The sequence below is a fragment of the Oncorhynchus tshawytscha genome, linkage group LG11, assembly GCF_018296145.1.
Source record: "Oncorhynchus tshawytscha isolate Ot180627B linkage group LG11, Otsh_v2.0, whole genome shotgun sequence".
Lineage (NCBI taxonomy): Eukaryota > Metazoa > Chordata > Actinopteri > Salmoniformes > Salmonidae > Oncorhynchus > Oncorhynchus tshawytscha.
In genome coordinates, this window is record NC_056439.1 from 3,256,551 (window position 1) to 3,400,729 (window position 144,179).

At 43.7% G+C, this 144,179-nt stretch overlaps 2 protein-coding genes across 3 annotated transcripts in view; both read right to left on the minus strand.

The window, feature by feature from the left end:
- Positions 1-3,532, minus strand: part of LOC112261313 (15-hydroxyprostaglandin dehydrogenase [NAD(+)]) — a 25,795-nt gene extending 22,263 nt beyond the window's left edge. The window contains exons 1-4 of one of the 2 annotated variants that reach the window (XM_042329694.1): positions 3,233-3,532; positions 2,911-3,034; positions 1,357-1,397; positions 1,167-1,232 (exon numbers count right to left, since the gene is read on the minus strand). In XM_042329694.1, coding sequence (XP_042185628.1) covers positions 1,167-1,232; positions 1,357-1,397; positions 2,911-3,034; positions 3,233-3,325 — 324 coding nt within the window. In that variant the 5' untranslated portion in view covers positions 3,326-3,532. Of the gene's footprint in view, positions 1-1,166; positions 1,233-1,290; positions 1,398-2,910; positions 3,035-3,232 lie in introns of both variants that reach the window. The other variant, XM_024436583.2, reaches the window with a different exon arrangement.
- Positions 3,533-4,770: 1,238 nt separating this feature from the next.
- LOC112261314 (glycine receptor subunit alpha-3-like) lies at positions 4,771-121,418 on the minus strand. The gene is made up of 9 exons (XM_042329695.1): positions 121,006-121,418; positions 61,521-61,651; positions 59,121-59,188; positions 44,133-44,356; positions 40,902-40,984; positions 36,404-36,541; positions 12,886-13,100; positions 11,917-12,063; positions 4,771-7,883 (listed from the first exon to the last, which is right to left on the minus strand). Exons 1-9 carry the CDS (start codon positions 121,074-121,076, stop codon positions 7,563-7,565), a joined length of 1,398 nt encoding a protein of 465 aa, XP_042185629.1. The 5' UTR covers positions 121,077-121,418; the 3' UTR covers positions 4,771-7,562.
- Positions 121,419-144,179: the final 22,761 nt, after the last annotated feature.

A 144,179-nucleotide genomic window follows, 5' to 3' on the forward strand; every position in this document is an offset into this window, starting at 1 on the left:
CTAAACTACAGCATTGTCTACTATAATGTAAACTAGTCTAAACTACAGCATCATGTAATATAATGTGAACTAGGCTAAACTACAGCATCATGTAATATAATGTGAACTAGGCTAAACTACAGCATCATGTAATATAATGTAAATTAGGCTAAACTACAGCATCATGTAATATAATGTAAACTAGGCTAAACTACAGCATCATGTAATATAATCTAGGCTAAACTACAGCATCATGTAATATAATGTAAACTAGGCTAAACTACAGCATCATGTAATATAATGTAAACTAGGCTAAACTACAGCATCATGTAATATAATCTAGGCTAAACTACAGCATCATGTAATATAATCTAGGCTAAACTACAGCATAATGTAAGATTGATTTTGCAGTTAGTCAAGTAACAGATAGTTTGTGAAAATCTATTTTTCCAAAACAATCTCAATGACAAGACATTCAATGACAAAAATACATTCAATCTAACATTTACTGGTGTTAGTCACACACACACACAGACACCCACCCCTCTTACCAGATTTACATCAATGGTCTTCTCCCAGTCCTTCTCATTGTTGATGCCAGCATTGTTGACAACAATGTCCAATCTAACATTTACTGGTGTTAGTCACACACACACACAGACACCCACCCCTCTTACCAGATTTACTTCAATGGTCTTCTCCCAGTCCTTCTCATTGTTGATGCCAGCATTGTTGACAACAATGTCCAATCTAACATTTACTGGTGTTAGTCACACACACACCCTGACACCCACACCCACCCCTCTTACCAGATTTACTTCAATGGTCTTCTCCCAGTCCTTCTCATTGTTGATGCCAGCATTGTTGACAACAATGTCCAATCTAACATTTACTGGTGTTAGTCACACACACACACAGACACCCACCCCTCTTACCAGATTTACTTCAATGGTCTTCTCCCAGTCCTTCTCATTGTTGATGCCAGCATTGTTGACAACAATGTCCAATCTAACATTTACTGGTGTTAGTCACACACACACAGACACCCACCCCTCTTACCAGATTTACATCGATGGTCTTCTCCCAGTCCTTCTCATTGTTCATGCCAGCATTGTTGACAACAATGTCCAATCTAACATTTACTGGTGTTAGTCACACACACACACACTGACACCCACCCCTCTTACCAGATTTACATCGATGGTCTTCTCCCAGTCCTTCTCATTGTTGATGCCAGCATTGTTGACAACAATGTCCAATCTAACATTTACTGGTGTTAGTCACACACACACAGACACCCACCCCTCTTACCAGATTTACGTCAATGGTCTTCTCCCAGTCCTTCTCATTGTTGATGCCAGCATTGTTGACAACAATGTCCAATCTTCCAAACCGGTCGACTGTACTTTGAAAAGCATCTGCAATATGAAAGAAGAGTCCAACGTTTAGGTTGAATAACTATAGATGAACCCCTACAAGAAGAACACTACCAGTCCTTACGAGATGGACATTTGTCAAGAACATTGCATCTTTATTTACATCCAAACTATCATTTCGATTCTATATCAAAGAAGAACATCTAGTTCTTAGATTGATTATACAGGCTATATTCACTACAAGAACACTGCATCTTTGTCTAAGTAATAAACAAGTACATCTAAACAATTATCTAAGCCATAAAAACTGCAGTATAACAGGTATTCACCAGCACCTGCCTTTCAGCTGAAAACATTCCACAAGAAAACATTCAATTTAAAAAAAATGATACAATAATAATCACCTTAACCAAGGTAGGAGCAACAAGTCAAGTACGGTGCTTTTTAAAAAATTGTTCTTTATTTAACCTTTATTTATACAGGTTTTTTCTCATTGAGATAATATATTTTTTCCAAGAGAGACCTGGCTTTACTTTAACAACAAATGTCTAACAAATGTCCAGTCCTACAAGACTAAATAGACTGTGTCGACGTTTAAGATTCAGTCGTGCACTGACAGTGTTCAGTGTTGGTTGAATGGACTCTTATAAAGCACAGATATTTAGGTAAGGCTACATCCAAGAACATTCCAATGTCTTTTGCCTCGGGCGTTTTGGAAATCATGTCAAAAGTAACTCATTTATTTTCACACAATGAAAGTCTGTTTCAGGGGTGAATGATGTCTTAAAATAGGTAGGCCTAAGGCCTAAAGGTGATCGAACATGAGAATATTCAGCATTATAAACCACTGCGCATCATGAAATAAAATGGACTATTATGCATTTAGGCAAAATGCTAAAGTTAGACTAGGTATATAGTTATACTTAAAAAAACTAGGTTAGGCTAATAACTATAATAACCTCTAAAGAAAAAATAGCAGTACCATAGTAAAGTTGCAAATACCTTTGCCTAGTCAGATTGTTACCATGGTTACCCCATGGACACAACAGTATCTTCTTTACAAGCCAGAATGTTGAATAACATTACATGTACTTTTACTTTACCGGTTGTCCGGTAAACCGTTGGTTCTTTTTACGGTAAGGGAAGCGGCGATAAAATGTCCACAGGAATATATAATCAAACCAACTTTTCAAACCGCTGGTAGTGTGTTCAGATGTTTATCACCTGAAACATGCTCACACGACGTATGCATTCTTTCCGAGCTCGTACACGTGTTTATATTGTTTTGTGCATGCGCCAGGTGATAGAAAGCACTACCAGCGCTTGAAACTGTATGTGTAATAATACTTTCCTGTGGATATTTTTTGTCAAATTCCTACCCACAAAACGACAAAACCGCACAGACAACTGGCAGAGTAGCCTAAACTGAAATACAATTGCGTTAAACATTCTGGCTTGTAGAGCTTGTGAGAGGAAATGTCCCAAATAAATGAACTGCATTCACCTCAGACTATGAACCAGAAGTATCACCGTTTTATTGTCAAGCAACCATTACCTTTAAGTTTCAATCTGTCCGTCACGTCACACTGAATGAAAATGCAGTTCCCATCTCCAAACTCTCCATCTAAAATCTTCTTGCATTCCTCTCCGACACTTTGATTCAAGTCAACAAGTGCAACCTGCGGGTATAAAATCAGAACATATACAAAACTATGTACAAATATTTAAAGAGGTTCTTGTGCAACACAGTTGGTTTTGGCTCCATTACAACCACGATAGGTTGGTACAAGCGCCGCGCGTAAAATGCGTAAAGTAACCAGAAGCACCGTCCATTTACGGGCGACAACAGGCTAATAACTTTATATATAAACACCAACCTTTGCTTCATTCTTCAGAAGGCTTTCTGCGACGGCTCTACCTATACCTTGGGCCCCGCCCGTAACTAGAGCCACTTTACCTCGCAGAGTCATCTTTTACGCTTCATATGGCTGCGACACCGCGCGCTGCTTTATGTAGGCTCCTATATCATCTGCTACATTAGTTGTCAGAAAAGGGGCGTGTGGTGTATGTAGCGCTAAATAAACACACTGCGGATAATTACGCCGTCTCTTCTTTCACCTTTTTCATATTCCAAACCGACCTCCTAATGAGATAGTCCTGCAGTAGAAGCTCACTACTGGCATCATATAATTACATATTGCTCAATTTAATATGTTCTCTGTGACTAGCAACAAACAGCATGAGGGAATATCTACTGCTATGCTCTTCATATTGGGCAACCATGCAGTGACGTCATAAAGCTCGCTATTGGCAGGCCTACAGTCTGTTTTGAAAGGCAATAGTTTAACGTTAGATTGGGAATGTATTTTATGACGTTGAGATATAGACCTACAGTCATCAAAGCCGTCAGACTGTTAAATAGCCATCACTAGCTGGCTACAGTATCACCCAGGTTACTCAACCCTGCACCTTCGAGCTGCTGCCCTATGTACATAGTCATGTATATGTATATGTACCCCGCTATCATCCAGAAGGCGAGGTCAGTACAGGTGCATCAAAGCTGGGACCGAGAGACTGAAAAACAGCTTATATCTCAAGGCCATCAGACTGTTAAACAGCCACCACTAACATTGAGTGGCTGCTGCCAACACACTGACACTGACACAACTCCAGCCACTTTAATAATAGGAATTGATGTAAATATATCACTAGCCACTTTAAACAATGCTACCTTATATAATGTTTACATACCCTACATTATTCATCTCATATGCATACGTATATACTGTACTCTATATCATCGACTGCATCCTTATGTAATACATGTATCACTAGCCACTTTAACTATGCCACTTTGTTTACATACTCATCTCATATGTATATACTGTACTCGATATCAGCTACTGTATCTTGCCTATGCTGCTCTGTACCATCACTCATTCATATATCCTTATGTACATATTCTTTATCCCCTTACACTGTGTATAAGACAGTAGTTTTGGAATTGTTAGTTAGATTACTTGTTGGTTATTACTGCATTGTCGGAACTAGAAGCACAAGCATTTCGCTACACTCGCATTAACATCTGCTAACCATGTGTATGTGACAAATCAAATTTGATTTGGAATCACTTGTTACTTTAATAATGGAACACTAGTCACTTTAATAATGTTAACATACTCTTTCACTCATTTTATGTGTATACATTATACTTTATTTTGGTCAATGCCCCCCCCCCTCCAAAATTGCTTGTCCTAAGATGTATATATTTATTAATTATATTATTTTACTTTTTAGATGTGTGTGTATTGTTGTGAATTGTTAGATACTACTGCACTGTTGGAGCTAGGAACCCACTCTGTGTGATCCTCTGAACTGATACCGTAACAAAGACACAAATGACAAAATCTTCATTTAGAAATGTAACCGTTTTTTTTTTTCAATCTTTTTTTTTCTCTCCAAAGGACCTTTATTAGATTTATGAAAAGTATTTACAGATGTACATTATAATGGGGAAAAAAAGCACATGTGTTCTTCTCATCATCACAGCAGCAACTAAAACACAGGTCGAACACAAGTTCAAAAATAAATATATTGACATTGAATTCAGTTCATGCATCTAACATTTAATAATACTGTCATTTTTTTGTACAAAAAAATATTTAAATACACTTGCAATAGAAATGTACATGAAACGTATATTAATTCATCCTTCACATTGTGTATAACTGTGTCAAATACTAATATGTAGAAGTGGTATTAAAATCTGTAGAACTATATGAAAGCTTTGTCACTTTATGAAGGAATGTGGGAGTATAGATATGTTTTTACTACCAAAAGTATATGGCACAGTATCTCTTCAGAGATTTAATCAGTAGTTGTTTTTAAATAGTGTAAAATTCTGTAAATGCCTTACCAAATATTTTTTTCAAATATCTTTCAAAAAACATCACAACAGTCTTGGAGTACAAGAACCCATCAGCCATCTAGAAAAAGGAGAGGAGATTGATATATTGCATGTATGTATCCATAAATGTATTTATTATTTTGTCTACTCCATTATGAGTCAGCTTAAAATTGGGTCAGGTCTTTACACTGCAGTTTTATACTGTCTCTGTGTGTCATCAGGTTTGATCAAACACAAGAATATGATACGACTGAATCATTGTCCATTTGTCCGATATTCTGATAATTTGTCTGTTCATTGTCTATTGTTGATAATAATTTCAGTATATCAACATACCGTACAAAGTAAACAACCCCTCATTTCTATAATTATTTTTTAAATATAGTTAAATAAAATGTTACTTCAACATAACAATTACACTCTATTCTAAATTCTTTCTTCAACTTTATACGTGCTCTTTTACCCCCCAACTTATGGAGAGTGTGAAATCCTTTCATTTAAAAGTCATATATCCCATACATGTAACTATTCAAATATTGGTACTCTGGATACTGAACTTAGATCAGTTATAACTTAATTGTGATGGTGCTCCCCAGGGTTGTGTACTGCGACCAACACAAGTTTCTGAGTGATATGCTCAGTGACACCAGAGCAATGGTAATTCATGATCAAATAAAGATTATATTGAAAGGCAAGTTGTAAACCAAGAAGTGAAAGGCCTGATTCAGGCTGTGTATAGTATTATGGCTATATACTGTTAAAGTAACTGCCCAGTGAAAATCTCCCTTTTTCAAAGTTCATATTCTGTTAACTCATTTCCATATAATGTTGCTGGCTCATCCTACACTTGTACGTGACCAAAGCATACATTGGAGAAGAAGAAAAACACTTCAAAAACCCCACCTCAAACTTGTATCTCAAACAGACCGTTTAAAAAAATCCTTGCCATTTCCTCATAGAACATGTCATCTCCCTGATCAGCGGTCTACTTAAGTTAATATTGTTATACGCCCACACCATTCTGTTGTTGGGGTACGTCCACACACTTCAAACACAGAAAACCAGCTTTTTTTTTAAACATACTTCATTAAAAACATTAAACAAAGAAAACAATTTCACTCCTATCGTAAGAAATTATAGGTCATGTTTAATAGAAATCTGAAAAAACTTGGCAGTTACTTTAATGACATCCTCAGCCTTCCAAATTCACAGTGGGGATTCATGGCGACTGCATCGGTATCAAATCTCTCTTTTTATATTCTATTTTCATGTTGTTGATTCAGTTTTTCTCAGTAGGTTACCTCTTTGGTCGATCCTTCGTTAGCTCGTGTTGAGATTCTAGGTAATTTAAGGTGGATGCTTTCACATATTTGGCCCCCTGTTTGACTTGAGTGTTTCGGCAGTGGTTTGTTTGACCGAGTAGTGAATCATCATTTTGTGGAAATAAGGAAATGAATGAAATGAAGGTGAGAAAAAAAACATTTAACACCGTAGTTGAGTTTGTGCTGAGCGTGGACCTGGGGAGTTGAATCACTCAACAAAGTCACAAAGAGGTTAATTACGTTTCTGGACGTGATGAGTAGCACTAGGGACGGGACATTTAACCCACAATAGAGAGTTGGAAATGTGTCAAAGTGGCAGCTTTTTATGTCTGAGAATTATAACAAACATCTGATGGTTTATAATAAAGATACACTATAATCTGGTGGAAAATCTACAAAGGACTTGAGTGTACTGGAAGTTTTCACTTGTTTACCAGTGTTGTATGGAAACTGTACTGTACATAGAACATTGGCAGTAAAGCTGTAAGACACAAGTGTGTGTGTGTGTGTGTGTGTGTGTGTGTGTGTGTGTTTGTGACAGAGGGTTTGCAGAGGTGAATAAAAGCATTGCTCCTGTTTTGACTGCACATTGTGTGGGATGGTGAAGTGGGACTCGTCCGATACTCCAAACTGGTCTCCAGTTGCATAGTGAGCACCATGTCTGTCCTCTCTTGTTGTTGTTGGGTGATACGGACATAACTCTGCTCTGTAAATACTCAGTTCATCTCCCGAGTATAAGTCATCTCCTTAATCCTCTTTTTAAAACCTTGGCAGGGCTTTGTTTTGGAACCCCAGGTAGTTGGTGAACTGCCAAATGTTAATGTGAAACAGTTCCCACATTGTAAGGAGGGACCGGGGTCTACTTTCCCCATGTGTCATTGTACTGTACTGTACTGTAATGTACCCTACTGTACTGTACTGTAATGTACCCTACTGTACTGTACTGTACTGAACCCTACTGTACTGTAGTGTTCTGTACTAGTCCTTGTGCACATCCTCAGCCCGGAGAATCTTGTACAGGACCCAGTAGAAAATGTTAAAAAACAGGAAGGCCAGGGGGAAACCTGCCCGCGATACCGTGTCGATCTTCTTGGCGCGGTCGATGAACAGCTTTCTCATCTCTTCGTGGCTCTTGGCGGCCGGGTCCTTCTTGGGCTGCTGGGCGGGCTGGGGCCCCGTGGCGCCCGGGGTGGTGGCGGCGTTATTGGTGGCCTTGGGGATGGTGCCGTCCTTGACCGCCGCGCCGCCACCGCTGGTCGTGGCGGTGAAGCTGAGGCGGCTCTCCCTCACGTCGTCGTCCTACGAACAGGAAAGGCAGGAGTTAGTTAGATAGGGGTCAGAGTTCAAGGATGAATGAACTCCCCGAATGGGAACGGACACTCCCCCGATGGACGGCCTTGATGTGCTCCAGAGAGGGACACTGAAATGGCATCCCTCTCTCTCCATTGATCTTACTCTCCCTCCTTCTCTCTTAACCATGGGGGATCGCTTGCCATAGCAACAGCAGAAGCAGCAATATGACAGGCTGACTAAGTCTCCCAGCCAAGTACACTTCAGTCTCTCTCCTGCTAACACTCCAAATAAACTTGACTTCAACTAAACTTCCGCCTTTGACTTCATGTTGAGTCAATGCCTATTCTCCCTAACGCAATAAATCTATCAAAGTGCAACATGAACAGGGAGTGATTTGTGCGTCATGAGACCTTGCTTAAAACCTCTAGTCTATTATTGTTTTTATAACCCATAATGCCTCTGGTGTTATCCTAGCACACAGCCCTCTCTCTTTCAAACCTACTCGTTGCTGTACCCTTTACAGTTGTCACCACTCAAGCGTCTCCCTGGCCTTTTCCCTCAAATGTCAAAACTAGGGTTGAAAAAAGGGGTCAGAACTGGAAATTCTCTTTAAAAAGCAATTGACATCATATGAATGAAGGGGTATTACCGTTGGCCTACACACAAACAAAGCCCTGCATGTGATAGTTTTGTTTGATATGCCCAATATGGAAATGATTTAAATGGAATGAAAACAGCATCAATATGAGTTGAGCAATAGTTTTTCCACGAGTGAAATTCACAATGAACAACAAATGACATGTTGACATGGGGGAAGAATAGGAAAGCAGGAAATGTCATCTTTGGCTGAAATGCAATTTCTTTCGAAATGCATTTGAATAGGGAAATAAAAACAAACAGCAACACCAACTGAAAGGAACAAGGAACTGGGAGTGAAAACAGGGAGTGTGTGTGTGTGTGTGTGTGACAAGTTGACAACAGGCCATTATGACATTAAACAAATTATGAAGAATAATGGAATGCCATTTGTGTAATGAAGAATGTCACAGAGTCAATGAGTCACTACACCAGCACTGTGTGTCACATTATGCTTAAAGGGATACTTTGGGAATTTGGCAATGAAGTCCTTTATCTACTTCCCAAGAGTCAGATGAACTCGATACAATTTTTATGCCTCTGCGTGCAGTTTGAAGGAAGTTGCTACTGTAACTGGCGTTAGCACAATAACTAGCCTTCTATGGCAACGTTTAGCATGCTAGCTTTAACCATAGGCGTCCAGTCAGTAGTTAGCATTGGCTCGCAAAACCACCTCCAACTTCCTTCATACTGGATGCAGAGATATAAAAATGGGATCGACAAGGTCATCTGATTCCATGGAAGATTTAATTGCCACACATTTTTACAACAGGTTCTCTCTTTGATGAAATACTGTAAAAAAAAAAAAGTATGTTTCTATGCTGTCTTTGTATAGCTCTCATACTTAGGTGTGTATAGTTCTCATACTTAGGTGTGTATAGTTCTCATACTTAGGTGTGTATAGTTCTCATACTTAGGTGTGAAAATGAATATGAATATGGAGAGAACACCAACAATGACAAACAGCAGAGGAACAGCACACAACTGGAAAGAAAGAAACACAAACATACAAACTTATGACCAGATGGAGTGTGGGGTTCTAATAGCTGGGTTCTAATGTTCTTTACCCTGTCAGAGGAATTGTAGATGTGGCCCATAGATCCATATATGGGCGTATCGTTGTTTCTCAAACCATTAATACGTCTCAATGACTCAGCCAGCTCATTAGGATCAATGGAGTGATCCTCATCACCATTCTTTCATCACAGGAGAAGCATGCAAACGGAAAAGATAAACAAACAAACAAAGCACTAAAATGATTATGAGAATCATGCAATATAGAGGAATTCACTGTGGATATGCCTGAACCACTGTGGACATGCCTGAAACACTGTGGACATGCCTGAAACGCCGTGGACATGCCTGAAACACTGTGGACATGCCTGAAACGCCGTGGACATGCCTGAAACGCTGTGGACATGACTGAAACCCTGTGGATATGCCAGAAACACATGAAAATAGACAAGAACATCAAACAAGAAGGTGAATCAACACGATTGTTGTGCCATGCTTTAAGAAACTGGACGAGGTGAAATTGAACATAACATAATTGTTTTGTGTGTGTGTGTTGGTATTTGACTTCTAGATAAGTTGGTTACCACAAGTTAATTAGAGAAAGGCTGAGCCCTGCATGTTTGAATTGACAATGACCCCTATCCACTTACTACACTTCAGAGTGACTTTTTCCTCCTCTTGGTTACCAGCAGTGTTCATTCATCTTTATCTCGTCGTGTTCTAGCTCAATTTCCCTCCATCTCTTTGATTTGATTGGCCTGAGTATTCCCTTGGTAAAATCCACACAGTATAAACAAAATGGACTCTTCCCCTGGTACAGAGAGAGGCAGTCTTTTTTTGTATGTCTCCATTTTATATTGATGGATGAGGGATAGGAAGAAACACAGACATCAGCCAAATGTTCAGACACTGACCCTGTTCTGTCCTTCAGGAAGCTTTGTAGTAAACATGTCGAAGTAAACATTGGAAGTTTTATCCTTGGTGCACGTCAGGTTGGTGTCGTAACAGTATATGGCCACACGGGTGCAGTGTTGACTGGATGGATGGTAGAACGTTGCACCTGTTGGGGAAGTTGCTTTGCTGGTGTGCCTCAACTTTTTCTTTGTGTCAAACAAGGCCATGTTGTTTTGCCTAGTCCGAATACAAATATTATGCTAACTTTTTATGGTCTACTTTCATGAGTAAGAATTTGACCGCAACTGAATTGCCTGGATAAATAGCTTCAATAACCTAAATAAGCAAGCCTTTTGACCACAGATACATGGTTTATCTGACCCAGGCCCAGAGTCCAAGCTAGGGCCCGATTTAGTGACAGACAGCGTATAATTGGACTTTTCCGTCTTAATCTTTTAAAACGTCCAAAAGGCCAGAAACCTAATTAACCACAGAGTCAAGGCCACTAAGCCACCCCGACATCCGTCAAGTCACATTTTTGGCCGACTAATTCCCAGAGCTCCTCTGTCAACCTCATCTTTTGACATTTCTCAACATCCTCAGACAGTCTTCAGACAACATTTCATGTCACACTGCTTGTTTCATGGACTTTGACACAACTAGTTATGGTTTGCTACAGTGCTACAAGCTCTTTACATTAGCAATCCAATATAATACAATCTGTGGTATAAACTCTCACCATATACACTAAGTGGACAGAAAATTAAGAACACCTGCTCTTTCCATGACAGACTGACCAGGTGAATCCAGGTGAAAGCTATGATCCCTTATTGATGTCTCTTGTTAAATCCACTTCAATCAGCGTAGATGAAGGGGAGGAGACAGGAATGATTTTTAAGCCTTGAGACAACTGAGACATGGATTGTATGTGTGTGCCAAGGCAAAAGATGGGCAAGGCAAAATATTTAAGTGACCTTGAACAGGGTGTGGTAGTTGGTGCCAGGTGCAATGGTTTGTGTCAAGAAATGCAACGCTGCTGGGTTTTTCACAATCAACCGTTTCCCATGTGTATCAAGAATGGTCCACCACCCAAAGGACATCCAGCCAACTTGACACAGTGGTGGGAAGCATTGGAGTCAACATGGGCCAGCATCCCTGTGGAACGCTTTTGCCACCTTGTAGAGTCACAACGAATTGAGGCTGTTCTGAGGGAAAAAGGGGAAGGTGTTCCTAATTTTTGGTATACTCAGTGTACATGTACTGTATGTCTGAGAAGGATATATCTGTGAAGGATAGAATTGCTTGTTTCATTGCTTGTTAGGTGCTAAAGCATTGAGATATGAGTTATTCATTAGTGCTATGTGACCACTTACTTCAGCCTCAGAGCTCCTTAAGGAACCACACCATAACGGCAATATGCAGTCATTGTTGCACGGAGTTGTTTGTTCACGCTCTGATTCGACGAACGTGTTCTAGATTGGTCTGTAAACGTTACCTTCTTCTTCGTTCTCCGCGGGCGGAGTCTTAAGAGTTCCTTGTGTTGCCTGGAGACAAAGTTGACGGCGGCGTACTCGAGCAGAGCGGAGAATACGAAGAGCAGACACACCGCCATCCAGATGTCGATGGCCTTCACATAGGACACCTACAACACCAGAGAGACAAAGTCACAGACACACAGTCAGAGAGCAGTGACAGACCGACAGACAGACGGAGACAAAGTCACAGTCACACAGTCAGAGCCGAGACAGACCGACAGACAAAGACAAAAGTCACAGTCACACAGTCAGAGAGCAGAGACAGACAGAGACAAAGTCACAGTCACACAGTCAGAGAGCAGAGACAGACCGACAGACGGAGACAAAGTCACAGTCACACAGTCAGAGAGCAGAGACAGACCGACAGACAAAGACAAAGTCACAGTCACAGTCAGAGCAGAGACAGACCGACAGACAAAGACAAAGTCACAGTCAGAGAGCAGAGACAGACCGACAGACAAAGACAAAGTAACAGTCACACAGACGGAGAGCAGAGACAGACAGAGACAAAGTCACAGTCACACAGTCAGAGAAAAGAGACAGACAGAGACAAAGTCACAGTCACACAGTCAGAGAGCAGAGACAGATGGAGACAGTCACAGTCACAGTCAGAGAGCAGAGACAGACAGAGACAAAGTCACAGTCACACAGTCAGAAAGCAGAGACAGACGGAGACAAAGTCACAGTCACACAGTCAGAGAAAAGAGACAGACCGACAGACGGACACAAAGTCTCCAGACAAAGGCTCCGTTAAGCAAACCGAAAAAGTCACCCTGTACCTAGACCATAAATCAACAACGGACAGTCAGTCCTGAAGAAGGGACACCTTTTTGGGCGAGCCCAGTGGTGATGCACACAACATACTCTCCTGCCAACCCACACAACCGCACCCCCACTCACACTCTCACACACTCTGCACCCCGACCCACCTTAGGTAGAGACGTTCTAGAACCGGAGCTCTGGGTGGTCATGGTGAGCACGGTGGTGATGCCCAGCGCCACTCTGGCGGGCGCGGCGTCCATGTTGATCCAGAAGGAGACCCAGGAGAGGATGACGATGAGGAGGCTGGGGATGTACATCTGGATCAGGTAATAGCCCATCTGTCTCTCCAGGTGGAATCGCACCTCGATACACGTGAACTTCCCTGTGTGGAGGAGAGGACAGAGACAGCGAAGAGGAGAGCGACTGAGACAAGCGCCTATGTTTCCTTTGTTTCCTATTAAAGTCTGCCTGAATAACATACTTGGAAACGTACCGTGAAAATGTATAGGAAAGATGATCTCCTTTGGAGACTAATAGGTTTCTCTGTCGACCATATCTTACAGACGTCAGCCTTCCTCCTCTCATACACACCGTGTACTGTACATGTAAACAAGCCCACACACAAACTACACACGTTGGCTTCTCACTAAATTCTAGCAAGCCATGTAATATGCAAAAGGCCCGTGCTGTGGAGGAGTTGAAATCCATCTCCATGTCGTCGGTCCATGCAGCTGTGGTTATCTCGATCATCAAAGCTCAGTGCATGGGCCTCAGATGAAAATGCCAGTCATGCTCTCTGCCTTTGATGCGTCAACGTTTTGTCAGATCTCCCCACCATCACACACACACACACACACACACACACACACACACACACACACACACACACACACACACACACACACACACACACACACACACACACACACACACACACACACACACACACACACACACACACACACACACACACACACACACACACACACACACACACACACACACACACAACCCTCAGTTCATAGGTTACCAGTGCCACACTCAATACGGAAGTGGGCTGATGAGGCAGACGCCAGACTGTTTTTCTAGCACACAGACTGGGATATGTTCCGCTATCCAATAGCATTGACGAGGTTACCACATCAGTCACGGTTTTAATCAATAAGTGCATAGACGACGTCCCCACAGTTTTATTGTTTTATTTCACCTTTATTTAACCAGGTAGGCCAGTTGAGAACAAGTTCTCATTTACAACTGCGACCTGGCCAAGATAAAGCAAAGCAGTGCGACACAAACAACAACACAGAGTTACACATGGAATAAACAAACATACAGTCAATAACACAATAGAAAAAGTCTATATACAGTGTGTGCAAATGAGATATGATAAGGGAGGTAAGGCAATAAATAGGCTATAGTGGCGAAATAATTACAATTTAGCAATTAAACACTGGAGTGATAGATGTGCAGAAGATAAATGTGCAAGTAGAGATACTGGGGTAGGAGCAATAAATAAATAAATAACAGTATGGGGATGAGGTAGTTGGATGGGCTTTCTACAGATGGGCTATGTACAGGTGCAGTGATCTGTGAGCTGATCTGACAGCTGGTGCTTAAAGTTAGTGAGGGAGATATGAGTCTCCAGCTTCAGTGATTTTTGCAATTCGTTCCAGTCAATGGCAGCAGAGAACTGGAAGGAAAGGCGGCCAAAGGAGGAATTGGCTTTGGTGGTGACCAGTGAAATATACCTAATGGAGCGTGTGCTACGGGTGGGCGCTGCTATGGTGACCAGTGACTATAAGAAGGTATCCAAACCCCCCAAAAAACATGGATTATAGGCAATATCCACGCTGGGCTAAAGGCAAGAGCTACCGCTTACAAAGAATGGGACACAGACATGGCCCAGACAAGAAAGCCCGCTACGAGCTCTGACGAGACATCAAACATGAAAGAGGACAATATGGGAGGAAGGTGGAATCCTATTTACATCGGTTCTGACGCTAGTCGTATGTGGCAGGGCTTGCAGATGATAACAGATTAGAAAGGGCAACTATGAAAGCAACTATAAAAGTTAAAAGTTTTAAACAGGTAAACACTCGCAAGGCCGCCGGGCCAGATGGAACACCAGGGTGCGCTCTCAAAGCGTACGAAGACCAGCTGCCAATGGTCTTCATTGACATTCTCAATCTCTCCTTGTCCCAGTCTGTAATTATGCTTGAAAGGCTGGTCATAACATACATCAACACCTTCATCCCAGATACCTTACCCACTCCACTTCCTGACAGTCCGTCCCCAGGTGGTGAGGGTAGGCAACAACACCACTCCACGCTGACCCCCAATACCATTATCAGGTTGGTTGACGACACAACGGTGGTAGGCCTGATCACTGACGACAATGAGGCAGCCTACAGGGAGGAGGTCAGAGAGCGGGTCAAGAGCTTCAATACAGCCCAATTCATCACTGGGATCGAGCTCCCTGCCATCCAAGACCTTTGTATCAAGCGGCGTCAGAGGAAGGACTGAAATATTGCCAAAGACTCCAGCCACCTAAGCCATAGACTGTTCACTCTGCTACCTCTGACAAACGATACCAGAGCATTGGCTCTCGGACCAACAGGCTCCGAGACAGGTTCTACCCTCAAGCCATAAGACTGCTAAATAGCCATAAGACTGCTAAATATCCATAAGACTGCTAAATAGCCATAAGACTGCTAAATAGCCATAAGACTGCTAAATATCCATAAGACTGCTAAATAGCCATAAGACTGCTAAATATCCATAAGACTGCTAAATATCCATAAGACTGCTAAATATCCATAAGACTGCTAAATAGCCATAAGACTGCTAAATAGCCATAAGACTGCTAAATAGCCATAAGACTGCTAAATATCCATAAGACTGCTAAATAGCCATAAGACTGCTAAATATCCATAAGACTGCTAAATAGCCATAAGACTGCTAAATATCCATAAGACTGCTAAATATCCATAAGACTGCTAAATATCCATAAGACTGCTAAATATCCATAAGACTGCTAAATATCCATAAGACTGCTAAATATCCATAAGACTGCTAAATAGCCATAAGACTGCTAAATAGCCATAAGACTGCTAAATAGCCATAAGACTGCTAAATAGCCATAAAACTGCTAAATAGCCATAAGACTGCTAAATATCCATAAGACTGCTAAATAGCCATAAGACTGCTAAATAGCCATAAGACTGCTAAATAGCCATAAGACTGCTAAATAGCCATAGGAATACTAAATGGTTAATTAAATGGTTACCCGGACTATCTTGCACTGACTCTATGCACACCCGACTATACATACACACTACTGTAAATAAACATTCACTCACACACACTACACTGACAAACACACACACACACTCACACACACACACACACACACACACACTACACTGACACACATCATATGCTGCTGCTACTCTGTTCTTTATTTACTCTTGTTATTATCTATCCTGATGCCTAGTCACTTTACCCTGCCTTCATGTACATATCTACCTCAAATACCTTATTATTATCTATCTTGATACCTAGTCACTTTACCCTGCCTTCATGTACATATCTACCTCTAATACCTTATTATTATTATCTATCCTGATGCCTAGTCACTTTACCCTGCCTCCAATACCTCGTACCTCTGCAGAGTGATCTGGTACTGGTCCTCCCTGTATATAGCTTCATTATTGTGTATTCTGTTCCTTTTGCATTATAATTTATGTATTCGGCACGTGACAAATCACTTGACAGGATACATGGACACTCTTACTGACAGTTGTGGCTGCTTGGCGTGATGTATTGTTGTCTCTACCTTCTTGCCCTTTGTGCTGTTGTCTGTGCCCAATAATGTTTGTACCATGTCTTGTGCTGCTACCATGCTGGGCTGCTGTCATGTTGTGTTGCTACCACGTTGTTGTCATGTTGTGTTGTTACCATGTTGTGTTGCTACCATGCTATGTTGTTGTCTTATACGTCTCTCTTTATATAGTGTTGTGGTGTCTCTCTTGTCGTGATGTGTTTTGTCCTATATTTGATTTCGTATTTTTAATCCCAGCCCCCGTCCCCACAGGAGGCCTTTTGGTAGGCCGTCATTGTAAATAAGAATTTGTTCTTAACCGACTTGCCTAGTTAAATAAAGGTTCAAAAATAAATAAATAAAATAGGAGGTGAGTGGTCACTTTTCCCAAAGCACGCCCCTGGGCCTGTACTCCTACATATGTGATCAGCACGTGCACCCAATGCAGTCTAGTAAACAACACACAAATACTCACAATTCACTAAAATGTATGTATATCCAATGGACTCAAATAAATATATGAACCCAATGCACTGGAATGAATGGATAGAGTCAATGCACTGGAATGAATGGATAGAGTCAATGCACTGAAACGAATGGATAGAGTCAATGCACTGGAATGAATGGATAGAGTCAATGCACTGAAACGAATGGATAGAGTCAATGCACTGAAATGAATGGATAGAGTCAATGCACTGAAACGAATGGATAGAGTCAATGCACTGGAATGAATGGATAGAGTCAATGCACTGAAACAAATGGATAGAGTCAATGCACTGGAATGAATGGATAGAGTCAATGCACTGGAATGAATGGATAGAGTCAATGCACTGAAACGAATGGATAGAGTCAATGCACTGGAATGAATGGACAGAGTCAATGCACTGAAACGAATGGATAGAGTCAGTGCACTGGAATGAATGGATAGAGTCAATGCACTGAAACGAATGGATAGAGTCAATGCACTGGAATGAATGGACAGAGTCAATGCACTGAAACGAATGGATAGAGTCAGTGCACTGGAATGAATGGATAGAGTCAATGCACTGGAATGAATGGATAGAGTCAATGCACTGGAATGAATGGATAGAGTCAATGCACTGGAATGAATGGATAGAGTCAATGCACTGAAACGAATGGATAGAGTCAATGCACTGAAACGAATGGATAGAGTCAATGCACTGGAATGAATGGACAGAGTCAATGCACTGAAACGAATGGATAGAGTCAGTGCACTGGAATGAATGGATAGAGTCAATGCACTGGAATGAATGGATAGAGTTAATGCACTGAAACAATTGGATAGAGTCAATGCACTGGAATGAAGCCATTATTTCCGTAAAGTAAACCTCTGACATTTGAGATAATGTACTGCAAAGGATTCCGCCAGCCTCAATATTTCCCTTGAGAATAAATCCCTCTATAATAGTTGCTTTGAAAGGATGAAGTCAGTGGGGTTATTGAGCAATACAATGCAACGACCCACACAACCTTCCCTACTGTAGTGTTAGTTTACTGTAGCCTAACAGACAAGGGTGTCATGTACCCCAAACATCTGAGGGGGCACAAAGTACATTGGATGGCTGGTGGGTGATCTGGAGGGGTCAAGGCCCCCCAGTCTGTGAGTTGGTGAATTTTGCACAAAAAAAACATCCTGAAAACATAATTTTCCTGCAATTTAAAGCCACACTCATTATACCTAAAGGAATACTTTGGGATTTTGGCAATGAGTCAGCTTAAGAGGTGTGCTTAGATATCTTTATCTACGTTGTCAGAGTTAGATGAAGTCATGGATGCCATTTTTATGTCTCGGCATCCAGTAGGAAGGAAGTTAGAGGTAGTTTTAAGAGCCAATGCTAACTAGCATTAGCACAATGACTGGAAGTCTATGGTATCTACTAGCATGCTAGCAGTTACCATAGACTTCGTTATTGCGTTAACGCTGCACTCAACGACATACAAATGGTATCTACGAGTTCATCTGACTCTGGAGAAGTAGATAAAGATATCTAAGCATACCTCTTGAGCTGTCTGTATCCTCCTGACTACTTAAAACAAAAATATTAACTAAATATGCTTCTCTACATCTCTGCTAAAAATCTGGGTAAAATATTGAAAAGAATGTAAGTCTTAGTCAGTACATTTAGTAACTGCTTGCTTTCTAAAGTCTAACAACCTTGCCAGCAGGCCAGCTAAGATAGTTAGACAAGCTAGCTACTCTAATTGGATTGATAGCCTGAAATGGCTTCTTGATAGCTAGTCATGAGGTTGGGAGATTGGGAACCCATCTGGGCTAGATGAAACAAACGTGAAAAAATTGCTAGTTGGCTAGTAGTATTACAGAGAAACAACAACAACAACAAAATTCTACAAAACATTGTGTATATTTTGTATTTATTTAAACAGGACAAATCTGAGGGGGCACATGCCCCTGTGCCCCCTATGGGCGTGACACCTCTGCTAACAGTCAAACAGCAATGTACTTGAAGCTCTTTGAACAAAGTCACTCTGCTCTCTTTGAAAAGAGTGAGTCTCAAAATACAGAGATTTGAACGAGAGACGAGGAGAGGAGGTGTGTGAGGCCTCTGCTGCAGCTGTCTGTTTCTTTGCCCTCTGCCGCGGAGGGTTCAAAACATATTTGAACAGTGGCTGTCTCTCCTGAAAGACAGAGAGGGAGCGCTCTCAGAGTCTCTGTCTGTTTGTGCACCGTCCCCGTGAGAGCAGCGCAGAGTTAGAATCCTCAATCAGCAAACACACAGAGGCAGGCAGGCATATACACACACACACACACACACACACACACACACACTGCACATATACTGTATAACTACACATACACACCAGAGGAGGCTGGTGGGAGGAGCTATTGGAGGATGGCCTCGTTGTAATTGCTGGAATTGGATAAATGGAGTCAAATATGTGGTTTCCATAGGTTTAATACCGTTCCATATATTCCATTCCAGCTATTACAATGAGCCCGTCCTCCTATAGCTCCTCCCACCAGCCTCCTCTAACACACACGCTGGAGGCTCCGGACTGCAGACCGCCGCTGGAGGCTCCGGACTGCAGACCGCCGCTGGAGGCTCCGGACTGCAGACCGCCGCTGCAGGCTCTGGGCCATGGATCATCACTGGAGGCTTCGGGCCATGGATTATCACTGGAGGCTTCGGGCCATGGATTATCACTGGAGGCTTCGTGCCATGGATCATCACTACAGGCTCCGGGCCATGGATCATCACTGGAGGCTTCGTGCCATGGATCATCACTACAGGCTCCGGGCCATGGATCATCACTGGAGGCTTCGTGCCATGGATTATCACTGAAGGCTCTGGGCCATGGATTATCACTGGAGGCTTCGTGCCATGGATCATCACTAGAGGCTCCGGGCCATGGATCATCACTGGAGGCTTCGTGCCATGGATTATCACTGGAGGCTCCGGGCCATGGATTATCACTGGAGGCTTCGTGCCATGGATCATCACTAGAGGCTTTGCACGTGGAACCGGAACAGGTCTCACCGGACTGGGGAGATGCACTGGAAGCCTGGTGCGTGAAGCAGGCACCGGATACACTGGGCCGTGGAGGCGCACTGGAGGTCTCGAGCATAGAGCTGGCACAACCCGTCCTGGCTGGATGCCCACTTCCGCCTGGCAAATGCGGAGTGCTGGCACAGAGCGCACCGGCCTGTGAATGCTCACTGGAGACACAGTGCGCATCACCACATAACACGGTGCCTGACCGGTCACATGCTCTCCACGGTAAGGACAGGGAGTTGGCTCAGGTCTAAACCCTGACTCCGCCAATCTCCCTGTGTGCCCCCCAAAAAACATTTTTGGAGTTGCCTCTCGGGCTTCCGTGACCGGGTCTTGTCCCCTGCCATAATCTCCTCCCCGGTCCAGCTCGTCCTCCAAGTTGGAGCAGGCTGCTTGGTCTTTTTGTGGTGGGTAATTCTGTCACGTTCACTGTCTTCAAACTCCCTGTCATAAATTCCACATCTTTAATAAAGTGAAACCTTCACAAAAAAAACAGGTAAACAGAAACCGAACGTGACGCAACCGTGGCGGCACACAAACACTCACAATTACCCACAACATTAGGTGGGGAAAAGGCTGCCTAAGTATGATTCCCAATCAGAGACAACGATAGACAGCTGCCTCTGATTGGGAACCACACTCGGCCAAAAACAAAGAAATAGAAAACATAGAATGCCCACCCAAATCACACCCTGACCTAACCAAATACAGAAATAAAATGGCTCTCTAAGGTGAGGGTGTGACACACACACATAAACAGTTCACACAGGAAGAAACCAAATAATATACAGGAAGTACTACTGATTCTGCATCCTGAATGGCTTGGCTTGACCGGTTTTGATGCCTACTCTCGAATTGCGTGGGTCAATGCCCCTGTGACACCAGGGTGGAGACCCTGTGCCCAGTCAGTTTGATTGACAAGGCTGACTGGTATGCTATGCTAGCCTATGGAGAGTGGTCTATAAGCACGGAGCATTGAACCCATCAGTAGAGTACATTTTCTCCGCTCTGTCTCCCTTTTCATAAACACATGTCACACTGGCATTCACCAGAGCCAGACAGAGCACAGCTGTTGCCTCAGTCAGCATCCTTCAAGACTGGAAAGAATGGAGGAAGTTGGCCTTGGAGTTTAAATTGAAGATGTGGGGAAACAACGTCTCTCTGGTTGGCTTGGGAGAGTGGTTCAGGCAAACAGAAGAACTTTGACGCAGAGGTGTAGAAGAAGAATATAAAGATGGGCTGTATACTCTACAGCAAGTCTGCATTCTGGTGCTCTGAGAACGCATGTTTGCCATAGGTTAACGGAGTGAATTTTTGTTTATTTAACCTTTATTTAACTAGGCAAGTCAGTTTAACTAGGCGAGGGTAGCTAATATGGAAGTTAACTTCAGAGAGAGTGAAATGACCTATAGCCAATGTTATTCATCTCCATCGTCTCTCATTAAGGATAATGCATGACTGTGTCTAATCTTTCCATCAATCAGATCCACAGCACTTCAGAAGCTCTTTCAGTAACTGTACAATTACAGGAAATGAGGCCATGAGAATGGCAGACAAGGCCATCACAGATCAATGGGCCAAATCAAATCAGTGTGTGTGTGTGTGTGAGCGCTCGAACGCTGACTGCAGTGCGCTCGACCCTATCATGTGTGTATGTGCCTGTGTGTGCCTCTGTCCATGCGTGTCTGTGTGTGTGAGTGTGTGACCCCAGCCATGCCATCTCCTCTGAGCTGATTGACAGAGTGTCCATCTCTCCAGAGTGACCCAGTGAATTGTGAATTATTGATCTCCTGTGGGATAAAATGCTGCACACCACCTGGACACTAAATCAATGGCAATAAATCAGAAAGAGCACACACACACACACACACACACACACACACACACACACACACACACACACACACACACACACACACACACACTGTATGGATCTCAATCAAGCAGAAAGACAAGCCTCGACCACATTGAGGGTCACAGAATGACAGACTGAGACTAGGGTATGTCTGGAGAGACACTTTGGATGATTGGACTTTGATATTGAATGACTTTCATGTCTGTGGATGTAAGTTGAGCACCACGGCTTCAGAAACAGCTGTGGAGTTGAATTATGTACAGTAAACTTAACTGTACATATTCTGTGTAAATAAACAAATACACTGAGTGTATAAAACATTAGGAACACCTTCCTAATATTGAGGTGAGCACCCACCCTGCACTCCCTTTTGCCCTCAGAACAGCCTCAATTCATGGGGTATGGACTCCACAAGGTGTTGAAAGCGTTCCACAGGGATGCAGGCCCGTGGTAACTCCAATGCGCCCCACAGTTGTGTCAAGTTGCCTGGATGTCCATTGGGTGGTGGACCATTCTTGATACACACTGGATTTTTTTTGTGTGAAAAACCCAGCAGCGTTGCAGTTCTTGACACACTCAAACCTGCGCGCCCGGCACCTACTACCATACCCCGTTTAAAGGCACTTAAATCTATTGTCTTGCCCATTCGTCCTCTGAATGGCACACATAAAAATCAGAAATTCTGATTATTGTGTAACTGCTCTTTCAGATTGTAATGGGAACCTAGGAAAATTCTGGAAAACGGTCAAATCCCTGAAGAGTTCTACTTCCTCCTCTCTGCCACAACAAATTAATTCACTGGCCTCATTATGAAAAAAAAGCCATAATTGATGCATTTATTCAACCTTTTATTTAAGTGGTCTATCTCTTTGAAATAACTTCTCAGCCTATTCACAATTATATTGTTTTGGATGCTGATAAGGGAAACTTGCTGAATAATCAGATAAATTATAGTCAAAGCTTTTCTTTTAGTCCATTTATAGAAAAATAATACCTGGATATTTTGCTGGCAATAGATAACAAAAAAATCCACAGGCGACCAATTTGATCTTTTTTACCCCCTACAATGTAGAACAGAGTATGAGTAGGTGGGTCTACACTTTTGACTGGTACTGTAAATATCTCACACAGGGCACATTTGGAAAAGAGACCTAGGTGTCAATATGTCTTCCCTGTCCAAATAAAGGTATAATAAAAAAATAAGCATACACAATCCATGTCTCAATTGTCTCAAGGCTTAAAAACCCTTCTTTAACATGTCTCCTCCCCTTCATCTACACTGATTGAAGTGGATTTGACAAGTGACGTCAAATAAGGGATCATAGTTTTCACCTGGATTCACCTGGTCAGTCTGTCATGGAAAGAGCAGGTGTTCCTAACACTTTGAACACTCAGTGTGTACGGCCCACAACTGTTTACAGCCATTCACAGTGCAACCAAACAAACATGGCAGGGCTCCAATGCTTGGCATCAAAACACAACCACCGCACACGGCTTCTGCAGCACTACCTCGGCACCCCCTCCTCTCGCTCGGTAAAAATCAAAATATTTGTCTCTGTTGACTAGACTGACACGTTTCCAATGCCGATTATCAACCATCTGCAGCAGACGGTGTTCAACCGACAATAGTGAGTTGAACTCCATAGAAACAGAAGTATCACTCATCACAGAACGTCAACATGGATGGGAATATCAGTTCTATTAATCATGGGTCTAGAATTAAAACCTCGTAGAACAGTAGGAAATCATCACTGACTGCATTCCAGGGCCTCAGCAGAGATCTAGGATATCACCCCCGCTGCCATCCGCTACGTCTATTTACTTGCCAGATATCCTTTTAAAAAGATCATGAGACAGAGAGAGGGAGATCACTCTACCCTGGATATAATTTACAACATTAACAGACGCCGGGGGAGGAATGGCAGGGTCCAAGCGCTCCAATCCCATAGCAGAGAAGGAAAAAACCCCACAAGCAAAACAAACCTAATATGAATACATTTGTGACATTGGTTGTCACGATTCGTCATCACAGGATGACACACAACCTCCGTTAAACCGTTAAAGAGGAGAACATTCCCTTAGATTGAATGACAGTTGAATCTGTTTTGTATGCTGCCGTTTGCAACCATAGAGGAAAATAATGTAAAAACACCCTCCTATCTAACCTATACATTTATTCAGATCACTTATAAATCAGTACATTCAACTAGATGAACAACCACAGGCCATCACAGTCACTGCAGGCTCTTCAAAATACCTGCTTTTACATATGTCTCTTCAATTTCTTATTCGCCACCTTTCAGTGAGTTTTACCCAGGGTTCATAGGGAGCTCAGGGCCCATGCTACTCCAGATACAGATGTTGGATCTTAATTTGACCAGGATTGTCACAGCAAAATAATCCTGCAGCAACAGGATCGCTGGCTGACTGTTTCAGGCTGTACGATGTGACACAAGCATTATATCGCGTGAAGTCGGATCAGCTTACTGTATACGCATTATATGTGTAAGAGAGAGAGCGAGAGATTTAACTCCACCTATCTTAACCATTATTTAACCAGGAAGATGGTTAATCTCTTGTGGATGAAATCCTCTTTTACTAGGAACTTGACAAGGGAAGGAGACTAACCAGAGGATCCAACACCTGGTAGATGAATCACCACAATGTAGACCAGGTGTGCAAAGAAGACGGAGGAACGGTCAATCAGTTGGAATGGCACTCAGCTCAGCTGGAGCTGGATGGACTGAAGTGTTCAAATCTTATAGAGTTCCACAACAATGCAGACTGGCTAGGGGCCATGGCACCCTGTGGGAGTGTGTCCAACCCTTTTGTGAAGCCTGGCCCCACAGAATTTAATGTTGAAGGATTATATCTCTCGCCGAGGGAGATTGGTCAAATCCTGCCGGGATTTGATCTCACCAGGGGCACTTTAGACATCAATGGGTGAGGGAAAGATAGCCTCTGGAGAATGACGTCTGGGTTGTGTTCACTAGGGCAAAATATTTTTCAATGGTTTGCAACGGACACCTTGCAAAAGTTGAGGTAGGTGGTGTATGTTTTTGCCAAGGTCACTACTGTCACTGTACCAGACATATCTAAGTGCATTTAGTTTGATCTAACACTCAGATAATGGTATTTAACATAGTCCTTCTCCTAAACAACACATTTCCTCCATTCTAAACCCAACCTGAACATCAGTTGTCTGGTATGCGGTATTTTCCTTAAATCAGTTATGCAGGGCTCTGTGCATCGCCATCAACTGGTCCAATCAATAGGTGTTTTGCAAGCCCTGATTCAACTATAGCGAAGAGGGTTGTGGAGGGGCACCCACTGGTATATCTTTGACAGACGGTTGGTTGCCCCATGGGACCTCAGCACGACATACCTGGGGCCTCCTGTCAATGAAATTCAGTCAATAAGGCTGGGACTGTTCTGTCCTGGTATCGCTCTCCCTCTCTCTAGAGTAACAACAGTGAATTCGTATTCAGACCCCTTGACGTTTTTCACATTTTGTTACGTTACAGCCTTATTCTAAAACTGATTAAATAAAACAATTTCTGCAGCAATCTACACACAATACTCCATAATGACAAAGCAAAAATAGTTTATTCAATTTTTTTCCAAATTTATTACAAATGAAAAACAGAAATACCTTACTTACATTAGTATTCAGCCCCTTTGCTATGAGACTTGAAATTGATCTCAGGTGCATCCTGATTCCATTATCATCCGTGAGATGTTTCTACAACGTGATTGGAGTCCACCTGTGGTAAATTCAATTGATTGGACATGATTTGGAAAGGCACACACCTGTCTATATAAAGGTCCCACAATTGACAATACATGTCAGCGCAAAAACGAAGCCATGAGGTCGAAGGAATTGTCCCAAGAGCTCCAAAACAAGACTTTGTCAAGGCACAGATCTGGGGAAGGGTACCAAAAAATGTCTGCAGCATTGAAGGTCCCCAAGAACACAGTGTCATGACGTTGGCCTGTGGGTGAGGTTTATGACCCCCCCCCCCCAATAAATACCTTTCTCCCTTTCCTCTCTCTTGACTCCACAGAAGGACTCTTGAAAAGCCTTTGTTAAACATAGAGAGTCTGGGAACATCAAAAGGTGTGGGGAAAGGAACCACATTTTGATAATCCAACCAGCTGAAAATATGCATTGGTACTTACAGAATATGATGACAGATCAGTTGTCATCTGAGACATTATTACTAATGATAGGATGACATAAACTGTATCTTGGAAAGTCTACAAATTATAGTTATCAGATTCACATGAAATGGTTGTGAAATTTAAATGTTTAAATATGAAACTGTTTGTGAAAATATTAAATGTAATTTTAGCTTTCAAATGAGAGAATTGGGTTTTCATGAGTGAACTATGCTCAACTCAGTGGCCCTGCCAATGTGAACAGACATTGGTTATAAACTATGAAACACGCCCTTCTCTCCCCTCCTATATAAAGCCCTTGACGAAAATGTAACTTTCTGTTCCGAGGACATTAGGGCGACAGTCCTATGTTAAAAGGGTTCAGATAATATGCTGTTCCAAGGACGTGTGGACTTGAGGTCCCATGTTGAAAGGACAAAGACCATCTACAGAACTAAGCCAACCTCAGCAAGAATCTAATGAAATTAGCATTGAATTTCAATGTGAAGGTGACGACCTACACCCCGGAAGGATGAATTTAGACTATAACAGCCAGAAATAGCATGAGCTTAAAAGTACGGCAACTTGGTATGAACTTTGAACTCTTATTCACTCCAGAAGTGATACCTCCTAGCCGTTGAGTTAGCAGCAGTCACTAAACGTGGGCTAGGAGAGGACGGAGAGAGCAGCCATTCTACTGCGCTCCAGTTCACCACTAGACATTCTTCAGAGGACCAGAGATCCAGGACAAACCAGCATTCCATCGACGACCAATCTACCGAAGCGCAGCTCAGAGTAAATATTTATTGCATTCTCCTTTTTCAAATGGGCGGTTATTTAGAATGCATAAGATTCTGTATTTACGATAGCATAGCTTCTCCCAACCCCCTCTCTTTGTGTAACCAGGCATATCTGTTCCATCCACCAGGGACATTTTCTTTATGACATCATTTGTAATCAATGTATGATCCATTCTGTGTGATTATTTAGGTATTTAGTGAATAAATAATTAAACCAAATTTTGTATTGCTGATTCAACTTGCTAGCCAGGGTTCGTGACGATTTACAACTTTCAGATGAGACTAAACAAGGTGACGATTAAATATTGACTGCTATTGATGTAAAAGATTACTAGGTCTTTAAGAGTTTATTCGGAAAATAACAGCTCTATAAACATTATTTTGTGGTGCCCCGACTTTCTAGTTAATTACATTCACCTGATTAGCTTAATCAGGTAATATTAATTACAGATAAATTATTTTATAGAATAGCATGTCTTATCACTTAATCCGGCATAGCCAAAGACAAGACAACAGTGACCACCATCATTCTTAAATGGAAGAAGTTTGGAACCACCAAGACTCTTCCTAGAGCTGGCCGTCCGGCCAAACTGAGCAATCGGGGGAGAAGGGCCTTGGTCAGGGAGGTGACCAAGAACCCAATGGTCACTCTGACAGAGCTCTAGAGTTCCTCTGTGGAGCTGGGAGAACCTTCCAGAAGGACAACCATCTCTGCAGCACTCCACCAATCAGGCCTTTATGGTAGAGTGGCCAGACGGAAGCAACTCCTCAGTAAAAGGCACATGACGGCCCGCTTGGAGTTTGCGAAAAGGCACCTAAAGACTTTCAGACCATGAGAAACAAGATTCTCTGGTCTGATAAAACCAAGACTGAACTCTTTAGCCTGAATGCTAAGCATTGCATCTGGAGAAAACCTGACACCATCCCTAAAGTAGAGCACGGTGGTGTCAGCATCATGCTGTGGGGATGTTTTTCAGCTGCAGGGACAGGAAGACTAGTCAGAATTAAGGCAAAGATGAACGGAGCAAAGTACAGAAAGATCCTTGATCCTTGTTTTTCTAGTTCCGACAGTGCAGCAATATCGAACAAGTAATCTAACAATTACACAACAACTACCTTATACACACAAATGTAAAGGGATGGAATAAGAATATGTACATATAAATATATGGATGAGCAATGGCAGAGCGGCATAGGCAAGATGCAATAGACGCTATAAAATACAGTATATGAGATGAGTAATGTAAGATATGTAAACATTATTAAAGTGGTATTATTTAAAGTGACTAGTGATCCATTTATTAAAGTGGCAAAGGATTTCAAGTCTGTATGCAGGCAGCAGCCTCTCTGTGTTAGTGATGGCTGTTTAACAGTCTAATGGCCTTGAGATAGAAGCTGTTTTTCAGTATCTCGGTCCCAGCTTTGATGCACCTGTACTGACCTCGCCTTCTGGATGATAGCAGGGTGAGCAGGCAGTGGCTCGGGTGGTTGTTGCCCTTGATTATCTTTTTGGCCTTCCTGTGACATCGGGTGCTGTAGGTGTCCTGGAGGGCAGGTAGTTTGCCCCCGGTGATGTGTTATGCAGACTGCACCACCCTCTGGAGAGCCTTACGGTTGATGGCGGTGCAGTTGCCGTACTAGGCGGTGATACAGCCTGACAGGTTGCTCTCAATTGTGCATCTGTAAAGGTTTGTGAAGGTTTTAGGTGATAAGTCAAATTTCTTCAGCCTTCTGAGGTTGAAGAGGCACTGTTGGCGCCTTCTTCACCACACTGTCTGTGTGGGTGGACCATTTAAGTTTGTCCGTGATGTGTACGCCGAGGAACTTGAAAGCTTTCCACCTTCTCCACTACTGTCCTGTCGATGTGGATAGTGGGGTGCTCCCTCTGCTGTCTCCTGAAGTCCACGATCATCTCCTTTGTTTTGTTGACGTTGAGTGAGAGGTTGTTTTCCTGACACCACACTCTGAGTCCTCCATATACAGTAGGCTGTCTCGTAGTTGTTGGTAACAAGCCCACTACTGTTGTGTCGTCTACAAACTTGATGATCGAGTTGGAGGTGTGCATGGCCACACAATCATGGGTGAACAGAGAGTACAGGACGGAGCTGAGCACGCACCCTTGTGGGGCCCCAGTGTTGAGGATCAGCGTAGAGGAGATATTTCCTACCTTCACCACCTGGGGGCGGCCTGTCAGACAGTCCAGGGCCAAATTGCACAGGGGTTGAGACCCAGGGCCTCAAGCTTAATGATGAGCTTGGAGGGTAATATGGTGTTGAATGCTGAGCTGTAGTCAATGAACAGCATTCTTACATAGGTATTCCTCTTGTCCAGATCAGATAGGGCAGTGTGCAGTGTGATGTGTGCAGTGTGATGGCGATTGCATCGTCTGTGGACCTGTTGGGGCGGTATGCAGACTGAAGTGGGTCTAGGGTGACAGGTAGGGTTTAGGGCATGGGTGTCAAACTCTGGCCCGGGGGCCAAATTTGGCCCGCGGGGTAATTATATTTGGCCCGCGAGACAATACCAAATTACTACTAGAGCTGGCCCGCCGGTATTGTACAGCGCATTCACCACTAATACTACGAATCCCATAATGCTCTGCTGTTTTCGCGCGCCAATCAGGACAGGACCCAGAAACGCTCTCTCCTCTGTGACAGTAGTCATAGCAACATAGACGCTACAACTGTCAGCGAGCTAACCCTTCCCAAAAATGGCGAAAGAAAGGCAGAAAACAGGAGCTTTCTGGACAAGTGGGAGGCAGAATATCTGTTTACATATGTAAAAGACAAACCTGTTTGTCTTGTTTGTGGAGTCAACGTGGCTGTAAGTAAGGAGTACAACATTAGACGACACTATGAAACGAAACACCATGACAAATACAAGGACCTGGACATGACTCAAAGGAGCCAGAAAGTAGAGGAGATGAAAAGAAGTTTGGTTTCACAACAGAATATGTTTAAAAAGCCACATCACAAAGCGAGGCTGCTGTAAAGGCTAGTTATATAGTGGCAGCAGAGATCGCAAAATCAGCCCGGCCCTTTAATGAGGGAGAGTTCATGAAAAAGTGCATGATGAAGGTTTGTGACCTCGTATGCCCAGAGAAAAAACAAGCATTTTCAAACGTGAGCCTGAGCAGGAACACAGTAGCTGATCGCACATGTGATCTTGCCACCAATCTGTATGACCAGCTGATGGAAAAGGGAAAAGATTTTGTTGCGTTCTCCTCGCTGTGGATGAGAGCTGCGACGCATCTGATACTGCTCAGCTGTCAGTCTTCATCCGTGGAGTGGACTCAAATCTGTGCGTTACGGAGGAGCTATTAGGATTCAAATCAATGCATGGCACAACCACAGGAAAGGAAATCTTTGAGGAGGTTTCCAAATGTGTAACTGAAATAAAGCTGCCGTGGGATAAACTCGTTGGATTAACGACAGATGGTGCGCCAGCGATGTGCGGTAAAAAGAGTGGACTGGTGGGCATGGTTCGGGAGAAGATGCGGGAAGAGAACTGTGCAGGTGAGCTAACTGTTTACCACTGCATCATACATCAGGAAGCACTGTGTGCCAAAGCCCTAAAGATGGAACATGTTATGACCACAGTAACACAGGTAGTTAACTTTATAAGAGCCAAAGGTCTAAATCACCGCCAGTTTAAATCTTTTCTGGAGGAGTGTGTTTCGGAATACGCAGATGTGCCGTATCACACAGAGGTGAGATGGCTAAGCAGAGGAAAAGTACTGAACAGATGTTTCGAGCTGCGTGAGGAAATATGTCAATTCCTGGAAACCAAAGGGAAGGATACAGCAGAACTCTGGGAGCAAAAGTTCCAGTGTGAGCTGGCCTTTCTCTGTGACATCTCGAGCCATCTCGATGCGCTGAACCTGCAGCTTCAGGGGCGGGGGCGCATCATCACAGACATGTACGCTGCAGTGAGGGCCTTCAAAACTAAACTGTGCCTGTGGGAGAATCAGATGCTGTAAGGAAACCCTTGCCATTTTCCCTGCTGCCAATCCATAAAAGCGCAGATCTCTACCGCCGTGTTCCCATGCGCACAGTTTGCTGAAAAACTCAGTGTTCTCGCCGCTGAGTTTAGCCGGCGATTTGCCGACTTCAATGCCCAGAAATGCAAGTTTGAACTGCTTAGTAATCCCTTCGCAGTTGATGTGGAAAATGCACCAACCAACATCCAAATGGTGATTGAACTCCAGTGCAACGACACGCTGAAGTCAAAGTATGATGCTGTGGGCGCCGCACAGTTTCCACGGTTCATCCCTGACACAATGCCTCAGCTCCGCACCCAAGCTGCTCAGATGCTCTCCATGTTCGGCAGCACTTATCTATGCAAGCAACTTTTCTCCTCGATGAAGATGACCAAAACAACTCACAGGAGACGTCTGACTGATGAACATCTTCGCTCGATACTGAGGATTTCTTCAGCTCAGAGCTTGAGCCCAGACATTGATGAACTAGCATCCAAGAAGAGATGCCAGGTATCTGGCTTGGGCACATCAGATTAGACCAGTGTGCAATAATTAACGTTTTCTTTATGCACTTTTTCTTGCTACAAGGCATGGGCTTGAATGGTTGATTGATTTATTATCATTTTATTTGTAAAATTATTAGCCAGTGGAAAAAGTTTATTTTGGTATTTAAATCAGTAGGCTGCAAATAGAAAAGAGGCATACAATTTTTATTTAAATTTTATTTATTTAAGAAATGAATGCCATTGATGTGTTTTTTCATTTGAAATTCGATTTTGCATGTCTCCACTATTAAATTATATATTGTATGGTAATAAGCGATGCTTGTTCCATATTCAATGTTAAAGCAAAACTTGTTTGGGTCCATATTAAAAGGTTAATTTGTTCAATGTTGGCCCGTGACTTTGTTCAGGTTTTACATTTTGGCCCACTGGGTATTTGAGTTTGACACCCCTGGTTTAGGCGATATGATCCTTGACTAGTCTCTCAAAGCACGTCATGATAACAGAAGTGAGTGCTACGGGGCGATAGTCATTTAGTTCAGTTATCTTTGGCTTCTTTGGTACAGGAAAAATGGTGGCCATCTTGAAGCATGTGAGGACAGCAGACTGGGATAGGGAGCAATTGAATATGTCTGTAAATACACCAGCCACCTGGTCTGGGCATGCTCTGAGGAAGTGGCTAGGGATGCCGTCTGGGCCAGCAGCCTTGCGAGGGTTAACACGTTTAAATGTTTTACTCACGTCGCCCATGGAGAACGAGAGGGGGGGCCCGCAGTCCTTGGTAGCGGGCCGCGTCGGTGGCGCTGTATTATCCTCAAAGCAGGCAAAGAAGGTGTTTAGCTTGTCTGGAAGCAAGACGTCGGTGTCCGTGACTTGGCTGGTTTTCCTTTTGTAGTCGGTAATTGCTTGTAGACCCTTCCACATACGTCTAGTGTCTGAGCCGTTGAATTGCGACTCCACTTTGTTCCTATACCGACATTTTGCTTGTTTGATTGCCTTGCAGAGGGAATAACTACATTGTTTATATTCGGCCATATTACCCAACATCTTTCCATCCATGAATGCGGAGGTTCGTGCTTTCAGTTTTGCGCGAATGCCGCCATCTATCCACAATTTCTGGTTAGGGTAGGTTTTAATAGTCACAGTGGGTACAACATCTCCAATGTACTTCCTTATAAACTCTCTCTATCCGAGTCAGTGTATAAATGGATGTTATTCTCTGAGGCTTCCCGGAACATTTCCCAGTCCGTGTGATCAAAACAATTTTGAAGCGTGGTCAGACCAACATTGTGAATGGTTCTAGTCATGGGAACATCCTGTTTGAGTTTCTGCCTACAGGACGGTAGGAGCAAGATGGAGTCGTGGACGGATTTGCCGAAGGGAGGGCGGAGGAGGGCCTTGTATGGATCGAGGACGTTAGAGTAGCAGTGGCCAAGTGTATTGCCAGCGCAAGTGCTACAGTTAATGTGCTGGTAGAATTTAGGTAGCCTTATACTCAAATTAGCTTTTTATAAAATTCCCAGATACTATAAATTCAGCCTCAGGTTATATGGTTTCCAGTTTACATAGAGTCCAGTGAGTCCTCTCTCTCTCTCTACCTCTCTCTCTACCGCTCTACCCCTCTATCTCTCTACTTCTCTCTCTCTCTACCTCTCTCTCTCTAACTCTCTCTCTATACCTCTCTCTCTGTACCTCTCTCTCTCTGTACCTCTACCTCTCTCTCTAACCTCTACCTCTCTCTCTACCTCTCTACCCCCTCTCTCTACCTCTCTACCCCCCTCTCTACCTCTCTACCCTCTCTTTCTACCTCTCTACTCCTCTCTCTCTCTCTCTCTCTCTACCCCTCTCTCTCTCTACCCGTCTCTCTCTATACCTCTCTACCCCTCTCGCTCTCTCAGTAACTCACTGTGCGCGCCTGGCAAGTGAGTGAATGTTGGTGATCCTTGACTTGCCCTCGACCTATAGGTACACAGAGTGCTCTCCTTCTTTCCTGCTTGACTTCTCTCTCCCTCTCTCTCTCTCTCTCTCTCTCTAGTCTCCTTCTTTCCTGCCTGACTTCCCCCCTCTCTCTCTCTCGTCTCCTTCTTTCCTGCCTGACTTCTCTCCCTCTCCCCTCTCTCTCTCTCTCGTCTCCTTCTTTCCTGCCTGACTTCTCTCCCTCTCTCTCTCTCTCTCGTCTCCTTCTTTCCTGCCTGACTTATCTCCCTCTCTCTCTCTCTCTCGTCTCCTTCTTTCCTGCCTTACTTCTCTCCCCCTCTCTCTCCCGTCTCCTTCTTTCCTGCCTGATTTCTCCCTCTCTCTCTCTCTCTCGTCTCCTTCTTTCCTGCCTGACTTATCTCCCTCTCTCTCTCTCTCTCGTCTCCTTCTTTCCTGCCTTACTTCTCTCCCCCTCTCTCTCCCTCTCTCTCTCTCTCTCTCTCTCGTCTCCTTCTTTCCTGCCTGATTTCTCCCCCTCTCTCTCTCGTCTCCTTATTTCCTGCCTGACTTCTCCCCCTCTCTCGTCTCCTTCTTTCCTGCCTGACTTATCTACACCCCGCTCTCTCTCTCTCTCGTCTCCTTCTTTCCTGCCTGACTTCTCTCCCCCTCTCTCTCTCTCGCTCTCTCTCTCTCTCTCTCTCTCTCTCACCTCCTCCTTATGTGAGACAGGACAGAGAGCTGACAGCTTCTAAAAATAGCAGCCTGGGTAGAGGCATGTTCTGGCCTTCTCCATTCATAGAATAAGCCTACACTTTGGCTTTTTCGTGAATATAACAAAACTAAATGATTAAGCATTTCTAAGAACTTAAAATGAGGTCCTGACATTTCTCAGTAGGGCTTTAGTTTAGTGACTGTTTGCTGGTATACCAGTTCACCAAGACTACACATTAAACCATTACCTTGGAGTGAAAAGCAAGTGGAATAACAATTCCATAGCTACTGTATAACCAAAATGTATTAATTTATGCTTTTACTCTTTTTATAAGTTGAATTGACCATAATAGCCAAAGAAAATGCGATACTGGTTTTAAAACAGAATCTCTTTTCAAGTAGTCAGCAGCCAAAACACCTCTTATTGATAGGGGACTGTTTCAGCCTCACTCTAAACACTGTTGACGTGACAACCATGGAAGCCTAGACATGCACTAAGGAGCTTGTTATATATAATTAACGTAGTGAAAGGAGGAAAAAACAAGCTTTTTTAATTATCAGATGACATTCCTTCTCCTACATCTATCCCCCCCTCTCTCTCTGTACTCCCCTTCTCTCTGCCCCCTCTCTCTCTGTACTCCCCCTTCTCTCTGCCCCCCGCTCTCTGTCCCCCCCTCTCTCTCTGTACTCCCCCTTCTCTCTGCCCCCACCCTCTCTCTGCACACCCCCACTCTCTCTGTACTCCCCCTTCTCTCTGCCCCCCCTCTCTCTCTGTACTCCCCCTTCTCTCTGCCCCCCTTCTCTCTGTCCCCCTCTCTCTCTCTGTACTCCCCCTTCTCTCTGCCCCCACCCTCTCTCTGCACACCCCCTCTCTCTCTGTACTCACCCTTCTCTCTGACCCCTCTCTCTGCACCCCCCCCTCTCTCTGCACCCCCCTCTCTCTGTACTCCCCCTTCTCTCTGCCCCCCTCTCTCTCTGTACTCCCCCTCTCTGCCATCCCTTTTCTCTGTCCCCCCTTCTCTCTCACCCCCTTCTCTCTCACCCCCCCCTCCTCTCTCCCTGCCTCCATCCACCCACCCATCCATCCAAGCCTCTTCCATTCTCTCTGCTGCTCTCAGTCATCTAAAAATACATCTTCATTTCCTTTTCTCCCTCTCGTTAATTGAAGCACAACATACTCCTGATTAGCCAGGAGTGAGGAAGCGGGCGTGCTAAGGCTGACTTAGCGTTGGCAATGAGGACATGACAGGCCCATGAAAGATGCAGGTAGAAGAAACTACATTATTCAGCCTGCAATGCTTCCTACCTCACGGTGCACTTTACGTCACTGGCTGAATAAGGCCACACTGAGGCTGCATCTGAAATAGGGCCTGGTCAAAAGTAGTGCACTATATAGGGAATATGCGCGCCATTTGGGACACACCCTCACTCTAGCTAGTGCTGTGGTAGACTGGAGCCTCACACTTCATTGGGCTACTTCACTGGCTGGCTGACAACAAGTCTATAGTTGCATTAGACAGGCAGCCCAGTTCTGATCTTTTTCCCACTAATTGTTATTTTGACCAATCAGATCAGTTCTAAAAAAGATCTGACGTGAGAACATCTGATTTGATTGGTCAAAAGACCAATTAGTGGAAAAATTATCAGAATTGGGCTGCCTGTCTAAACACAGCCAAAGAAGCTGAATAAGGCCCCATTTAGGCCTAGGATTAATCTAGCACTGCAGTTAGCTGTGAAAGCCTGCAGCGATTGTGTTGCTATGAGAAGGAAGAAAAAGGACCAAACTTATAATATTGGATAGCGCTGCAGTTAGCTGGAGATGTGGAGTTAGAGACCTGCAGTTATTTTTCTGTTATGTGAAAGAAGACCAAGGTTGAATTCCCGAATTGGAACCGTGTTCTCTGACATCGCTGGTTGTAAGAAATGGTAATAGAGCTCTGCTGATATCGAGAATGTTGTGAGCCATATAGCATATGCAGCCTGTGGATATTGAAACCATCTTGAATTGAGTTTAAAAAAAGGCCTTACTGTTTCGGCTCAAAGCCATTTAGGATGAGCAATATGAATTGTTCTAGTTTTCAAATGTAGATGTAGATGTACATTCAGAAATGTAAATTCATGAATTGTTCATTCTTTCAATGATGTAGTCAAGCTATATACCACTAAGATTAACACCATCAACCCATTACCTTGTCATGTTTTCCAAAGCAGAAGCGTGAAGACGCTTTCACAATAAAGGTCCCATCTTTCAACTCTAACTGTGTGGAACAGCCTGAGGATGGCTCTGTGCATATTCACTGAACTTCATCTCATAATAATAGCTTCATTTGGGATGGAAGATTATTTTTTGTGTTTCTGCACAGTCCGACTGCAATGGACTCGACCTCAAACACTCCCATTGTATCTTACCTGTGTTATAGTGCTTGGTGCAGTATCTCAGATCCGTCTCATCCTTCATTATGAACTGTGGGAGGGTCAACCCATCAGCTACCTGGACTGGTCCATTCTCCTGCCACTCAAAGATCAGGTCGTTCATTGTGTAGCCAACTGGAAAAGAAGAGAGGCGGGACTTGCAATCAGACAATATAGCCTCGGCCCGGGTTACTGTACAGTAAAAGCACTGTGTGTGTCAACAGCTGACGTGAAAAAGACTTTATAAATACATAATCAATTGATGATTTCTACATTTCATATCTCCACCTAGACCAGATTTATGGGAAGATCAAAATATCCTAGATACCTTGTGTGTTATATGCTGTATCATACATGAAATATCAATGCTATAGATTACACTGAATCAAGGATAAGTTGTTCATTTCAATAGATCAACCAAGAGTCAATGTTGTTAATGTCACACTGTCTTTAGTGCTAAAGGAATAAGCTGGGGCAGACTTCATGGGCCAACCCACTATTTAGTATACCAATCCACTATTTAGTATACCAATCCACTATTTAGTATACCAAGCCACTATTTAGTATACCAACCCACTATTTAGTATACCAACCCACTATTTAGTATACCAATCCACTATTTCGTATACCAACCCACTATTTAGTATACCAACCCACTATTTAGTATACCAATCCACTATTTAGTATACCAAGCCACTATTTAGTATACCAACCCACTATTTAGTATACCAACCCACTATTTAGTATACCAATCCACTATTTCGTATACCAACCCACTATTTAGTATACCAACCCACTATTTAGTATACCAATCCACTATTTAGTTTACCAACCCACTATTTAGTATGCCAATCCACAACAACCTTGGATTATAATGGTTTATCCATTCAAAAATGGGTAATTCAGGCAAAGATTTCCCAGGATGGAATGTATGACTGAGGCCTTACAGATAATGGAGTGACTGACGTGAAAGGTGGAGGGATGGAATGTATGACTGAGGCCTTACAGATAATGGAGTGACTGACGTGAAAGGAGGAGGCATGGAATGTATGACTGAGGCCTTACAGATAATGGAGTGACTGACGTGAAAGGAGGAGGGATGGAATGTATGACTGAGGCCTTACAGATAATGGAGTGACTGATGTGAAAGGAGGAGGCATGGAAAGTATGACTGAGGCCTTACAGATAATGGAGTGACTGACTTGGAAGGAGGAGGGATGGAAAGTATGACTGAGGCCTTACAGATAATGGAGTGACTGACGTGGAAGGAGGAGGGATGGAATGTGTGACTGAGGTCTTACAGATAATGGAGTGACTGACGTGAAAGGAGGAGGGATGGAAAGTATGACTGAGGTCTTACAGATAATGGAGTGACTGACGTGGAAGGAGGAGGGATGGAAAGTATTCTCATGTGATCAGATGAACAAAACAGGTCTGATTCTAAAGCCATGTTGACTTTACGATAATATCTCAGGAACGGCATGTAAAACTGGGACCTTGAAATGGGGAAAAAAAAGGAATCTATTTGTTTATTCCTCGGAATAAGGTCCCAGTTAACTGAGTACTAGTCATGCTAATGACCTCTTTCCATTTGAAGCATTAACATTTCCTATAGTGTCCATCAGCCAGCTATAGGGAACGGGCATTCTAACAGCTATGCCCTATTGTGCAAGCCGAAAAATCTATCCAGTCTCCTGTAGGAAAATATATATCTTTGAACGTAAGGACACTGAAAGATACCGACAAGAGTTAAATAATCAAGAGAAATTATATGAAATATCTGCACCTGGATATAGAAGCATCTTGAATATATCTCAACCTTGCATGTAGGCTATTTATCTTTAACCCAAAGTATCCCACGATGCAGTTCACCAGCCCAGGGGACTAGGTAGTGCAGACATTTCGGTTAATATTGGGAGATGAAATTAGTCAAAGCAGCCTCCGCAGTATGAGTCAATGTACTGTAGTCACAACATGACTCAGAACTTCCTCTGCTCCTACATTCCTATTGGTTCGCACTAATGGCCGATTTTCGAATGCCAGTTGATGTCTTAGGTGGTGGATGAGGTGAGTTTCCCCCTATGTAAAGCACTTGGAGCATCTGGAAAAGCACCATGCAAATCCAATAAATGATGACATTATTAGGATAAATACCGGCCATGCATACATTCTAAATGATGCCACAGTATCCCAATAGACCGACCATAATAACCATTCATTATAATTGATAAGATTTCATAAATGACATAAAATAACCCATGCCTATCTATTTCCCTCCATTCCAGACACCGGGCATCGACCCATCAACGTCATTCCCTTTTAACATTGAACTCACATTTCAAATGGCTAAAGCCGGCCAGAAGGGCCTCGCCGACTGTGGTACATAAAATAATGAAATAAACCCGGGGCCGTACAAACGAAGACAAATGATCTCCCCAAGCATTAAACAGTACAGCGCCATGGTAACTATCCCCCCGGGCCGCAACTGCACTGGAAAGGACAGGGTGTGTAAAAAAGTAGAAAACAATTAATGATGGAGCACCATGTAATTATAGCGTCTCTGTGTCCATTTTGTACTTCCTTCCACATGTTAGAGAGGTGTAGAGGGGGGAGGAAAGGGTGAGGGGAGGAGGAGAGGGAGGACGGGGAGGAGATGGGAGAGTTAGAGGAGCGCGGGGGGTAATTTAGCATGGCCATTACTATTAATATAAATGAATCCACCCTCTGCTGCCCCTCTGAACATATTTAATTTGTAGGTAATGAAGGGAGACATAGAGGAGGGTTTCCTACTCGCTACCGGACATTGATTCCCTTGCCACTCACTGCAGTGTCTCCCACATCTGGCCATGTATGCTAGCCTCTGCCTATACCCAAGTCAAGTTATACGCTTTCCTCAACACACTACCTTGCTTATTAAAAATAAGAGTCCATTCAGAGTCAATTCAAGTTCAGACCAAGTTATAGCACATCATACAGACTGTTAATACATTATTCATATTATATCGCATGTGCTCCCTCTGTATTCCTTCAATATATTCCTCAAGTCATTGACTCCCAATTCCTGCTGATTTGGAGTGTTTCTACATGATCTTCTGTGGGTTAACGTGCTTGGCCTATCTGATCCAAGCCGTTCAGAGGCTGGCTGAGCGGAGCAGGCTTTAGTTTCGTGGGTACAGTGTGTCCACTTCTGCTAGCTCTGTGGGAGTAAAGTGTTATCTTGTGACTGGCGTTATCACAGTCATGTTTTGACTCGAGAGAGCGAGAGAACAAGGGGAGGGGAGTACTACAAACTCTCTGACACAGAGACAAGAGATGTCCCGGCTAAAAGCCTCTGCGGCTGCGACACAGCAGCAATCGGCATGAATTATTTTGTGACACACTCGGGCCCCTGTGCAAATGCAAGTATTTGCCAATTTGCTACATCTTTTAGTGGACAGCGGACACATCCAGTGCTGTGTCTCCTCAAGTCCACACATCTTTAACAAGGTAACGGAGCACTTCCTTTACTCCAGGTGGATAAAAGCTAATAGGGGAGTGTGCTGTAGGGAGATGGGGAACGCATAGCGATTGATGGTCCACAGGGATTGATTTCTGCTGTGTAGGAACCCCACTCACAAAGCGGCTCATCATGAAGCGGCTCATCTTGATGGATGGAGGGATTGGGACTTGAAATTCACTTAAATGGATTCAGGAAATGGACAAGTGCTACGGGTCAAAAATATGGTTAAGATTATGCAGTAATACTACGCGAAAGAAGTGTATATGAATTTTAATATCTATATACGCAGCTAGATATTGATGTTTTATTCAAGGACAATCTGAAGATTACCCCGTAAAATGTTCCAATAATTATGCTCCTTATATGCACATATTCAGCTGGCACTTGATATGCTCATACATGTCCTCCCTTATTAGAAGTGACTTTTGCATATCTAAATATATGTTAATAACCCTCCACTAACAGCCTTCATAACCAATAACTACTGGTCTACTGGCCTGAATGAGTCCATTCCACAGGGCCATAAAGACAGTCCAGGCAGGAAGAGACCCTAGAGTATTAGGTCAGCGGTGTGTGTGTGTGTGTGTATGTGTGTGTGTGTATGCGTGTGTGTGTGTGTGTGTGTGTGTGTGTGTGTGTGTGTGTGTGTGTAAGCGAGAGCCTACATTCGTGCATCTGTGTGGTCACAAGAGGACATACCACCCACACTGGCATGACAAGGCATTATTATCCTACCCAGGTAAACCCATGCCCACGCTCTCTTCACCACAAATCTGATGAGATTATTTTACCAGTGACCTCAATATTTATTGGAACTATAAAAAGCTCCCTACTGCCCGTCAGATGAAAAATTCAATCTGAACATTTTACGTAACAGGCTTTTGTCATTTTATTCCACATATCCACGACGGATACTGCAGTCACAGGGCTATAACGGGTGGATAATATACTAAATACTGCCGTACTACTACAGTAATGCTATAGTGCTGTACTCACAGCTCTCTAGCTGCATGATACACGTCTGCACGTCCATGGGGAAGTTCTTCAGGTCCATCGGACAGGAGAGGGTTAATGTCAATCTGGAAAACAGATAGACAATAGAAAATAAAAACATGTGAGTATACATCACAACTAGGTATCGTTTGACTTGAAAGGGGCTATACATTAGGCATTCATGCCTACTTTGAACATTCATCACCACTATCACGTGCCTTATGGATGTGTTAAGTATGGGTTCTGAATGTGTTAAGTATGGGTTATGAATGTGTTAAGTATGGGTTATGAATGTGTTAAGTATGGGTTATGAATGTGTTAAGTATGGGTTATGAATGTGTTAAGTATGGGTTATGAATGTGTTAAGTATGGGTTATGAATGTGTTAAGTATGGGTTATGAATGTGTTAAGTATGGGTTCTGAATGTGTTAAGTATGGGTTCTGAATGTGTTAAGTATGGGTTCTGAATGTGTTAAGTATGGGTTATGAATGTGTTAAGTATGGGTTATGAATGTGTTTTGAATTCTTTTATGTAGCTACCCATTACATTAGGTGGTAGCGGATTTTCTGCTGAGGCCAGACAAAATTGATTCACTGTTTAACGGATTTTCCCCCCAGAAAAGTGAGGCGAGCGAGCAATTTAAAAAAAAATCATTAGGAGGATAAGGAATAACAGTACTTTATCACATTGATTATCAGATTATTATTATTAATACGCAAATTAACATGAATGATCATTATTCACATTCGAGTTGCAATATTCTATCATATTCAAAAATTATTGAAAAAAAAGGTTATATATGAATGTATTATCAGTGCATTAATCTGCTTAATTGTATAGCCTAACAAATTCAAGAATGATCAACAGTAAATAACTGTAATCAAATTAAAATGTTGATGCATAATAATGAGTTCATTACCTGAGTGCATCTCTATAGCTGAGGCGTTAACAAAATATCCATACAAATATGATTAGATTAGGCCTCTCATAGACTAGGTCTTGTAGAAAGAGGGTCAATCAAGTTAGGTCTGCCAAATGAATGTAGCAGTGGAAAAAAATACATAAATCCAGCCATACAGTATAAACTTTCATCATCATCAAAATGATAACGTGCACAATTAGAAGCATCAAGCTATACAGATCAAACGTGACTAAATTCGAGCCCAGTAACTTCTCACGGCATCCTCCTTCGACTGTCTCATCTGGCTGCCACCTGCTGATCTGCATGAAGTGTGTGAGTGTCACTGGCGATGCACGTTGCTCGACGTGCTAGCTGTTCTCGACGGCGCATCATCACTTCAAACTCATTCCGTCCTGGTGTTATCGGTTGGCCAACTACTACTGGTAGTACCGGTAAAATGTAAGATATGAATCGCAAATCACCATACAGCTGACACACTTCGATTTCATCAATCATTTTGACTTCAATTTGATTGTCCAAAATACTATCAGCTTGCACTGCGTCTTTGCTGATGAATGCCCTGTTCTCTGATGCAATAACCATGAATTTAACCGACTGTTTGTTTATAATGAGGGACGTCCCACGTTTAACCTGGACACATAAATAGTAGGAATTTGCGCTGGCTTCAGCCATGACAGCATGCGAGAGAAATTAAACATCTGCACGTCGCCTGCAGGTGCCAGCGTGTGTGTTTCACTGTCCAATCCGAGGCTCGAACATGTCCTGAGCGCGTGATCTGAGGTGGTTTGGTCTCTTGGGAAAGCATCTAGGGAGTGCGGACCGCGAGTGCATTATAAACAGAGAGCAGCATATATTGGCCAGAAAATAACACATCTGATTAGTAGTATTTTTTTTAAAATTGGGGTGTGGAGAAAAGTGAGGCGGGGCATTCATTAAACAGTAATTTAACTTTGTCTTACACTCTTAGGAAAAAAAGGTGATATCTAAAAGGGTTCTTTGGCTGTCCCCATAGAAGAACCCCTTTTGGTTCCAGGTAGAACCATTCTGGTTCCAAGTAGAACCCTTTCGAGTTACATGTAGAACCCTTTACACAGAGGGTTCAACATGGAAACCATAATAGTTCTACCTGGAACCAAAAAGGCTTTCTTATGGGGTCAGCAGAAGAACTGCTTTGGAGCCCAAAGAGTGTACATTCACATGTGTGTCATGCCTGGACAAATCCTGTCAAGTGTCAAGTGAACTTGGCTCAGTGTTGAACAAGTGCTGTAAATCGCTGGTGATGAGAGAGAGAAAGAGAGAGAGAGGAAAAAGAAAGTGTGAAAGAAGAGAGAGGAGAGAAAGAGAGAAGCTGAGAGATGAGAAGGATGGAGAGAGAGAGACATCCAGTTGGAGGAGAGGGAATGAAAGAATGAGAAAAAGGATAGAGACAAAACGAAGAAGGCTGACGGGTTTTAATTACGTCCTCCACCCCGGAGGCGCCAGGCTGCGGACCGACTCCATGGCCGATGGGATCCCTCCGCTCCATCGTGTCATATCCTCTCAGCCTTCCATCACAGCTTTTCTACGGCCCCGCCACTACACAACTTCATAACTCAACCCGACTGATGCCGTCGACTCAAGGCTTTCAACAATTCACTGCTCCACCTTGAGATTTACTCAACATTGTGGCACCCCCTGTTCTGCCTTTATGTTTAATGACAGAAGATGAGAAGTGTCCCATCTTGATTGAGGGTGTGGCAGAGCATTTTTGTCAGTACACTCTTTGAAAAAAGGGTTCCAAAAGAGTTCTTCAGCTGTCCTCATAGGAGTACCCTTTTTAATTCCAGGTTCCAGGTAGCATTCTTTTGGGTTCCAAGTAGAACCCTACGGGGAAAGGGTTCTACATAGAACCCAATAGGGTTCTACCTGGAACCAACAGGGTTTTACCTGGAACCCCAAAAAATAGTTCAAAGGGTTCTCCTATGCGACAGCCGACGAACCCTTTTAGATTCTAGATAGCAGTGGATTAGTGGATTGAATGTTTCGAGTTTGGATAAGACTCGGTGTGAGTTATTGGCCATTCAAAGTGCCTATAGTCTGATTATGTGATTGATGTATCATTGTAAGATGGTCATTTGATGATGCTTAGACCCACACCTCTTGAGGGTTTTTCACACTACTGAGCCGAACTGAGCTGAGCCAAACCAAGCTGTACTGAGCTAGCCTGGTAATGAATCCACCGTAGTTGATGGAATTATCTGAGCCCAGTTTGGTTAAGTTAGGTATTATAATGTGAAAAGGGTGTTAGTGGGATCATACTGTACACACTCACCGTATAGAATAGAGGACGTTGCCATTCTTGAATATTCTTAACAGCTTGTTGTCTGTGGTGACTTCGTGGAAATGGGCCCCTTTCTCGTTGGCGAAGAACAAGTCAGGTTTCCAGATAGAGTCCAACATAGAGGGGTCCAGGTCCAGAGAACCGTCAGGGTACTCTGTGTACGCTAACCTGGGGTCGTTCCACTTTTGACGGAGGAAGATGTTCACTCTGTAGTCCTAGTGGATGGAGGGAGGGAGAGTGGAGAGGGAGGGAGGGAGGGAGGAGAGGGAGTGAGGGAGAGGGGAGAGGGAGCGAGAGGAGTAGGGAATTAGTGACAGGTTGTGATTTGCAGTTGACTGCAGGGTCTTAACATGGTACACTGAGCTACAGTACTGTGTCCTGCCCCTCTGCATTCATCACATTCCCCCAGAGGTCTGAGTTTAGGGTCCTCGTGGTCCTAGCTGATGCTCATGGAGCAGACACCACTGAACCAGGCAGAGGGGCACCTACAGGGGCGCGAAGTCCACATATGGTGGTGACACTTTGGGGACGCGAAATCAGTACTGTATCCTCCCCTCTAAGGTCCTGGTGGTCCCTGCTGATGTTCAGAGTGCTGACATCAATGAACCAAGGCAGAGAGGACCATGAAGTCCCCATATGGTGGGGACCAGGGGCGCGGATGCGTCGGATGCCTCTGGTGCTCCCGGGATCAACTCCCCTATTCTTTCAGTTCCTTTCCCTGTTCTCTGTGCTTTATAGGGATTTGCTTATTAATAATGTCCCTTACATCTCTACGTCCGATCCCCATAGTCCATGTCGCAGTGTACGGCCCATGCCCTGTCCAGTTGAATTCATCTATAGTACTGCACAGATCTTTTATGTTCCATAGGGGGAAAAGCCCTGTCAAAATTGACATGCCCTAAAGGCACTTCAGGTATCATTTTTTTAAATGAATGCTCCAACAATAAACATCTGTTTCAGCCTTTGTTAACTTCCAACTAGGTGATATATATATTTTTAAAATCATACTTCATTTTAGGGGATACATCAGTCTAAATTGCCTTTTTCCTTACCAGTGTTGCTGAGCAAATACCAAGCTGTAATTACATATCTTGTCTACCTCAGCCGGGTGAAAACGCAAGACATTTTTTATTTGCTTTTATTAGATTTTTCATGAACATTTAGAGTAGATGTTACATAAAGTGCAGTGGAGAGAAAAGGACTGGCATATCCCATCTGAAGGCATCTGCTGTTCGAAGACAACGTCGGTACAGCAGCTCTCCTGCTATCAAACATATGGTGCACTATTACCATTAGCACTCATCACTTTAACGGGAATGACAATATCTATTCACTTGAGCTCGTTCAGAGCTGAAAAGGCAGACAGACCACTGAGAAGAACAGCTGGGAGAATTGGGATAGGTTTGATTAGGCATGACAGTGTTTGTTTTGTTCATGGTCCAGGGGCCTGTGTAGTTGTTCGTTTTCATAATGGTTAGCGTTAGGACTCGGCTAGGGAGAGCCGATCCAAAATCAGTTGCTAACGGTAGTTCCACAATGTGTATTCGTTCAGCAGCTGATCATGAATAATGACACTGAGCCTGCTCTCTCCCACTCTCTGACCCAGACTGAACAGGGAACCACACCTCACAATTGGGAGTTCACTTTTCATTGAACTTAAACTGGTGCTCCCGAAAAGCTGTGGGATTTTGTTGCTTACTCAAACATCTTTTTTTCTCTAATCTGTGATGGCGGACAGGGCCTCCAACACATCTGGGAAATATCTAGCACGGGTGATCATCCTACATTTTTCTGCAATACTCAGTCCATCACTAGTCCTTCTTATAGAAACACACTAACATACTGTAGTCTATATGGGCCCCTTGAGGTCCTATTGTACACATACTGTAGTCTATATGGGCACCTTGAGGTCCTATGGTACACATACTGTAGTCTATATGGGCAACTTGAGGTCCTATGGGAAACATACTGTAGTCTATACGGGCCCCTTGAGGTCCTATGGGAAACATACTGTAGTCTATACGGGCCCCTTGAGGTCCTATGGTACACATACTGTAGTCTATATGGGCACCTTGAGGTCCTATTGTACACATACTGTAGTCTATATGGGCACCTTGAGGTCCTATTGTACACATACTGTAGTCTATATGGGCACCTTGAGGTCCTATGGTACACATACTGTAGTCTATATGGGCAACTTGAGGTCCTATGGGAAACATACTGTAGTCTATACGGGCCCCTTGAGGTCCTATGGGAAACATACTGTAGTCTATACGGGCCCCTTGAGGTCCTATGATAAACATACTGTAGTCTATATGGGCACCTTGAGGTCCTATGGTACACATACTGTAGTCTAGACAGGCCCCTTGAGGTCCTGTGGTAAACATACTGTAGTCTATATGGGCCCCTTGAGGTCCTATTGTACACATACTGTAGTCTATATGGGCACCTTGAGGTCCTATGGTACACATACTGTAGTCTATATGGGCAACTTGAGGTCCTATGGGAAACATACTGTAGTCTATACGGGCCCCTTGAGGTCCTATGGGAAACATACTGTAGTCTATACGGGCCCCTTGAGGTCCTATGATAAACATACTGTAGTCTATATGGGCACCTTGAGGTCCTATGGTACACATACTGTAGTCTATATGGGCACCTTGAGGTCCTATGGGAAACATACTGTAGTCTATACGGGCATCTTGAGGTCCTATGGGAAACATACTGTAGTCTATATGGGCCCCTTGAGGTCCTATTGTACACATACTGTAGTCTATATGGGCACCTTGAGGTCCTATGGTAAACATACTGTAGTCTATATGGGCCCCTTGAGGTCCTATTGTACACATACTGTAGTCTATATGGGCAACTTGAGGTCCTATGGTACACATACTGTAGTCTATATGGGCACCTTGAGGTCCTATGGTACACATACTGTAGTCTATATGGGCCCCTTGAGGTCCTATTGTACACATACTGTAGTCTATATGGGCACCTTGAGGTCCTATGGTACACATACTGTAGTCTATATGGGCAACTTGAGGTCCTATGGGAAACATACTGTAGTCTATACGGGCCCCTTGAGGTCCTATGGGAAACATACTGTAGTCTATACGGGCCCCTTGAGGTCCTATGATAAACATACTGTAGTCTATATGGGCACCTTGAGGTCCTATGGTACACATACTGTAGTCTATATGGGCACCTTGAGGTCCTATGGGAAACATACTGTAGTCTATACGGGCATCTTGAGGTCCTATGGGAAACATACTGTAGTCTATATGGGCCCCTTGAGGTCCTATTGTACACATACTGTAGTCTATATGGGCACCTTGAGGTCCTATGGTAAACATACTGTAGTCTATATGGGCCCCTTGAGGTCCTATTGTACACATACTGTAGTCTATATGGGCAACTTGAGGTCCTATGGTACACATACTGTAGTCTATATGGGCACCTTGAGGTCCTATGGTACACATACTGTAGTCTATATGGGCACCTTGAGGTCCTATGGTAAACATACTGTAGTCTATATGGGCCCCTTGAGGTCCTATGGTAAACATACTGTAGTCTATATTGGCACCTTGAGGTCCTATGGTAAACATACTGTAGTCTATATGGGCACCTTGAGGTTCTATTGTATACTTGTCTGACATGACATTGACACAGTCTCCACTTTTGTTTAAAATGTTCTTCCAGAAATCCCATGTAACTCGTCTAGTCTACTAGTCTACCACGTGACACTAGTCTACCACGTGACTCTAGTCTACCACGTGACACTAGTCTACCACGTGAATCTAGTCTACCACGTGACTCTACTCTACCACGTGACTCTATTCTACCACGTGACTCTATTCTACCACGTGACTCTGTGACTCTAGTCTACCACGTGACTCTAGTCTACCACGTGACTCTATTCTACCACGTGACTCTATTCTACCACGTGACTCTAGTCTACCACGTGACTCTGTGACTCTAGTCTACCACGTGACTCTGTGACTCTAGTCTACCACGTGACTCTAGTCTACCACGTGACTCTAGTCTGCCACGTGACTCTAGTCGGCCATGTGACTCTGTGACTTTATTCTACCACGTGACTCTAGTCTACCACGTGACTCTATTCTACCACGTGACTCTAGTCTACCACGTGACTCTAGTCTAGCCTGTGACTCTAGTCTACCACGTGACTCTAGTCTACCACGTGACTGTGACTCTAGTGTACCCCGTGACTCTAGTCTACCACGTGACTCTGTGACTCTAGTGTACCCCGTGACTCTAGTCTACCACGTGACTGTGACTCTAGTCTACCCCGTGACTCTAGTCTACCACGTGACTCTGTGACTCTAGTCTACCACGTGACTCTGTGACTCTAGTCTACCACGTGACTGTGACTCTAGTCAACCACTTGAGTCTAGTCTACCACATGACTCTTTGACTCTAGTCTACCACGTGACTGTGACTCTAGTGTACCACGTGACTCTTGTCTACCACGCGACTCTAGTCTACCATATGACTCTGTGACTCTAGTCTACCACGTGACTCTGTGACTATAGTCTACCACGTGACTCTAGTTTACCATGTGACCATGTCACTCTAGTATACCACGTGACTCTAGTTTACCATGTGACCATGTCACTCTAGTCTACCACATGACTCTATGACTCTAGTCTACCACGTGACTCTAGTTTACCATGTGACCATGTCACTCTAGTCCACCACATGACTCTGTGAATCTAGTCTACCACGTGACTCTGTGACTCTAGTCTACCCCGTGACTCTAGTCTACCATGTGACTCTGTGACTCTTGTCTACCACGTGACTGTGACTCTAGTCAACCACTTGAGTCTAGTCTACCACATGACTCTTTGACTCTAGTCTACCACGCGACTCTAGTCTACCATATGACTCTGTGACTCTAGTCTACCACGTGACTCTGTGACTATAGTCTACCACGTGACTCTAGTTTACCATGTGACCATGTCACTCTAGTCTACCACGTGACTCTGTGAATCTAGTCTACCACGTGACTCTGTGAATCAAGTCTACCACGTGACTCTAGTCTACCACGTGACTCTAGTTTACCATGTGACCATGACTCTAGTATACCACGTGACTCGAGTCTAACACGTGACTCTAGTCTACCACGTGACTCTGTGACTCTAGTCTACCACATGACTCTAGTCTACCACATGACTCTTTGACGCTAGACTACCTCGCGACTCTAGTCTACCATATGACTCTGTGACTCTAGTCAACCACGTGACTCTAGTTTACCATGTGACCATGTCACTCTATAGTCTACCACGTGACTCTGTGAATCTAGTCTACAACGTGACTCTGTGAATCTAGTCTACCACATGACTCTATGACTCTAGTCTACCACGTGACTCTAGTTTACCATGGGACCATGACTCTAGTATACCACGTGACTCTAGTCTACCACGTGACTCTGTGACTCTAGTCTACCACGTGACTGTGACTCTAGTCTACCACGTGACTCTAGTCTACCACATGACTCTGTGACTCTAGTCTACCACGTGACTCTGTGACTCTAGTCTACCCCGTGACTCTGTGACTCTAGTCTACCACGTGATTCTGTGACTCTAGTCTACCATATGACTCTGTGACTCTAGTCTACCACGTGACTCTGTGAATCTAGTCTACCACGTGACTCTATGACTCTAGTCTACCACGTGACTCTAGTTTACCATGTGACCATGTCACTCTAGTCCACCACGTGACTCTGTGAATCTAGTCTACCACGTGACTCTATGACTCTAGTCTATCACGTGACTCTGTGAATCTAGTCTACCACGTGACTCTAGTCTACCACGTGACTCTAGTTTACCATGTGACCATGACTCTAGTATACCACGTGACTCGAGTCTAACACGTGACTCTAGTCTACCACGTGACTCTGTGACTCTAGTCTACCACATGACTCTAGTCTACCACATGACTCTTTGACACTAGACTACCTCGCGACTCTAGTCTACCATATGACTCTGTGACTCTAGTCTACCCCGTGATTCTGTGACTCTAGTCTACCATATGACTCTGTGACTCTAGTCTACCATGTGACTCTGTGACTCTAGTCTACCATATGACTCTGTGACTCTAGTCTACCACGTGACTCTGTGACTCTAGTCTACCACGTGACTCTGTGAATCTAGTCTACCACGTGACTCTATGACTCTAGTCTACCACGTGACTCTAGTTTACCATGTGACCATGTCACTCTAGTCCACCACGTGACTCTGTGAATCTAGTCTACCACGTGACTCTATGACTCTAGTCTACCACGTGACTCTATGACTCTAGTCTACCACGTGACTCTAGTTTACCATGTGACCATGTCACTCTAGTATACCACGTGACTCTGTGAATCTAGTCTACCACGTGACTCTAGTTTACCATGTGACCATGTCACTCTAGTCTACCACGTGACTCTGTGACTCTAGTCTACCACGTGACTCTGTGAATCTAGTCTACCACGTGACTCTATGACTCTAGTCTACCACGTGACTCTAGTTTACCATGTGACCATGTCACTCTAGTCCACCACGTGACTCTGTGAATCTAGTCTACCACGTGACTCTATGAGTCTAGTCTACCACGTGACTCTATGACTCTAGTCTACCACGTGACTCTAGTTTACCATGTGACCATGTCACTCTAGTATACCACGTGACTCTGTGAATCTAGTCTACCACGTGACTCTAGTTTACCATGTGACCATGTCACTCTAGTATACCACGTGACTCTGTGAATCTAGTCTACCACGTGACTCTAGTTTACCATGTGACCATGTCACTCTAGTATACCACGTGACTCTAGTTTACCATGTGACCATGTCACTCTAGTCCACCACGTGACTCTGTGAATCTAGTCTACCACGTGACTCTGTGACTCTAGTCTACCCCGTGACTCTAGTCTACCATGTGACTCTGTGACTCTAGTCTACCACGTGACTCTAGTCTACCACGTGACTGTGACTCTAGTCTACCCCGTGACTCTAGTCTACCACGTGACTCTGTGACTCTAGTCTACCACGTGACTCTGTGACTCTAGTCTACCACGTGACTGTGACTCTAGTCAACCACTTGAGTCTAGTCTACCACATGACTCTTTGACTCTAGTCTACCACGTGACTGTGACTCTAGTGTACCACGTGACTCTAGTCTACCACGCGACTCTAGTCTACCATATGACTCTGTGACTCTAGTCTACCACGTGTCTCTGTGACTATAGTCTACCACGTGACTCTAGTTTACCATGTGACCATGTCACTCTAGTCTACCACGTGACTCTGTGAATCTAGTCTACCACGTGACTCTAGTCTACCACGTGACTCTAGTTTACCATGTGACCATGACTCTAGTATACCACGTGACTCGAGTCTAACACGTGACTCTAGTCTACCACGTGACTCTGTGACTCTAGTCTACCACATGACTCTAGTCTACCACATGACTCTTTGACGCTAGACTACCTCGCGACTCTAGTCTACCATATGACTCTGTGACTCTAGTCAACCACGTGACTCTAGTTTACCATGTGACCATGTCACTCTATAGTCTACCACGTGACTCTGTGAATCTAGTCTACCTCGTGACTCTGTGAATCTAGTCTACCACATGACTCTATGACTCTAGTCTACCACGTGACTCTAGTTTACCATGGGACCATGACTCTAGTATACCACGTGACTCTAGTCTACCACGTGACTCTGTGACTCTAGTCTACCACGTGACTCTGTGACTCTAGTCTACCCCGTGACTCTGTGACTCTAGTCTACCACGTGATTCTGTGACTCTAGTCTACCACGTGACTCTGTGACTCTAGTCTACCACGTGACTCTGTGACTATAGTCTACCACGTGACTCTAGTTTACCATGTGACAATGTCACTCTAGTCTACCACGTGACTCTGTGAATCTAGTCTACCACGTGACTCTAGTCTACCACGTGACTCTAGTTTACCATGTGACCATGACTCTAGTATACCACGTGACTCGAGTCTAACACGTGACTCTAGTCTACCACATGACTCTTTGACGCTAGACTACCTCGCGACTCTAGTCTACCATATGACTCTGTGACTCTAGTCAACCACGTGACTCTAGTTTACCATGTGACCATGTCACTCTATAGTCTACCACGTGACTCTGTGAATCTAGTCTACCACGTGACTCTGTGAATCTAGTCTACCACATGACTCTATGACTCTAGTCTACCACGTGACTCTAGTTTACCATGGGGCCATGACTCTAGTATACCACGTGACTCTAGTCTACCACGTGACTCTGTGACTCTAGTCTACCACGTGACTCTGTGACTCTAGTCTACCCCGTGACTCTGTGACTCTAGTCTACCACGTGATTCTGTGACTCTAGTCTACCATATGACTCTGTGACTCTAGTCTACCATGTGACTCTGTGACTCTAGTCTACCATATGACTCTGTGACTCTAGTCTACCACGTGACTCTGTGACTCTAGTCTACCACGTGACTCTGTGAATCTAGTCTACCACGTGACTCTATGACTCTAGTCTACCACGTGACTCTAGTTTACCATGTGACCATGTCACTCTAGTCCACCACGTGACTCTGTGAATCTAGTCTACCACGTGACTCTATGACTCTAGTCTACCACGTGACTCTATGACTCTAGTCTACCACGTGACTCTAGTTTACCATGTGACCATGTCACTCTAGTATACCACGTGACTCTGTGAATCTAGTCTACCACGTGACTCTAGTTTACCATATGACTCTGTGACTCTAGTCTACCACGTGACTCTGTGACTCTAGTCTACCACGTGACTCTGTGAATCTAGTCTACCACGTGACTCTATGACTCTAGTCTACCACGTGACTCTAGTTTACCATGTGACCATGTCACTCTAGTCCACCACGTGACTCTGTGAATCTAGTCTACCACGTGACTCTATGAGTCTAGTCTACCACGTGACTCTATGACTCTAGTCTACCACGTGACTCTAGTTTACCATGTGACCATGTCACTCTAGTATACCACGTGACTCTGTGAATCTAGTCTACCACGTGACTCTAGTTTACCATGTGACCATGTCACTCTAGTCTACCACATGACTCTTTGACGCTAGACTACCTCGCGACTCTAGTCTACCATATGACTCTTTGACTCTAGTCAACCACGTGACTCTAGTTTACCATGTGACCATGTCACTCTATAGTCTACCACGTGACTCTGTGAATCTAGTCTACCACGTGACTCTGTGAATCTAGTCTACCACATGACTCTATGACTCTAGTCTACCACGTGACTCTAGTTTACCATGGGACCATGACTCTAGTATACCACGTGACTCTAGTCTACCACGTGACTGTGACTCTAGTCTACCACGTGACTCTAGTCTACCACATGACTCTGTGACTCTAGTCTACCACGTGACTCTGTGACTCTAGTCTACCCCGTGACTCTGTGACTCTAGTCTACCACGTGTTTCTGTGACTCTAGTCTACCATATGACTCTGTGACTCTAGTCTACCATGTGACTCTGTGACTCTAGTCTACCATATGACTCTGTGACTCTAGTCTACCACGTGACTCTGTGACTCTAGTCTACCACGTGACTCTGTGAATCTAGTCTACCACGTGACTCTATGACTCTAGTCTACCACGTGACTCTAGTTTACCATGTGACCATGTCACTCTAGTCCACCACGTGACTCTGTGAATCTAGTCTACCACGTGACTCTATGACTCTAGTCTACCACGTGACTCTATGACTCTAGTCTACCACGTGACTCTAGTTTACCATGTGACCATGTCACTCTAGTATACCACGTGACTCTGTGAATCTAGTCTACCACGTGACTCTAGTTTACCATGTGACCATGTCACTCTAGTATACCACGTGACTCTAGTTTACCATGTGACCATGTCACTCTAGTCTACCACATGACTCTATGACTCTAGTCTACCACGTGACTCTGTGAATCTAGTCTACCACGTGACTCTATGACTCTTGTCTACCACGTGACTCTAGTCTACCATGTGATCATGTACCATACCACTGTCGCCGCTTTAATAAACAAGGGCAAAACTAGAAGGAAAAAACAGTCAACCACTCTAGATGATTAGTCATCGTCCTGTCAAGAATGTTGCTCACATAATCCACAGCCCTAAATGTTACTCACAGGACAGGCGGATCTCAGAGGACACACACACTTAGATCTCAACATGGTACCCAATACCCCCTTAACCACAACTCCATACATACCACTGCTATCGTTCTGAGCGCCTTCCTATGTATGTGTCCCAGTGAGGACCACGGCTCATGGCTGTGGGCACAGCAGCACATACGGGTTTAGTGGAGCACGGGTAATCTGTGGTATAAAGAGGAAGAACCACCGGACACAGTGGAACCACCAGACACAGTGGAACTCTCTCCTGGGAAGCCTCCTATGTCACCGCATCACTGACCTTGATGACTGACTGGAAGGCACAGCACTCACAGATTGAACTGCTGACCTGAACTAACAACACTTAACTTAAGGAAAGAAGTCAAAGAGCAAATCAATTCTAACTAGGGCCAAGAGTTTTTCCAGGTCAGGTCACACAGTCAGGGAAAACGTGTGCCCTATCATAACAAACAAGCCAACCATACTTTCATGGTTGTAAGCTAGGGCACATGTTGCTAGAAATGGTCGATTCCAGAACTCAATTGATGATGCAAACCTCAACTTATGTAGCATGATATCATATATACTGAGTGTACAAAATATAAGGAATGGCTTCCTATAATTGAGTTTCACCCCCTTTTGACCTCAGAACAGCCTCAATACATCGGGGCATTGACTCTACAAGGTATCGAAAGCGTTCCACAGGGATGCTGGCCCATGTTGACTCCAATGCTTCCCACAGTTGTGTCAAGTTGGCTGGATGTCTTTTGGGTGGTGGCTCATTCCTCGCACACATGTAAACTGTTGAGCGTGAAAAACCCAGCAGCGTTGCAGTTCTCGACACACTCAAACCGGTGCGCCTGTCACCTACTACCATACCCCGTTCAAAGGCACTTAAATCTTTTGTCTTGCCCATTCACCCTCTGAATGGCACACATACACAATCCATGTCTCAAGGCAAAAGAAAATCCTTCTTTAACCTGTCTCCTCCCCTTCATCTACACTGATTGGTGGATTTAACAAGTGACATCAATAAGGGATCATAGATTTCACCTGGATTCACCTGGTCAGTCTACGTGATGGAAACAGTAGGTGTTCTTGATGTTTGTACACTCATTGAGTGTTGTGTCCACGTGGTTGCTGCATGGTGAGTGTTCTTAATAACCTCTAAAAGGTTGGAGGGGGCTCTACTTTGTCCTTGACCACTATAGTCCATAGAAATACATTGAGTAACACATTCAGAAACGGCAAAACAGAAAGTTAAAAAATACATAATAAGGAATAATACATAATAAGGAATTTCGGAGTGTCTGTCCTACAGTATATCTAGAAGATAAGACAGCTCAGGAAATATTGATGTTTTTTGGGGAGAGGCTCAGTGAGGCAGAGTGAACTTAGATTTTATTCCATAATTGACCAACAGAAATGCTTACAAATAACAAAGGCCATCTTAAACTGAGCCTTTCAGCCCCAACATGTCTGCTGCTGTCTCCAGTCCTAGCCCCCCCCAAAATGGGAGCAGAAGCAGCAGCCTAATCAACTGTTGGGGCTGACTGTCCAGCCAATCACACACTTGATTGACTCATTACCCTCAGCTGGGCTCCATTAGCCTCCCAACAGGAAAGGCGCCGGAGAGGCGTAGCAAGAGGGCTCGTCTCCTCCAGAGCCACATGGACACATATTTAACCCCTTTTTTGTTCTTGTCACAAAACAGACTTCCATGAATTTTTCAAAACCTGTACCAGCTTACCTGCAGACGAGTCCCAAATATCATCTTTCCATAAAGCGTTCATATTGGTTTGTAGCCCAAACGGTTCAGATGCTACAGATGTTTTCGTGAGAAGACCGAGATTCGAGATGCCTCATGGTCTGACCAACACCGCTGTCACTCAGGCACCTTCCAGATGCGGAAGGCCGACATAAGTGGATGCGGAGGATTGAGACGCAGTCCACGCTAAAAACGGATTTCTCTAGCTTGAACTGACGGCTTTTGATGGGGATTTTTTTAAAATTATGTTACCTAGATTGATGCAGTGGTCCAACATGAACACAGCCACCATCTTTAATGGGGTCACTATAGCTTGGTACTATAGGATTGACCACTGAGGTTTATTCTCAGATCTGATCTGTCAAACCAACCCTTGTTGGTTGAGATGAGAGGGGAGAGGATGGACACACACACACACACGCACGCGCACGCACACGCACACACACACACACGCACACGCACGCGCACGCGCACGCACACGCACGCGCGCACACACACACACACACACACACACACACACACACACACACACACACACACACACACACACACACACACACACACACACACACACACACACACAGACATACACACACACACACACATACACGCACACACACACACACACATGCCATAGTAAACAAGAAGTGGCAGTGTGTAGCCTCCCCCTTTGTACTCTATGACACAATGTTTCCATCCATCACTGACAGCAGTTCAATCCCCATGTCAAGGCAGCACTGTGCTATCAGAAGTCATGTCACAGTCAGAAAGGCATGTCGCCTGGTCTGCTGCTTGCTGCGAAGGAATCAGAGCCACACAGGGTCAGAGTCCTTTTCAAATCTAATCTAATCAAATCAGACCCAGAAAGGAATACATCAAATCTTTGTATGTCTCCCTTGTAAGTCTCTAACAGAATTCTCCAATCCACTCTCTCCCTGTAGCTCAAACAGACTTAACCCACCCACTCTCGGTCTGTCTCTGAATGAAACCTTTTCCCTGTGATAGGCCATGAGCAACGCCTTGCGGGTCAGGCCTTAGTGCTCTTCAGTAATGTGCCTCTGTATATTTCTCTCTCCCCCCCCCCCTGGAAAATGTTACATCATCTCCCTGTGTGTGTGGAGGAGGACAGATGGTGATGGTGGGAGTAGGGCTGCTGTTGCCCCTGAGGCTCTCTAAACCAGCGGTGACATACGGAGGAGAATGATCCTCCTCTCCTGTCTTTTGCTCTCTCTATTTTTCCCCCTTTCTCTCCAGCATGGCCCCTCTGTCCTTCACTGCACATCCCCTCTTCCCCCCTCCAGCCACACTGGACTGTGAAATCCCTCCATTTTCTCACTCTTTCCATCTCTTGCAGTTCCACGCCATCCCTCTTCAAATATACTGGAGACCTCCACATCGTCCTCTTTCACCATCAGACTTATCACATCACTCCATCAATCCCAAATGATGCCTAATGCTAAGAAATGGAAGGATTTGTGTTCACTTCTGTTTTCTCACTTATCTTCAGTTGACTTCGTCATCATTTGGCACCTTTGTACATCCCACGAAGGGGTACTCATACAAACCCCACATTATAAAAACTAAATCACTCATATGCATGTCACTTCTCATTATAGACTTGCAAAACAGAGTCAAAGCCAGTGAGCCAATTCTAATCCTTTATGGGTCGTAGTAAAAACATTTCCATCTACATCGACACATAAGAAACGTCCCAGAGCCCAAGAACCACTTCAAGCCAATTTGTCTTTTAAATCATCTTTACGTCCAGCTTCACTGACCACATTCCATTTGGGTGTATTGATTATTTCATCTAGTGGGAAAGATAGAGAGATCTCCACTTCTACAACCACCACTGGGTCTGTGGTTCCTAAGGTAGTTCTGTAATTGCTGAATGATTTGTGAGGTGCCTGCTGGTTGGGTATCTATAGAGCAGGAAGTCTCGCAGTGGTGTGTGTGTCCTGCTTGTCTCAGCTCCCTAAGCCAATGACTTATTCAGACCGGGATGGGGAGGCAGGCGACAGGGCTGTGTGTATGTGTGTGTGTGTGTGTGTGTGTGTGTGTGTGTGTGTGTGTGTGTGTGTGTGTGTGTGTGTGTGAGTGAGTGACAAGTGGACGAGTCACTGCAAAGTTAACACTGGCGGACCGACGCAGATGTCCCCTCTTCACATCCGCTGTGTGTGGTGTGTGTGTTTGCGTGCATGCGTGTGATGTGTAGGTGAGAGTGCTCAAAGCCTTGCTCCAGGGGATCCGTTGTCTAGTCCTTTAACTCCATTCCCCATCCAAACCCATCAACTTCAACACCACGTCACAGACACAGGTTAAAATAAAACCTTCCTCTTTAAGGAACAACCTTTCCATCAGGCATGTTCATGATCTCATTCAAATAGTAAACACCCTCTTATAAAATGATATCTTATTCAGGGGGATGTTTATTGTTTCAGTAAAGTACCCTCACTAATAGCTTAATGGTTTTTGTTTAATTCATCCCTTCAGTGGGAGAGGAAGGGAAATGGATTCTTACGTAAGAGATTCTCCCCAGGAGAGAGTGGAGAAGAGGTCTGAGAGATGCTTGGCCCGGGAAACACACTGCGTTATGATGCTTCCTCGTCCACATTATCGGTGTGTGTGCGTGTGCCCGGATGAGTGTGTGTGTGAGAGAGTAAGTGTGTTTGTGTGTGAGACAAAGTGAGAGTGTGTGTACTCCGTCCTGTAGCCTGCTCACTGACACTACCCTGGGAGACACATGCAGGCCCTAATCCTGGGCCTGGGCTGGTAACACACTGGCGCGCTAAACACACACTACCCCATGTTACATACACACACTACCCCATGTTACACACACACACTACCCCATGTTACACACACATACTACCCCATGTTACATACACACTACCCCATGTTACACACACACTACCCCATGTTACACACCCTGTCACGTTGTTTGGCAATGCTACCCTTTGGATTTCCTTGACTTTCAAATATATGTGTTTGACATTGACTGGAATGGAGGCAGTAAATGTATTTATATGAATATATACGTACCATTGTAGTCTCAGCTATGGAGCCAAAGCTGTTGATGAATATGTTGCATGATACATTCACAGGAGGACCTAGACAGAGGAAAATAGCATTAGGAAATATGATATAGCTTCAAAGTAGTTTAAGACAGGTAGGCATAGAAACACATATACAGGGATTATTCAATGTCTTTGAGAAACATGGCTCTTCACTTAAACCCCTCCATGAATATTTAAAACTGTGGTTCCATCAATCCATGCCACGATGGCCTTATACATGATGTAATAGAATAGATCCTGCACAGCCTTGTAGCCCTGAAGGCATTCATATATCTTAATCTACTCCCCATTCTTGATAAATGATCTGTTTTTTTTCCCCTCAAAACAAAACACATGCCAACCTACAGATGTGGGATCTTAATTTGATCAGCTGTTGCAGGAAAACTTTCCCACAATGCAGGAAATGTGAAACTTGTAAGTTCTTCAAATGTGTTTCGTCCCTGCCAAGAAGTTTCCTTTCGTTTGAAAGTTTGTTTCATGAGTTTTTTGTTATTGTTGTAATTCATTCTTTACCGTCAGGTTCCCCCCCATCATATTTTAAATAACTTTCTCCTATGTCACTTTACTCGGACTATGAAAGTCATCAGTCAAAAAGAGGGTGTCTTGTAGGTGCATGTCCGACATCAATTTGTGCGCAATTACAATGATAATTCAATATTACATTTCAGAAAATGCTATATAACAAACTATGGTGTATTGGAATGTTTTGCCTTGTGTTGTAGGTTTTGACACTCTTATGTAGGTGTCCTAACCAGACATAAAATGCAGTATGTGTCATGACAGTGTTATGACAAGTTATGTCGGCTATTATGACATATTATCATGTGGTTATGACCATGTGACAACATGTTATGACGCTGGGTGTCAAGTGAAGTTTTGCCAAAATGTCAGACTTGATTTTCCCTTAAGAAAAATGTATCAACCCCTTCAAAAGTGTCCATGAATTATAAATCCACATAATAATTCACATTTCCTGTTGCTGCAGGATTATTTCCCTGCTGTAGCAAACTGGCTCAGATTAAGATCCTACATCTGTATCATTGACATCTGACAACATAATGTGCTTTTACGACATTAGCAGTCATTTTCATTTCATAATTGCACATTTTTCAATTCAAGATGATTGGCCTGTCTTAAGGACAACTTCTCAAGTCCTTTCACTTTGCATGACTGTACGTGACCAGCATAGAATCTGTGGCCATGCTTTCTACACTACAATAGAAACAGCAATACACTTGGAGCAGCATGTACAGTGATGTCAGTAAGTGGTTAGTGCATGTCAAATCATACATGGCAGGTATGTTTTTTCCTAGGAGTCTAGCTGTCAAGCAGAGCCGGGCGATCCGTATTCCTGTGGCTTTCTGCGTTCTGTGACTCTGTCATCGACAATGATGACACAAGGAGAGATAAGGGAGAGTGTGGGTTTTTCACTTTGCTGTGTGTGTGTGTGTGTGTGTGTGTGTGTGTGTGTGTGTGTTTCTTTCTACCGGTCCAACTGAACGCTCCACTGACCACTCCATCCCATTTCCCCTTCCTGCTCAAATGTGTGGATGGATGTGGCCACATGTGACAACCACAGCTGATAGATCACATACCCTGTGGATGGTCCTATTTTTCAGCTGAATCCCACTTTGATTAGCTAACAAACCCTTCTCTAGACCATGGCCTTATCACAAAATCCAATCATGAACAATTTCTTTACTCATTGTATTGAACATGGCCTACATGATGTCAATCAGGACAGCTCAGAACAGAGTGTGATGGCAAGCTTTCGTGGACGGCCTTCTACTCCTACTTCTTTTTGGGTAGTCACGGCAACTCCAATCTGACTCGTATCCCTGTGTTTGCCAAGATAAAAAGTGACAAACAGAAACCAAACGTGTCTTTTACTTCCAGACAGACCATTCTGCTAACTCCCATTCCAATGCCAGGCCTCTGCCATGAGGGACAGGGCCAGGGCTGGAGGCAATCGGTCCCTGGGCCTGGCCAGCAGTATGGTAAACACTAGAACCGATGGGACCTCTTGGCTAAACGGGAGAGTAAACACCGTCTGTTCTGACTCCATTTTAGGAACTGTTCACTGTGGCCTCAGTCAGCAGCTAACGGCCACCTGACGTTGTGATGTTGGATGTTACTTGTAAGACGGTACATAACGAAAGGATTTTGGGGGTGATATGGGAACTTTATTCTGGAAAGTATTATCGTGGATATTCATGAAAATACGTCCCATCAGTCGATGAACCGAGGATGAACTGACTTGCTCATTGGGTAAAGAGGAAAGTTACATTTTATGTTTGGCCTGAATTGAACCTGTAACTGCCAGTCCTACCTTTGGCCAGAAACAAACTGTAGGCCCATACTGTACCTTTAAAGTTGGGTCTAATCCTGGCATCGTAGCCAGAGGTTCTCCCCATGAGTTTGTCCAAGAAGTCGGAGGGTGACGGAGGATGCACTGCTCTCCCCCGAGGACTCTCTGGCTCTTTAGACGCCACCAGACTAAAGAGAGAGAGAGAGAGAGAGAGAGAGAGAGAGAGAGAGAGAGAGAGAGAATACAGACTTCAGTGAAATGTGCAGCAGAGGTAACCCAGGCCATTAATGTACACACGAACACTAATGTCCTCTGACATCATAATGCATATTCAGGACTTCTCTTTTGTGGCCAAAGTAGCTGAGGCCGAAGAAATGTATTTAGATTCACAGAGAGAGAAGGAGAGGGGTAGAGAGATGGAGGGAGGGAGAGAGAGAGAGATGGAGAGAGAGAGAGACAGCAGAAAGAAAGAGAAAGAGAGAGTGGCTGACCAGACAGATATAGGAACCATCTAATATTGAATGTGTGTGCTAATTATAGTTCCTCTCACAGGACTTTCACTGTATCAATACAAATAAAAGTCTCCATATGTTGCGGTATCATTATAGCAAACCTCAATCTGTTCATTTAGACACAACAGCTGAATATAAACAGGGGTCTTTTGTGGCACCAATAACGCTCCATGCTAAATATTTGAACATAAATATGAACAGCTGTCGATATGAATTTCCTAAAGGCAAAAAACTAAAAGGTTAAAATGACATTTGATACGGCATCCTAGACACCCCATCCACTAAAAGTCCTTATTCATTATCCAGAGAGAAGCTCAGGGAGGACACGCTTATTTACCATGCATTGGATTGGGACCCGTTGTCTAATGTTGTTCCCTCTATTGCTAAACCCCAATCCCTGAGAGAATGCCTGGGTAACTCATCAAATATGCTCAAGTACGTTGTGCTACAGCCCAGAGCAAACAGCATACACAACCCTCATCTAGACTTTTTAGACAAAGTTTTGGCAGGGATTTGAAAACATACCAAAATAAAAAAAAAGACAAAATAGCTTTGCTACAACAACGAAAAACTGTTGACAACGAGAGGACAATCGCCAAAACATAAACAGTGATTAAACTCCAAGATTCTCTTCCTCCCACATCCCAATGCCAGCACAAAGATCCCCCATCAAGTATTTATTCACAGCTGTCAACCCACGTTGGCAGGAAAAGTCAAATCCTGCTGGAGGGAGAGAGCGAGGGAGTGCGAGACTGCGAGTCATTGTGGTATAGCCCCGATAGCCCAGAGACTAATTAAAACATCAAAGCCTGGGATCTTCTCGCTCCTTCTCTCTCCGAAGGAAAAGAACAGGTAGTAGAAGAATATAAAGTCTTCTCGTAAGTGAGCTGGGACCGTGTAGGAATGATTCAATAATGTGAGCCGCAATACAGAGAGCCTCTGTTTCTTACTTCATCCCCTATTTTAACGTGTTGGTTCGGTAGCTACCAGCGTTACCAGTGCATGTATCCTGCTGTGACTCCATCCCCTTTGCTTTAAGCAGACACAGCATGTAGTTGCCTCTCGCTCCCCCAGTGGATTACATGTTAGACGGTGCTACCGGTGCTCTCTTTAAAGCCCTTACACCTAGGACAAGGCAAGCAGTTATTTTCCCCTGGAGAGTGGTAGAAATCAGTTGTGCTTTAAACCTGGTTCTTGGGAGACCCCCAGGACGTACAGGTTTAGTTAGTTCCTGCCTTGCACTAAAGGCTGTGTCTACACAGGCAACCTGATTCAGATCTTTTTTTTGTCCCACTAATTGGTCTTTTGACCAATCTAATCAGCTCTGACAAAGATCTGACGTGATTGGTCAAAATACCAATTAGTTGAAAAAGATCAGAATTGGGCTGCCTGTGTAAACAGACCTTCTCATCTGATACAAATACAGACAACGAAGGTTACAGTGATCCGTTTGATAATATCAAACATTCATTTTCTAATTGCATGACCACATAACATAGCTTCCTTACTACTAAGTAGGGTGTAAGTGGTGTAAAATCTTACACTGTCTGACTTCACAGGGACATCTAGGCTGACTCATTCCAGTGTTAGAAACCAGCACTAGGCATAAAGCCATGCTGTCTGCATGCCGTGGACAAAACAAAAACAAGCCGGTTGAAAATGAAAACAATAATTACCAAAGGGGATTTAGGTCAAGAAGAACAACATTTGCCACCGGCTGAATATACAATATGAAAACGGGAAACATTTGGAACATTTGGAACAAACAAAACGTTGCCAGCCTAAATGAACTCAAAAGAACCACACATACGGAACAGTACGGCAAAGGAACATGATTGGTCAATTTCACAAGCCCTCAATTCTGAAATATAATTTGTGCTCAGTTACCAGGTTATAGTGTACATGGGCACTTATATGCCATGAAAAAAATCTAAGAAATTTGAGCACCAAGCAGGGATAAGACATTTACAGCTCTAATAATGAGCCACTGAAAACATTCCCAAAATGCTATTGTTTTCATATTCCACATCCAATACTGATATGAATTAAATCAAAGTTTATCAAATCAAACTTTGTTTGTCACCTGCGCCGAATACAACATGTGTAGACCTTACCGTGAAATGCTTACTTACAAGCCCTTAACCAACAGTGAGGTTCAAGAAAGAGTTGAGAAAATATTTACCAAATAAACTAAAGTAAAAAATAATAAAAGTAACACAATAAAATGACAAAATGAGGCTATATATAGGGGGTACCGGTACCGAGTCAATGTGCGGGGATACAGGTTAGTTGAGGTCATTTGTACATGTTGGTAGGGGTGAAGTGACCATGCATAGATAATAAACAGCGAGCAGCAGCAGTGTAAAAAACAAAGGGGAGGGGGGGTCAATGTAAATAATCCGGTGGCCATTTGATTAGTTGTTCAACAGTCTTATGGCTTGGTGTTAGAAGCTGTTAAGGAGCCTTTTGGTCCTAGACTTGGCGCTCCGGTACCGTTTGCCTTGCGGTAGCAGAGAAAATAGTCTATGACTTGGCTGACTGGAGTCTTTAACAATTTTGGGGGATTTCCTCTGAAACTGCCTGTTATAGAGGTCCTGGATGTCAGGAAGCTTGGTCCCAGTGATGTACTGGGCCGTACGCACTACCCTCTGTAGCGCCTTACACTCAGATGCCGAGCAGTTACTATACCAGGCGGTGATGCTCTCGATGGTGCAGCTGTATAACTTTTTGAGGATCTGGGGACCCATGCCAAATCTTTTCAGTCTCCAGAGGGAGAGAAGGTGTTGTCGTGCCCTCTTCACGACTGTCTTGGTGTGTTTGGACCATAATAGTTCATTGGTGATGTGGACACCAAGGAACTTGAAACTCTCAACCCGTTCCACTACAGCCCCAATGATGTTAATGGGGGCCTGTTCAGCCCGCCTTTTCCTATAGTCATGTAGTCCACAATCAGCTCCTTTGTCGTGCTCACATTGATGGAGAGGTTGTTGTCCTGGCACCACACTGCCAGGTCTCTGACCTCCTCCCTATAGGCTGTCTCATCGTTGTCGGTGATCAGGCCTACCACTGTTGTGTTGTCAGCAAACTTGATTTTTACCACCTGGGGCCGGCCCATCAGGAAGTCCCGGATCCAGTTGCAGAGGGAGGTGTTTAGTCCCAGGGTCCTTAGCTTAGTGATAAGCTTTGTGGGCACTATGATGTTGAACGCTGAGCTGTAGTCAATGAACAGTATTCTCACATGGGCACAGAGACAATGGTGGTCTGCTTGATACACAGAGGTTGAAAATGTCAGTAAAGACACTTGCCAGTTGGTCTGCACTTGCTTTGAGTACAAATCCTGGTAATCCATCTGGCCCTGTTTAAAGGTCTTGTTGGCCCTGTTTAAAGGAATGTTGACCTGTTTAAAGGTCTTGCTCATATTGGCTACGAGAGAGTTATCACACAGTAGTCCAGAACAGCTGGTGCTCTCATGCATTCTTCAGTGTTGCTTGCCTCGAAGCGAGCATAAAAAGGCATTTAGCTCGTCTGGTAGGCTTGTTTCACTGGGCAGCTAACGGCTGGGTTTCTCTTTGTAGTCCATAATAATTTTCAAGCCCTGCCACATCCGATGAGAGTCAGAACCGGTGTAGTAGGATTCAATCTTAATCCTGTATCGATGCTTTGCTCATATAGCCTGGCTCCTTGTTTCTAATTATCAAGAGACCAGAAACAGACGGGCACCCAGGCTAGATTACATAATGTTTATCAAGGAAACTGTTGAATGGATAGCTCAGGCAAAATCTATATTTGGGTGGAATAACCCTTATGTTAACAGCGGTACCGATGTTAGCAAAGCTGCATTTCAAGCTGAAACTTCCTAAAAAAACACTTTAAACTAAGTTTGGTAGTTGGTGGAATTTGCAGGGATTTTTATCGTTCAGACTGCTGAAATAATCGCTGGAATTTTGTCACTCAAAACTGGAACGATTTCCTTATGTTGTCTCACAGCCGCATCTCTCTCTGTTTGCTGTAACATGGTCATTAAAGTTGTATTATACTGTCATCAAAAAGAAAGGAGGACCAAGGCACTCTTCATATAATTCATTAAAATGCCTTTATTTGTAGGTAGGTCCTCATGGGATTCCCCTCAGTTTGGTAGAGAAAATGTCTCATAATATAGAACAGTCACAAACAAAGTTTGTTTCTATTGAACATGCCATACAAATAATGGCATTTTAATTAATTATATGAAGAGTGCCTTGGTCCTCCTTTCTTTTTGATAACCAATTCACCCCTTTTACCAAAGAGCACCTTCTGTCTACCAAAATGTACTATTGTGTACCTTAGTCGCGCTTCCCTTCCTCCTCTTTCCACTTGTATTATACTGTATTGTATTCCATTGGGCACTCAGATGCGGATTGATTACCAGCTGTGAATAAACTCACCCATGGCTTGATGGAGCATTGGAATATTCCGGAATTCTCGCGGTGAAGAAAACATGAACAGGTCCTTCCCCAGTGGCAGACGGCAACAATGGATTACTGTGGATTCTCTCACTATGGGCCTTCAGACACATCTTAAGGTAAATGGTAATTGCCCCCAAATATAGATTTCGCCTGAATTATCTCTTTGACCTCCAGCTATGAGATTCCCCTACGTTTGATCCCAATCCAATATCTTTATTCCAGTCCCATCTCAAACCAGCCCCACAACGAGCCATTGTAAGTCCAACTTGTCACAACTTGACTTCGTGCTGGAGTTAGTGTCTGCAGGGGGAAAGCTGAAAGACTTTGAAAGACTCTTGAAGGAGGACAGCGACATGATATCTGCCAGAACCTATCCTTATACGCAGAAAGACTTAACAACAGTACACACGAACAATTGTCCTGGAGGGTACAGACTAACATCAATTAAATTGAACATATAAACATTGACGTCACTGCCTACTGTACAACCCCACTACAGCACTACATGGTGAATCGCCTCCTGGTTTGACAGATACGATCTCTGCTCTCTGAATAACCTAGTCATAGGAGACTGTCTTTACGCTGAATACAGGAGAAATTCCTAAATACTTTCACATTACTCAGCACCAGTGTAGCCTTTGAGGATATGGAGAATTTGCATATTTATCCCTTGTGGCAGAAGATACTGAGGGAAAATGTATACTGATGTCATGCCCTGGTCTTAGTATTTTGTGTTTTATGTATTAATTTGGTCAGGCCAGGGTGTGACATGGGTTTTGTATGTGGTGTGTTTTGTCTTGGGGTTTTTTCGTACGTATTGGGATTGTGGCTTAGTGGGGTTTTCTAGGTAAGTCTATGGCTGTTTGGAGTGGTTCTCAATCAGAGGCAGGTGTTTATCGTTGTCTCTGATTGGGAACCATATTTAGGCAGCCATATTCTTTGAGTGTTTTGTGGGTGATTGTTCCTGTCTTTGTGTTTGTTGTCACCAGATAGGCTGTTTAGGTTTTCTCACATTTATTTATTTTGTAGTTTATTCATGTATAGTTTTTCCTTTATTAAACAAACATGAATCATCACAACGCTGCATTTTGGTCCGACTCTCTTTCACCTAAGGAAAACCGTTACAACTGAGTAATGCTGAGAGAGCTACAATATATCTGATATGGGATTTGGGCTGGACGCGGCTGACCCCCCCTGATGATGGCGATAGAGAGACTACTGACAAGGCCTCCTGAGGCAGCAAGTAACCTCCTTGACTGGGGTCTCACTCGTGGAGCTCCATGACAGTGACAGACAGGGTATTTTGAGGAGCTCTGTGTCAGGGACCCGGGGTACCTCACGGGGCTCCATGACAGGCTCAAGCCTCTCCTCAGGGTCCCATAGTGCCCTCGTCTCACCCAAAGAAAAGCTCTGCTGTGATTCATAATCCTCCAGGGAGATCGTTGTCAGGCCAGCGTCCCTCTATCCTTCCATCCATCCATCCATCCTTCCATCTCTCCACAGTTTAGTCATAGAGATAGGAGGGACAGTCGTCATGGCAACCCCGTCCTGGCCACTGGAGCGTCCAGCTGCACCTGCTGTGGTCGACGGAGCGGAGTGGTAGGTCGCCGGTGTCGGCTATGCTTTTGTGAACCAAACCAACCGGTTGAAGAGAGCGAGTAAGAGAACTGTTTAAAATACAGCGATCCTCATGGGATTCCCCTCAGTTTGGTAGAGAAAATGTCTCATAGAACAGTCACAGATTGGATAAAGAACAGCCTCAGTTTGGTTATTGAACAGTCACAGATTGGATAGAGAACAGTCACAGATTGGATATAGAACAGTAGCAGAATGGACTTAAATGAACCCTTCTGGCTCAAAGGCGCTCCATAATTGGAAATAATATTCAGCTCACAGTTTGTGAGCTTTGTTTGTCTGAAGCTTGCAGTCTACTATACATCAGCGGAAGCATAGTAAACAACCCAAAAAACACACAGGCCAATATTCTCATGGACACACATTTTGGTCTCTCTCTCTTTCTCCCCCGGGGTGTCAAGGTTACATCCAGATGCTATGGCTCCCTAACGGGGATAAAAGAGTGTGTCACTGACAGAGAGAGAGGGAGGGAAATAGAGGAGGCACAGGATGGGAGATTGAGAGTGCTTCCCCGCCTTTCCTCCCCTCTTCCCACCATCTTTCACTTCCTTCCTTCCTCCCTCTCGCTCTGCCTCTCTCTCTCTCTCTCTCTACCTCTCTCCCTTCATCCCTACTTCCACATCCCTCTTTCCTTCCCTGCCCCCTCCCTCCTTCCTTCCTCCCTCTCGCTCTGTCTCTCTCTCTCTCCCTCCATCCCTACTTCCACATCCCTCTTTCCTTCCCTTCCCTGCCCCCCTTCCTCCCTCCCTCTCCTCTCTCTCCCTTTTAATTTCTTCGTTCTCCCACCTTCCAGTTCCTCCCTCCATCCCTCTCTCCTCCCCAGCGGCTTGGAGGCATGGCAGAGAGGCTGGCTGATGGGGATGTGAGTCAGACGAGCTGAAGCGTTCAGGAGTGGAGAGATGGGGGAGGGAGGGGGAGGGACGTGGAGGAATGGTAGAGCGGACAGCTAAGTGAGATTAACCGATAGCAACAGCGTGCAGCCCAGCTATGAGAGAGAGAGGGAGAGGATGGGAGAGGGAAGAGATGGAGGAGGATGAGGGTTTAACTGACAGATAGCTATACACCCTGCATCCCCACAGTGACCAACAGGCCAGACAGATGTGCACTTACAATATTGAATAATGTAGCATCTTGCACCACAAACTCTTGCACGTACAAACAAACAAAACAAACACACACACACCTTGTACATCTACAAAAAGGCTGATGTCTACCGCTTGAAATACAAATGCCACATTTGATGTGTAATTGCTGTTCAATTATTCATCATACCTCTCCCCTCCAGCTTTGCCACGTCGTCGGTAAACAAATGACATTGATTGCTTGTTGTTCTGTAGGGTGTAAACAGTGGTGGAACGTCTGACAAACGTTGTTGTCAATTTTCTCCGCTCTTGATCATTTTAACACAATTCATGTGTGTGTACTGTATGTGGTTTGTGTGTGTGCACGCGAGTGTGTGTGTGTGTGTGTATATGTGTGTGTACCGGTGGCGCCTCTTGTTGTTCGAGACATCAAAGCATCCCCTCTAAAACATGAAAACCACAGGCCGTTGTATTCATTTCAGTTGTATCTACCCAGACAATACACCCATTGTCTGTTGTTTCTATCATTCAAAACGCAAATTCTCACAGTTTATGATTATACACGGCTCATGTGTTCCGTCTCGTTCATTTGAGGCCTGTAGAGAGTAAGCAGAGCTTCAACTTCATGTGACCCTATGGACCAAACTATATTCTAGGAAAACAGAAGTACGTCTCAGCAGGAGCTGCCGGTGTCATACTTGAGAACAATGAACCATCAAACCACAAAACAAAAGCCTAGAACACTATAGCACTATCTGTTCTGTAACAGTGAAATGTCCCCATAACCCAGTGGCATGACAATAGGCTAGAGAGCCGGGAACCCTTCCAGGCCTTAGTCTCATTGTGTTGTCATTGCCGAGGGAAGTAGCCTACGACCACCGACGCCCACAGTCAATCGCTCTGTACAAACTCATTTCTGTCTCCCCCGTGGTACGTATTGCTAGCAGACAATCCACGTTTCATTCTCCGCCTTGTTCATTGGGACCTGTATGTGTGAGTACGAGATGGCAATATTGTATAGCCAGTCATAGTATATATACCCTGGTGTGTGCCTCCTTTCACCCTCTCGGACAGCCTCCCCGGGGGACTACAGGGGCACTATAGCTGGTTCCACATCACCCATAGGCTGACATGATGTCCTGTTCCATTAAAAGGGGATGAGAACAAGCTATAGCTCACATGCTGAAAACAGGCTGTAACCATATAATGAATTATATGGGCTGTGCTTTACCATTAGAGACTTTAGGCCTAACGTGTCACTGGCATTTGTAGAACTACGGCTTCAAAGTTGCTCTATGGTTCCGTTGGGATCTGTGAGAGGGAAACGGGTTTGAAGGTGTAAATGCCGACACAGGGTGACAGTTGGTAACAGAGTGTGTGTGTATGGGTGTGTGTCTTTCAAGCACAACTGTGATGCATACATTCCCACCTGAGAGGAGGGTGTTACAGAGTCACAGTTCTCTCTGACCGAGAGAGAGCGAGAACGAACCAGTCTGTTTGTACACTTCCGCGGCGTCTGCACAAACCGATACATGTCCGTCCTGTCTGTCTGTGACTCGTGAGGCTTCACAAACGCCAGCAGCATCTTTGCAATCAGTGACAGTTGCTTAGTAACCAAACCCTGTCCCCGTCACCTGTAGAGTGATACCACGGTAACCACCATCCATCCGCTGATGTTCACCACGCCTTCTGGATGAAACGATAGGGGTGTTTTTAATGAATCAGCTCCAAAAACATGATATATATATATATTTTTTTTAACCTTTATTTTACTAGGCAAGTCAGTTAAGAACAAATTCTCATTTTCAATGACGGCCTAGGAACAGTGGGTTAACTGCCTGTTCAGGGGGCAGAACGACAGATTTGTACCTTGTCAGCTTGGGGATTTGAACTTGCAACCTTTCGGTTACTAGTCCGAACGCTCTAACCACTAGGCTACCCTGCCACCCCAGGGTAGCCTAGTCATCAATTAAACAACAGCGGAGAAATGACTGGAGGACAGTGGAGACGAGGAAGTGTTTTTAGATCCTGAGCCACCAATGTTTCTTATTTTAGTCTGTAAATGTTCACGACGTGAACAAATGAACAAAGAAAATCATATATAGATGTAATATATAGAACAACGTACTGTATATTGCCCAATCCAACACATGAAGCGTGGAGCATGAAGGACAAGGACACAGCTAGATGGGAAGCCAAGCTATTGAAAGCGAGGCAGAAAATGAAGATTTAAAAATAAATAAAGGTAAAATAACATTGTCAAAGCCATGCTCTGGCTCTCTCCCTCTGTATTTTGACTCATTCTTAAAAACAAAAAATCTTAGCCCAATGAGAAAGATGATGCAGCCAGAATGCATACGATGTGGCATTTCTTTGTAACCTTCTCTTTTCTTTTTCCCCCCTTTATATTCCCATGTCCCTGCTCTCAAGATGCCTTTATATTCCCATGTCCCTGCTCTCAAGATGCCTTTATATTCCCATGTCCCTGCTCTCAAGATGCCTTTATATTCCCATGTCCCTGCTCTCAAGATGCCTTTATATTCCCATGTCCCTGCTCTCAAGATGCCTTTATATTCCCATGTCCCTGCTCTCAAGATGCCTTTATATTCCCATGTCCCTACTCTCAAGATGCCTTTATATTCCCATGTCCCTGCTCTCAAGTTGCCTTTATATTCCCATGTCCCTGCTCTCAAGATGCCTTTATATTCCCATGTCCCTGCTCTCAAGATGCCTTTGTATTCCCATGCCTTTATATTCCCATGACCCTGCTCTCAAGATACCTTTATATTCCCATGTCCCTGCTCTCAAGTTGCCTTTATATTCCCATGTCCCTGTTCTCAAGATGCCTTTATATTCCCATGTCCCTGCTCTCAAGATGCCTTTATATTCCCATGCCTTTATATTCCCATGTCCCTGCTCTCAAGATGCCTTTATATTCCCATGTCCCTGCTCTCAAGATGCCTTTATATTCCCATGTCCCTGTTCTCAAGATGCCTTTATATTCCCATGTCCGTGCTCTCAAGATGCCTTTATATTCCCATGCCTTTATATTCCCATGTCCCTGCTCTCAAGATGCCTTTATATTCCCATGTCCCTGCTCTCAAGTTGCCTTTATATTCCCATGTCCCTGCTCTCAAGATGCCTTTATATTCCCATGCCCCTGCTCTCAAGATGCCTTTATATTCCCATGCCCCTGCTCTCAAGATGCCTTTATATTCCCATGTCCCTGCTCTCAAGATGCCTTTATATTCCCATGTCCCTGCTCTCAAGATGCCTTTATATTCCCATGCCCCTGCTCTCAAGATGCCTTTATATTCCCATGCCCCTGCTCTCAAGATGCCTTTATATTCCCATGCCCCTGCTCTCAAGATGCCTTTATATTCCCATGCCCCTGCTCTCAAGTTGCCTTTATATGCGTGGCGAGAATGTCACTCCGTCACTCCCGAAACATGCTGTCAGTGTCAGTACCGTTATACTTGCTGTACCCATAACGGAGATGGTGATGATGATGATGATGATGATGATGGGTTATGCGTTGGGGGAAAAAAACAACATGAATATTTCACAAGTACATCTTGGCCTATAAGCCATATGTTTCATTTACGACGTGTCTGAAGTGCCGTAAAACCGATTGCAATCACGGAACCCTGCACATACTTACCATATACTTTATACAGTATAATCAATCCATCCATATGTGTTTTGCAGTCACTTTATGGAAGTGTGATATTGTCTGCTTGACTGAAAAGGTTGGTGTCACCACCAGGGTCCCTACTCTGTACGCTAGGGCTTGGCGATATATGTATATATATATATATATATATATATATATATATATACTTTTTATGAGCGTTTACGTCTGCTTGTTCTCATGTCTTTGGCTCCTTCTGTGCTGCGTGCACCTTCCCATTTACACCAGAGATCTGTATATAATGACGAGATGCTCATGTCTCTGCCCGAGTCGTTGTCCCAAAGGCACTTGATTTGAACATCTGAACAAAGTGGGCCGGCTAGCACGCTGTTGCAACCGTTGGAGACGGACATAACAATTCATAACAATTCAACTCCTCTGCCTTGTTAGCAAGGTGTAATAGTTGTAGAAGGCTTATATTTAGCCTAGGTATAATTTCACAAGCCATGAATTCATTAGCTTATTGCTGACTGTTTGAAATGCAATGTATTTGACCTTTCGTTGTACAACAAAGTTTATTTCGAGAATGAAACAAATTGAGATATATATTGTGAATCGTCCACAAGTTTGAACAAATTTAGATATGATTTTTAGGCCATATAGCCCAGCCTTAGCACGAGCACACACACACAGCGTTTCGTCTCTCTGCACGGCGCTAGTTGAAAATGTGGGCCGTGTCAGAAATGTCTTGCAGAGAACAGCTGAAATGACATTCCATCACCAAGGCACTATAACACCAGAATGTCAGATGGGTCGAACAAAATTTTGGGGAAAAACTGAAAGAATAAGGCTTCAGGATGGGGTCTCGCTGTCCCAATGGAGACGTTTTCCCATAATGACACCTCTCTGCCGAAACACCATGTAACTGTGTGACCGCCTGGTGACCCATAATGGGAAGCCAGGAGCACTCCACTTTGTCAGTGTCCCAGGCTGGAAACCCAGAACAAAACAGTCACATTCATTTCACCGGCTTCACTCCTACACACACACACACAAGAGAGCGAGAGCGAGAACGAGAGTGAGAGAGAGAGAGAGAGAGAGAGAAAACACACCCTCTCTTTACATTACAGGTCACTTGGTTGCGGTCAAGCACATGTCCAGTAAGTTCTCATGAGCCAAGTCATTAAAAGTGGTCACTGGGCATGCATAGGGGAGAAATGCAGAATGAAGGGAGGGAGATAGGGAGGGTAGAAAAACAATACCCTTGAATCAGGAGCAAGGCGTTCACCAGGCAGGTCGGTTAGACAAGACAGATATGCAAGTGTACTGTAGGTGGAAGACCTGGAGCAGTAGCAGCAGTCTTGACTACATAATGTAGATAGACCTGGAGCAGTAGCAGCAGTCTTGACTACCTAACGTAGATAGACCTGGAGCAGTAGCAGCAGTCTTGACTACCTAACGTAGATAGACCTGGAGCAGTAGCAGCAGTCTTGACTACCTAATGTAGATAGACCTGGAGCAGTAGAAGCAGTCTTGACTACATAATGTAGATAGACCTGGAGCAGTAGCAGCAGTCTTGACTACATAATGTAGATAGACCTGGAGCAGTAGCAGCAGTCTTGACTATATAATGTAGATAGAGCAGCAGTAGCAACAGTCTTGACTACATAATGTAGATAGAGCAGCAGTAGCACCAGTCTTGACTACATAATGTAGATAGAGCAGCAGTAGCAACAGTCTTGACTACATAATGTAGATAGACCAGGAGCAGTAGCAGTCTTGACTATATAATGTAGATAGACCTGGAGCAGTAGCAGTCTTGACTACATAATGCAGATAGAGCGGCAGTAGCAACAGTCTTGACTACATAAGGTAGATAGACCTGGAGCAGTAGCAGCAGTCTTGACTACATAATGTAGATAGAGCAGCAGTAGCAACAGTCTTGACTACATAATGAAGATAGACCTGGAGCAGTAGCAGCAGTCTTGACTACATAATGTAGATAGAGCAGCAGTAGCAACAGTCTTGACTACATAATGTAGATAGACCTGGAGCAGTAGCAGCAGTCTTGACTACATAATGTAGATAGAGCAGCAGTAGCAACAGTCTTGACTACATAATGTAGATAGACCTGGAGCAGTAGCAGCAGTCTTGACTACATAATGTAGATAGAGCAGCAGTAGCAACAGTCAAGACTACATAATGAAGATAGACCTGGAGCAGTAGCAGCAGTCTTGACTACATAATGTAGATAGAGCAGCAGTAGCAACAGTCAAGACTACATAATGAAGATAGACCTGGAGCAGTAGCAGCAGTCTTGACTACATAATGTAGATAGACCTGGAGCAGTAGCAGCAGTCTTGACTACCTAACGTAGATAGACCTGGAGCAGTAGCAGCAGTCTTGACTACCTAACGTAGATAGACCTGGAGCAGTAGCAGCAGTCTTGACTACCTAACGTAGATAGACCTGGAGCAGTAGTGGCAGTCTTGACTACATAATGTAGATAGACCTGGAGCAGTAGCAGCAGTCTTGACTACATAATGTAGATAGACCTGGAGCAGTAGCAGCAGTCTTGACTACATAATGTAGATAGACCTGGAGCAGTAGCAGCAGTCTTGACTACATAATGTAGATAGACCTGGAGCAGCAGTCTTGACTACATAATGTAGATAGACCTGGAGCAGTAGCAACAGTCTTGACTACAAAATGTAGATAGACCTGGAGCAGTAGCAGCAGTCTTGACTACATAATGTAGATAGAGCAGCAGTAGCAACAGTCTTGACTACATAATATAGATAGACCTGGAGCAGTAGCAGCAGTCTTGACTACATAATGTAGATAGACCTGGAGCAGTAGAAACAGTCTTGACTACATAATGAAGATAGACCTGGAGCAGTAGGAGCAGTCTTGACTACATAATGTAGATAGACCTGGAGCAGTAGCAGCAGTCTTGACTACATAATGTAGATAGAGCAGCAGTAGCAACAGTCTTGACTACATAATGTAGATAGACCTGGAGCAGTAGAAGCAGTCTTGACTACATAATGTAGATAGAGCAGCAGTAGCAACAGTCTTGACTACATAATGAAGATAGACCTGGAGCAGTAGCAGCAGTCTTGACTACATAATGTAGATAGAGCAGCAGTAGCAACAGTCTTGACTACATAATGTAGATAGACCTGGAGCAGTAGCAGCAGTCTTGACTACATAATGTAGATAGAGCAGCAGTAGCAACAGTCTTGACTACATAATGTAGATAGACCTGGAGCAGTAGCAGCAGTCTTGACTACATAATGTAGATAGAGCAGCAGTAGCAACAGTCTTGACTACATAATGAAGATAGACCTGGAGCAGTAGCAGCAGTCTTGACTACATAATGTAGATAGAGCAGCAGTAGCAACAGTCAAGACTACATAATGAAGATAGACCTGGAGCAGTAGCAGCAGTCTTGACTACATAATGTAGATAGACCTGGAGCAGTAGCAGCAGTCTTGACTACCTAACGTAGATAGACCTGGAGCAGTAGCAGCAGTCTTGACTACCTAACGTAGATAGACCTGGAGCAGTAGCAGCAGTCTTGACTACCTAACGTAGATAGACCTGGAGCAGTAGTGGCAGTCTTGACTACATAATGTAGATAGACCTGGAGCAGTAGCAGCAGTCTTGACTACATAATGTAGATAGACCTGGAGCAGTAGCAGCAGTCTTGACTACATAATGTAGATAGACCTGGAGCAGTAGCAGCAGTCTTGACTACATAATGTAGATAGACCTGGAGCAGCAGTCTTGACTACATAATGTAGATAGACCTGGAGCAGAAGCAACAGTCTTGACTACAAAATGTAGATAGACCTGGAGCAGTAGCAGCAGTCTTGACTACATAATGTAGATAGAGCAGCAGTAGCAACAGTCTTGACTACATAATATAGATAGACCTGGAGCAGTAGCAGCAGTCTTGACTACATAATGTAGATAGACCTGGAGCAGTAGCAACAGTCTTGACTACATAATGAAGATAGACCTGGAGCAGTAGGAGCAGTCTTGACTACATAATGTAGATAGAGCAGCAGTAGCAACAGTCTTGACTACATAATGTAGATAGACCTGGAGCAGTAGCAGCAGTCTTGACTACATAATGTAGATAGAGCAGCAGTAGCAACAGTCTTGACTACATAATGTAGATAGACCTGGAGCAGTAGCAGCAGTCTTGACTACATAATGTAGATAGAGCAGCAGTAGCAACAGTCAAGACTACATAATGAAGATAGACCTGGAGCAGTAGCAGCAGTCTTGACTACATAATGTAGATAGACCTGGAGCAGTAGCAGCAGTCTTGACTACCTAACGTAGATAGACCTGGAGCAGTAGCAGCAGTCTTGACTACCTAACGTAGATAGACCTGGAGCAGTAGCAGCAGTCTTGACTACCTAACGTAGATAGACCTGGAGCAGTAGCAGCAGTCTTGACTACATAATTTAGATAGACCTGGAGCAGTAGCAGCAGTCTTGACTACATAATGTAGATAGACCTGGAGCAGCAGTCTTGACTACATAATGTAGATAGACCTGGAGCAGTAGCAACAGTCTTGACTACAAAATGTAGATAGACCTGGAGCAGTAGCAGCAGTCTTGACTACATAATGTAGATAGAGCAGCAGTAGCAACAGTCTTGACTACATAATATAGATAGACCTGGAGCAGTAGCAGCAGTCTTGACTACATAATGTAGATAGACCTGGAGCAGTAGCAACAGTCTTGACTACATAATGAAGATAGACCTGGAGCAGTAGCAGCAGTCTTGACTACATAATGTAGATAGACCTGGAGCAGTAGCAGCAGTCTTGACTACATAATGTAGATAGAGCAGCAGTAGCAACAGTCTTGACTACATAATGTAGATAGACCTGGAGCAGTAGCAGCAGTCTTGACTACATAATGTAGATAGACCTGGAGCAGCAGTCTTGACTACATAATGTAGATAGACCTGGAGCAGTAGCAACAGTCTTGACTACAAAATGTAGATAGACCTGGAGCAGTAGCAGCAGTCTTGACTATATAATGTAGATAGAGCAGCAGTAGCAACAGTCTTGACTACATAATATAGATAGACCTGGAGCAGTAGCAGCAGTCTTGACTACATAATGTAGATAGACCTGGAGCAGTAGCAACAGTCTTGACTACATAATGAAGATAGACCTGGAGCAGTAGGAGCAGTCTTGACTACAAAATGTAGATAGACCTGGAGCAGTAGCAGCAGTCTTGACTACATAATGTAGATAGAGCAGCAGTAGCAACAGTCTTGACTACATAATATAGATAGACCTGGAGCAGTAGCAGCAGTCTTGACTACATAATGTAGATAGACCTGGAGCAGTAGCAACAGTCTTGACTACATAATGAAGATAGACCTGGAGCAGTAGCAGCAGTCTTGACTACATAATGTAGATAGAGCAGCAGTAGCAACAGTCTTGACTACATAATGAAGATAGACCTGGAGCAGTAGCAGCAGTCTTGACTACATAATGTAGATAGACCTGGAGCAGTAGCAGCAGTCTTGACTATATAATGTAGATAGAGCAGCAGTAGCAACAGTCTTGACTACATAATATAGATAGACCTGGAGCAGTAGCAGCAGTCTTGACTACATAATGAAGATAGACCTGGAGCAGTAGGAGCAGTCTTGACTACATAATGTAGATAGACCTGGAGCAGTAGCAACAGTCTTGACTACATAATGAAGATAGACCTGGAGCAGTAGCAGCAGTCTTGACTACATAATGTAGATAGAGCAGCAGTAGCAACAGTCTTGACTACATAATGAAGATAGACCTGGAGCAGTAGCAGCAGTCTTGACAACATAATGTAGATAGACCTGGAGCAGTAGCAGCAGTCTTGACTACCTAACGTAGATAGACCTGGAGCAGTAGCAGCAGTCTTGACTACCTAACATAGATAGACCTGGAGCAGTAGCAGCAGTCTTGACTACCTAACGTAGATAGACCTGGAGCAGTAGCAGCAGTCTTGACTACATAATTTAGATAGACCTGGAGCAGTAGCAGCAGTCTTGACTACATAATGTAGATAGACCTGGAGCAGTAGCAGCAGTCTTGACTACATAATGTAGATAGACCTGGAGCAGTAGCAACAGTCTTGACTACATAATGAAGATAGACCTGGAGCAGTAGGAGCAGTCTTGACTACCTAATGTAGATAGACCTGGAGCAGTAGCAACAGTCTTGACTACAAAATGTAGATAGACCTGGAGCAGTAGCAGCAGTCTTGACTACATAATGTAGATAGAGCAGCAGTAGCAACAGTCTTGACTACATAATATAGATAGACCTGGAGCAGTAGCAGCAGTCTTGACTACATAATGTAGATAGACCTGGAGCAGTAGCAACAGTCTTGACTACATAATGAAGATAGACCTGGAGCAGTAGGAGCAGTCTTGACTACATAATGTAGATAGACCTGGAGCAGTAGCAACAGTCTTGACTACAAAATGTAGATAGACCTGGAGCAGTAGCAGCAGTCTTGACTACATAATGTAGATAGAGCAGCAGTAGCAACAGTCTTGACTACATAATATAGATAGACCTGGAGCAGTAGCAGCAGTCTTGACTACATTATGTAGATAGACCTGGAGCAGTAGCAACAGTCTTGACTACATAATGAAGATAGACCTGGAGCAGTAGCAGCAGTCTTGACTACATAATGTAGATAGAGCTGCAGTAGCAACAGTCTTGACTACATAATGTAGATAGACATGGAGCAGTAGCAGCAGTCTTGACTATATAATGTAGATAGACCTGGAGCAGTAGCAGCAGTCTTGACTACATAATGTAGATAGAGCAGCAGTAGCAACAGTCTTGACTACATAATGTAGATAGACCTGGAGCAGTAGCAGCAGTCTTGACTACATAATGTAGATAGAGCAGCAGTAGCAACAGTCAAGACTACATAATGAAGATAGACCTGGAGCAGTAGCAGCAGTCTTGACTACATAATGTAGATAGAGCAGCAGTAGCAACAGTCAAGACTACATAATGAAGATAGACCTGGAGCAGTAGCAGCAGTCTTGACTACATAATGTAGATAGACCTGGAGCAGTAGCAGCAGTCTTGACTACCTAACGTAGATAGACCTGGAGCAGTAGCAGCAGTCTTGACTACCTAACGTAGATAGACCTGGAGCAGTAGCAGCAGTCTTGACTACCTAACGTAGATAGACCTGGAGCAGTAGTGGCAGTCTTGACTACATAATGTAGATAGACCTGGAGCAGTAGCAGCAGTCTTGACTACATAATGTAGATAGACCTGGAGCAGTAGCAGCAGTCTTGACTACATAATGTAGATAGACCTGGAGCAGTAGCAGCAGTCTTGACTACATAATGTAGATAGACCTGGAGCAGCAGTCTTGACTACATAATGTAGATAGACCTGGAGCAGTAGCAACAGTCTTGACTACAAAATGTAGATAGACCTGGAGCAGTAGCAGCAGTCTTGACTACATAATGTAGATAGAGCAGCAGTAGCAACAGTCTTGACTACATAATATAGATAGACCTGGAGCACTAGCAGCAGTCTTGACTACATAATGTAGATAGACCTGGAGCAGTAGCAACAGTCTTGACTACATAATGAAGATAGACCTGGAGCAGTAGGAGCAGTCTTGACTACATAATGTAGATAGAGCAGCAGTAGCAACAGTCTTGACTACATAATGTAGATAGACCTGGAGCAGTAGCAGCAGTCTTGACTACATAATGTAGATAGAGCAGCAGTAGCAACAGTCTTGACTACATAATGTAGATAGACCTGGAGCAGTAGCAGCAGTCTTGACTACATAATGTAGATAGACCTGGAGCAGTAGCAGCAGTCTTGACTACCTAACGTAGATAGACCTGGAGCAGTAGCAGCAGTCTTGACTACCTAACGTAGATAGACCTGGAGCAGTAGCAGCAGTCTTGACTACCTAACGTAGATAGACCTGGAGCAGTAGCAGCAGTCTTGACTACATAATGTAGATAGACCTGGAGCAGTAGCAGCAGTCTTGACTACATAATGTAGATAGACCTGGAGCAGCAGTCTTGACTACATAATGTAGATAGACCTGGAGCAGTAGCAACAGTCTTGACTACAAAATGTAGATAGACCTGGAGCAGTAGCAGCAGTCTTGACTACATAATGTAGATAGAGCAGCAGTAGCAACAGTCTTGACTACATAATATAGATAGACCTGGAGCAGTAGCAGCAGTCTTGACTACATAATGTAGATAGACCTGGAGCAGTAGCAACAGTCTTGACTACATAATGAAGATAGACCTGGAGCAGTAGCAGCAGTCTTGACTACATAATGTAGATAGACCTGGAGCAGTAGCAGCAGTCTTGACTACATAATGTAGATAGACCTGGAGCAGTAGCAGCAGTCTTGACTACATAATGTAGATAGACCTGGAGCAGCAGTCTTGACTACATAATGTAGATAGACCTGGAGCAGTAGCAACAGTCTTGACTACAAAATGTAGATAGACCTGGAGCAGTAGCAGCAGTCTTGACTATATAATGTAGATAGAGCAGCAGTAGCAACAGTCTTGACTACATAATATAGATAGACCTGGAGCAGTAGCAGCAGTCTTGACTACATAATGTAGATAGTCCTGGAGCAGTAGCAACAGTCTTGACTACATAATGAAGATAGACCTGGAGCAGTAGGAGCAGTCTTGACTACATAATGTAGATAGACCTGGAGCAGTAGCAACAGTCTTGACTACAAAATGTAGATAGACCTGGAGCAGTAGCAGCAGTCTTGACTACATAATGTAGATAGAGCAGCAGTAGCAACAGTCTTGACTACATAATATAGATAGACCTGGAGCAGTAGCAGCAGTCTTGACTACATAATGTAGATAGACCTGGAGCAGTAGCAACAGTCTTGACTACATAATGAAGATAGACCTGGAGCAGTAGCAGCAGTCTTGACTACATAATGTAGATAGAGCAGCAGTAGCAGCAGTCTTGACTACCTAACGTAGATAGACCTGGAGCAGTAGCAGCAGTCTTGACTACCTAACGTAGATAGACCTGGAGCAGTAGCATCAGTCTTGACTATATAATGTAGATAGAGCAGCAGTAGCAACAGTCTTGACTACATAATATAGATAGACCTGGAGCAGTAGCAGCAGTCTTGACTACATAATGTAGATAGTCCTGGAGCAGTAGCAACAGTCTTGACTACATAATGAAGATAGACCTGGAGCAGTAGGAGCAGTCTTGACTACATAATGTAGATAGACCTGGAGCAGTAGCAACAGTCTTGACTACAAAATGTAGATAGACCTGGAGCAGTAGCAGCAGTCTTGACTACATAATGTAGATAGAGCAGCAGTAGCAACAGTCTTGACTACATAATATAGATAGACCTGGAGCAGTAGCAGCAGTCTTGACTACATAATGTAGATAGACCTGGAGCAGTAGCAACAGTCTTGACTACATAATGAAGATAGACCTGGAGCAGTAGCAGCAGTCTTGACTACATAATGTAGATAGAGCAGCAGTAGCAACAATCTTGACTACATAATGAAGATAGACCTGGAGCAGTAGCAGCAGTCTTGACTACATAATGTAGATAGACCTGGAGCAGTAGCAGCAGTCTTGACTACCTAACGTAGATAGACCTGGAGCAGTAGCAGCAGTCTTGACTACCTAACGTAGATAGACCTGGAGCAGTAGCAGCAGTCTTGACTACCTAATGTAGATAGACCTGGAGCAGTAGCAGCAGTCTTGACTACATAATTTAGATAGACCTGGAGCAGTAGCAGCAGTCTTGACTACATAATGTAGATAGACCTGGAGCAGTAGCAGCAGTCTTGACTACATAATGTAGATAGACCTGGAGCAGTAGCAGCAGTCTTGACTACATAATGTAGATAGAGCAGCAGTAGCAACAGTCTTGACTACATAATATAGATAGACCTGGAGCAGTAGCAGCAGTCTTGACTACATTATGTAGATAGACCTGGAGCAGTAGCAACAGTCTTGACTACATAATGAAGATAGACCTGGAGCAGTAGCAGCAGTCTTGACTACATAATGTAGATAGAGCTGCAGTAGCAACAGTCTTGACTACATAATGTAGATAGACATGGAGCAGTAGCAGCAGTCTTGACTATATAATGTAGATAGACCTGGAGCAGTAGCAGTCTTGACTACATAATATAGATAGACCTGGAGGAGTAGCAGCAGTCTTGACTACATAATGTAGATAGAGCAGCAGTAGCAGCAGTCTTGACTACATAATGTAGATAGAGCAGCAGTAGCAGCAGTCTTGACTACATAATGTAGATAGACCTGGAGCAGTAGCAGCAGTCTTGACTACATAATGTAGATAGACCTGGAGCAGTAGCAGCAGTCTTGACTACATAATGTAGATAGACCTGGAGCAGCAGTCTTGACTACATAATGTAGATAGACCTGGAGCAGTAGCAACAGTCTTGACTACAAAATGTAGATAGACCTGGAGCAGTAGCAGCAGTCTTGACTATATAATGTAGATAGAGCAGCAGTAGCAACAGTCTTGACTACATAATATAGATAGACCTGGAGCAGTAGCAGCAGTCTTGACTACATAATGTAGATAGACCTGGAGCAGTAGCAACAGTCTTGACTACATAATGAAGATAGACCTGGAGCAGTAGCAGCAGTCTTGACTACATAATGTAGATAGACCTGGAGCAGTAGCAACAGTCTTGACTACATAATATAGATAGACCTGGAGCAGTAGCAGCAGTCTTGACTACATAATGTAGATAGACCTGGAGCAGTAGCAGCAGTCTTGACTACATAATGTAGATAGACCTGGAGCAGCAGTCTTGACTACATAATGTAGATAGACCTGGAGCAGTATCAACAGTCTTGACTACAAAATGTAGATAGACCTGGAGCAGTAGCAGCAGTCTTGACTACATAATGTAGATAGAGCAGCAGTAGCAACAGTCTTGACTACATAATATAGATAGACCTGGAGCAGTAGCAGCAGTCTTGACTACATAATGTAGATAGACCTGGAGCAGTAGCAACAGTCTTGACTACATAATGAAGATAGACCTGGAGCAGTAGGAGCAGTCTTGACTACATAATGTAGATAGACCTGGAGCAGTAGCAACAGTCTTGACTACAAAATGTAGATAGACCTGGAGCAGTAGCAGCAGTCTTGACTACATAATGTAGATAGAGCAGCAGTAGCAACAGTCTTGACTACATAATATAGATAGACCTGGAGCAGTAGCAGCAGTCTTGACTACATTATGTAGATAGACCTGGAGCAGTAGCAACAGTCTTGACTACATAATGAAGATAGACCTGGAGCAGTAGCAGCAGTCTTGACTACATAATGTAGATAGAGCTGCAGTAGCAACAGTCTTGACTACATAATGTAGATAGACATGGAGCAGTAGCAGCAGTCTTGACTATATAATGTAGATAGACCTGGAGCAGTAGCAGTCTTGACTACATAATATAGATAGACCTGGAGGAGTAGCAGCAGTCTTGACTACATAATGTAGATAGACCTGGAGCAGTAGCAGCAGTCTTGACTACATAATGTAGATAGACCTGGAGCAGTAGCAACAGTCTTGACTACATAATGAAGATAGACCTGGAGCAGTAGGAGCAGTCTTGACTACCTAACGTAGATAGACCTGGAGCAGTAGCAGCAGTCTTTACTACATAATGTAGATAGACCTGGAGCAGTAGCAGCAGTCTTGACTACCTAACGTAGATAGACCTGGAGCAGTAGCAGCAGTCTTGACTACATAATGTAGATAGATCTGGAGCAGTAGCAGCAGTCTTGACTACATAATGTAGATAGACCTGGAGCAGTAGCAGCAGTCTTGACTACCTAACGTAGATAGACCTGGAGCAGTAGCAGCAGCCTTGACTATATAATGTAGATAGACCTGGAGCAGTAGCAGCAGTCTTGACTACATAATGTAGATAGACCTGGAGCAGTAGCAACAGTCTTGACTACATAATGTAGATAGACCTGGAGCAGTAGAAGCAGTCTTGACTACATAATGTAGATAGACCTGGAGCAGTAGCAGCAGTCTTGACTACATAATGTCGATAGACCTGGAGCAGTAGCAGCAGTCTTGACTACCTAATGTAGATAGACCTGGAGCAGTAGAAGCAGTCTTGACTACATAATGTAGATAGACCTGGAGCAGTAGCAGCAGTCTTGACTGCCTAATGTAGATAGACCTGGAGCAGTAGCAGCAGTCTTGACTACATAATGTAGATAGACCTGGAGCAGTAGCAGCAGTCTTGACTACATAATGTCGATAGACCTGGAGCAGTAGCAGCAGTCTTGACTACATAATGTAGATAGAGCAGCAGTAGCAACAGTCTTGACTACATAATATAGATAGACCTGGAGCAGTAGCAGCAGTCTTGACTACATAATGAAGATAGACCTGGAGCAGTAGCAGCAGTCTTGACTACATAATGTAGATAGAGCAGCAGTAGCAACAGTCTTGACTAAATAATGTAGATAGACATGGAGCAGTAGCAGCAGTCTTGACTATATAATGTAGATAGACCTGGAGCAGTAGCAGTCTTGACTACATAATATAGATAGACCTGGAGGAGTAGCAGCAGTCTTGACTACATAATGTAGATAGAGCAGCAGTAGCAGCAGTCTTGACTACATAATGTAGATAGACCTGGAGCAGTAGCAGCAGTCATGACTACATAATGTAGATAGACCTGGAGCAGTAGCAGCAGTCTTGACTACCTAACGTAGATAGACCTGGAGAAGTAGCAGCAGCCTTGACTATATAATGTAGATAGACCTGGAGCAGTAGCAGCAGTCTTGACTACATAATGTAGATAGACCTGGAGCAGTAGCAACAGTCTTGACTACATAATGTAGATAGACCTGGAGCAGTAGAAGCAGTCTTGACTACATAATGTAGATAGACCTGGAGCAGTAGCAGCAGTCTTGACTACATAATGTAGATAGACCTGGAGCAGTAGCAACAGTCTTGACTACATAATGAAGATAGACCTGGAGCAGTAGCAGCAGTCTTGACTACATAATGTAGATAGAGCAGCAGTAGCAACAGTCTTGACTAAATAATGTAGATAGACATGGAGCAGTAGCAGCAGTCTTGACTATATAATGTAGATAGACCTGGAGCAGTAGCAGTCTTGACTACATAATATAGATAGACCTGGAGGAGTAGCAGCAGTCTTGACTACATAATGTAGATAGAGCAGCAGTAGCAGCAGTCTTGACTACATAATGTAGATAGACCTGGAGCAGTAGCAGCAGTCATGACTACATAATGTAGATAGACCTGGAGCAGTAGCAGCAGTCTTGACTACCTAACGTAGATAGACCTGGAGAAGTAGCAGCAGCCTTGACTATATAATGTAGATAGACCTGGAGCAGTAGCAGCAGTCTTGACTACATAATGTAGATAGACCTGGAGCAGTAGCAACAGTCTTGACTACATAATGTAGATAGACCTGGAGCAGTAGAAGCAGTCTTGACTACATAATGTAGATAGACCTGGAGCAGTAGCAGCAGTCTTGACTACATAATGTAGATAGAGCAGCAGTAGCAACAGTCTTGACTACATAATATAGATAGACCTGGAGCAGTAGCAGCAGTCTTGACTACATAATGTAGATAGACCTGGAGCAGTAGCAACAGTCTTGACTACATAATGAAGATAGACCTGGAGCAGTAGCAGCAGTCTTGACTACATAATGTAGATAGAGCAGCAGTAGCAACAGTCTTGACTAAATAATGTAGATAGACATGGAGCAGTAGCAGCAGTCTTGACTATATAATGTAGATAGACCTGGAGCAGTAGCAGTCTTGACTACATAATATAGATAGACCTGGAGGAGTAGCAGCAGTCTTGACTACATAATGTAGATAGAGCAGCAGTAGCAGCAGTCTTGACTACATAATGTAGATAGACCTGGAGCAGTAGCAGCAGTCATGACTACATAATGTAGATAGACCTGGAGCAGTAGCAGCAGTCTTGACTACCTAACGTAGATAGACCTGGAGAAGTAGCAGCAGCCTTGACTATATAATGTAGATAGACCTGGAGCAGTAGCAGCAGTCTTGACTACATAATGTAGATAGACCTGGAGCAGTAGCAACAGTCTTGACTACATAATGTAGATAGACCTGGAGCAGTAGCAGCAGTCTTGACTACATAATGTAGATAGACCTGGAGCAGTAGCAGCAGTCTTGACTACATAATGCAGATAGACCTGGAGCAGTAGCAACAGTCTTGACTACATAATGAAGATAGACCTGGAGCAGTAGCAGCAGTCTTGACTACATAATGTAGATAGAGCAGCAGTAGCAACAGTCTTGACTAAATAATGTAGATAGACATGGAGCAGTAGCAGCAGTCTTGACTATATAATGTATATAGACCTGGAGCAGTAGCAGTCTTGACTACATAATATAGATAGACCTGGAGGAGTAGCAGCAGTCTTGACTACATAATGTAGATAGAGCAGCAGTAGCAGCAGTCTTGACTACATAATGTAGATAGACCTGAGCAGTAGCAGCAGTCCTGACTACATAATGTAGATAGACCTGGAGCAGTAGCAGCAGTCTTGACTACCTAACGTAGATAGACCTGGAGAAGTAGCAGCAGCCTTGACTATATAATGTAGATAGACCTGGAGCAGTAGTAGCAGTCTTGAATACATAATGTAGATAGACCTGGAGCAGTAGTAACAGTCTTGACTACATAATGTAGATAGACCTGGAGCAGTAGTAGCAGTCTTGACTACATAATGTAGATAGACCTGGAGCAGTAGCAGCAGTCTTGACTACATAATGTAGATAGACCTGGAGCAGTAGTAACAGTCTTGACTACATAATGTAGATAGACCTGGAGCAGTAGTAACAGTCTTGACTACATAATGTAGATCGACCTGGAGCAGTAGCAGCAGTCTTGAATACATAATGTAGATAGACCTGGAGCAGTAGCAGCAGTCTTGACTACATAATGTAGATAGACCTGGAGCAGTAGAAGCAGTCTTGACTACATAATGTAGATAGACCTGGAGCAGTAGCAGCAGTCTTGACTACATAATGTAGATAGACCTGGAGCAGTAGCAGCAGTCTTGACTACATAATGTAGATAGACCTGGAGCAGTAGCAACAGTCTTGACTACATAATGTAGATAGACCTGGAGCAGTAGCAACAGTCTTGACTACATAATGTAGATAGACCTGGAGCAGTAGCAACAGTCTTGACTACATAATGTAGATAGACCTGGAGCAGTAGCAGCAGTCTTGACTACATAATGTAGATAGACCTGGAGCAGTAGCAGTCTTGACTACATAATGTAGATAGAGCAGCAGGAGCAACAGTCTTGACTACATAATGTAGATAGAGCAGCAGTAGCAACAGTCTTGACTACATAAGGTAGATAGACCTGGAGCAGTAGCAGTCTTGACTACATAATGTAGATAGAGCGGCAGTAGCAACAGTCTTGACTACATAAGGTAGATAGACCTGGAGCAGTAGCAGCAGTCTTGACTACATAATGTAGATAGAGCAGCAGTAGCACCAGTCTTGACTATATAATGTAGATAGACCTGGAGCAGTAGCAGTCTTGACTACATAATGTAGATAGAGCAGCAGGAGCAACAGTCTTGACTACATAATGTAGATAGAGCAGCAGTAGCAACAGTCTTGACTACATAATGTAGATAGACCTGGAGCAGTAGCAACAGTCTTGACTACATAATGTAGATAGAGCAGCAGTAGCAACAGTCTTGACAACATAATGTAGATAGAGCAGCAGTAGCAACAGTCTTGACTACATAATGTAGATAGACCTGGAGCAGTAGCAACAGTCTTGACTACATAATGTAGGTAGAGCAGCAGTAGCAACAGTCTTGACAACATAATGTAGATAGAGCAGCAGTAGCAACAGTCTTGACTATATAATGTAGATAGACATGGAGCAGTAGAAGCAGTCTTGACTACATAATGTAGATAGACCTGGAGCAGTAGCAGCAGTCTTGACTACATAATGTCGATAGACCTGGAGCAGTAGCAGCAGTCTTGACTACATAATGTAGATAGAGCAGCAGTAGCAACAGTCTTGACTACATAATATAGATAGACCTGGAGCAGTAGCAGCAGTCTTGACTACATAATGTAGATAGACCTGGAGCAGTAGCAACAGTCTTGACTACATAATGAAGATAGACCTGGAGCAGTAGCAGCAGTCTTGACTACATAATGTAGATAGAGCAGCAGTAGCAACAGTCTTGACTAAATAATGTAGATAGACATGGAGCAGTAGCAGCAGTCTTGACTATATAATGTAGATAGACCTGGAGCAGTAGCAGTCTTGACTACATAATATAGATAGACCTGGAGGAGTAGCAGCAGTCTTGACTACATAATGTAGATAGAGCAGCAGTAGCAGCAGTCTTGACTACATAATGTAGATAGACCTGGAGCAGTAGCAGCAGTCATGACTACATAATGTAGATAGACCTGGAGCAGTAGCAGCAGTCTTGACTACCTAACGTAGATAGACCTGGAGAAGTAGCAGCAGCCTTGACTATATAATGTAGATAGACCTGGAGCAGTAGCAGCAGTCTTGACTACATAATGTAGATAGACCTGGAGCAGTAGCAACAGTCTTGACTACATAATGTAGATAGACCTGGAGCAGTAGAAGCAGTCTTGACTACATAATGTAGATAGACCTGGAGCAGTAGCAGCAGTCTTGACTACATAATGTAGATAGACCTGGAGCAGTAGCAGCAGTCTTGACTACATAATGTAGATAGAGCAGCAGTAGCAACAGTCTTGACTAAATAATGTAGATAGACATGGAGCAGTAGCAGCAGTCTTGACTATATAATGTAGATAGACCTGGAGCAGTAGCAGTCTTGACTACATAATATAGATAGACCTGGAGGAGTAGCAGCAGTCTTGACTACATAATGTAGATAGAGCAGCAGTAGCAGCAGTCTTGACTACATAATGTAGATAGACCTGGAGCAGTAGCAGCAGTCATGACTACATAATGTAGATAGACCTGGAGCAGTAGCAGCAGTCTTGACTACCTAACATAGATAGACCTGGAGAAGTAGCAGCAGCCTTGACTATATAATGTAGATAGACCTGGAGCAGTAGCAGCAGTCTTGACTACATAATGTAGATAGACCTGGAGCAGTAGCAACAGCCTTGACTACATAATGTAGATAGACCTGGAGCAGTAGAAGCAGTCTTGACTACATAATGTAGATAGACCTGGAGCAGTAGCAGCAGTCTTGACTACATAATGTCGATAGACCTGGAGCAGTAGCAGCAGTCTTGACTACCTAATGTAGATAGACCTGGAGCAGTAGAAGCAGTCTTGACTACATAATGTAGATAGACCTGGAGCAGTAGCAGCAGTCTTGACTACCTAATGTAGATAGACCTGGAGCAGTAGCAGCAGTCTTGACTACATAATGTAGATAGACCTGGAGCAGTAGCAACAGTCTTGACTACATAATGTAGATAGACCTGGAGCAGTAGCAGCAGTCTTGACTACATAATGTAGATAGACCTGGAGCAGTAGCAGCAGTCTTGACTACATAATGTAGATAGACCTGGAGCAGTAGCAGCAGTCTTGACTACATAATGTCGATAGACCTGGAGCAGTAGCAACAGTCTTGACTGCATAATGTAGATAGAGCAGCAGTAGCAACAGTCTTGACTACATAATGTAGATAGAGCAGCAGTAGCAACAGTCTTGACTACATAAGGTAGATAGACCTGGAGCAGTAGCAGCAGTCTTGACTATATAATGTAGATAGAGCAGCAGTAGCAACAGTCTTGACTACATAATGTAGATAGAGCAGCAGTAGCACCAGTCTTGACTACATAATGTAGATAGAGCAGCAGTAGCAACAGTCTTGACTACATAATGTAGATAGACCTGGAGCAGTAGCAGTCTTGACTACATAATGTAGATAGAGCAGCAGTAGCAACAGTCTTGACTACATAATGTAGATAGACCTGGAGCAGTAGCAACAGTCTTGACTACATAATGTAGGTAGAGCAGCAGTAGCAACAGTCTTGACTACATAATGTAGATAGAGCAGCAGTAGCAACAGTCTTGACTACATAATGTAGATAGAGCAGCAGTAGCAACAGTCTTGACTACATAATGTAGATAGAGCAGCAGTAGCAACAGTCTTGACTACATAATGTAGATAGAGCAGCAGTAGCAACAGTCTTGACTACATAATGTAGATAGAGCAGCAGTAGCAACAGTCTTGACTACATAATGTAGATAGAGCAGCAGTAGCAACAGTCTTGACTACATAATGTAGATAGAGCAGCAGTAGCAGTAGCAACAGTCTTGACAACACAATGAAGAAAAAGCTGGAGCAGCAGCAGCATAGCAGCAGTCTTGGCTCCAGTATAGTGAACAGATAAATAAAGACAGAGCCAAGCTGGGAGATTAAAACACAAGGAATTCGACATCCAGCCATGGGTGTGTGTACAGTGTGTGTACAGTGTGTGTACAGTGTGTGCCCTCGGGTCCCTGGAGTAATTAGAGCAGATGCAAAAGTCCAACTGAATATCCAACAGCGCAACCTGCCTCCTTTGCAATTAACATGAACAATAGCTCCCTTTTTGTTGCTATGTTTTCATGGATCTACTGTTCATATTATTGCCTGTAATTTCCTTTAATACAACGGGGGAGATGTGGGAAAAACAGACGTCGCATCACACATGTGTAACTTGATTTGTTGTCTTTGCTAGTACCGTGGACACCCAGTAGTATCATGCAAAACGCATAAACACATAAACACACATCAAGGGGTATTCTGACCCCTTGACTTTTTCCACATTTTGTTACATTACAGCTTTATTTTAAAATTGAATAAATAGTTTTTTTCCCTCATCAATCTATGCACAATACCCCCTAATGACAAAGAAAAAAATGGTTTTTATAATGTATTAAAAATAAAAAACTGAAACATCCCATTTACATAAGTATTGAGACCCTATACTCAGTACTTTGTTGAAGCACCTTAGGCAGCGATTACAGCCTCGAGTCTTCTTGGCTATGACGCTACAAGCGTGGCACACCTGTATTTGGGGAGATTCTCCTATTATTCTCTGCAGATCCTCTCAAGCTCTGTCAGGTTGGATGGGAAGCTTCACTACACAACTATTTTCTGGTCTCTCCAGAGATGTTCGATCAGGTTCAAGTCCGGGTTCTGGCTGGGTCACTCAAGGACATTCAGGGACTTGTCCCGAAGCCACTCCTGCGTTGTCTTGGCTGTGTGCTTAGGGTTCTTGTCCTGTCGGAAGGTGAACCTTCGCCCCAGTCTGAGTTCCTGAGCGCTCTGGAGCAGGTTTTCATCATAGACCTCTCTGTACTTTACTCTGTTAATTTTTCCCTCGATCCTGACTAATCATCCCGTGAACCTTGGCATTCAGGCCAAAGAGTTCTGTCTCGAGTTTCCTCAGACCAGAGAATATTTGCCTTTTGGCAAACTCCAAGCGGGCTGTCATGTGCCTTTTTACTGAGGAGTGGCTTCCGTCTGGCCACTTTACCATAAAGGCCTGATTGGTGGAGTGCTGCAGAGATAGTTGTCCTTCTGGAAGGTTCTCCCATCTCCACATGCAAAGCTGTCATCAAGGCAAAGGGTGGCTACTTTGAAGAATCTAAAATACAGTGCCTTGCGAAAGTATTCGGCCCCCTTGAACTTTGCGACCTTTTGCCACATTTCAGGCTTCAAACATAAAGATATAAAACTGTATTTTTTGAGAAGAATCAACAACAAGTGGGACACAATCATGAAGTGGAACGACATTTATTGGATATTTCAAACTTTTTAACAAATCAAAAACTGAAAAATTGGGCATGCAAAATTATTCAGCCCCCTTAAGTTAATACTTTGTAGCGCCACCTTTTGCTGCGATTACAGCTGTAAGTCGCTTGGGGTATGTCTCTATCAGTTTTGCACATCGAGAGACTGAAATTTTTCCCATTCCTCTTTGCAAAACAGCTCGAGCTCAGTGAGGTTGGATGGAGAGCATTTGTGAACAGCAGTTTTCAGTTCTTTCCACAGATTCTCGATTGGATTCAGGTCTGGACTTTGACTTGGCCATTCTAACACCTGGATATGTTTATTTTTGAACCATTCCATTGTAGATTTTGCTTTATGTTTTGGATCATTGTCTTGTTGGAAGACAAATCTCCGTCCCAGTCTCAGGTCTTTTGCAGACTCCATCAGGTTTTCTTCCAGAATGGTCCTGTATTTGGCTCCATCCATCTTCCCATCAATTTTAACCATCTTCCCTGTCCCTGCTGAAGAAAAGCAGGCCCAAACCATGATGCTGCCACCACCATGTTTGACAGTGGGGATGGTGTGTTCAGGGTGATAAGCTGTGTTGCTTTTACGCCAAACATAACGTTTTGCATTGTTGCCAAAAAGTTCAATTTTGGTTTCATCTGACCAGAGCACCTTCTTCCACATGTTTGGTGTGTCTCCCAGGTGGCTTGTGGCAAACTTTAAACAACACTTTTTATGGATATCTTTAAGAAATGGCTTTCTTCTTGCCACTCTTCCATAAAGGCCAGATTTGTGCAATATACGACTGATTGTTGTCCTATGGACAGAGTCTCCCACCTCAGCTGTAGATCTCTGCAGTTCATCCAGAGTGATCATGGGCCTCTTGGCTGCATCTCTGATCAGTCTTCTCCTTGTATGAGCTGAAAGTTTAGAGGGACGGCCAGGTCTTGGTAGATTTGCAGTGGTCTGATACTCCTTCCATTTCAATATTATCGCTTGCACAGTGCTCCTTGGGATGTTTAAAGCTTGGGAAATCTTTTTGTATCCAAATCTGGCTTTAAACTACTTCACAACAGTATCTCGGACCTGCCTGGTGTGTTCCTTGTTCTTCATGATGCTCTCTGCGCTTTTAACGGACCTCTGAGACTATCACAGTGCAGGTGCATTTATACAGAGACTTGATTACACACAGGTGGATTGTATTTATCATCATTAGTCATTTAGGTCAACATTGGATCATTCAGAGATCCTCACTGAACTTCTGGAGAGAGTTTGCTGCACTGAAAGTAAAGGGGCTGAATAATTTTGCACGCCCAATTTTTCAGTTTTTGATTTGTTAAAAAGTTTGAAATATCCAATAAATGTCGTTCCACTTCATGATTGTGTCCCACTTGTTGTTGATTCTTCACAAAAATACAGTTTTATATCTTTATGTTTGAAGCCTGACATGTGGCAAAAGGTCGCAAAGTTCAAGGGGGCCGAATACTTTCGCAAGGCACTGTATATTTTGATTTGTTTATAACGTTTTTGTTACGACATGATTCCATTTGTTTTCTATTTCATAGTTTTGTTGTCTTCACTATTATTGTACAATGTAGAAAATAGTAAAAAATAAAGAAAAACCCTTGAATGAGTAGGCGTGTCCATACTTTTGACAGGTACTATATATACCCTTGCTATTGTTATTTTATTGTGTTGCTTTTTTTAAACTTATGTTCATTTAGTAATTATTTTCTGAACTCTTTTTTTCCCTTAAAACTGCATTATTGGTTAGGGTTTGTAAGTAAGCATTTCATGGTAAGGTCTACAGGGACCTTACCGTGAAATTGTATTCAGCGGATGTGACAAATACAATTTGATTGGATTTGATCACAATGTTCTCTACTCTTCTCTCATATAGTATGCAGTATGATTCCCTATGACACTAGTAAATAGGACAGAGCAGCACTGCTCAGCACTATATGGAACAAACAAAACAATAGAGGACGGACATGAAAAATACATAACAATGAATAAATCATCACCTCCCATTGGATGAGCTCTGTTTTGGTTGAAAGTAGGACTTCCGAAACCCATGCTGTGTCGTTGATGTGACCTGTCAAATGAAGCTCAATCCAAATCGCTCTCTCTGTTTGAGCACCGCGCAGGGGGTCCGGGTCAGTTTGTCACAGGAGAACGCGACAAAATCATAAATCCGCTAAATTTAGATGCTTGGTCTAGATTTACAGTGCCTTCAGAGAGTATTCACCCCCCATGAGTTCATCCACATTTTGTTGTGCTACAGCCTGAATTCAAAATGAATCAAATTGCTTTTTTCCCTCTCACCGATCTACAATACCCTGTAATGACAAATTGAAAACATGTTTTTAGATATTTTTCTTAATTTATTGAAAATGAAATACAGAAATGTCTTATTTACATAAGTATTCACAACCCTGAGTCAATACTTTGTAGAAGCACCTTTACAAGCGATTACATACACTTTTGGCAGTGATTACAGCTGTGAGTCTTTCTGGGTAAGTCTCTAAGAGATTTCCACACCTGGATTGTGCAATACTTGCCGTTCTTATTTTCAAAATTCTTCAAGCTCTCTCAAAATTGGTTGTTGAACATTGCTAGACAAACATTTCAGGTCTTGCTGTAGAATTGAAAGCAGATTTAAGACAAAACTGTAACCAGGCCACTCAGGAACATTCACTGTCTCCTTGGTAAGCAACTGAGTGTAGATTTGGCCTTGTGTTTTAGATTATTGTCATGCTGAAAGGTTAATTCATCTCTCAGTGTCTGGTTGAAAGTAGACCAAACCAGGTTTTCCTCTAGGATTTGCCTGTGCTTAGCTCCATTCCATTTATTTTTTATCCTGAAAAACTCCCCAGCCCTTAACGTTTACAAGCATACCCATAACATGATGCAGCACTATGCTTGAAAATATGGAGAATGATACTCAGTAATGTGTTGTATTGGATTTGCCCTAAACACAACACTTTGTAGTCAGGTGTCATGTCTTTGGCTATGCCGGATTAATTGATAAGACATGCTATTCTATAAAATAATTTCTCCGTAATTAATATCACCTGATTGAGCTAATCATGTAAATGTAATTAACTAGAGAGTCGGGCACCACAAAATAATATTTATAGAGCTGTTATCTTCCGAATAAACTCTTAAAGAACTAGTAATATTTTTCATCAATAGCAGTCAACATTAATCTTCATCTTACTTCAATCTCATAATCTGAAAGTTGGAAATTCTTTTATCTGCAAGAACCCTGGCTAACAATTTGAATCAGCAATACAAAATTGGGATTAATTATTTATTTACCAAATACCTAACTAATCACACAGAATTCACATACACACAATTAATCATAACTTGATTACAAATGACGTCATAAAGGAAAACGTCCCTGGCGGGCAGAACAGATATGACTGCTTGTTATACAAAGGAAAAGGGTCAGGGTTGGGTGAAAGAGCGGGAAGACAGGAACAAAGGCGAAGCTGTGCTATCATAAATACAGTATCTTATGTTATTCTAAATTACTGCCCATTTGGAAAAGGAAAATGCAACAAATATTTACTCTGAGCTGCGCTTCAGTAGGTTGGTGGTAGATGGAAGGCCGTGTTGCCAAACCGAGTCCTCTGTCCTTTGAAGAATGTCTCTGGTTGTCAATTGGATACATTGTACTAACGTCGTTGTGTGATAGATGGTATACTCTGTCTGTTCCTTCCTAACCTGCGTTTGCAGCTGCGGTCGCTAACTCAACAGCTAGGAGGTATCACTTCTGTAGTGAATAAGAGTTCAAAGTTCATACCATTCGCAACCAAAGCTCATGCTGATGTTGGCTTCGTTCTGAACCATTCTGACATAGGACCGTCATCCTACCTCATCGGAACAGGAAGTTATGTTGTCGTCAAGGACTTATATAGGAAGGGAAAAGAGGGCGTGTTTGAAAAGTTTTATAGCCCATTTCCCTTCACAGAGGCGGGCCACTGAGTGAGCAGCCCTAACTTATGAAAACCCACATCTCACATTTTAGAAGCTAAAATCACATTTCATCCCATCACAAATAATTTCATATTCAAAGATTTAAATTGAACAACAATTCCATGTGAATCCGATAACTCTGATGTGTAGACTTCCCACTGAAGAGTTTGTCATCTTATCATTGATGAGAACGTCTCAGATGACAACCGAACTGACATATTCATTAAGCACCACCGCATATGTTCAATTGTTCAGATTACCAGAATATAGTTAATTTCCCCCCACATTCTGATGTTCCCAGAATCTCTATGCTCTAACTTCCGGCGCCGACAGAGATGGCCGCCTCGCTTCGCGTTCCTAGGAAACTATGCAGTTTTTTGTTTTTTTACGTGTTATTTCTTACATTAGTTCCCCAGGTCATCTTAGGTTTCATTACATACAGTCGAGAAGAACTACTGAATATAAGATCAGCGTCAACTCACCATCAGTACGACCAAGAATGTTTTTCGCGACGCGGATCCTGTGTTCTGCCTTACAAACAGGACAACGGAGTGGATTCCATGCAGCGACCCAAAAAAACGACTCCGAAAAAGAGGGAAACGAGGCGGTCTTCTGGTCAGACTCCGGAGACGGGCACATCGTGCACCACGCCCTAGCATTCTTCTTGCCAATGTCCAGTCTCTTGACAACAAGGTTGATGAAATCCGAGCAAGGGTAGCATTCCAGAGGGACATCAGAGACTGTAACGTTCTTTGCTTCACGGAAACATGGCTCACTGGAGAGACGCTATCCGAGGCGGTGCAGCCAGCGGGTTTCTCCACGCATCGCGCCGACAGAAACAAACATCTTTCTGGTAAGAAGAGGGGCGGGGGCGTATGCCTTATGACTAACGTGACATGGTGTGATGAAAGAAACATACAGGAACTCAAATCCTTCTGTTCACCTGATTTAGAATTCCTCACAATCAAATGTAGACCGCATTATCTACCAAGAGAATTCTCTTCGATTATAATCACAGCCGTATATATCCCCCAAGCAGACACATCGATGGCTCTGAACGAATTTTATTTAACTCTCTGCAAACTGGAAACGATTTATCCGGAGGCTGCATTCATTGTAGCTGGGGATTTTAACAAGGCTAATCTGAAAACAAGACTCCCTAAATTTTATCAGCATATCGATTGCGCAACCAGGGGTGGAAAGACCTTGGATCATTGTTACTCTAACTTCCGCAACGCATATAAAGCCCTGCCCCGCCCCCCTTTCGGAAAAGCTGACCACGACTCCATTTTGTTGATCCCTGCCTACAGACAGAAACTAAAACAAGAGGCTCCCACTCTGAGGTCTGTCCAACGCTGGTCCGACCAAGCTGACTCCACACTCCAAGACTGCTTCCATCACGTGGACTGGGAGATGTTTCGTATTGCGTCAGATAACAATATTGACGAATACGCTGATTCGGTGTGCGAGTTCATTAGAACGTGCGTTGAAGATGTCGTTCCCATAGCAACGATTAAAACATTCCCTAACCAGAAACCGTGGATTGATGGCAGCATTCGTGTGAAACTGAAAGCGCGAACCACTGCTTTTAATCAGGGCAAGGTGTCTGGTAACATGACTGAATACAAACAGTGCAGCTATTCCCTCCGCAAGGCTATCAAACAAGCTAAGCGTCAGTACAGAGACAAAGTAGAATCTCAATTCAACGGCTCAGACACAAGAGGCATGTGGCAGGGTCTACAGTCAATCACGGACTACAGGAAGAAATCCAGCCCAGTCACGGACCAGGATGTCTTGCTCCCAGGCAGACTAAATAACTTTTTTGCCCGCTTTGAGGACAATACAGTGCCACTGACACGGCCTGCAATGAAAACATGCGGTCTCTCCTTCACTGCAGCCGAGGTGAGTAAGACATTTAAACGTGTTAACCCTCGCAAGGCTGCAGGCCCAGACGGCATCCCCAGCCGCGCCCTCAGAGCATGCGCAGACCAGCTGGCCGGTGTGTTTACGGACATATTCAATCAATCCCTATACCAGTCTGCTGTTCCCACATGCTTCAAGAGGGCCACCATTGTTCCTGTTCCCAAGAAAGCTAAGGTAACTGAGCTAAACGACTACCGCCCCGTAGCACTCACATCCGTCATCATGAAGTGCTTTGAGAGACTAGTCAAGGACCATATCACCTCCACCCTACCTGACACCCTAGACCCACTCCAATTTGCTTACCGCCCAAATAGGTCCACAGACGATGCAATCTCAACCACACTGCACACTGCCCTAACCCATCTGGACAAGAGGAATATCTATGTGAGAATGCTGTTCATCAACTACAGCTCGGCATTCAACACCATAGTACCCTCCAAGCTCGTCATCAAGCTCGAGACCCTGGGTCTCGACCCCGCCCTGGTGGAACTGGGTACTGGACTTCCTGACGGGCCGCCCCCAGGTGGTGAGGGTAGGCAACAACATCTCCTCCCCGCTGATCCTCAACACTGGGGCCCCACAAGGGTGCGTTCTGAGCCCTCTCCTGTACTCCCTGTTCACCCACGACTGCGTGGCCACGCACGCCTCCAACTCAATCATCAAGTTTGCGGACGACACAACAGTGGTAGGCTTGATTACCAACAATGACGAGACGTCCTACAGGGAGGAGGTGAGGGCCCCCGGAGTGTGGTGTCAGGAAAATAACCTCACACTCAACGTCAACAAAACTAAGGAGATGATTGTGGACTTCAGGAAACAGCAGAGGGAACACCCCCTTATCCACATCGATGGAACAGTAGTGGAGAGGGTAGCAAGTTTTAAGTTCCTCGGCATACACATCACAGACAAACTGAATTGGTCCACTCACACAGACAGCATCGTGAAGAAGGCGCAGCAGCGCCTCTTCAACCTCAGGAGGCTGAAGAAATTTGGCTTGTCACCAAAAGCACTCACAAACTTCTACAGATGCACAATCGAGAGCATCCTGGCGGGCTGTATCACCGCCTGGTACGGCAACTGCTCCGCCCTCAACCGTAAGGCTCTCCAGAGGGTAGTGAGGTATGCACAACGCATCACGGGGGCAAACTACCTGCCCTCCAGGACACCTACACCACCCGATGTTACAGGAAGGCCATAAAGATCATCAAGGACATCAACCACCCGAGCCACTGCCTGTTCACCCTGCTATCATCCAGAAGGCGAGGTCAGTACAGGTGCATCAAAGCTGGGACCGAGAGACTGAAAAACAGCTTCTATCTCAAGGCCATCAGACTGTTAAACAGCCACCACTAACATTGAGTGGCTGCTGCCAACACACTGACAATGACACTGACTCAACTCCAGCCACTTTAATAATGGGAATTGATGGGAAATGATGTAAATATATAAACAATGCTACCTTATATAATGTTACTTACCCTACATTATTCATCTCATATGCATACGTATATACTGTACTCTATATCATCGACTGCATCCTTATGTAATACATGTATCACTAGCCACTTTAACTATGCCACTTTGTTTACATACTCATCTCACTCATATGTATATACTGTGCTCGATATCAGCTACTGTATCTTGCCTATGCTGCTCTGTACCATCACTCATTCATATATCCTTATGTACATATTCTTTATCCCCTTACACTGTGTATAAGACAGTAGTTTTGGAATTGTTAGTTAGATTACTTGTTGGTTATTACTGCATTGTCGGAACTAGAAGCACAAGCATTTCGCTACACTCGCATTAACATCTGCTAACCATGTGTATGTGACAAATAAAATTTGATTTGATTTGATTTAACCAAGGCTTTTTAAAAATGTAACCTCAGTAGGGTAGAGAGAGGAAAAAGGGGGGAAGAGGTATTTATGACTGTCATAAACCTATCCCCCAGGCCAACGTCATGACACAGGACAAAGAGTTAATTACTTTGCCACATATTTTGCAGTATTACTTTAGTGCCTTGTTGCAAACAAGATGCATGTTTTGGAATATCTTTTCATTCTTTCATGTGGGATAGTACTGTGGAGTAAATACAATGTTGTGGATCCATCTTCAGTTTTCTCCTATCACAACCATTCAACTCTGTAAGTCACAATTGGCCTCATGGTGAAATTCCTGGGTGGTTTCCTTCCTCTCCGGCAACTGAGTTAGGAAGGACTGTATCTTTGTAGTGACTGGGTGTATTGATACACCATCTGAAAAGTTATTAATAACTTCACCATGTTCAAAGGGATATTGAATGTCTTCTTTTTTTTACCCATCTACCAACAGGTGTCCTTCTTTGCGAGGCATTGGAAAACCTGCCGGGTCTTTGTGGTTGAATCTGTGTTTGAAATTCTCTACTCGACTGAGGGACCTTACAGATAATTGTATGTGTGGGGTACAGAGATGAGGTAGTCAATCCAAAAATTATGTTAAACACTATTATTGCACACAGAGTGAGTCCATGCAACTTATTTTGTGAATTGTTAAGCACATGTTTTCTCCTGAACTTATTTAGGCTTGCCATAACAAAGGAGTTGATTACTTATTGACTCAAGACATTTCAGCTCTTCTTTCCTAATTAATTTGTTTAAAAAAATGTAAAGCATCATTTCACTTTGACATTATATTGTGTGTAGGCCAGTGACAAAAACTCTCAATTTAAACCATTTTAAATTCAGGCTGTAACACAACAAAATGTGGAAAAATTCAAGGGGTGTTGAATAAATTCTGAAGGCACTACAGGTGGTGTGTCATGCCAAGTGCATTGAATATGCCCAAATACACCATCCACGTCTACTGTCCAGTGCCCAGAAAGCAGCTTCCAGATCAAAGGTGAGAGATAGTCCCCGTAATCAACATCTGATCTGTCCGTCTAATGACATTGTTGGGGTTTGCCTGTGTACATACCAATAGTGACTAAATATACAGTATCCACACTCTGCAGGATGTCATTTAGAAAGAGATAACAGTCTCAAGTACACATACTATAAGAAAAGTACAGGATGCCAGGTTTATGAGTGAAACCAAAAAACAATGGTAGAGGGATTAGGAAATATGGACCCGGGAAAGCATCAACCCTCAGCAACAACCCTCTGTTCTCTCCTCAGCGTCTACTTCGACCACTGACATCATCTCTTCAGTAACATATCTCATTTCACCTAGATAACGGACCAAAATTCACTTAGCTGACAGCTTGCTAATGGGGGACAATAAATTGCTCACAACCACAAAATACATGTAGCGATACCCTGCTAGGCTAGCTAACTCAAGACCTTTCAAAATCACCTGCCACTGTTGACGGTAAGTGGGCTGTCAGCGTGAGGCACACACACACACACACACACACACACACACACACACACACACACACACACACACACACACACACACACTTGGAATGTGTCTGATGGAATGTCAATAACTGTATAATACGTACACACACGAGAGAATTACTAACAATGCCCAATATCTTATATCGTCTGGAAGGCACTACATAGGTTTTATTTCTCATACCAAGGGTATATTGGCAAGGGTTAATTCCACAAATTCAAATCTAATTCAATACCCTTTCACTGTAAATAACATTTAATTTAACTCATATTCCAGGCCAGTCATTGGATTCAGATAATTCAATTCCTCTCAATTTCAATGTTAGCTAAATTCCAATAATTCAATTCCCAATTTATTATATTTTCCCCAACAATTTCATGAATTCCAATTCCAATGCATTAGTTACATTAACTGGGAAATGTACAAATAGAGAATTCCCAATTCAATTAAATTCCAAATATGTTTTTTAAATTTCAATTCACACAGTTCAAACTGTCTAGTTACAATTCATTTCCAATTTCATAACTTAAAGATTGTTGAAATTCAAATTGAATTCAAAGTAAATTCTCGACTTCATGAGTGAATTCCTTAATTGAATTTAAATGTCCAATTAAATTTGAATTGACCCCAACCCTGATATTGGCATTGCCTATATGGCAAATCCAGATGCATACCTCTATTCCGCTTGGTTGCTTTCTTTCACACACAAGACTGCTCTTGCTTTTTAAATCTCTCAGCTCAACATCTTTAATTTAGCATTGATTCCAAAACAAAGGGCTGTCAGTCACTATAATTACAGGTTAAATATAACGATTAAACCCCCCACTATTGGACAATTGCATGTTCTGTCTGCGTGAATTACACACACACACACACACACACACACACACACACACACACACACACACACACACACACACACACACACACACACACACACACACACACACACACACTTCCCTGTGTGTGGCCTCCAGTCTCTTATTCTCTTCCGTTGACTGGCTATTACAATGGCTGCGTGAATCCGCCTGGCCAGATGTTTGATATATTGCTGTAAAGTTGACATGCATATGGCGATGACTTGGGATTGATGGACCCAACGAGACCTTTGTGTAAACACTTTTTTTGATCCCCTTGAGGCTTGATTACTTCTTGAATCCAAACCGCCCATTTTGACCCATGTCATTTTGACCCCTAACAGCATTAGTCACTGATCAGGTTGCTTAGGGGAGTTATTGGATGGTAGTACTGTAGATTGGAAGGGCAGGGCCAAGCACACACGTAATCCTCACACACCCTGAGAGCCTCCAACTCTGCAATACATCTTCACACACCCTGAGAGCCTCCAACTCTGCAATACATCTTCACACACCCTGAGAGCCTCCAACTCTGCAATACATCTTCACAAATGCACATGTAACATAAGTGATTCCTTCAAGTCATGCAGTCTTGGCTGAGACCTGAAGACTTGTGTTAGTTTCCCCATTGAATTCCTTGGCTTTAGCTCAACAGGCTCAGGCTAAAACCAGTCGGGCACACACTCAAATATAGCCACGCAAGCCCTCCCAACCTATCACAAACACTCACACACACTTAATTTAATCCATTTACTTAATGCTTCCATATCTGTCTGAAATATATCTGTTTGCACAATGGACCTATTGGGTGTGTGTGTGTGTGTGTTTGACTGGGGCTCCACAACATCAATACCAACCTCAGCCAGTCTAGCGATCAATCCACCAGCTAGGACTGATGGGCTCCCTGGGACATCGATATAGAGCACGACTCTGCCATCATATCTCTGACAATTTAATATCCTCTTCTACAGCACGTTAGCTTCACATCAACCATCTGAGGCAGAAAACACAGATCTAATCATACCAGGGCTAAAGACAAACATAGACTAGAGTCCATTGCCTTGGTACTGTGACAAGTCTTCCGTTGGGCTGTTTGGTGATGCGAGAGCGATAGAGAGGCAGAGAGGTAGAGAGAAAGAGAGAGAGAATCTCTTCAGATGTACTGTATCGAGTGAATTCGAGTGAAATGTCCATGATGTCTGATGTCAGAAAGATCTTTCCTAGTGAGAAAGAGAGTGAGGGGGACATGTGTTGCATGCTGTCTCTACTGTAGTCCCTCTCTTAGTGGATGGTTTCTCCCTGATCTGGCTTCTTCAGAACACAGCAGGTAATACAAGACGGCAGTTAATAAAAGGCTGTGTATGTCTAACCTCCCACATGAAAAAATACTACAGTTTACTATAGAATACTACAGTACTACTAGTATACTGTAGAATACTATACTGCACATTGTAGTATCCCTCAATCATGTGTAGTACTTACTATAGCATATTCTAGTATACTGTAGAATACTATGGTAAAGACTACAGTATTATCCACCAAAACAACAGTGTAGCAAATACTACAGTTATGTCAGCAAAAACATTAATGTTTTTTTAAACTATAGTAAATACTACAGTATTTAACTAGCATATACCCTACCCATCCCCTCTCCCATGTCCCAATGTGTGCCACACAAGAGTGAGAAATATATTGTGTTCCCTACAGGTTATAGAAAAGAGCAGAAGCTCTGAACTATCCATTCAGACCAGGCTTCCAGTGTACGATCTGGAGTGTGAAGTCACGAGCTCTGCTGGTCGGCTACTGTGTAGCAACCTAGCAGGGCCAAAAGTCCGGGTCTGTCCTAGAAAGCATGTGTAAATTACGATCGCCAGAACTGCCAAACAATATTTTTTAGACAGTCGTTTTGTGCTCTAAAATGTGTTTATTTTTGATCAAGTTCGATTATTTTAAAGTTTGATTTATTTTTAAGTTTGATTTATTTTTAAGTTTGCTACATGTCGAGATATTTAATTAAATTGCGATCCATTCTGATTACTACATTTGTCATCACACGGGCCCCCCCCCCACTGCACGCTCTTTGCATTTTGTATCTTAGGCTGGATAAAAACGACTATATCGACCGTGATCCTTTGCTAGTTATAGCCACTTTGGTGCCATTCAGCCCCATTCAACAATATGGCACGCTTCAAATTTAAATATTTAATGTTCCATCAGGAGTTTTCCATATGAATACATGGATGACGTCAGCGCTATCACTAAATCAATCAATTGTTTTTATATGTCACATCAGCCGAATACAACAGATGTAGACCTTACAGTGAAATGCTTACTTACAAGCCCTTAACCAACCATGCTTTAAGAAGAACAAAAAAATCAATAATAATAATTTAACAGCTGCAGTAAAATAACAAGCGAGGCTATATACAGGGGGTACCGGTACAGGGTCAATGTGGAGGCTATATACAGGGGGTACCGGTACAGGGTCAATGTGGAGGCTATATACAGGGGGTACCGGTACAGGGTCAATGTGGAGGCTATATACAGGGGGTACCGGTACAGGGTCAATGTGGAGGCTATATACAGGGGGTACCGGTACAGGGTCAATGTGGAGGCTATATACAGGGGGTACCGGTACAGGGTCAATGTGGAGGCTATATACAGGGGGTACCGGTACAGGGTCAATGTGGAGGCTATATACAGGGGTACCGGTACAGGGTCAATGTGGAGGCTATATACAGGGGGTACCGGTACAGGGTCAATGTGGAGGCTATATACAGGGGTACCGGTACAGGGTCAATGTGGAGGCTATATACAGGGGTACCGGTACAGGGTCAATGTGGAGGCTATATACAGGGGGTACTGGTACAGGGTCAATGTGGAGGCTATATACAGGGGGTACCGGTACAGGGTCAATGTGGAGGCTATATACAGGGGGTACCGGTACAGGGTCAATGTGGTTCGTAGAGGTAATTGAGGTAATATGTACATGTAGGTAGCTGTTCAGGAGTCTTATGGCTTGGGAAGCTGTTAAGAAGCCTTTTGGACCTCGACTTGGCGCTCCGGTACCGCTTTCCGTGCGGTAGCAGAGAGAACAGTCTATGACTTGGGTGGCTGGAGTCTATTTGTAGGGCCTTCCTCTGATACCACCTGGTGTAGAGGTCCTGGATGGCAGGAAGCTTGGCTTCAGTGATGCACTACCCTCTGTAGTGCCTTGCGTTTGGAGGCCGAGCAGTTGCCGTACCAGGCGGTGATGCAACCAGTCAGGATGCTCTCGTTTGTGCAGCTGTAGAACCTTTTGAGGACCTGAGGACCCATGCCCAATCTTTTCAGTCTCCTGAGGAGGAATAGGTTTTGTTGTGCCCTCTTCACGACTGTCTTGGTGTATTTGGACCATGATAGTTTGTTGGTGATGTGGACACCAAGGAACTTGAAGCGCTCAACCTGTTTCACTACAGCCCTGTCGATGAGAATGGGGCGTGCTCGGTCCTCCTTTTCCTGTAGTTCAAAATCATCTCCTTTGTCTTGATCATGTTGAGGGAGAGGTTGTTGTCCTGTCACCACACGACCAGGTCTCTGACCTCCTCCCTATAGGCTGGCTCATCATTGTTGTGTCATCGGAAATCTTGATGATGGTGTTGGAGTCGTGCCTGGCCATGCAGTCATGAGTGAACAGGGAGTACAGGAGGTGACTGAGCACAAACCCCTAAGGGGCCCCCATGTTGAGGATCAGCGTGGCGGATGTGTCGTTACCTACCCTTACCACCTGGGGACAGTCCAGGATCCAGTTGCAGAGGGAGATATTTAGTTTAGTGCTTAGCTTAGTGATGAACTTTGAGGGCACTATGTCCTGGTAATCCGGCTGGCCCTGCGGCCTTGTGAATGTTGACCTGTTTAAAGGTCTTTTTCATATCAGCTACGGGGAGCGTGATCACACAGTCATCCGGAATGGCTGGTGCTCTCATGCATGTTTCCGTGTTACTTGCCTCGAAACGAGCATAGAAGTAATTTAGGTCGTCTGGTAGGTTTGTGTCACTGGGCAGCTCGTGGCTGTGCTTCCCTTTGTAGTCTGTAATAGTTAGCAAGCCCTGCCACATCCAACGAGCGCCAGAGCTGGTGTAGTACGATTCAATCTTAGTCCTGTATTGATGCTTTGCCTGTTTGATGATTAGTCGGAGGGCATAGCGAGATTTCTTATAAGCTTCCGGCTTAGAGTCCTGCTCCTTGAAAGCGGCATCTCTACCCTTTAGCTTAGTGCGAATGTTGCCTGTAATCCATGGCTTCTGGTTAGGGTATGTATATATGGTTACTGTGGGGACGACGTCATCGATGCACTTATTGATGAAGCCAGTGACTGATGTGGTGTACTCAATGCCATCAGAAGAATCCCAGAACATGTTCCAGACTGTGCTAGCAAAACAGTCATGCGAATGACGGGGATGCAGGCCTTGTCAGGTGTCTGGAGTAAATCCTTCCCATCCGACTCGAAGAAGAATTCCTCCAGTACGGGGTGATTAATCAATGCCCTGATATCAAGAAGCTCATTTCGGTCAGATGATACGTTGGTCGAAAACATTATGTACAAAATAAGTTACAAATAACCTCAGACCTCAGACCTACCTAACTACAAGTTATGGAAAATGTGTATTTTGTCCAGTAAGTTTCCTCAAAGAGAAAGACCAAAGAAGATAAAACACTACAGTAATTACTAATATATACTACAGTGTTTCTCCTACAATATTTCAACTACAGTATACTTAATACAGTATACTACAGTAAAGTCTACAAAAAGATGACAGTGAATACTACAGTAAAGTCAGCAAAAACACTACAGTGAATACTCTAGTATTTATACCATAGTATACTGTAGTATTTTTTTCCATGTGGGCTGGTAGCGATTTAAGGTCTTTCATCTCTGTCTTTGTTTACACCCTAGAGGGGGGAATTGACTTCAGCTGTGTACTTTTGAGCGGATTTGAGCGCCTTCCAACAAGTGCTAGACTATGATGACTTATAATAGTGTAGTTACAATACATCTATTAGGGCATGACTTTTTGTGTAGCTTATGCCAAATTATTTGCAAATGGTGTATTTTCAAGGGGTCATTACGAAACGATATCTATCACAAACCAACAAAGTGAAGAAGTAGAAGTTGTTATTAATATTGAAACGTAAACACCATCACTGTGTAGCTCGAGGACCCCAAAGAGCAACAACTGCAGTATAATGCATTTATGTTGACAAAAACTCACAATAATTACTTGAGTCACCTTAATTTGTGCATTGAAAACTTTCACGTCAATATCTCTCTCTGTGAGTTTATTTACTTTCAGAGTCAACCCACAAGATGAGCAGTTTGTCTCAGAAATGACCCACAGCTACTGATTCATTTCTTTCGTAAACATAAAGCCACAAGAATACAAACCACCCCCCTAGTCTTATTGCCATAGCGATGCTCTAGTCTCTCTAGCCTAGTGATACACAGTCAAAAAAATGATTCCTTGTGAAGTCTAATTGCTATAAGGTATATTTAAAGCCTCCCTCCAGATCCTTGCTTCCTTCTCATCCGCCTGCATATGAAGCAGGCTCACACTAAACTCCTCTTGGGCTTTACCCACCTGGTTTTCAGTGCCTATCAAATGCACAGCGCGATTCACCATTACGATATATAACGCCAGTTTGACTGCCGCCTTACCACCGAAGAAGAAGCCATTCAGATCTGCTCCAGTGGGGTATGTTACATATTATGGTGGGAAAAAGATTTGGGATTATGTGATAATTGTTTCTATATATCTAAGACTTCTTATATGCAGAAAAAAAAGCTTGCTGTTCATATCATTCAGCCGGCCAAAGAGATATCCAGTCTGAGAGACAAATAGTATTTGACGTCGTATTGTGGTCGTAAAATACTGCCTTCTCTTTCCCTTAGCGCCAGCCAGGCCTCTCCCTTGTCTGATTAGAATGACTAGTGACAAAACAGCGGGCCTTCGCTGGCGTTTCTCATCTTCTGCGACGTGTTCTCCTCTCCGGAGTGTCAGTTTGTACTCTTGTTCCCACAAGGACATTACAATGAGGGTCATGCCTGTCACACACACACGCACAAAGACACACATACAATAAGATGCACACGCTGAGTGGACACTAGGCTGACACTGGGCCAACCCTCCAACCCCTCAGGCAACATGCCAGCATGGACAGCGGTGCCCGCTGACCTCTTGACCTTGCACCATTCCCCCTTGCCCCTTGTGTCACCCCTGCGTGTCACGGAGGGTTACGGACGAAGGGGATGACAACTCATGGGGGGTGACACCGGAATGGCCTGCCTCACAAGAGAACGTGACAGGCTGCAGCCCAGCTGTTTGGGATTCGTTCAAATGGCAGAGTCACAGGCACAGCCATGGGTAAAGAGATGGCTGCGGAGTGGCACGACATGATTATTTTGGGCTAACCGCCTGGCCCTTTCGCTTGCTTGCTCACTCGCTCATTGACCCTACCTCCTCGGGTCATGCAGTTGTACGGAAGTAAGTAAAGAAGAAAAACTACCCAGGTTGGGTTAGATTCCATTGTTTTCTAGTATCTTTGTAGAACTCATATAACAAGCTGTCGGGAGAAATGCTTCAGTGTCCAGTTCACTCGATTTCTAAAAGCTAAAGGGTGAAATAAAGGTCTGTTTGGGAATCTTTTGGCAGTGTGCCATATGACAAAGCCCAGTGTGTGTGAATGCGTGTGTGTGTGCATGTATCTATGTGTGTGTGTTCAGTGCAGCCATGCCTGACCCTGACTAACTCTTGATGTGTTCACTCAGTTAACTCAGTAGGCCACTGAACACTGGGCTATACACTCTACCACTTGGTTATCTATAGAACACAGAGGGGTTGAATCACTGTCAACACAAAAACATATCCTCTGTCAAAAGAGGGTCTTTCTTCGACTTAATATTAACATTGTTCCTGTATTTGTCTACACATTCTACACGGGTGAGTTGGGTTTAAATGAGCTAAGGCGTTATTAACCTCTTTATGTCAAAACCATCATGAATCCTGTTATCTTAAGAACATAATGTTTATTGCATGAAAATAATGTTTCATCATAATTCAAGAAGAAAACACTATTTTCATGCAATAAACATTATGTTCTTAAGATAATAGGATTAATATATATATATATAGATAATAGGATTATAAATCCTATTATCTATATATACATATATATATATAACTTTTTCCATATTTTGTTATGTTTTACAGCCTTATTCTAAAATGGAATAATGACAAACCAAAAACAGGTTTTTAGAAACTGAAATATCAAATTTACACAAGTATTCAGACCATTTACTCAGTACTTTGTTGAAGCACCTTTGGCAGCGATTACAGCCTCAAGTCTTCTTGGGTAGGACGCTACAAGCTTGGCACACCTGTATTTGGGGAGTTTCTTCCATTCTTCTCTGCAGATCCTCTCAAGCTCTGTCAGGTTGGATGGGGAGCTTCCCTCCACAGCTATTTTCAGGTCTCTCCAGAGAAGTTCGATCAGGTTCATGTCCAGGTTCTGGCTGGGCCACTCAAGAACATTCAGAGACTTGTCCCGAAGCTACTCCAGCATTTTCTTGGCTGGGTGCTTAGGGTCATTGTCCAGGTGGAAGGTGAACCTTCGCCCCAGTTTGAGGTCCTGTGTGCTCTGAAGCAGGTTTTCATCAAGGATCTGTCTGTACTTTTCTCCGTTCATCTTTTCCTCGATCCTAACTAGTCACCCATTCCCTGCAGTTGAAAAACATACCCACAGCAGGATGCTGCCACCACCATGCTTCACCGTAGAGATGGTGCCAGGTTTCTTCCAGATGTGACCCTGACCAAGGCCCTTCTCCCCCGACTTCTCAGTGTGGCCAGGTGACCAGCTCTAGGAAGAGTCTTGGTGGTTCCAAACGTCTTACATTTAAGAATGATGGAGGTCACTGTGTTCTTGGGGACCTTCAATGCTGCAGACATTTTTTGGTACACTTCCCCAGGTCTGAGTCTCAAAGCAATCCTGTCTCGGAGCTCGACGGACAATTATTTCAACCTCATGGCCTGGTTTTTGCTGTGACATGCACTGTCACCTGTGGGACTTTATATAGACAGGTGTGTGCCTTTCCAAATCATGTCCAATCAATTGAATGTACCACAGGTGGTCTCCAATCAAGTCGTAGAAACATCTCAAGGATGATCAATGGAAACAGGAAGCACCTTGAGCTCAATTTTGAGTCTCATAGAAAAGTGTTTGAATAATTATGTAAATAAGGTATTTCTGTATATAAAAAATATATAAAAATCTGATTTTGCTTTGTCATTATGGGGAACTGTGTGTAGATTGATGATTTCCCCCCCCCCATTTTAGAATAAGGCTGTAAAGTAACAAAAAGTGGAAAAAGTCAAGGGGTCTGAATACTTTCCAAATGCACTGTGTGTGTGTGTGTGTGTGTGTGTGTGTAGCATTTCGCTACACTCGCATTAACATCTGCTAACCATGTGTATGTGACAAATAAAATTTGATTTGATTTTTTGTGTGTGTGTGTGTGTGTGTGTGTGTGTGTGTGTGTGTGTGTGTGTGTATATATATATATATATATATATATATATATATATATATAATGTGTGTGTGTGCATGCAAAGCATTAGCATTAAGCTAGTGCTGCCATGCAGTGAAATCAGGCCTGAATGTTTCTGCTCCAGATCCTCCATAGCTCTGAGATAACTTAAATAAACATAGTTTTAAGCAGCTTACTAGGCCAGCTAGCTGCTTCTGCTTTGCTCTGAAGATTTTCACCCAGCGAAAAGACAGAGAAAGGGAGAGACAGGGAGAGAGAGGGAAGAGAAAGACAGAGAGAGGGCGGGGGACAGAGTGCCCATTCAGAGAGAGGGGGGAGAAAGAGAGAGAAAATAACTTCAAGAAAGAAAAGAGCGTTGGGGCAACGAGCGAAGCATCCGGCAAACGTCATCAATAACTCAACGCTTCCCCTCCTTAATCTATCTGTTAAAATACAAGCCAGTGACACAAGGCCGACGGAGGGGGGAAGAAGGAAGCGCATCGAGTTAAAGACCCCCAGATTCTCCTCTATCTCTCTTCGCAGAGAGAGTTCTTACCGAGAGTCAGAGAGCCAGCGGCGTCAAGCGTACAGCTTCTATGTGCTAATGTAGTCAATGGTAAAACATAATGGATGTGTCCCTAAGCAGGGCAAATCAGACAGTGAAAAACATAGAATGGAATCGTCCCAAAGCACACATTCAAGTAGAGTTAGAATGGCAGAGCCACTGCTGGAGCATAGAAACTGTGAGTTAGAGGGGAGACATAAAAATATGTTATAGAATTGTCCCAAAGCACACCTGGAAGTATAGTTACAGTATAATGGAGCAGAGGAACTATGGCTGGGCCCTGGTCAAAATAAGTGCACTGTATATAGGGAATAGACCAAGACTATAAATGAGCAGCTATCTGTGCCCCGGCGGGTAGTGTAGATGCCCGCCTCATGCCCCTTGCCCTGCACCCGGAACATTCCGCTCCAACGAGCAGCCAGTGAGTCGCCCTATCTGGAGAGAGAGGGCACAGATGTGGTTTCACATCTGCCCTAGCATCATGTAGGGGGGGGGTGAGAAGACGTTTATATTGTCGTATTCACTCAAACATCAAGTACCATGCAGATGTATATTTACTTAGCTATCTGTATATCTCAGAGTTAAAGCTCAAGTAGGAAGAGGGAAATGTCCAATTGACTCAGACAGGCAGGCTCAAGGGAATGTACAGTAGCTAGCTGGTGTAGATATTCAACAAGGCAAAAATCCATAGTGCCTCTTGTAAACGATCTCATGTTAATACAGGCCAAGTCAGTGAAACGAGCCATCAAGCAGACAGCTCTTTTTCCTTTTATATTCAGAACCTTACATCACAGTCACATGTATCTCAAAGAAAGCCATCCAGCTGCATACCAGTACTTTAGATTAGAGCATCCACTGGGACACCAGCCAGACAATGTTAAAAGTGTTGTTAGTTCGATGGCAGCAGGCGGATATCTACCAGAGCTTAGATCATAACCACACCTTCGAACCTCCTTAAAGCTTTATAACAGTGCTTTAGAAGAGCCACTATCAGGCTTTGTGAGTGTTGGTAGTTCTAGCAGGCAGATATCTATCTTCAAGGGCTTATCTCCTGGGACATGGTTGATAGTTCTAGCAGGCAGATATCTATCTTCAAGGGCTTATCTCCTGGGACATGGTTGATAGTTCTAGCAGGCAGATATCTATCTTCCAGGGCTTATCTCCTGGCACATGGTTGATAGTTCTAGCAGGCAGATATCTATCTTCCAGAGCGTATCTCCTGGGACATGGTTGGTAGTTCTAGCAGGCAGATATATATCTTCCAGGGCTTACCTCCTGGGACATGGTTGATAGTTCTAGCAGGCAGATATCTATCTTCCAGAGCGTATCTCATGGGACATGTTTGGTAGTTCTAGCAGGCAGATATCTATCTTCCAGGGCTTATCTCCTGGGACCTCCATGTCAGAGCACAGTAACCATGTGAGCTGCTATGACATATTTTAAAACGGGTTGTATGGACCCCGGAAGCCGATTGGTTGATAGCAGGGAGTAACAGCACCACAATCCCCAAACTATCCAGGTAATGCCTGTTAACAGTTCCATTAGATTGATCAATGCGCATCCACTTTCCCACAGCCCCGGCAGTCAATTTATAAGCTTAATCTCCTGTGGAAAAAAGCGTCTAGACAATATTTCACCATGCTACCAGGCTAGCATTTGGTTTGCAACAGTTGGGATTTGTCTAAACCTTGCTGTGACCTCTGGAACAATGTTGCACGTTTTTGTGATCTCCACTGTGCCAGGCATATGAACGTGATGAGACTTCTCTGATCCACGGCAATTAATTTATCAGGATCGTTAATGGATATATGCAAAGAATTGGCAATGTAAACGAAGGTAAAACAAATGAAAGTGCACATAGTTGGCTGTCATTTGAGCGGCTTGGTGTGATTTAGTGAGCTAGCTAGCAAAGGAGAAGTAGCAAGCATGCGTAGATAATGTGGTTGTTTAGCAACAAAACCGACACGTAGCGCAACTATGGGGCAAAACAGACGGGTTGGTTTAGATTGTTTTATTTGATTTATTACATTTTTGCATTGTGTATATGCACACACACAGGACCCTACACACTCACTGACACTCCAACACACACATAACATGCTCACACATTTATGCTGACTCTATACACACACACACACACACACACACACACACACACACACACACACACACACACACACACACACACACACACACACACACACACACACACACACACACACACACACTCATATATCCTGATGCCTGGTCACCTTACCACTACACGTACAGTATCTACCTCTTTCACTCCAGTATCCCTGCACATTGTAAATATGGTATTGGAACTGACCCTGGATATAGCTTCATACTTTCTCGTGTCCTTATGTCTTCTTATTATTTCTCGTGTGTTTTTGTTCTACCTTGTTCTTTTTAGTGCTACATTAATATTGATTACTGCATTGTTGGGTTTGGAGTTTGCAATAAAGGGATGTAACTCCCATCTAAGGGCTGTAACTACCATCTAAGGGCTGTAACTACCATCTAAGGGCTGTAACTCCCTCCTAAGGGCTGTAACTCCCATCTAAGGGCTGTAACTACCATCTAAGGGCTGTAACTACCATCTAAGGAATGTAACTCCCATCTAAGGGCTGTAACTCCCATCTAAGGGATGTAACTCCCATCTAAGGGCTGTAACTACCATCTAAGGGCTGTAACTCCCATCTAAGGGCTGTAACTACCATCTAAGGGCTGTAACTACCATCTAAGGGCTGTAACTCCCATCTAAGGGCTGTAACTACCATCTAAGGGCTGTAACACCCATCTAAGGGATGTAACTCCCATCTAAGGGCTGTAACTACCATCTAAGGGCTGTAACTCCCATCTAAGGGCTGTGACTCCCTCCTAAGGGCTGTAACTCCCATCTAAGGGCTGTGACTACCATCTAAGCGCTGTAACTCCCATCTAAGGGCTGTAACTCCCATCTAAGGGCTGTAACTACCATCTAAGGCCTGTAACTCCCTCCTTAGGGCTGTAACTCCCATCTAAGGGCTGTAACTCCCATCTTAGGGCTGTAACTCCCTCCTAAGGGCTGTAACTCCCATCTAAGGGCTGTAACTCCCATCTTAGGGCTGTAACTCCCTCCTAAGGGCTGTAACTCCCATCTAAGGGCTGTAACTACCATCTAAGGGCTGTAACTCCCATCTAAGGGCTGTAACTACCATCTAAGGGCTGTAACTCCCATCTAAGGGCTGTAACTCCCATCTAAGGGCTGTAACTACCATCTAAGGCCTGTAACTCCCTCCTTAGGGCTGTAACTCCCATCTAAGGGCTGTAACTCCCATCTTAGGGCTGTAACTCCCTCCTAAGGGCTGTAACTCCCATCTAAGGGCTGTAACTCCCATCTTAGGGCTGTAACTCCCTCCTAAGGGCTGTAACTCCCATCTAAGGGCTGTAACTCCCATCTAAGGGCTGTAACTCCCATCTAAGGGCTGTAACTACCATCTAAGGGCTGTAACTCCCATCTAAGGGCTGTAACTCCCATCTAAGGGCTGTAACTACCATCTAAGGGCTGTAACTCCCATCTAAGGGCTGTGACTCCCTCCTAAGGGCTGTAACTCCCTCCTAAGGGCTGTAACTCCCATCTAAGGGCTGTAACTACCATCTAAGGGCTGTGACTCCCTCCTAAGGGCTGTAACTCCCATCTAAGGGCTGTGACTCCCATCTAAGGGCTGTAACTCCCATCTAAGGGCTGTGACTACCATCTAAGGGCTGTAACTCCCTTCTATGGGCTTCGCCTCGGGAGTTACCGTATGACAATCCCCAGGTTCTTGTGCCTTATTTCTTACTGGAGACCCTGTCAGGCCTGTCCAGCACCTTGTCACAGGCCACTCACTCAATCGCCCTGATACAGAGGGTTGAGTCACTCTGTGTGTGAGTGTGTGTATGTGTTTGTGTGTGTAAGACACAACCAGGGTTGTATGAGTCAGCAAGCCAGTGTGGCCACATTCATGACAACCAATAAAGTGCAGGGGCCAGAGAGACAGCAGGCACCCACACGACCAACTCAGACACACACAATCGCACACGAGCGCACACCATTCAAAACCAATTTCAATCCTTAGTGCTCATCACTTTTCCCCAAAACATAGATTGCCTGTCACAACATCCAGCTTTTATTGTCACATCTTGTATTCTTCCACAATGGATTGATACACGCCTGTAAATACACTAGAGGAAAAAGCCTACGTCCCAAATGACACCCTATTCGCTATATGGTGAACTACTTTTGACATAGGGCTCTGATCAAAAGTTGTTCACTATAGTGAAAAGGTTGCCATTTGGGATGTAGGCTAATACACTAAGGCTGTTTTTACAGAGACAGCCCAATTCTGATATTTTTTTCCAGCTATTGGTCTTTCGACCAATCTCTTCTGATCTTTCCACATCAGATCTTTTTCAGAGCTGATCGGATTGGTCAAAAAGACCAAATGAAATCAAATCACATTTGATTTAACATGTGCTTCATAAACAACAGGTGTGGACTAACAGTAAAATGCTTACTTACGGGCCCATCCTAACAATGCAGAGAGAAAGATTTAGAACATAATAGAACAAATAATAGAGACAGAGACAGAGAGAGAGCGAGCGAGAGACAGAGAGAGACAGTGAGAGAGAGAGAGAGAGAGAGAGAGAGAGAGAGTGAGTGAGAGAGAGAGAGAGAGAGAGAGAGTTCCGCACTACAGAAACCTGACTTCTCAAAACACCCCCACCACTAACAGCAGCACAATCCCCCTCTCGACACAGGACCTTAACTGTCAGTGCTGAATAGTACAAGGAGAGAGATGAAGTTGAGTGACAGCAGTCAAGAAGGTGCTTCTTAGTGACCTCAGTATGTTTGGCTGAGCATGGTGTTCGTTTGCACTACCATAGCTGGGATTTGGTTTGATTTCCTGCATGGGACACTAAACATAATTACATGTTCAACTGTTAATCACTTTTGCGCAACAACGTCTGCTAAACGACCATATTATATGATATTATCAGATTACAGATTGAACTGCCTCTAGTGTGCTCTCCCTACGATGTCTGATTCCTGCATTGGACACATGTATAAATATTACTAGGTGTTGAACTGTAAATCGTTTAGGATGAATGAGCATATCATCATTACCATATATGACAGTTTAAATAGGTTTCCTCCAGCGTGCTCTCTCTGCGTGGTGTGGCCCGCCTGCGTGTGTCGCCCGCTGGTTGGCACGGTAATGCCCGGTGGGGCGTAGGAACACTCGCTGTTTACCTCGAAGATCATTTAGTAATCCCCACAGGGCAGGCATGTACAGAACGGCAGCGCACGTAAAACAGCGCATGTTAAACTAAACCCAGGGGGATGGATTGGAGGACACTAACAAACGTGTGTGTGTGTGTGTGTGTCCCAGTGAGGGCGGATAGACACACAGTAGATGCACACACCACATGGGTTCTGGTGACATTCATGTCAGATTGTCCGACAGAGGATTTGGAGATTTAGACTCTTTGTTCTATGTTAATGACTCACGAGGCTTGGCTGAAGAAGCCTAGCTGTTTGCGTTTATCAGTGATTTAGACTCTTTGTTCTAAGTTAATGACTCACTGGGCTGGGCTGAAAAAGCCTATCAGTGTTTATCAGTGTTCCCCAAACCTCTCCTCGGGAACACACAGCCATTTAGCTATACTTATTTGATGTGCTTCAGCACTGGTAGCACTTGATTAGTTGAATAAGGTTCCAGTTGTGGAATAAATGAAATAAGTGGAATGGGCTGGGAGTAGGCTGACTCCAGGAGAGGTTTGGGAAAGCCTGGTGTACATGAGTTACTCGCCAAAATATAGTGACTGCCTGCCTAAACGTCCGCAGGGGGACACGAATGAGTCCAAGCATGAAATCTACAGTGAAATATTAAAAGCTCTGCTTTCTAAAAATCCAACTCCCAAAACTCCAGTCTGCCTGTAACATCCTTTCCCTCAGACTGCCATTTTGTAAGCAGTCCAGCAACGACATGGATTTTTTAAAAACCAGATCCTATAAAGAGCCCAAATGGAGGTCATTCAATTTTGAGAAGCAGGACAAAAGTCTTACAAGGCGAACTTCCAGCAGAGCAGAATGATATGTAAGATGCTTTCCAAACATCCCTTTCTTGTCGAATTGTCAGGAATCCCGCGAAAGTACAATAGTGTATATAGCCTCGTTGTTATTTTATTGTGTTACATTTTTTAAAACTTTTGTTTAGTATATATTTTCTTCAACTCTATTTTCTTCAAACTGCATTGTTGGTTAAGGGCTTGTAAGTGAGCATTTCACAGTAAGGTCCACACCTGTTGTATTTGGCGCATGTGACAAATACAATTTTATTTTATTTTATTTGAGTGCTAAAAATGGAATCGACTACATCTCCTAACTTCTCCTACATCTCCTGGCAGTCACCTCTCTCTCCTCTCCCAACCCTGGTATGACAGAGAGCTTTATAGTGGAATACTGCCTCTAAAATGGTGCCTACCAGGGCTTACCCCTACCCTCTTCACCATGCCCTTTGCCACCAACTCTACAAACCTGTCTGATGCCGCTTCAATGGTTTCTGACCGTTTGCTCATGTTGCTCCACATTGCCATAGTACAGGACAATGGTCTGCTCTAGAGGGAAGCTAGCACCCCTCGCAGACCACAATGCCCAGCACAGTGCAAGCTTTGCAAACAGTGGGCTAGGTACCCAAGTGAAATGTCTCCCTTGATGAAGATCTATCTGGCCAGCAAAATATAGACAGACTTTCCCATAAATGTTTCATTTGCAAGTACATAGCTTTCCCTACACAGTGTGCAAAGAGTCCCTTTCACCATTCAAGTGAAGTGACAAACCCACAGGGGAAAGTAAAGTGCTCCAACATGGAATGGCTGCTATGCAGGCCTAGAGTAATGAAGATGAGGGAGAACAGTGTTTAAAGCCTAGACCCCTCAACCAAGAATAAGCATCTGACCTATATATCCTCGGGATTCTAATTACACATATAATCTGAGTCCCAAATGGCACCCTATTCCCTAAATAGTGCACTACCAGGGCCCAAAAGTAGTGTACAATGTAAGGAATAGGGTGCCATCTGGGACTCAGATTATATGTGTAATTAGAATCCAGATGTTTATTCTTGGTTGAGGGGTCTAGGCTTTAAACACCATAAACCCTATAGAAAACTTTCCAGTCTCCTTGGACTCTGAGCTGACACTAAACCAATACACATTGCAGTGTGTGCCAGTCAGGGACATGGCAACAGGCATGGCCTGCATCCCAAATGGTACCCGATAGCCTAAATAGTGTACCACTTTTGACCGCTTACGGTGCCGTTCGGGACACAGCCATGATATCAATAATTCAATACAGGGGGATGCCAGCGGAGGACCATTACTATCACAGACACATCACACGAGAATAATGCGTTGCGTTGTTAAATAATGGAGGATGATGATCGACAGTGCATGTACTGGGCCTTTGAATGAGAAGACTTGTGTTGGTGGTTGGTGTTGCACGGCTTGAGTGGGATTAGACTTTGCAGCAATTGCATTACCTCTGTGGAGTTGTACTGTGCTTAGTTGAGAAGGACTCGGGGAAGGAATGAGAGCCGGAGAGAGTATTGAAGTGGGAAGAGAGTATTGAAGTGGGCGGGCTAGAGATATCCTTAGAGAGAGAGAGAGAGTAGCTATTGAAAGGGGAGTCCAGCCCGCTTACCACGAATAAGATATTGCAATATGCCGTGTGTTTTGTAGCGATGAATGGTCCCGACGGTTTGCTCTGTAGCATAGCTGTTTGTCAAGCCTGACATAATGTCAATTAACATGGCCCTATGAGGTGGGTAGACTGTCAAACTTGTTACACATGAACCAAACTGACATCTGAACACTGCACTTGGCTTGAGCAAACATATGTGGATCAGACATGTGTAACCTGCTCTCTAGATGGTAAGTAGACTTGGGTATGTGCTTGAGTTGTATCAACATGAGAAAGGCTTCTGTTGTATCTATCAATGTTTCATATCATGTTTCGTGGACACACGTGTATGTATCAGAGTGAGAGTGAGAGAGAGAGAGGGACAGAGAGAGAGAGAGACAGAGAGAGAGAGAGAGAGAGAGGGACAGAGAGAGAGAGAGAGAGAGAGAGAGAGAGAGAGAGAGAGAGAGAGAGAGAGAAGCTTTAATATTAAAGCCCTAATATTTGACCAAATCCAACACACCAGCCTCTCCAGCATGTTGTATTACATAACAAATGACAGTGGCTGGCTGGGACCATAATTGCACTATAAAGATTGTTTCTATGTGAGAAAGCTTATGTTATAACTTGATCTAGAAATACCTTCACTTTCACATCCAATAGCCCTTAGTGTTTAAGCGTTAATAACTGTCAATCATATAAGGTGTTACATATATATATATATATATATATAGAGAGAGAGAGAGAGAGAGAGAATTCTGCTCATTCGGATTGCATGCAAATATACAATTTATTTTGATAATTCAAGCGGCGTTTTCTTTGATCTCGGCCCAGAAATTCCATGAGATTTCTCGATTACGGCACCTGTTACTGAAAGAGAGAAGAGAAATCCTTGTCAGGATCAGATCAGCACACTGAGCATAACGATCGAATTCCTGGGAAACGGGGATTTGAGAAATACGCAGTCAGTTTACAGGGTCTACATTTAATACAGACAGAAATTGAATTCACTTATCACGAATACTAAACGGCGCGTGCATCATGATCGTACCGTTTCTGACTGATTTGTTGAGCAATGGCCAAAATCCCTCGCGGAAGGATCACCACATGTATGTTTGTCGAGATAAAACATCATGAATAGATGACTCTCTTAGAGGCTTTTGTACTTAATATGATTCTTATATCTATGTGCCTGTAGCCCAATCCCAGAATGTGAGAGGAAAATCCACTCCGTATTGAACGCTTCCAGTGTTTTAGGGTCATATAGCCTATTTGCGAACCACTCAAATCATTGGCGCACTCAAAGCACCTAACATTAATCAAACAGTTCGGGAACTTCAACAATCAGTGTGAGTAAATCAAGCCGCGTAATGTTGGCTGCTGCCGAACTCCCTTACCTTAGCAACACAGCTATTTCCCACGCGAAGAATCCCCATACAGCTACAAAGTGCAGCCTTTTCCGCGTCATCTCAAGATTTGAGTTGCATATACATGTACCCGGGAACGCCTCAACTGCCTCTGTTCGCCACTTATGGTAAGACTCTTGACTTTCAGCACCGTGGACAGTGCTCCAACTGATGTCGACACAATCCAACACGCGGCAGGCTCGTGGCGCACGGTAAACGCAAACGCATAACAGTTTCGGAATCCCACATAATACTAATCTACTTCACTACTCATAACTGGACAGGTTTTACCGACCTAGCAACGACACCAACAAGAGAGCATAGTATATTCTGAAATACGACTCTAAAGTAGGAATACCAGTCATTTGGGGTAGCGCTCGGAGGCTGAACAGATTCTTGACACATTCACAACATCTCAGCGGTCTTGAAGAGCGGGGACATAGAGAGCCCGCCCCAGACGCGCGCGGCACCGGTGACTGACAGCGCATTATTCCACTCGCTCCTATAAATGTTCCAGCAGAGCCACGCTAAAGCTTCAATTAGACAAGCACTGATGTGGAACGTCATTACTGCATGAGCATCCCCATCATCTCTCTCTCTCTCTCTCTCTCTCTCTCGCTCTGTTTCATTGACATATTACAGCACGAATTTGTTGTCATTTATTAGATGTTACTTGTCGAGTTGCTGTCCAGATCAGCCTCATGTGTAAGCTATAGCAGCCATAGCTTACACATTTGTTTAACATTTTTATTTAACCTTTATTTAACCAGGTAGGCTAGTTGAGAACAAGTTCTCATTTGCAACTGCCACCTGGCCAAGATAAAGCATAGCAATGCGACATACAACAACACAGAGTTACACATGGAATACAATACAATACAGTAGAACAAAAGAAAACAAAAAGTCTATATACAGTGAGTGCAAATGAGGTAAGATAAGGGAGTTAAGGCAATACATAGGCCATGGTGGCGAAGTAATTACAATATAGCAATTAAACACGGAAATGGTAGATGTGCAGAAGATGAATGTGTAAGTAGAGATACTGGGGTGCAAAGGAGCAGGTGGCAATGTAATTACAATATAGCAATTAAACACTGAAATGGTAGATGTGCAGAAGATGAATGTGCAAGTAGAGATACTGGGGTGCAAAGGAGCAAGATAAATAAATACTGTATGGGGATGAGGTAGGTAGATAGATGGGCTATGTACAGGTGCAGTGATCTGTGAGCTGCTCTGACAGCTGGTGCTTAAAGCTAGTGAGGGAGATATGAGTCTCCCTGCTGGAGCGCGTGCTACGAGTGGGTGCTGCTATGGTGACCAGAGAGCTGAGATAAGGTGGGGCTTTACCTAGCAGAGACTTGTAGATAACCTGTAGCCAGTGGGTTTGGCAACGCGTATGAAGCGAGGGCCAACCAACGAAAGCGTACAGGTCGCAATGGTGGGTAGTGTATGGGGCTTTGGTGACAAAACGGATGGCACTGTGATAGACTGCATCCAGTTTGTTGAGTAGAGTGTTGGAGGCTATTTTATAGATGACATCACCGAAGTTGAGAATCGGTAGGATGGTCAGTTTTACAAGGGTATGTTGGCAGCATGAGTGAAGGATGCTTTGTTGCGATATAGGAAGCCAATTCTAGATTTGATTTTGGATTGGAGATGGTTAATGTGAGTCTGGAAGGAGAGTTTACAGTCTAACCAGACACCTAGGTATTTGTAGTTGTCCATGTATTCTAAGTCAGAGCCGTCCAGAGTAGTGATGCTGGACAGGTGAGCAGCTGCGGGCAGTGATCGGTTGAATAGCATGCATTTAGTTTCCCCTGCTTTTAAGAGCAGTTGGAGGCCACAGAAGGAGAGTTGTATGGCATTGACACTCGTCTGGAGGTTAGTTAACACAGTGTCCAAAGAGGGGCCAGAAGAATACAGAATGGTGTCATCTGTGTAGAGGTGTACCAGAGAATCACCAGCATCAAGAGCAACATCATTGATGTATACAGAGAAGAGAGTTGGCCCGATGATTGAACCCTGTGGCACCCCCATAGAGACAGCCAGAGGTCCGGACAACAGGCCCTCCGATTTGACACACTGGACTCTATTAGAGAAGTAGTCGGTAAACCAGGCGAGGCAATCATTTGCGAAACCAAGGCTGTCGAGTCTGCCAATAAGAATGTGGTGATTGACAGAGTCGAAAGCCTTGGCCAGGTCGATGAATACGGCTGCACAGTAATGTCTCTTATCGATGGCGGTTATGATGTCGTTTAGGACCTTGAGCGTGGCTAAGGTGCACCCATGACCAGCTCTGAAACCAGATTGCATAGCGGAGAAGGTACGGTGGGATTCGAAATGGTCGGTAATCTGTTTGTTAACTTGGCTTTCGAAGACCTTAGAAAGACAGGGTAAGATAGATATAGGTCTGTAGCAGTTTGGGTCTAGAGTGTCACCCCCTTTGAAGAGGGGGATGACCGCGGCAGCTTTCCAATCTTTGGGAATCTCAGACTATATGAAAGAGAGGTTGAACAGGCTGGTAACAGGAGTTCGAACAATTTCGGCAGATCATTTTTAGAAAGAGAGGATCCAGATTGTCTAGCCCGGGTGATTTGTAGGGGTCCAAATTTTGCAGCTCTTTCAGAACATCAACTTTCTGGATTTGGGTAAAATAGAAATGGTGGGGGCTTTAGCGGGTTGCTGTGGAGGGTGCCGGGCAGTTGACCAGGGTAGGGGTAGCCAGGTGGAAAGCATGGCCAGCCGTAGAGAAATGCTTATTGAAATTCTCAATTATATTGGATTTATCGGTGGTGACAGTGTTTCCTAGCCTCAGAGCAGTGGGCAGCTGGGAGGAGGTGCTCTTATTCTCCATGGACTTTACAGTGTCCCAGAACCTTTTTGAGTTAGTACTACAGGATGCAAATTTCTGTTTGAAAAAGCTAGCCTTAGCTTTCCTAACTGTCTGTGTATATTTGTTCCTAACCTCCCTGAAAAGTTGCATATGATGGGGGCTATTCGATGCTAATGCAGAACGCTACAGGATGTTTTTGTGCTGGTCAAGGGCAGACAGGTCTGGAGTGAACAAGGACTATATCTATTCCTAGTTCAATTTTTTTTGAATGGGGCATGCTTATTTAAGATGGTGAGGAAGGCACTTTTAAAGAATAGCCAGGCATCATCTACTGACGGGATGAGGTCAATGTCATTCCAGGATACCCCGGCCAGGTCAATTAGAAAGGCCTGCTCGCAGAAGTGTTTTAAGGAGCGTTTGACAGTGACGAGTGGAGGCTGTTTGACCGCTGACCCATTACAGATGCAGGCAATGAGGCAGTGATCGCTGAGATCTTGATTGAAAACAGCAGAGGTGTATTTGGATGGGGAGTTAGTTAGGACTACATCTATGAGGGTGCCTGTGTTTATTTGGAGTTGTACCTGGTAGGTTCATTTATAATTTGTGTGAGATTGAGGGCATCAAGCTTGGATTGTAGGATAGCCGGGGTGTTAAGCATGTCCCAGTTTAGGTCACCTAGTAGCACGAGCTCAGAAGATAGATGGGGGGGCAATCAATTCACATATGGTATCGAGGGCACAGCTGGGGGCAGAGGGAGGTCTATAGCAAGCAGCAACAGTGAGAGACTTGTTTCTGGAAAGCTGCATTTTTAGAAGTAGAAGCTCAAATTGTTTGGGTACAGACTTAGATAGTAATACAGAACTCTGCAGGCTACCTTTGCAGTAGATTGCAACACTGCCCGCTTTGGCAGTTCTATCTTGACGGAAAATGTTATAGTTAGTGATCGAGATTTCAAGGTTTTTGGTGGTTTTCCTAAGCCAGGATTCAGACACAGCTAAGACATCCGGGTTGGCAGCGTGTGCCAAAGCAGTGAGTAAAACAAATTTAGGGAGGAGGCTTCTAATGTTAACATGCATGAAACCAAGGCTTTTACAGTTACAGAAGTCAACAAATGAGAGCACCTGGGGAGTAGGAGTGGTGCTAGTGGTGCAGGTCCTGGATTAACCTCTACCTCACCAGAGGAACAGAGGAGAAGTAGGATAAGGGTACGGCTAAAGGTATAAGAACTGGCCGTCTAGCACGTTCGGAACAGAGAGTAAAGGGAGCAGGTTTCTGGGCACGATAGCATAAATTCAAGCCATAATGTACAGACAAAGGTATGGTAGGATGTGAGTACATTGGAGGTAAACCTAGGCATTGAGTAATGATGAGAGAGATATAGTCTCTAGAGACGTTTAAACCAGGTGATGTCATCGCATATATAGGAGGTGGAACAACATGGTTGGTTAAGGCATATTGAGCAGGGCTAGAGGCTCTACAGTGAAATAAGACAGTAATCACTAACCAGGACAGTAATGGACAAGGCATATTGATATTAGAGAGAGGCATGTGTAGCCAAGTGAACATATGGGTCCAGTGAGTGGTTGGGCTGTCTGGGGACACACGTGACTATTTACTATTTTACACAGAATATTACAAAACAACAAGATTGAATGTTATTCATGATTGATTTCAAGTATCATTATCCACTACTATGACTATGAACAAAGTGGCCAGGAAAGCTTAATAAATAAATAAATAGTACATTCATGGATTTTAGAACATGGACAATTAGGATAGAGTTACTGCTATGGAATGTGACGTTTCAACCAAAGCTTACCTTCATATGAGTAATATGTCCGTTCATGTATACAATATTGAGAACATCAGTATGCATATGATATTATGGATAAGGACAAGTCGGATCTGCACGCACACACACGGGATGACGAGTAAGATCGTGAGTAAAAAAGGGGGTGTATGATGCCAAGCTGATGGGGACTGGCAGTGTGGTGCCATGGGCAGGGTGTTCAGCACAGCTGGGTGGAGGTGGTTGCATCTGTGTGTGCTGCACTGTAGACACACACACACACACACACACACATTCACAATCAAATGTCCTGTGCCATGTTTTTGTCAAACCGATCTGGATTCAGATGATAAGCAGGCATAGGGCAGCAGGCATGCACTCCAAGTTTAGCCTGCCAAACAGAGCACTCATGCACTCAGACTATTTGGCCTGTCCCTGTCAGTTTGACAGGCTTTACTGATGCTATCAGAAATCCAGTCTCTACACATGTGAAAATTGCTGTTGAACTCGGTCGAACCCTGATGTCCATAGAATGGTCTGTAATGATTTATTGATGTTGCCAAGGTGATGGGGTAATGGTGTTGAAGTGTAGTGTGGTCTAGTGCTGGTTCCTCAACAGCTGTGATGACTACACCACAGACCAGGACAGGTCTGTAATGCCTTTGGGCTGCTAGTGATAGCTTGCTGAAGGTGTGAGGAACATAGCCCTCTCCAATGTCACTGTGATAAATAAAATTTGAAATTTGATTTGATGTGATGATGGTGTGAGAGGGAGGTGTGTGTATTTAAGAGAGAAAGAGAAAGGAGGATTGTCCTGTTAAATTATACGCTGTCAAAATATTCTCAAAACACTATGATTGTGTAATGAAACCATGAAAGATAGTGTACCTAGCCTGAGATATGGTGTTTGGAGGGTGTTTGAATATAAACCTAATGCAAGTGTTATGATACACAGAAAGTGGTTTAAAACAGTTGAAGTACTCTGAAACACCCAAATTGTTTCTTAAATCTGAATATTGGTGTTTTTAAGAGAATGTCGTGAAAACACTTTTTGGGGTTTCAGTGCATGTAAAAGGTAGCATCAAAACACTAAACAATATTTTTGCAGACTGTGCCTCTCATACAATCAAATGGTAAAGAAATGAAAATGGTTTATAGCCTAAATATTGATTGATGATAAGGGAATATGGAGTTTTTGTTGTTGTCGAATTCCACCTTCATTTTTTCAATGCTTTGTTTAGACAGATTATTAACAGGAGACAGAGAAGGTGTGACAGTGGGACAGGCGGAAGCAGGAATTGAACCCCCGACTTCTGGGGTATTAAGATGGTACATTTCATTGGAATTTAATTAGCATGTTATACACTTAACCACACAGCCACACAGTAAAAAAAAGTATGATTTGACAAAAAATGAATGCCAGTCGTTTCAATGATCTGTTAATTTCATTTTACCCCAACATGTTATAATAAATGTAATATGTTGCTCAAAAGATGGAGAAAATTGAGTGATTGAACTCATTGGAAGTCTGGTTTAAATCCCTTTGCACTTCTTATCTTGACATGTGGCTCTGTTCCCAGAGGACTGTGAGTAATTCAAACATTTTAGACCTATCCAAATCAAATCAAATCAAATCAAAATCAAATCCATTATTTTACACAATGTTGTATGCATGCTTGAAGAAAGAAAAGTACCACCTATATTACTATTAGGCAGCTTGTTCTGCCACGAGGTGTAGTCTAATGTATTATGATGAAAGGATATCAAAACCATCTGGCAAAATCACATTGAATGATGAGATGAGCCATTCCCACGTTTCCCACTTGTAATAGCAGAGGCAAATACAGTATCCTGCCCTGTTTACCATAAAAACCTCTACCCACTGCTGCTGGTTTGGGTTAAACTGGCAAATGATCACATACATAAACATTAAACTACTTCAGAAGGTATATAATTATGCACTAGACTCGAAACAGCGTCATAGTGTTTAGAGGGTATAGAGCAGAAACAACACCTAAAGAGAAAGGTACTAAGGTTCTGCACCAAAATGGTGTTTTCAGCCTTTTCTGTTAGTGCTCCCGGCCCTTGGCAAAGGTGTTGCACAACATGCGATTAGATGGTGTTACAACACGCCATGTAATGTTTCGGAACATCTCAGGACCATGTTTCAAATCAAATCAAATCAAAATCAAATCAAATTTTATTTGTCACATACACATGGTTAGCAGATGTTAATGCGAGTGTAGCGAAATGCTTGTGCTTCTAGTTCCGACAATGCAGTAATAACGAACAAGTAATCTAACTAACAATTCCAAAAAAAACTACTGTCTTATACACAGTGTAAGGGGATAAAGAATATGTACATAAGGATATATGAATGAGTGATGGTACAGAGCAGCATAGGCAAGATACAGTAGATGATATCGAGTACAGTATATACATATGAGATGAGTATGTAAACCAAGTGGCATAGTTAAAGTGGCTAGTGATACATGTATTACATAAGGATGCAGTCGATGATATAGAGTACAGTATCTACGTATGCATATGAGATGAATAATGTAGGGTAAGTAACATTATATAAGGTAGCATTGTTTAAAGTGGCTAGTGATATATTTACATCATTTCCCATCAATTCCCATGATTAAAGTGGCTGGAGTAGAGTCAGTGTCATTGACAGTGTGTTGGCAGTAGCCACTCAATGTTAGTGGTGGCTGTTTAACAGTCTGATGGCCTTGAGATAGAAGCTGTTTTTCAGTCTCTCGGTCCCAGCTTTGATGCACCTGTACTGACCTTGCCTTCTGGATGACAGCGGGGTGAACAGGCAGTGGCTCGGGTGGTTGATGTCCTTGATGATCTTTATGGCCTTCCTGTAGCATCGGGTGGTGTAGGTGTCCTGGAGGGCAGGTAGTTTGCCCCCGGTGATGCGTTGTGCAGACCTCACTACCCTCTGGAGAGCCTTACGGTTGAGGGCGGTGCAGTTGCCATACCAGGCGGTGATACAGCCCGCCAGGATGCTCTCGATTGTGCATCTGTAGAAGTTTGTGAGTGCTTTTGGTGACAAGCCGAATTTCTTCAGCCTCCTGAGGTTGAAGAGGCGCTGCTGCGCCTTCCTCACGATGCTGTCTGTGTGAGTGGACCAATTCAGTTTGTCTGTGATGTGTATGCCGAGGAACTTAAAACTTGCTACCCTCTCCACTACTGTTCCATCGATGTGGATGGGGGTGTTCCCTCTGCTGTTTCCTGAAGTCCACAATCATCTCCTTAGTTTTGTTGACGTTGAGTGTGAGGTTATTTTCCTGACACCACACTCCGAGGGCCCTCACCTCCTCCCTGTAGGCCGTCTCGTCGTTGTTGGTAATCAAGCCTACCACTGTTGTGTCGTCTGCAAACTTGATGATTGAGTTGGAGGCGTGCGTGGCCACGCAGTCGTGGGTGAACAGGGAGTACAGGAGAGGGCTCAGAACGCACCCTTGTGGGGCCCCAGTGTTGAGGATCAGCGGGGAGGAGATGTTGTTGCCTACCCTCACCACCTGGGGGCGGCCCGTCAGGAAGTCCAGTACCCAGTTGCACAGGGCGGGGTCGAGACCCAGGGTCTCGAGCTTGATGACGAGCTTGGAGGGTACTATGGTGTTGAATGCCGAGCTGTAGTCGATGAACAGCATTCTCACATAGGTATTCCTCTTGTCCAGATGGGTTAGGGCAGTGTGCAGTGTGGTTGAGATTGCATCGTCTGTGGACCTATTTGGGCGGTAAGCAAATTGGAGTGGGTCAAGGGTGTCAGGTAGGGTGGAGGTGATATGGTCCTTGACTAGTCTCTCAAAGCACTTCATGATGACGGATGTGAGTGCTACGGGGCGGTAGTCGTTTAGCTCAGTTACCTTAGCTTTCTTGGGAACAGGAACAATGGTGGCCCTCTTGAAGCATGTGGGAACAGCAGACTGGTATAGGGATTGGTTGAATATGTCCGTAAACACACCGGCCAGCTGGTCTGCGCATGTTCTGAGGGCGCGGCTGGGGATGCCGTCTGGGCCTGCAGCCTTGCGAGGGTTAACACGTTTAAATGTCTTACTCACTTCGGCTGCAGTGAAGGAGAGACCGCATGTTTTCGTTGCAGGCCGTGTCAGTGGCACTGTATTGTCCTCAAAGCGGGCAAAAAGTTATTTAGTCTGCCTGGGAGCAAGACATCCTGGTCCGTGACTGGGCTGGGTTTCTTCCTGTAGTCCGTGATTGACTGTAGACCCTGCCACATGCCTCTTGTGTCTGAGCCGTTGAATTGAGATTCTACTTTGTCTCTGTACTGGCGCTTAGCTTGTTTGATAGCCTTGCGGAGGGAATAGCTGCACTGTTTGTATTCAGTCATGTTACCAGACACCTTGCCCTGATTAAAAGCAGTGGTTCGCGCCTTCAGTTCCACACGAATGCTGCCATCAATCCACGGTTTCTGGTTAGGGAATGTTTTAATCGTTTCTATGGGAACGACATCTTCAACGCACGTTCTAATGAACTCGCACACCGAATCAGCGTATTCGTCAATGTTGTTGTCTGACGCAATACGAAACATCTCCCAGTCCACGTGATGGAAGCAGTCTTGGAGTGTGGAGTCAGCTTGGTCGGACCAGCGTTGGACAGACCTCAGCGTGGGAGCTTCTTGTTTTAGTTTCTGTCTGTAGGCAGGGATCAACAAAATGGAGTCGTGGTCAGCTTTTCCGAAAGGGGGCGGGGCAGGGCCTTATATGCGTTGCGGAAGTTAGAGTAACAATGATCCAGGGTCTTTCCACCCCTGGTTGCGCAATCGATATGCTGATAAAATTTAGGGAGTCTTGTTTTCAGATTAGCCTTGTTAAAATCCCCAGCTACAATGAATGCAGCCTCCGGATAAATCGTTTCCAGTTTGCAGAGAGTTAAATAAAGTTCGTTCAGAGCCATCGATGTGTCTGCTTGGGGGGATATATACGGCTGTGATTATAATCGAAGAGAATTCTCTTGGTAGATAATGCGGTCTACATTTGATTGTGAGGAATTCTAAATCAGGTGAACAGAAGGATTTGAGTTCCTGTATGTTTCTTTCATCACACCATGTCACGTTGGCCATAAGGCATACGCCCCCGCCCCTCTTCTTACCAGAAAGATGTTCGTTTCTGTCGGCGCGATGCGTGGAGAAACCCGCTGGCTGCACCGCTTCGGATTGCGTCTCTCCAGTTAGCCATGTTTCCGTGAAGCAAAGAACGTTACAGTCTCTGATGTCCCTCTGGAATGCTACCCTTGCTCGGATTTCATCAACCTTGTTGTCAAGAGACTGGACATTGGCAAGAAGAATGCTAGGGAGTGGTGCACGATGTGCCCGTCTCCGGAGTCTGACCAGAAGACCGCTTCGTTTCCCTCTTTTTCTGAGTCGTTTTTTTTGGGTCGCTGCATGTAATCCACTCCGTTACACTGGTTGTAAGGCAGAACACAGGATCCGCATCGCGAAAAACATATTCTTGGTCGTACTGATGGTGAGTTGACGCTGATCTTATATTCAGTAGTTCTTCTCGACTGTATGTAATGAAACCTAAGATGACCTGGGGTACTAGTGTAAGAAATAACACGTAAAAAAACAAAAAACTGCATAGTTTCCTAGGAACGCGAAGCGAGGCGGCCATCTCTGTCGGCGCCGGAAGTACCACCAATACTGAAGTGCAATAAATACCAATAAATTTCAATACTCCAGCAAAGGTTTTGTCTCCTTCATGTTGGTGGCAGCTCAGTTGCCAGTAGTTCTGGTGTTACAAAGCACTTCATTTTAACAGTGTATGAACAGTAAAAGAGCAAAGACATATTTGAAAAAAGGATGTCGGCTTTCAGGCAGCTCATTTCTTATAAAAATGTATAAAAAAGTGACACCTGACATGCCACTTCTTCCAGCTGGCTCCGTAATTGCTTGCTGTATGCCATCTAGCGCTAAAGCACTGGCCTTGCTCTCCTGATAGTTCTTTCTATCCTGTTAAGGAATGATTCTCAAACTTCTCTATAATTTCAGCCAGTAGTTTTGAAAGTGGTGCTCACAAGCCAAAACGGTTTGCCATTATTTGTGTACTAAGTCATCCATTTTGTGTTTTAACTTCCGAATTTTACAATTCGTATGATGTTGTCAGAATTTTGCAATGTTTGTGAAATGTTTACAGATCCAATTCTCGCAATCTGTTACGAATTTGGTCTTAAGATCCCGGAGTGCATTTTTAAGGGAAAACGCGAAGCTCCTCTTTGGAGGAGGTTGATTTATTTACCCTAATAAACTCAGTTTCACAGGTTTCGACATTCCCTTTAACCACTTGCCTCCCTAGAGTGCCTGGTGACTCAAACTGGCATATGCCACGTAGTTTCAGAACTCAAAACGCCCCCTGGTTGGAAGTTTACAGTCTAATTACAAAATATCCTGGTGAGTGTGAAGTCGATGCCGGTATCTGCAAATGTTCTTCTGACCCACAGTGAGAAAGAGAGAGCTCTTATGGATGCTAAGTTCATCGCAAGGCCATGTCTGCCACTGTCAACATTCTCAGTCAGACTCAGAGCTTGGGGTGAGAGAACGAGAGAGGGTGAGAAGTTTGAAAGTCTGCGTGGGTGGGTGAGAGGGTATGACAGATGAAGAAGGTGAGAGAGAGGGTGGTTGGGATGTTATGGATGCTGTGGATAGGTGGAGAGGAGGGGGGTGGTCTGGTATCTAAGGGCTTTTATTATCCATACTCATCTACAGCCGCTTGTCAATTTGCCCTTGATAATTTCCATCTCCTTCCTCGGTGAGAGAGAGAGAGAGAGATGTCCAGCAAGGCCAGTGATCCATGACTGATCAGTCCCTGTCACTGTACCTGTCACTGTCCCTGTCTCTGTCCCTGTAATAGGTTCATATCAGGGACTATGTTCCCATATTCACACTAGAATGCATGACATAAACAGTGCTTCATTTGAATTGGTTTGCTCGTGTGGATTTAGGAATAGAGCTCGGAACTCATGCATCTTTGGACAACTCTTATGGCCTTGCTGGTAAAATGTAATTTAGGAGAGCCAGGATAAGGAGGACATATCAGACCTAAGTGGCATCAGGGAGACTAGAGGGACTAGAGAGGAGCGCGAGAGTGATAGTCTGTAAGCCCTGGATGATGATTGAAGAGTGTGGTCAGAGTGGAGTACCCACAAAACCCACAAAACTCAAAATAGGGAAATTGCAGGAGTAATAACAAGTAGCTTCAAAGTCTTAAGGACGTATTTCAATCTACCATTTTAAGTGCAAATGAACACATCATTTTGAATAGAATGACACTGTGAGGCTATCCAGACATCTAGTTCAATTACCTTTGAACGAGGCACCCGTATTATAACTCGACAAATGTATCTACAGAAACCCTTTCTACAGAGCAGCGTCCATATCTTTGATCGTGCATATTAACCAACAATCATCTCTCAGGCATCCCTCCCTGGGATGATGGTGCTTCCGTTTGCTTAACCAATAGGATTAATCTGGTGTATGACACCTCATTATGTTGAGTCCGGCCTCGTCGCTAAGACGATATGCATGTGCATGGATTAACAGACACTCCCATCAACGTGACTAGAGGTTGTTAGGCAGGTGATGAACGATATCCTACACACAGGCAGCCAAACGACTTCCCCCATTCACATCCACCATTAAACAAAATACAGTGTATATCTCAGCTTCACAGTTAACAGGCAAGCTGCTGATCGTATTATTACAAATATTTCTGGGATCATAGGATCATAATTTGATCACTCTTTTGTTGCTGAGAAATTTCCTGCACTTCAGGAAATACAAACTTGTAGTGCATTCAAGGTTTTAAAATGCTTCTAAAGTTTGTAATTTGCACTATAAAATGTCAGACTTGATTTGCCCTATCGAAAAATGTACCAACCCTACACAAACGTCCATTAATTATAATCCACATAATAATTCACATTTCCTGTTGCGCCATGATTATTTTCCTGCTGCAGTAAACTGACTCAAATTAAGATCCTACATTTGTGTATGTTGTCTATAGCACAGATATACACTACATGGCCAAAAGTATGTGGACACCTGCTCGTCGAACATCTCATTCCAAAATAATGGGCATTAATATGGAGTTGATTCCCCCTTTGCTGCTATAAACAGCCACCACTCTTCTTGGGCTTTCCACTAGATTTTGGAACACTGCTGTGGGGACTTGCTTCCATTCAGCCACAAGAGCATTAGTGAGGCTGGTTACTGATGTTGGCTCGCAGTCGGTGTTCCAATTCATCCCAAAGGTGTTTGATGGGGTTGAAGTCAGGGCTCTGTGCAGGTTCTTCGACAGCGATCTCAACAAACCGTTTCTGCATGGACCTCACTTCGTGCATGGGGGCATTGTCATGCTGAAACAGTTAAGGGCCTTCCCAAACTGTTGCCACAAAGTTGCAAGCACAGAATAATCCAGAATGTTATTGTATGCTGTAGCATTAAGATTTCCCTTCACAGAACTAAGGGGCCAAGCCCGAACCATGAAAACCAGCCCCAGACCATTATTGCTCATCCACCAAACTTTACAGTTGGCACTATGAATTTGGGTAGGTAGCATTCTCCTGGCATCCGCCAAACCCAGATTTCATTGGACTGTCAGATGGTGAAGCATGATTCATCACTCCAGAGAACACGCTTCTACTGCTCCAGAGTCCAATGGAGGTGAGCTTTACACCACTCCAGCTGACGCTTAGCATTGTGCATGGTGATCTTAGGCTTGTGTGCGGACGTTGCTTCCAGAGGCAGTTTGGAACTCGGTAGTGAGTTTTTACTCGCTACACTCTTCATGCCCTCGACAGTCCTGTTCTGTGAGCTTGTGTGGCCTACCACTTTGCGTCTGAGCCGTTGTTGCTCCTAGACGTTTCCACTTCACAATAGCAACACTTACAGTTGCATACAACATTGTGTAAAATAATGAATAAGTCTAAAATGTTTGAATTTACCCACAGTCCTCTGAAAACAGAGCCACATGTCAAGATAAGAAGTGCAAAGAGATTTAAAACTGACTTCCAATGAGTTCTATAACTCAATTTTCTCCATCTTTTGAGCAACATATTACATTTATTTTAAAATGTTGGGGAAAAATGAAATGAACAAATCATTTACAGTGTGGTTGTGTGGTTGAGTGTATAACATGCTAATTAAATTCCAATTAAATGTACCATCTTACTACCCCAGAAGTCGGGGGTTCAATTCCCGCTTCCGCCTGTCCCACTGTCACACCTTCTCTGTCTCCTGTTAATAATCTGTCTAAAAAAAGCATTTAAAAAATTACGGTGGAATTCCACCAAAAAAACTCCATATTCCCTTATCATCAATCAATATTTAGGCTATAAACATTTTCATTTCTTTACCATTTGATTGTATGAGAGGCACAGTCTGCAAAAATATTGTTTAGTGTTTTGATGCTACCTTTTACATGCACTGAAACCCCAAAAAGTGTTTTCACGACATTCTCTTAAAAACACCAATATTCAGATTTAAGAAACACTTTGGGTGTTTCTGAGTACTTCAACTGTTTTAAACCACTTTCTGTGTATCATAACACTTGCATTAGGTTTATATTCAAACACCCTCCAAACACCATATCTCAGGCTAGGTACACTACCTTTCATGGTTTCATTACACAATCATATATATATATATCATACATATATCATCAATATTTTGACAGCGTATCATTTAACAGGATAATCCTCCTTCCTCTTTCTCTCTTAAATACACACACCTCCCTCTCACACCATCATCACAGTGACATTGGAGAGGGCTATGTTCCTCACACCTTCAGCAAGCTATCACTAGCAGCCCTTGGCATTACAGACCTGTCCTGACCTGTGGTGTAGTCATCACAGCTGTTGAGGAACCAGCACTAGACCACACTACACTTCAACACCATCACCTTGGCAATGAACTGACTTGTTGGAAAGGTGGCATCCTATGAAGATGCCACGTTAAAAGTCACTGAGCTCTTCAGTTCGGGCCATTCTACTGACAATGTTTGTCTATGGAGATTGCATGGCGGTGTGCTTGATTGTATACACCTGTCAGCGACGGGTGTGGCTGAAGTAGCCGAATCCACTAATTTGAAGGGGTGTCCACATACATTTGTGTGCTAGTGTCCATTGTATTGTATTTGACGTAAGACAATAGAAGAATAGCCATAACATAACAGCTCTTTCTGTTGAAATCAACACCGATCTCTCTGTCCTGCACAGCCGTGATCACAACATGGCCCCTGATTCACACTCCAACAGAACTCACTTTATCACATAGCGTACCCTGGAACAAGGACAAAAGTCTTCCCTTTCATACACGGTTTTATGCCATCTTTAGCACTCTGGAGGTATACTAATTCCAGGAGCTTTGCAGTCGTTAATGATTTACTAACAAGCTGCGAAAGGGAGGCTTGTACTGTAGCAGCACAAACCAAATGGGTCACACCAGTGCTAAATAACCCTCTAGCTAGTGCCTATACGGACCTCCCTTAAGAGGACTGTAGGCCCAATGTTGATGACTCGATGGAGGGATAGCTCTCCCTCTCTCTCCCCCAAATTGCCTTTTCTGTTTGGATCCATCCATGGGGCTAGCTGTCCAGGCTAGCTCGCAATCTCACAGTACTCTCAGGACCAAAGCCCTCTATTTTCTTTTTACATTTATTTTAAAATGTAACCTTTATTTAACTAGGCAAGTCAGTGTGCTAGCCTACTATAACCATCTTGAAAGGACTATAAAATGTTTACTTTATTTTTGATCTAACCTTTTTTTAACCAGGCGAGTAAGTGAAGAAAAACATCTTATTTTCAAGTAGCTGCCTGTATTCAGAATAACCACAGTCTTACTGTTGTCAAACAGATGTAGGATGTTAATTTGATCCAGTTTGCTAAAGCAGAGAAATAACCCTGCAGCAACAGGAAATGTAAATTATCATGTGAATTATAATTAATGGACATTTTTCTAGGGGTTGATACATTTTTATGAAAGGGAAAATCAAGTCTGAAATTTCAAAGTGAAAATTACAAACTTCAGAAGCCTTTTTAAACCACAAATACACTACAGATTTGACATTTTCTACAACAGGGTGATCAAATTAATATATTACATCTGTAGCTGCACAAAGACTTCTGAAATATGCAGATGTACCTAAAGCCACATAATTTGTCTGCAAGAACTGAGTATTCAGTCAAACATAAAAAATGATGTAACACAAACATTATGACAAAAAAGAAGGGATGAATGAATGATGGAAGAAGAGACGCCAATGAAAACATATCAACTCAAAACCTTGATCCAAGGCTATATTGTGTTTGTCGTTATCAAGAAAACAGGGTCACCATTTGTCCCCAAACTGTGATCACACCATTCTACAGAAACATGAAATTGAACCATTACTAATGTAAATCTCCCATGGGTTCGATCATTCCAACCAATCATCAATTGTTGCTATACATAATTTACCCGAAAGGTGTCTGCCTACAGGGAAGAAATTACCCCGGGAGCGATGCAGTATCATCACCACGCCAACCCAGCCAACACTCATATCCCAGTGTTCCACTAACTACACTGCCACTGCCCACTCTTTTAGCGACAGATGTAGGATCTTAATTTGAGCCAGTATGTGAATTGTGAATTGTCATGTGAATTATAATCAAACTTTTTTGTAGGGGCTGAATAAAAAAAGAAAAACTCAAATACACTACAAGTTTGTATTTCCTGCTGTGCAGGAAAATTCTCTGCAACAGAAATGTGTGATTGAATTAAGATCCTACATCTGTATTGTACCCCAGAGGAAATACTAATGAAACAATCAAAATATAGACCGATAATGAGGATAAAACACACATAATATCCAAAAAGACGCTCATATCCCAGTATCATAATATCCTCACAGCCACTGCCCACTCCTTTAGATATACTACTTCCAAACAGGACTGGATAGGTTTCTTTAAATAGTTACGTGTCCAAAATTTGTAATCAGTAATTTTAGGTAAAAAATATATATTTCCAATGCTGAATTGAATGTCATTGAGAAAACAGAAAGGCGTCATAATGTTTTTTTTTAAAACGACACCATTTTCTCTACACCCCATGGCAAAATGTGCAGCAATACTACACGAACCCAATCAAAGTGGCCCATCCCTGATATAAATTATACAATCAAAAATGGACCAAAAAAAATACTTTCAGAAAAAAAACTTGATAATATCACTCTCACCCACCCACACAACTGCGACCCCCAATCACACACACACACACCATAGTATCCCTCTCTCCCATAATGTCACTGAGTCGTCTGAGTTGGGAATGCCCCAATTCAATGAGATGGGAGACCGAGCCAAAGAGCCTGCATAGTGAGGGCTTTCCAATTGAATCGTGCACATGTGCGGCCTCTCTAATCCCCCTCAAAGCGCTCCAGATCTGACAAGATCGGGATCTGGATCTGTCAGACCGACTGGAATGACAACAAGACCAGAATGAGTTGTCAGAAATGCCCGTGGCGAGGACGTGAAATGCAAACACAACATGCTTCCTTCACCACTTAGCGTGCGATGTGGGATTACTACACAAACAATCAACCTAGTAGTTGATGTTGTTCATTGTGGAGGACATGGTAACGTATCAGGTACCAGGGATGTTAATGGGCATGGGGGTTTAGAATGTAGCTGTATGTGATGGTGAGGCCATATGTACATAATGTATATGAATAGAAGGAGTCTCAAATTTCCTTAAAATAAATATCTTCCTTCAGAATTGAGTTGAATAATCTGTCGTTAGAGGACGATTAAATAGCTGTTCTTGAGGATCATAGATGCTATTTTCCGGGTTAGTTCTCCCTCCTACGCAGTTTTCTTAAAGAGAAGGAATTGGGTGGAGTCATGATAAGGCCTCGACTCTAAAGCGAACAGACCAAGACCATCACGTTGTCAAATGGTTGTTAGACAGAGAGAGAGAAAGAGAGAGAGATGGGGGAAGAGAGAGAGAAATTGGAGAAGAGAGAGAGCGAGAGACATGGGGAAAGAGAAAGAGAGAGAGTGTGTGTGTGGGAGAGAGACCTATAAAGAGCGAGAGATTGAGAGAGACAGAGACATAGACACACAGAGAGAGAGAGAGTGAGAGAGAGAGAGAGAGAGAGAAAAATGACCAAACTAAAATGCTATTTGGTCCTAAACAGAGAGTACACAGTGGCAGAATACCTGACCACTGTGACTGACCCAAACTTAAGGAAAGCTTTGACTTTGTACAGATTCATACAGATTCATGAGCATAGCCTTGCTATTGAGAAAGGTCCCCATCAAGAGAAGACAGGCTATGTGCACACTGCCCAAAAACTTCCTAACCTCCTGCCAAATATATTATCATATTAGAGACACATATTTCCCTCAGATTACACAGACCCACAAAGAATTCGAAAACAAATCATATTTTGATAAACTCCCATATCTATTGGATGAAATACCACAGTGTGCCATCACAACAGCAATATTTGTGACCTTTTGCCACGAAAAAAGGGCAATCAGTGAAGAACAAACACCATTGTAAACACAAGGTAGGCCCTAAAAATTGTCAAAGACTCCAGCCACTCTATTAATAAACTGTTATCTCTGCTACCGCACGGCAAGCGGTACCGGTGCGCCAGGTCTAGGTCCAAGAGGCAGAGACGCAGAGAGAGAGACAGAATGAGAGAGAGAGAGAGAGAGAGAGAGAGAGAGGGCGGGAGAGGGAAAAATCGGTTAATAAATGTTCCGTTTACAACCACTTAAATAACAAGTAAATATTCATAGAGTCCCATAATGAATAAATATCAACTATTCACAAATTCATATTTTGATTCGACTGAACTGATTGTAATGCTAATGTTCTAGTGCAGACAAAAGACTAAATAGACCGTCCTGTCTTCTCAGTGGAGGTAGATGGTAGTCTATCTACAGTACAGTGGGGGGTTGGGGATGAACCCATACACATCTTCCATCAGCCTAAATCAAACTGACATCTCACTAGTAAAAATCAAAGGAGAGTCATTTATTGAACAGGCTTCAGTGAAATGCAATCATATCAATCAGTCAAACATACCCGACTTTCAGGGCTATATAGCTATAGGTCTAGTTCACCTGAATGGCTTGCTTGAGTTGCTCACATCTGGTATTCTCCTGATGCTTCAGCTGGTCATTTGAGATTAATATACTTAATTAATGTACACCCACAAAATTACAGGTTTTACTTTTGAATTATTTACCCCTGTTTTCAACAGAAAAAAATCCCAATTAGCTAGAAATAACAGACTGTGCTAATTTTATCTGTAGGTTTGAATAATTCCACACAGCTTTATGCCTCACAGTGTGTAATAATATTGCTATCATACTGCTGTTAGCCATTATGATAATTTACATGACACTGATGATGGAAGGCAGATGAGCAGCAGTAGCTGAAGCCAGCAGCCAGGGGTCAGTGGCTAGGTGACTAGGGTAGAGGTAGATAATATAATGCACCAGGTAAGGTCAGAGGTCAGTGGCTATGTGACTAGGGCACAGGTAGATAATATAATGCATGAGGTAAGGTCAGAGGTCAGTGGCTAGGTGACTAGGGCACAGGTAGATAATATAATGTACTAGGTAAGGTCAGAGGTCAGTGGCTAGGTGACTAGGGCACAGGTAGATAATATAATGCACTAGGTAAGGTCAGAGGTCAGTGGCTAGGTGACTAGGGCACAGGTAGATAATATAATGCATCAGGTAAGGTCAGAGGTCAGTGGCTAGGTGACTAGGGCAGAGGTAGATAATATAATGCACTAGGTAAGGACAGAGGTCAGTGGCTAGGTGACTAGGGCACAGGTAGATAATATAATGCATCAGGTAAGGTCAGAGGTCAGTGGCTAGGTGACTAGGGCAGAGGTAGATAATATAATGAACCAGGTAAGGTCAGAGTTCAGTGGCTAGGTGACGAGGGCAGAGGTAGAAATAGATATTGTACTAGGTAAGGTCAGAGGTCAGTGGCTAGGTGATTAGGGCAGAGGTAGATAATAGAATACACCAGGTAAGGTCAGAGGCTAGGTGACTGGGGCAGAGGTAGATAATATAAAGAACTAGCTAAGGTCAGAGGTCAGTGGATTGGTACAGTGACTTGCAAAAGTATTCATCCCCCTTGGTGTTTTTCCTATTTTTGTTGCATTACAACCTGTAATTGAAATGGATTTTTATTTGGATGTCATGTAATGGACATACACAAAATAGTCCAAATTGGTGAGGTGAAATGAAAAAAAATACTTAAAATGGAAAAGTGGTGGGTGCATATGTATTCACCTCTTTGCTATGAAGCCCCTAAGTAAGATCTGGTGCAGCCAATTACCTTCAGAAGTCACATTATTAGTTAAATAAAGTCCACCTGTGTGCAATCTAAGTGTCACATGATCTCAGTATATATACACCTGTTCTGAAAGGCCCCAGAGTCTGCAACACCACTAAGCATGGGGCACCACCAAGCAAGTGGCACCACCAAGCAAGTGGCACCATGAAGACCAAGGAGCTCTTCAAACAGGTCAGTGACAAAGCTGTGGAAAAGTACAGATCAGGGTTGGGTTATAAAAAAATATCTGAAACTTTGAACATCCCACGGAGCACGAGCGGAACCCATCCAACTTGAAGGAACTGGAGCAGTTTTGCCTTGAAGAATCCCAGTGGCTAGATGTGCCAAGCTTCTAGAGACATACCCCAAGAGACTTGCAGATGTAATTGCTGCAAAAGGTGACTCTACAAAGTATTGACTTGGGGTGGTGAATAGTTGTGCATGCTCAAGTTCAGTTTTTGTCTTATTTCTTGTTTGTTTCACAATAAAACATCTATTTTAATTCCAGGTTGTAAGGCAACAAAATAGGAAAAATGCCAAGGAGGCTGAATACTTTCGCAATGGATGTTGCCACCAAGAGGCTACACATCCTAACAATAGGATGCTTTGCACACACATTGAATCTGGCAGCGCAGAAAATCTACAAAATTACTTCCATTGATAAATGGTCAGCCCGAATCAGAGCAGTGGTCGTGTGGTTCAAGAGATCATCGATGTCCAAAACAGTCTTTAAGGAAAATCAGCAGCTCCTTGGTGAGAATCCAGTTCAATCTATTAAAGTATTATTTTGAAATAATTCAATATTATAATTCAATATATTTAATTCAATATTTAACACTCATCCTTGATGTGAAGACCAGATGAAACTCGTTCTATCTAATGACCGAGAGATTCATGGAGCAGTATCCAGCGATCCAAGCAGTAGCCTTGGACCCACGACCCTGAAAAGCAATGACATGAAGTACAACCTGGAACGTCTGAAGGACGAGGACTTCCATAAGGCTGAGGAGTTTGTCCAGTTCATGAGAATCCTCTATACATCCACACTGTGTGTCATGTGAAAAGAATGCCACCTGTGGACAGATCAAACCCATCCTCCACAAACTGGAAGAGCACTTCACTGTGAAGCATGAAGACACAACGTTTGTGCCAACCATCAACGATGAGGACATTCAAGCCTTCCTGCAAGAGGCCAGAGCAATGGACCCCAGATTTAAAGGGAGGCCGGTGAGTGACGTCACCTGGGACAGGTTGAGGAAAGCAACTGTTGAGGCCAATGTGACAGGAGCAACACAAGGGCCGTCAGAGGAGCCGGAGCAGACAGACACAGAGCACCAGCAACAGGAGGAGGAGTCTGTCGGAGGAGGAGAGGAAATGGAGGAGACAGTCCCTCCATTGTACACAACAAGGAGTGCCTTGGAGGAGCTGTTCTCAGAGGAGGACAGGGAGTTGAGGTTGACGATCCAACAGGACACCTCGTCCCTCACCCTCAGCGAGAGTGTTGAACTAGAGGTGGAGCTCTACAAAGGCCTGCCTCCTGTCCCCATGGCTGAAGATCCTGTGATGTGGTGGTGGGAGAAGAGAGCTACTCTGCCCCTCCTCACAAACATTGCAACAAGCTACCTCTGTGCTCAAGCCTCCTCCATCCCTAGCGAGAGGTTATTTTCTTCTGCAGGGAACACAATAAGTCAGGACAGGTCCCGACTTCTGCCAGAGAAGGCAAATATGTTGATCTTTCTCCAGAAGAACTGCTAAGAACTGTTAGTCCTTTTACAGCCTACCTGCATGCCCCACCCGTGTTGCTCTATACCACTGTATTGTCTTCTGCAGCCTACCTGCATGCCCCACCCGTGTTGCTCTATACCACTGTATTGTCTTCTGCAGCCTACCTGCATGCCCCACCCGTGTTGCTCTATACCACTGTATTGTCTTCTGCAGCCTACCTGCATGCCCCACCCGTGTTGCTCTATACCACTGTATTGTCTTCTGCAGCCTACCTGCATGCCCCACCCGTGTTGCTCTATACCACTGTATTGTCTTCTGCAGCCTACCTGCATGCCCCACCCGTGTTGTCCTATACCACTGTATTGTCTTCTGCAGCCTACCTGCATGCCCCACTCGTGTTGCTCTATACCACTGTATTGTCTTCTGCAGCCTACCTGCATGCCCCACCCGTGTTGCTCTATACCACTGTATTGTCTTCTGCAGCCCACCTGCATGCCCCACCCGTGTTGCTCTATACCACTGTATTGTCTTCTGCAGCCCACCCGTGTTGTTCTATACCACTGTATTGTCTTCTGCAGCCTACCTGCATGCCCCACCCGTGTTGTTCTATACCACTGTATTGTCTTCTCCAGCCTACCTGCATGCCCCACCCGTGTTGCTCTATACCACTGTATTGTCTTCTGCAGCCCACCCGTGTTGCTCTATACCACTGTATTGTCTTCTGCAGCCCACCCGTGTTGTTCTATACCACTGTATTGTCTTCTCCAGCCTACCTGCATGCCCCACCCGTGTTCTATACCACTGTATTGTCTTCTGCTGCAGCCCACCTGCATGCCCCACCCGTGTTGCTCTATACCACTGTATTGTCTTCTGCAGCCTACCTGCATGCCCCACCCGTGTTGCTCTATACCACTGTATTGTCTTTTGCAGGAAAATATAGTTTTTAATTTGCTTTACATTTACATCATCACAAAATTAGTCTATAATACTGATTTTTCAAAACATTGCTGTTTCTTTTGCTGTAAATTGTTTATTTAATTTATTTTACGTTTCAGAAAATAAAGCAATGCTAATTCTGTTTTGTTTCATTTTTTTGTTGTAAAAAATAACAAAAAGACCTGATAAGAATACCGTTAAAGTATCGGATCGATAAGCAGTATCGGTAAGAGTAGTAATACAGTTAAAATCTTAACTATACCCAGAGGTGGCGGCTGGGCGCATCATGGCTCAAATCTGGAGCCAGAGTGGGATCAGTGCACCCTAGTGTGTCAGGATTACCACCGCTGGGGCGTGGAGGGAACTGGAGGGGAGCTAGGAGAGTCAGAACATCCCATCAGTTCAAACCGGATGACCTTGAGCAACAACTAAAGCTGTGGTCTAAGCATAATGGTTCCCCCCTACCCCCTCCTCAAGTCTCCTTGACTTAAAGTTTTCCTGAGGAAGCCAAGCAT

Coding starts and splice junctions, on each gene's coding strand:
- LOC112261314 (XM_042329695.1), bottom strand. CDS start 121,076: ATGACGCGGAAAAGGCTGCACTTTGTAGCTGTATGGGGATTCTTCGCG. Junction 40,985..44,132: donor AACGTCCTCTATTCTATACG/GTGAGTGTGTAC, acceptor TCTGTTTTCCAG/ATTGACATTAACCCTCTCCT. Junction 12,064..12,885: donor CTAGAACGTCTCTACCTAAG/GTGGGTCGGGGT, acceptor CTGGTGTTGTAG/GTGTCCTATGTGAAGGCCAT.